The sequence below is a fragment of the Sardina pilchardus genome, chromosome 1 (assembly GCF_963854185.1).
Source record: "Sardina pilchardus chromosome 1, fSarPil1.1, whole genome shotgun sequence".
Taxonomy (NCBI): domain Eukaryota; kingdom Metazoa; phylum Chordata; class Actinopteri; order Clupeiformes; family Clupeidae; genus Sardina; species Sardina pilchardus.
In genome coordinates, this window is record NC_084994.1 from 7,222,091 (window position 1) to 7,366,269 (window position 144,179).

At 41.3% G+C, this 144,179-nt stretch overlaps 6 protein-coding genes across 6 annotated transcripts; 2 read left to right on the forward strand and 4 right to left on the reverse strand.

Moving 5' to 3' along the window:
* The first annotated feature begins 4,337 nt into the window (after positions 1–4,337).
* Positions 4,338–13,576, forward strand: LOC134076062 (zinc finger protein 883-like). Its single transcript, XM_062531070.1, has 3 exons — positions 4,338–4,548; positions 12,129–12,422; positions 12,606–13,576. Exons 1-3 carry the CDS (start codon positions 4,338–4,340, stop codon positions 13,574–13,576), a joined length of 1,476 nt encoding a protein of 491 aa, XP_062387054.1.
* Positions 13,577–24,249: 10,673 nt separating this feature from the next.
* Positions 24,250–25,888, forward strand: LOC134076073 (zinc finger protein 135-like; the record flags this gene model as incomplete). The annotated part of the gene is made up of 3 exons (XM_062531079.1): positions 24,250–24,394; positions 24,636–25,265; positions 25,434–25,888. Coding segments are annotated over exons 1-3 (1,230 nt in total), but the record flags the coding sequence as incomplete, so codon positions are not given.
* An 8,185-nt stretch (positions 25,889–34,073) lies between these two features.
* Positions 34,074–41,723, reverse strand: LOC134076085 (zinc finger protein ZFP2-like). The gene is made up of 7 exons (XM_062531088.1): positions 41,486–41,723; positions 41,190–41,318; positions 40,367–40,911; positions 39,271–39,946; positions 39,104–39,187; positions 36,916–36,938; positions 34,074–34,607 (listed from the first exon to the last, which is right to left on the reverse strand). Exons 1-7 carry the CDS (start codon positions 41,721–41,723, stop codon positions 34,074–34,076), a joined length of 2,229 nt encoding a protein of 742 aa, XP_062387072.1.
* Positions 41,724–48,770: 7,047 nt separating this feature from the next.
* On the reverse strand, positions 48,771–50,697 carry LOC134076095 (zinc finger protein OZF-like). Its single transcript, XM_062531101.1, has 3 exons — positions 50,460–50,697; positions 49,435–50,053; positions 48,771–49,350 (listed from the first exon to the last, which is right to left on the reverse strand). Exons 1-3 carry the CDS (start codon positions 50,695–50,697, stop codon positions 48,771–48,773), a joined length of 1,437 nt encoding a protein of 478 aa, XP_062387085.1.
* Positions 50,698–64,175: 13,478 nt separating this feature from the next.
* On the reverse strand, positions 64,176–99,529 carry LOC134082315 (zinc finger protein 208-like). Its single transcript, XM_062537966.1, is given in 10 exon segments — positions 64,176–64,614; positions 64,617–66,458; positions 70,104–71,163; positions 73,145–73,804; positions 75,252–75,256; positions 81,104–81,287; positions 81,450–82,573; positions 88,098–88,232; positions 92,910–93,045; positions 99,264–99,529. Coding segments are annotated over 9 exon segments (5,487 nt in total). The 5' UTR covers positions 93,016–93,045; positions 99,264–99,529; the 3' UTR covers positions 64,176–64,243.
* Positions 99,530–133,781: 34,252 nt separating this feature from the next.
* Positions 133,782–143,755, reverse strand: LOC134076103 (zinc finger protein OZF-like). Its single transcript, XM_062531112.1, has 3 exons — positions 143,304–143,755; positions 142,275–143,014; positions 133,782–134,158 (listed from the first exon to the last, which is right to left on the reverse strand). Exons 1-3 carry the CDS (start codon positions 143,753–143,755, stop codon positions 133,782–133,784), a joined length of 1,569 nt encoding a protein of 522 aa, XP_062387096.1.
* Between the last annotated feature and the right edge of the window lie 424 nt (positions 143,756–144,179).

The following is a 144,179-nucleotide window of genomic DNA, read 5'->3' on the forward strand; positions in this document are numbered from 1 at the left end:
GTGTGGAGAACCCCCACCACTCAGCCCCCAAAATCTGAGGTACTGCACCTATAGGTGGCACTATAATATTTAAGTGTGGAGAACCCTCACCACTCAGCCCCCCAAATCTGAGGTACTGCACCTATAGGTGGCACTATAATATTCAAGTGTGGAGAACCCTCACCACTCAGTCAACAAAATCTGAGGTATTGCACCTGTAGGTGGCACTATAATATTCAAGTGTGGAGAACCCTCACCACTCAGTCCCCCAAGTCTGAGGTACTGCACCTGTAGGTGGCACTATAATATTCAAGTGTGGAGAACCCTCACCACTCAGCCACCCAAATCTGAGGTACTGCGCCTGTAGGTGGCACTATAATATTCAAGTGTGGAGAACCCTCACCACTCAGCCCCCCAAATCTGAGGTACTGCACCTATAGGTGGCACTATAATATTCAAGTTTACCCATTGCATGTTTGAATACTTAGAGCCAGATTGATGCAAAGTGTGTAAAAAAAGACACCCATTCTTCTCTATTACTTTGCGCCACAATTATTAGTTGCAGCAAGATGAGACCTTTAATGCACAAAAGAGCAGAAATGGGGCTTTCCAACGAGACTAGTGACTTCTGTACGATCAAGTATGAAAATTAAAAATATATATAAAATTGAATTAAATTCTATCATGTTTACAGTCTATACTGCTCCCCCACACACCCATTACTCTCATTTGAATTACTCGTGAACCCCGTGATCACATAATTATGCCGCACATGTCAGATGAGAGAGGAGCCACAGAGCTATATATTGATACCAAATACATTGATCCTTCTGTGTTAGAAAAGCTAATGTTTCCCTACAAAGAAGAGCCATTCTCACCAGTGGAAATAAAAGAGGAAAACCATTCTGATTTTGGAGAATATGAAGACAATAAAGACGCATCACCTACAAGTAAGCTGTAGAATAAAAAATCATATTGGGACAGTCTGTGGCGGGAGTGGGATTATTCTGAGATGTGTAATCCTTAATTTCAGATTTGAACGCTATTTGCTGTTTTATATTAGTTGTGTCCTGCCCTTGAATACATATCTCTGTGTCAGCGTTGACCCTCACAGATGAGTGGAGAGATTGCATGCATTGTTGTAGGATAAATACTGTTGAGCCTATTTTTAATCATTTTCTTATTTTACAGTTGCTGGAAAGATCACAAAAGGGAAGAGTTTCAAGAGCAGGCCTGATCTCAATCCACATCAGAGAACACACACTGGACAAAAGCCATTTCAGCCAGGAATACTCAGAGACATAACTGAAGTTAACAAAGATTTTAATCAGAATAGAAATTAGCAACAATGAGAGTCTTTGGCGTAGGCCCCGTCCTAGGTCCAGGTCACTGAGTGTGCGGACCCTGGCAAATCCTGCCGGAACGAGAAGCAGGGGCGAAGCCTACCCCCTGGACAACTGGACGAGGACCAACCTGGTGGTGATTAGGGAGGGAGGGTGGGAACATCGAAAATCGGCACCTGAAAGCAACAAGGCAGGTGCCTGGGCAGAGTCATTAATAAAGCCAATGTAGCCTGGTGATTGGTCGAAGGTAATGAATGAATGACGTATTAAGTATACCCGGCAGAACTAACCTGCAGCTACGCAAGCGCTACATTTCATTGTTCAGATTGTGGAAAGAGTTTTTCTCAGGCATATATTCTCAAGACACATCTGATGATCCATACTGGAGAAAAGCCATATCAGTGTTCAGATTGTGGAAAGAGTTTTACTAAGGCAAGTAATCTCAAGATACATCAGATGATCCATACTGGAGAAAAAACATATCAGTGTTCAGATTTTGGCAAGAACTTTGTTGAGGCAGGTCATCTTAAGAAACATCTGATGATCCATACTCGGGAGAAGCCATATCATTATTCAGATTGTGGAAAGAGCTTTACTAAGGCAAGTAATCTCAAGATACATCAGATGATCCATACTAGAGAAAAGCCATATCAGTGTTCAGATTGTGGAAAGAGTTTTACTCAGGCAGGTGAGAGAGGAGCCACAGAGCTATATATTGATACCAAATACACTGATCCTTCTGTGTTAGAAAAGCAGACAAAGTGACAGAAAAGCAATAAGGTCAAATAATAGCTCAGGCTACCATTGCACACCCATTACTCTCATTTAATTTTTTCTTGAACCCGTGATCTGATAGGTAAGTCATGCATGCCAGGTAAAAGAGGATACACAGAGCTATCAATTGATACCAAGTGCAATCCTCTAGGTTATACAACAGGCAAAGTTACTTCAAAGTAATAACTTAATTTAGCTGGAATTAGCCCATGTTTTTGTGTGTTTTGCCGCATAGCTTGGATTATACACATATTATCATGTGTTTCTCTATGGCAAGGCACGTTCATAACCCAGTTTTGAGATCCTAGGACATTTCTGCATGGTATCCAATTCAAGACTCATATTGCATCCACATTTGTTTGACAAATAAACACTTTTTGCCATTACTTTGTTCATCACGATGTAGTAAAAAGTTGGTGATTGAAAAAATGGTGATTTATTTCTGTAAGGCACACACCACACACTTCTGTGAATTGCTCAGCCCCAAAGTGTCCCTCCACCATGTTCTTATATTGCCGTTCTTATATTGGCAGATGTAAGACAGTCAGGCCCACACAAACATAAAGGTCATGTAGAGCCGTCAGCTTGCTCTTGTGAGATGCAAGTCAAAATATAACTATTTCTATAGTATGCTTTTGGTATTTTGAAAAATCAAATGAATGCAAGTATCAGTATATGAAATTGTGGCAGTTCTGGGTAGCCTAGACTGTGCTGAAACATACAATATGTGGCATGTGTGAATGGCACTTACAATGACCTGGGTAAATGTTTGTAATTAAAGGCACTTTATATGTATGGCCACTATTGTCAATTTTGATGGTCCTCTTAGGCCACAGCTCAACATGCAGCAAGGTGGGGATGGGGGATGGAGTAAGTGAACTGAAAGGTAATGGATATCTGCACCAGACTCCATAAAGAATGTTTATAGTATTGTGATATCCTGTGTACTCCAGTCATTGCATTGGGTTCAGTCATGTAAGGAGGCCTGTTTTATTATTGGGATCACACTGTCCTATTGTGGAAGAACTTGTGTAGAATAGCTTTTGCATGAAATGGAGGCAGCTCTGTTGCTTAGATGTCATCATATTGCTGTAAGCTGCTTTGGATAAATTAGTCTGGATAGATGGACTGAAGGGAAAAGGAGAGTTGGACTTCTATGCATAGTATATCTGCAACTACACCCTCTTATACACTTACATGGCATGGCTTACATGTCTACCCTCATGTCTAACTATTATATTATTACTATGTTAAGTTTATTTTAATTGTCCATATATTTATACTAGTACTGTTATTATTATTACTATGCTTACATTTTGTACTGCACATATTTATTGCTGGGCACTAGAATTTAATCTTGCACTGTTGCACTGTTGGACTTATTTGCACTACCAACTTGACACACACCTCAGACTGGATCACAGTACCAATCCTCAATACATTCATGCATACCTAATCTATAGTATTTTACTGCTCCTTTAGTCATGTTGATTTGTTGATTTGCTTTTTATTTTTCATGTTTACATTGTTTACATTGTACAGTATGTTGTGTGTGGTGTCTTAAGCTGCTGGGACCTTGAATTTCCCCTTGGGGATCAATAAAGTATCGATCTATCTATCTATCTATCTATCTATCCATCTATCTATCTATCTATCTATTGATCCCCAAGGAGATATTAAAATTGATTAATGTAAACATATTAAATAATAGCTGTGTCATCAAAACATTGCTTTTCTTAAAAAATAATCCTGCATTTGTTTTTTTTCCTCATAATACAGTAAATCACAAATTATTATCTGAATGTTTGTGTACATTTTTATTGTTTTTTTTTCACTGTAGACCTCCCTACATACCCTATCACATCACCTTTCATTTCCCAACTCCTTCCCCCTAATTTACTCTGTTGTCCAATTACCTTCCAGTTCACACCTTACTTCCCACCCCCCTCTACTCTGTTGTCCAATTACCTTTCAGTTCACACCTCCTTTGTGGAGATTCTGCAGGTATGCAAAACACTCATGGAACTCCTTCCCAGAATCCTTTGCCAGTCTATTGTTTTGAATTACAAAAGCCTCTGATGCTGATTGGTCCATGTCTGAATACAGTTGTTTGATTGGTTGGAAAGAAATGGGTTTGAGAAACATAAAGGAGTCGGGTCAGATGACTTAACTCATTCTTTTCACAGACATACTGTGAGGTTGTCTGAGATGTCAAGACTTACAGAACCATCACAAGACTTAATGCCAGTGAAGAAGGAGATAGCAGAAGAAGAATTTGATGATTTCCTGCAAGAGTATTTGCTCAACACAGACATGGAGGAAAGCCCCGGACTGGGACATGGCTGTAAGATGGATACATATACATCACCAATCAAAGAGTCACCAATGGAAATGAAAGTGGAAGAAGAATCTCATCTCAGAGAATATGGTCACCACGGATCTTCTCCTACAAGTAAGTAGATGACTGGACTCTAAAAGGTCTCATAATACTGTCTCTAATTCTCTCAGGTATGAAATAACGGAATGTTATTTTCCTCCTCAAACATTTTAGGAGTTCTCAGGATACATGAGAGGATTCATACTGGAGAAAAGCCCAATCAGTGTTCAGATTGTGGAAAGACTTTTACTCGGGCAGAAAGTCTGAAGACACATCAGAGAACACATACGGGAGAAAAGCCATATCATTGTTCAGATTGTGGAAAGACTTTTACCCGGGCAGATCATTTGAAGACACATCAGAGAACACATACTGGAGTAAAGCCATATCATTGTTCACATTGTGGAAAGACTTTTACTCAGGCAGGTAATCTCAAGACCCATCTGATGATCCATACTGAAGTTAAGCCATATCAGTGTTCAGATTGTGGAAAGAATTTTACTCAGGCAGCTCATCTCAAGACACATCAGATGATCCATACTGGAGAAAAGCCATATCAGTGTTCAGATTGCGGAAAGACTTTTATTTCAGGAACTGATCTGAAGAGGCACCAGACAATCCATACTGGGGAAAAGTTTCATCACTGTTCAGATTAGGGATGCAACGGTACAGTTTTGCCACGGTTCGGTTTGTATCACGGTTTTTGGGCCACGGTAACGGTTCGGTTTCAATATATCAATATTATCTTGGCTCTAGCATACAGGAGGCTATATTTGCCTTTTCTATTTCAAATCAACAATGTGCTTCTACTTACACTTGCAGAGAAAATATTAAATGCATAGCCTGACACAGATGAAGCAGAATCACAAAAATGTATTAAAAGAAAAGAACACCATCATTGCCTTCTGTCATAAACAGGCAATGTTAGGCTATCCATAGTGCAGTGCAGCATAAAGTAATGTGTAGTTATTTATTTAATAAACTCACTGTTCTTCACACATTTAAAGAAAATACTTAACTGTTATACACCCTCAAAAAAGTAGTGAACAATTCTGAAAATCTTCTCAAAATAATTGGTGAGGTAGTATTATGTGTAGTTTCAAATGGATATTTGATTTGGGAGTGCCTGCCCTGTCCTCTTTTATGAACGTAAAAAATGTAAACATAGACAAAAGTGCAGTGCAGCATTAAAAATATTAGAACAATGAAATGAACATTATTGCAACCTGTTGTCAGGGGGGGGGGGGGGGGGGCAATATTCCGAGAAGAAAGTGGCAAATTTGCCACTTCACAAAGTGTCTGTTTCCCCTGTGTCTCCTGTCGTGTGTGTGTGTGTGTGTGTGTGTGTGCGTGTGTGTGCGAGAGAGTTGTGTGATTGACGAGTGGACGAGCGATTGACTGATTTAGCAGTGAGTTTATTGTTTTTCGAGTGGACACCTCCCGCTGCCCGTAGCCTAGCATGTACAACGTCAGGAAAATAAATGACCCGAGTTTGGAATGACATGTCAGCCTCCCCATCTCCTATAACCTCCCATCCCTACAATATTTTCCAGTAAACTATCAAAAAGAGAATACACTCAGCAGTGTCGGCGTCACGCTTTCTTAGGCTACTCTAGCGAGCAATCAACGCAGGGCAGAAACCACCGGTTACACTGTTACAGACAGACTTTATAATGTGGCAAATTTTCGACCTTCTAAAGTGGCAAATTTGCGTCTTTACAAAGTATTTATACGTGGCCCTAATACGCCGTCGTATTCGTTATGTCTTTGGGAATTATAGGAATATTGTTGTCGAAAGGCTGCAGCAATGGATGGTTGGGTTTTCGGTGGCAAACTAACTCTCCGTGCTGCTCCACTTAAGGTTACAGCCGGGTGATGAAGGCGCAAGTGGGCCGACATGTTGGATGTGTTATCTTTATTAGGTGATCGTTGTGAAGCAGTGCTTGCAATGCACACTGTGCTTTGTTTACTGACGGTCTTTTTGCCTTGTTCGTGGGCTACTTCAAATGTCGCCATGATCATGCAGCCGCCGGTAAAGTTTGTTTCTTCTCACATGACTCCTTCATTTGCATTTCAACGCGCTTATTGGCTCTTGGGAAATTCAGTAAAATTCTGATTGGTTGTTGCAAGGTTGACGAGAGGCAAGCTGAACAGTCAGAGAAAACGCATCCCCCGGGTCCTAAGCACTCCTCCCTATCGCTCCCAGGCTACGCGCGCGCAATAACCTTGTATTAAATAAAAAGTTTAATGTCGCGTATACCGAAATATTGCGGTTTAGGTGAGTCTATTGAACCGAACAGGCCAAACCGAACGGTTCAATAAATTATTGAAAACCGTTGCATCCCTAGTTCAGATTGTGGAAAGACTTTTGCTCATGCAGGTAATCTTAAAACACATCTGATGATCCATACTGGAGAAAAGCCATATCAGTGTGCTACATGTGGGAAGGGTTTCATAACCAAGAGAGGGCTTACTCTCCATCAGATGATCCATACTAGAGAAAAGCCATATCAGTGTTCAGATTGTGGAAAGATTTTTGCTCAGGCAGGTCATCTTAAGAAACATCTGATGATCCATACTGAAGTTAAGCCATATCATTGTGCTACATGTTTGAAAAGTTTCAGAACCAGCAAAGATCGCACTGTCCATCAGAGAACACAGACGGGAGAAAAGCCATATCATTGTTCAGATTGTGGAAAGACTTTTACCCGGGCAGATCATTTGAAGACACATCAGAGAACACATACTGGAGTAAAGCCATATCAGTGTTCAGATTGTGGAAAGACCTTTACTCAGGCAGGTCACCTCAAAACACATCTGATGATCCATACTGGAGAAAAGCCATATCAGTGTGCTACATGTGGGAAGGGTTTCAAAACCAGTAGAGAGCTTAATGTTCATAAAAGAATACATACTGGACTTAAACCATAGCAGTGTTCAGAGTGTGGAAAGACTTTTATTTGTGAATCTCAAGTGAAGAGACAGCAGAAAGTGCATACTGAGTATAAGTCTCATTACTGTTCAGATGGTGATGAGACTTTTACTGAAGTCAGTAATCTCAAGGCACATCAGAAGATCCATGCTTGGTAGTCCTTGGGTAGAAAGTATTTATGTATTGAATGCCAGTAAATGATGTAGTATGATACTGTTTTTATTTCTGTTGTGATCTTATTGTACACCAGTCCATTATCCAAACCACACAAATGTGAGATGATGCTCCATTAGTCTGAACAATTAAATTCACATTTAGCCAATCAGCTGCAGGGATGTAGTTACTGGGATGCCAGCAGATTGTGGTAATGATTCCCATGTGTATGGGCACAGTTGACACATCTGATGGTCCTCAGGTGAGCAGGGCCATAGCTTAACCTGCAGAAAAACCTGCAGAGGATGGTGGGTGGGGGTGGGGGTGGGGGTGGGGTGGATGAGTGAACTGAGAGGTCATGGAGGTTGGTTTTACTATCTTGTATAGGAATGTGTCAATTTCATATAGCTGTCTTGTGTAAGACAGTGTCTAAGATAGTTTGCTATCTTATATTATTCCACTGCTCGGTTGAGTTCCCCATTGTCCTGCGTTCTATAAGGGTGTGCATTAACTTTAGATATACGCACGGCTATGAAGTAGTTCCATTGTTTTAGACCGTATCACACTTGAATATTAATTCGCCAAACTCGTTGTGAAGTTTAAATGCTCGTTACAATGTCACGTTACATAGAAGCTGTAAAATACAGACGTTCAGATCATAGTAACGTTTAGCATATGACAGAGGTGTCATTTAGCTAGTTAGGTGGCAGTAGGCTAAGAAAAATAGCAATCTTTCAAAGTTAACGTTCATCAGAATCCTGGGATGTGCCAGCTTGACAACGGGAGATTAGAAATAACGACTGGCTTTTGGCCATAGCAACCATCCATTTAGAACTAGTAACCGCAGTTTGAGAAATTAGTTGAAATGTGTCTGGGAAAAGTAGTTCTACAAACAATACCGTTCTAGCGATTAAAACAATTAAATTAGCACCGGAAACGAACACAACGCAAGTGGCAACAGTGGAATAACCGCTTCGCGTCGGGCCGTATCACCGTCTAGAACGTGCATTAACTTTGAATAGCCGCACGGCGTGTCGTCCATTATCCTGTACTGAGAAGATGTCTATGCTATTTTGCCATCTTGTATGAGAGGGTTTCAACTAGAGTTTCTGAGTGAGCCAACATTTAGAGTTGATGGATCATAGGAAATTTCCCCAGACCCGGACATATACCTGAATCAAGCCCAGTTGACCAGGACACTCATAGCCATTGACTGACTAGTGAGTTAGCATGCTACATTCCCATGAGTGAATCCAATTGACTTCCTTTACGAGCCCAAAGCAGCACACAGACACTAAGGTTGTGTCCAGAAGTCAAGCGTGCACGCTACCTTCTTTCCAGTAGCGTCTTAGTTAGCTTGCTCCTCAGTATGCGTCCCTACCTACATTTGGACAGCACTAACTAGTTGGCGTCACCTGACTCGGGGAAGGGGGTGTGTTGATGATTTGCATGACGTGTGGAGCTTGACCTGTGCTGCGCAATGGATTATGGGATACCTGAGGGCAAAAAAGATGCATCGATGCACGCTTGGAAATCACGGCAATCGAAGTACCCAACTAGTGAGAGCGCTTGACTTTCGGACAGTCTATTCTGACGTAACTTCCGGAAAATGCACACTGCCCAGCGTGCGTACTGATGTTTCAGACACAGCCTAAGACAATAATACCCGTCAGAGGACAACACAACCTACTCTCTCAACCCACTCTCTCTCTCTCCTGCTGTGAAGCAAAAACTGTAAGGCCCAGGAATGTGAAACTGCACAATATGGTACCAGAGAACCATCACTACTCAGACACCATAATCTGAGGTACTGCACCTATAGTACAATGATACCCGTCAGAGGACAACACAACCCACTGTCTCACATGTGAAACAACACAGGAAATGTCTCCTGCTCCTGAGCCATTGTTAGGCTCCTATCAGAGCAGCAGCAGGAACTCTACAGTACTTACTGGTTTTGTGCTCATTTTATTCTCCATTAAAAGTGTCTGAGAAGCAAAAACTGTAAGGCCCAGGAATGTGAAACTGCACAATATGGTATCAGAGAACCATCACTACACAGACACCATAATCTGAGGTACTGCACCCATAGGTGGCACTATAATGTTCAATTTTACTTGTTGGATGTTTTAAGTAGAATAGCACAAGCTGTCCAAGCTGAAGGTCCTCTTGTAGGCCATAGCTCAACATGCAGCAAGGTGGGGATGGGGGATGGAGTAAGTGAACTGAAAGGTAATGGATATCTGCACCAGACTCCATAAAGGATGTTTATAGTATTGTGATATGCTGTGTACTCCAGTCATAGCATTGGGTTCAGTCATGTAAGGAGGCCTGTTTTACTATTGGGATCACACTGTCCTATTGTGGAAGAACTCTGCTTCACTTGTGTAAGGGGGGTTCTCAGTTGAATGGCTTATGACTCAGTAGAATAGCTTTTGCATGAAATGGAGGCAGCTCTGTTGCTTAGATGTCATCATATTGCTGTAAGCAGCTTTGGATACATTAGTCTGCCAAATTGATAGATAGATAGATAGATAAATAGATAGATGGACTGAAGGGAAAAGGAGAGTTGGACTTCTATGCATAGTATATCTGCAACTACACCCTCTTATACACTTACATGGCATGGCTTACATGTCTACCCTCATGTCTAACTCTTATATTATTACTATGTTAAGTTTATTTTAATTGTACATATATTTATACTAGTACTGTTATTTTTATTACTATGCTTCCATTTTGTACTGCACATATTTATTGCTGGTCACTAGAATTTAATCTTGCACTGTTGCACTGTTGGACTTATTTGCACTACCAACTTGACACACACCTCAGACTGGATCACAGTACCAATCCTCAGTACATTAATGCATACCTAATCTATAGTATTTTACTGCTCCTTTAGTCATGTTGATTTGTTGATTTGCTTTTTATTTTTCATGTTTACATTGTTTACATTGTACAGTATGTTGTGTGTGGTGTCTTAAGCTGCTGGGACCTTGAATTTCCCCTTGGGGATCAATAAAGTATCTATCTATCTATCTATCTATCTATCTATCTATCTATCTATTGATCCCCAAGGAGATATTAAAATTGATTAATGTAAACATATTAAATAATAGCTGTGTCATCAAAACATTGCTTTTCTTAAAAAATAATCCTGCATTTGTTTTTTCCTCATAATACAGTAAATCACAAATTATTATCTGAATGTTTGTGTACATTTTTATTTTTTTTTTCTCTGTAGACCTCCCTACATACCCTATCACATCACCTTTCATTTCCCAACTCCTTCCCACCCCATTTACTCTGTTGTCCAATCACCTTCCAGTTCACATGTTACTTCCCACCCACATTTTCTCTGTTGTCCAATCACCTTTCATTTCCCACCTCCTTCCCCCTAATTTACTCTGTTGTCCAATTACCTTCCAGTTCACACCTTACTTCCCACCCCCCTCTACTCTGTTGTCCAATTACCTTTCAGTTCACACCTCCTTTGTGGAGATTCTGCAGGTATGCAAAACACTCATGGAACTCCTTCCCAGAATCCTTTGCCAGTCTATTGTTTTGAATTACAAAAGCCTCTGCTGCTGATTGGTCCATGTCTGAATACAGTTGTTTGATTGGTTGGAAAGAAATGGGTTTGAGAAACATAAAGGAGTCGGGTCAGATGACTGAACTCATTCTTTTCACAGAGGTATTAGGTGCACTCGACATGTCAAGTCGGCTGCAAACGCATGCAGTCGAAACGTAATTTGAGTCATATGCAGTGCATGCTGGTTAGACGTGTTGTTCGACTTGATGAAAAGTTGTGATCATGTCACAAAAATGCGACCATGTCACGTCACTCAAAACTCGCGGGATGAAGACACCTGCAGTCGAATTCTGCATTTGCCTTTTCGTGCATGCAACCGGCTGTATCCCGCCCCATGACGTCAGTTCAAGGACTTGATAGGTCCGTTTGGAACAGGTTTGGAAGGAATCTCCCCATGACGATTATGACAGGGGTCTCGTTCTGCCTCCTTACCAAAGATTCTATAGCGGAGCTAGATATCAGCTAACATTTTAGGACAGCCCTGTAGTCAGCGTCTGGGACGACACTTGAGCTTGTCAAAAGTGATCCATCTTGCTCTGTTGTAGAATCTTTGCTCCTTACGTTAGAATGTACTAAAATGAACAGATATGGAAGGGATACCTCCTTATTTGTGATTTCTGGAACAGCGGTAGGCTAGCCTACTGAAAAGGTTTTGACATTCTGCTTTTTTATGCTGTTGGTTACATAAACACACGGAAAACACTTGATATTTAGTTAATGTGCTACAATGCAGGCCTGTTAACTGTATGACAACAGTGGTTTATTTAAACTACTTCATATCAATTTATTTCGTCAGTCATCATGCTCATTGTAATGAGTAAGAATGAAAGTTAAATACTGTATTTAATGCACACATCTCCCGCGAGGTCTCACGCGAATCACGTCTGTCAACTTTGCAAAATCGTGTTCGGGACCATCTGCATCTAAAACTTTCGCCCCTCCCGGTGACACTCAAGCTCTCGTTGACGTATGCAGCCAGCCGAAGTCAGCCGTTTCCGAACTCGAATGCACCTACTGTGAGGTTGTCTGAGATGTCAAGACTTACAGAACCATCACAAGACTTAATGCCAGTGAAGAAGGAGATAGCAGAAGAAGAATTTGATGATTTCCTGCAAGAGTATTTGCTCAACACAGACATGGAGGAAAGCCCCGGACTGGGACATGGCTGTAAGATGGATACATCACCAATCAAAGAGTCACCAATGGAAATGAAAGTGGAAGAAGAATCTGATCTCAGAGAATATGGTCACCACGGATCTTCTCCTACAAGTAAGTAGATGACTGGACTCTAAAAGGTCTCATAATACTGTCTCTAATTCTCTCAGGTATGAAATAACTGAATGTTATTTTCCTCCTCAAACATTTTAGGAGTTCTCAGGATACATGAGAGGATTCATACTGGAGAAAAGCCCAATCAGTGTTCAGATTGTGGAAAGACTTTTACTCGGGCAGAAAGTCTGAAGACACATCAGAGAACACATACGGGAGAAAAGCCATATCATTGTTCAGATTGTGGAAAGACTTTTACCCGGGCAGATCATTTGAAGACACATCAGAGAACACATACTGGAGTAAAGCCATATCATTGTTCACATTGTGGAAAGACTTTTACTCAGGCAGGTAATCTCAAGACCCATCTGATGATCCATACTGAAGTTAAGCCATATCAGTGTTCAGATTGTGGAAAGAATTTTACTCAGGCAGCTCATCTCAAGACACATCAGATGATCCATACTGGAGAAAAGCCATATCAGTGTTCAGATTGCGGAAAGACTTTTATTTCAGGAACTGATCTGAAGAGGCACCAGACAATCCATACTGGGGAAAAGTTTCATCACTGTTCAGATTGTGGAAAGACTTTTGCTCATGCAGGTAATCTTAAAACACATCTGATGATCCATACTGGAGAAAAGCCATATCAGTGTGCTACATGTGGGAAGGGTTTCATAACCAAGAGAGGGCTTACTCTCCATCAGATGATCCATACTAGAGAAAAGCCATATCAGTGTTCAGATTGTGGAAAGATTTTTGCTCAGGCAGGTCATCTTAAGAAACATCTGATGATCCATACTGAAGTTAAGCCATATCATTGTGCTACATGTTTGAAAAGTTTCAGAACCAGCAAAGATCGCACTGTCCATCAGAGAACACATACGGGAGAAAAGCCATATCATTGTTCAGATTGTGGAAAGACTTTTACCCGGGCAGATCATTTGAAGACACATCAGAGAACACATACTGGAGTAAAGCCATATCAGTGTTCAGATTGTGGAAAGACCTTTACTCAGGCAGGTCACCTCAAAACACATCTGATGATCCATACTGGAGAAAAGCCATATCAGTGTGCTACATGTGGGAAGGGGTTCAAAACCAGTAGAGAGCTTAATGTTCATAAAAGAATACATACTGGAGTTAAACCATAGCAGTGTTCAGAGTGTGGAAAGACTTTTATTTGTGAATCTCAAGTGAAGAGACAGCAGAAAGTGCATACTGAGTATAAGTCTCATTACTGTTCAGATGGCGATGAGACTTTTACTGAAGTCAGTAATCTCAAGGCACATCAGAAGATCCATGCTTGGTAGTCCTTGGGTAGAAAGTATTTATGTATTGAATGCCAGTAAATGATGTAGAATGATACTGTTTTTATTTCTGTTGTGATCTTATTGTACACCAGTCCATTATCCAAACCACACAAATGTGAGATGATGCTCCATTAGTCTGAACAATTAAAGTGCGTGCGTTAACTTAAAACTTTTATTATTATTTATTGGATAATGGTTAGATAACTCAATGAAGATATAATTACCATTAAAATTATTACTATAATTGCAATACAGTAACATTTATAGCCATTTCTGTCAAAATCACATTTTAAAACCATAGCTGAGTTATGACGTCAGAAGAGTGAGTCCTGCCACGAAAGTTCTATTGAAATATTATGCCAATATGGAGTTTTGAGTCTGAGGAGATCCAAAATCCCTCTCAAACCTACAATAGCCTAACTTGTTAATGACAACGAGGGGTGGGGGAACAGCGTTTTACACACGTCAAAATCTCACTCTCATCAACAAGCCTTTTCACTCAAAAGCTCACTTAAAAATGTCAAACGGCAAACAATTTGGAGTATTACTTACATGGTGGGCTATCCATCTCGCCTATGTCGTGAAATTTGCCATGAACACGGCAGATGAAAACATCGTTTTTTTAGCACCGGTCAATTGACATTTTGTGCTAGTTTGCTACCTTAGCATGTATTCTCCCACCCTACTACAACAACAAAGTCCGATTTGCACATTTAGGTGTTTATTTCATGACATTTTGTCTACTCGCGCCAATATTTCTCCACACTTCCTCAAAAAATCCCATTCTAAAGTGTCATTTACTACCGCGACTATGATCCAAATCATATGGTGTGTGACTTCGTTGAGCCCTGTTTCTACTAGCCTACATGATGCTAAGCAATCCAAATATGGACATTTACTTTGTACTAGCAACCAATCGCGAAAGTTCAAAGGCAAGTCTAAGCTGCATCAAGGCTGTTTTCTGAAACCGATTTTTTTGCGGTTTTGTCTGTCATTTTCCAATAAATAGTTCCCAACCTATGTAGCACCTATGTACACCAAACTTTCCAGTTATACACTTACCAGTAATCTGAAGATATTTACAGAGGGATTTGTTAATAAATCATTCCTGTCTTGATTTATGTGACATTTCAATCAAAAAAGCATGGCAAAAATCGTTGCTACATACCGTGGCGTGATGTGATAGATTGTGTGGGAGAGAGGAGTCACGTTATCATTTTGACTGTTTATGTGGGCATTGCCAACCCATGACCTCAGCTGTAGAGAGCAAGTGTTGCAGACAAGTGGATGCGTTCTGGGTCCTGGTTAAACAGTTTACCCCTCTGCCAGATAATAGAACATGCTTGACACATCACCCTGGTTTTGAGGCATGCTGTCTGAACCCCTTTGTTCTAAAGATTGCCTACTTAAACTTCAGGCAGGAACATGGTCCTCTACAGGCTTGCAGTCACAAGTATGTTACTTTGTTTTGGTAGTCTTCGATCTAATTTTTAATTCGAAAATTAATCTAGTGAACCAAGGTGATAAAGGTGGTTCTGCAACTATAATAAAATAATCCAGTTATCCATATCCCGTTTAACTCCTTATATCCCCATCCTTAGGCAATACCGCTATACAACATAAAGGCAGTTGATACGCTGGGCCTATGGCATTCTGGGGAGGCATATCTGGAGGCCTTTGCCGTCTTGCGTTGTTTCAGCCATCAGAAGCCAGTTTCAAGAAGGTGGAACATACCAAGGTTTTGATTGGCCTCATTTGGGTGATGACTAATGAAAAAAATATTCTGATCACAGGCCGTCATACTGTATAAAAGTAGCAAGGGGGCTTACAGTACTTACTACTCGTGCTAACTTTGACAAACAGAAAATAAACAATATTAGCAGTCAGGAAACCAAAAATGATCTAAAAAGTTTTAAAAACACAGCACAGAGGACATCAATTATATTTACAGAACATTTGTTTATTGAGCAAATGCAGAGCATTTATTGTACAATATTATTAAGCCAGGAGTTGGGCTGAAGCACCACAAGGGGAGCTTTCCTGGGGATGGAAGGTTACCTGATGCCAATGAACCCTCATACCACCTGACACAATTACACTTCCCCACACCACAGTGATCAGAAATCAGGTGAAATATGTGAAAGGAAGAACTGATACACACAACAATTACATGCAAACAAAAGTAGACCAAACCAAAACATGCAGCATGCAGACAGGATTAGCCATCACAGACACATTTGACCACACCACAGCGCATACACGTAGCCAGAACATGAAGCATGCAGACAGGATTAGCAATCACAGACTATAAGGCAATACCCACTGTTACCCACAATAAGCCACCAACAATTACATGCAAACAAAAGTAGACAAAGCATGCAGCATGCAAACAGACAAACTCAGTTGAGTTAAACAGAATCCAGGGTTATGAACAGGACACCAAAGAAGTTAGAAAGTGTAAAAAAGAATCCACAATACATACCCACTCTTGACGACGTCACGGCTCATGACTATAAACACATGTTATTCAAACGGCAAGAATTTTAAGAATGGTTAACTTTGCAAAATTAGTGATTTATACTAGAGCTGGTGGAAAAAGGGAGGATATCCAAAAGAATGCAATAAGCAAGATTAGGTAACAATAAATACAAACAGTTAGGTAATCAATACAATAATAAGGAAATTAATGATAAAATCTAATGGCTTTTGCTGAAGCGCGAGTGTTGAGCCAGATGAAGACTAACTGCCTCCTCCTTCGAAATGACATGGCTGGATCTGGAGAGGGGGGCAGGTGCACCCGAACACAAGGCAGCACTGCACTCTTGTAGCTCCTTTGGAGATCTTGAATACATCTCTTGAAGAGTTCTCATAAGTGCTGATGCATAGCCTGGGTTATAGAAAAACATGTACATTCAGTGACATTACCAATGACTCATGCACTATGATAAGTACATCTCAAAATATGACAGAACTGATTAAAACTGCAAACCATATGAAGGCTGCTCCTTGATGGGCCGCACAACCCAACCACCTTTGCGGAACCTTGGGTAGCGCACAGCGTAGCGCTCCTCACCAGCAGCCGTTCGCGCAACCTCTCGACTGCTATTGTAATTGTAGTGCAGAGCTGCCAAAAAAAGCCTGAAGAAAAAACAGAGTATGAGTCTGAGATATTTGGAATGATGAAGTGACACGTAGGTTATTACATTGCATAGTACTGACCTACTGTACATTCCCAGATAGGAAAACCCAGTGTGTTTGGGCGCAAAGTGGAGGATGAGGGAGTGAAATGCCTCCAATGAGTAGGTCTGGTGCTGTGGGGATAGCTGCCGAATGTCTTTTAGTAGCGCTGGCCTAGTTGCTATATTCTCCAATTTTATCGCTCCTGTTGAGCCTGCATGGACATGATTTACTGACATTACTACATGTTCTTTAACTGTACACACAGATGACGCATTGTAATATAATTTCTTCCTTCATATTTACTAAAACCATACAAATATGTTGCAGCTGGTGTACACCTGTAACAAAATAAATCAAGCATAAACCACAACCTTGAACATTTTGAGCATTATTGTATTCTGTAACATACTGATGTACCTGGTTCTAGCCACTGCTTATTTCGATGTTCCCCCTCCAGAGGTGGATGTCCACAGCATGGAAATGCAGGGGTGTCATGCTGGTGAATGTCCTGAACATGATTAATCATGCTTTGCCATTTGGCCTCCATAACATCTGGATCCCCATCCGGAGTTGAAGCAGCAGTCCAATATAAATGGTTCACAATGGCTGGCTTCCATAGCTTCAGGTCCTCGCAGTGCTTTTCTTTGGCGGCAGCGTCCAAAGCCTTCCCTAGAGCTTTTTCAGAACCAAAGCAAAGTATTAATGGAAATGTATTTATAAGATTCAACTTTACAAACAGCTACCAACATCAAGATACATACTTTTTCCGATATGCCAGACATCAAAAAAATGCTTCGTTCCTCCTGAACATAGCTCCTCTCGCACCCACTTGGCAATCTACATAGAAATACACAACCCCTCAAATACAATAATAACAACGTATGATTCACTCAAAACGTGCACTTTTACCAAGGCTTGAACAACTATTTGTGATTTTTCAGTCTGTAAGGAGTTTGTCCAAATGTGCAAATACTGCAGACATTGAATTACTATAAATATACATCTCTACCTGTCGATGTCTGTCCGTGGTGAGGGTGGAAACGTGTAGGTGCTGGTTCTTTAAAAAAACCATGCTGCGCTTCAAACCCTCCAGCTCACACCAGGTGCTGTTTGGGACTTCAGAGCTCTGTAACATGTCAGATTAACATTTTGTAGAGGGACTGACAAACAACATACATTGGTTTGTTTAATAGCATCATACTCACCTGGACAAGCTGAAGATCTAAGACCTTGTTCGTTCTCTCCTCTATCACGGAGTACGTGCCATACTTGGCACAATGCCCAGGGGAATCTGACCTAAGAATGTTTAATGTTTGACTAATTGAATTAGTGTGTTGCAATGTAAACATTTTTCCATTTTAGACAAGGTCAACAGTGCATTTACCTGCAATCACCCGCGATCGCCAGTCCGCCACCCATCTCCTTCAGCACTCTAATGACCCCTGCCTGTTCATCCTGCCAGGCCTGCATGACCACTGGGATAGTGTAGAGGCGTTGGTGGCGAAAGAAAGTCCTAGCACTGTTGCACTGCAGACCTAACAGTGTCAGCATTCTTAGTGTTTGTGTCGCCATACATCCAGAAAAATGTATGGCCCCACTGAGCAGCAGGTTACAGACTGGCATATTTCTGTGTAACATGGGCTGGTTCTGCCAGTAACGCTCATAACCACATGTTACGCAGACCTAGATGTGTAGAATGAAAAAGATAATCAAATAAAAAACACCAGCGCAACTGTTGGGAGTCAAAATTACACCTAAGAATATGCAACTCCATTTCACTAAAAATTGTAAAACACATTCTTACTTGCTTTATCTTAATAAAAGTTCCCTCCTTCTGCTCCATGCTACCCTTGCTTTCTCCACAACAGGCAGGGCAAATTGTGAATAAGGACATCAGCTGGCTTTCACATACGATGTACTTATCAGCCATTCTGGAAAAGACAAAATCCTGTTATTCTCTAACTGTCCTATCACAATAAAGGCAAAAATGGGCAACAAATACACGCACGCACGCACGCACGCACACAAATTTCTTGACAGTCAAAATCTAAAACCAAAGTAATTTAATTGTCTTACTTGAGTTCAGGGTTACATTTCTGTGGCAATGATGAGTCACTCATCATCTCTTCCTCTTCTGGCATCCAAGACATATCATTAGGGTGACCACCTCCAGTCAGACAAAATGTGGGACAAGTAGCATGGTAAAGAGGGACAATGTGGGACAGACGTAATAACTTTAAACTTAAGATATATTGCCAGATCTAATTTACTAAGCAACATTTTTTTTACTCTACCAACATAAGATTAAGACACTACATAGGCTAAAAGACAAAACATTAATTTTGCAACATCTTATCTTTATTGGGACTATCAAAATTGTCAGCTGTGCAAGCCTTAACATTTTGCACTGTATAGACTAGGCCTTATATTTTGTTGAACTATAGGCTAAATTCAACAAAATATAAGGCCTAGTCTATACAGTGCAAAATGTTAAGGCTTGCATAGAAAGTTGAACTATTTCAGTGCAAATAGGTAAACCAGAATCTTCTCTGATTTGCATGTTTCTCTGATGTGCTTTTTATTATCCGTCAAGGAGGTTATTTTCATCGGGGCTTGTTTGTCTGTTTGTTTGTCTGTCTGTTGGTTCGCAAGATAACTCAAAAAGTTATGGATGGAATTTTCAGGAAAGGTCTGAAATGACCCACGGAACAAACGATTAAATGGGAGTTATCCAGGAGGCGGTTGTGTTTTCGCTTGGCCTAGGTCTGCGCTCTCGGAGTGTTTTTCTAGTTTTGTAGGACTCACTTGCACCATGTCGCTTCACATCGTATTCTCCACCATGCCCCAGAGAAAAACGCAAATGCAAAATGCCCTCTCTGCTTCGCCGTCTACAGGTCTTTGCCAAGAGTAGCCTATATGTTGCGGTCCATTCGCTAAAGGTGTATCTTCTCTTTCTCGTGGCCACACTGGCCATGGCTAACCTGACCGAAGAGCGCGCTCTCCAATTTGAGCTCTTTGACAACGTTGTGGAGGCGTTCGTGCACCAGGCAACAGTTTGATTGACGTATACGACTCAGCCTATCGACTACCGATTTTATTGCTCTCCTTTAAACTATTGGACATAAGTTAACACTCCGCCTATGGGCGTATCTGTGTTTTTTATTTCCAATTGGCCAGGGTCGAATGAAAAAGCGGGACAGATGCTCAATTTGCGTGAGGCGGGACAAAGGGTAAAATTGCTGTACAGTACAACGTAAAGCGGGACAGGTGGTCACCCTACATATCATTGTCGTCGCTGTCCATGGACACAGAGCTGTCCTCATCATCACTTTGAACAGGACTGGGCAGAGGGGTTGAGGTGTGTTTTGGGATTTGTCTCACAGTCTGTGTACCCACACTGACCATCTTAGGCCTTACCTGAACAGCTGTGATTGAAAGGAGGCCTTGTGTTAGAAAAAGACAACTCTGATGTGGAAGCAAACCAATACAACAGTCCTGGTTACATCCTCTAGAGTGGGTTCTCCAACTAGCAAGTCCCCTCTGTGTTAAATGCACCACACATGACAACAATCAGCCTCAGATATAAGACCAAATACATCCTACCTGCTGAACGTCGCAAAGGTTTTATGTTGCACTGTGAGCCAGCGTGATGGTAGTTGGCCTCTGGTTCTTCTGGGTCTACATGCACAGTAGGTGCTCTCTGTGAAGGTCCCGCTGCATCTTCCAAAAGCTTCTCACATCCAAACAAATGCAGACAAGTCAGCAATACACCCTTGAACAAACAAATGCTATTTTGCTACATTTTAAGACAGCAAGAGAATAATGCGAAACTCTAAAACTAGAACACGATGACAAGGTTGCTGACTAACGTTAGGGTCACAACGCTAGCCTAGGTAATTCGAATCAAATGAGTATTTATAAGAGTAAGGCCATGAGCATTTCTAAGACATAAACTATGATTGTAAACACCAAGGATGTCGTAAACTGGACATGCCGAGTCAAAGCAAATATGTTACGTTGGTATTTATCGCATAGCTCTGTCAACTTTGGCAGTGCTATCCCTCTGCTAACAGCAATGACAACAAAACTGCCGTAGGCTACTAACTAATTGACATCAAGTTTTTTATGTTTATTTTTTCTTAATCTTATTAGACTTACAGTGAGCAGTTCCCGCTTCAGGATGGCATTTGATCGAACGGCTCGTTCATCGGCTCGCGGTTGAGCAGCTGCTTGTCCTCCTCCGTCGACGGATGATGGAGCCATATGCACTGAAGGCACTGCATCGGTTAACAATCTCACTCTGCTCCTGAAGCCCATTTCAAAACCCCTAAGATCACCCGGGACGTAATCTTTCTCGGTGAAATGGGCGCTGCAAATGACCGAGGTCTTGCTGACTGAGGCAGCACTGAAGTCAGCGCGTTTGGTCCGAACAAAATGAACCCAGGCACGGAACACAGACCTTTCTTTTGTAGGAAAAAAGTGGACCCTGTGTCCGGTTTTGACTGTATTTTTGCACCCAGCGCAAACACAGTAGTTCACCATTGTGAAAATACACCTGACCTAAACTATATGCTACCTGACTAACTAAGGCTAACTAGGCTAACTAACTAACTACGGGACTAACTAACTAACTGACTACAAGGCTAACTAACTATAACTACGCGACTAACTATCAACGAACTAGGCTAACTAAATAACTAACTAACTAACTAAATAAATAATCACTAATGATATCTCGCACAATTATCAACACAGCTCACAACAAACTTCTCTTCAACTCTGAACTTTACTAAAGGTGTTGGCATTCCCTTAATTGGGCCCACCCCTTATTAAATCTTGACCTATCTAAACCACTTATTATCACCTCCTGATACTTTCCCCCAATCAAAAAATGATTGACATATTCTTGAGGGAGGAGGGAGCAGGAAATACACAGACGCTCGCAAACTCACACACATCAGCACGCTCTTAGACCGAGAGGGAAGGACAGATAACCATAGCAGATAACAGCTGGTAGCGTACAGCTCAGCGAGTCACTCTTATGACGTCAACCGACTCGTAGGGGAGTTTTAAGTAAGTACTGAAAATAACGAACTTTATCATCTTATATTGTGCCTTTATGTGTCGAAAAACATACAAAACAATACATCGACTTGTCAAACATGTATTTCCCCTATATATTTTGTGTTAATCATAATTAAAAATGTAACTTGGCGCACGGGCTTTAAATGCACATTTAGCCAATCAGTTGCAGGAATGTTGTTACTGGAATGGCAGCAGATTGTGGTAATGATCCCCATGTGTATGGGCACAGTTGACACATCTGATGGTCCTCAGGTGAGCAGGGCCATAGCTTAACCTGCAGAAAAACCTGCAGAGGATGGTGGGTGGGGGTGGGGGTGGGGTGGATGAGTGAACTGAGAGGTCATGGAGGTTGGCTTTACTATCTTGTATAGGAATGTGTCAATTTTATATAGCTGTCTTGTGTAAGACAGTGTCTAAGGTAATTTGTTATCTTATATGAGAAGATGTCTATGCTATTTTGCCATCTTGTATGAGAGGGTTTCAACTAGAGTTTCTGAGTGAGCCAACATTTAGAGTTGACGGATCATAGGAAATTCCCCCATACCCCGACATATACCTGAATCAAGCTCAGTTGACCAGGACACTCATAGCCATTGACTGACTAGTGAGTTAGCATGCTACATTCCCATGAGTGAATCCAATTGACTTCCTTTACGAGCCCAAAGCAGCAGACAGACACTAAGACAATAATACCCGTCAGAGGACAACACAACCTACTCTCTCAACCCACTCTCTCTCTCTTGCTGTGAAGCAAACACTGTAAGGCCCAGGAATGTGAACCTGCACAATATGGTACCAGAGAACCATCACTACTCAGACACCATAATCTGAGGTACTGCACCTATAGTACAATGATACCCGTCAGAGGACAACACAACCCACTGTCTCACATGTGAAACAACACAGGAAATGTCTCCTGCTCCTGAGCCATTGTTAGGCTCCTATCAGAGCAGCAGCACTTACTGGTTTTGTGCTAATTTTATTCTCCATTAAAAGTGGCTGTGAAGGAAAAACTGTAAGGCCCAGGAATGTGAAACTGCACAATATGGTATCAGAGAACCATCACTACACAGACACCATAATCTGCGGTACTGCACCTATAGGTGGCACTATAATGTTCAACTTTACTTGTTGAATGTTTTAAGTAGAATAGCACAAGCTGACCAAGCTGATGGTCCTCTTGTAGGCCATAGCTCAACATGCAGCAAGGTGGGGATGGGGGATGGAGTAAGTGAACTGAAAGGTAATGGTTTTCTGCACCAGACTCCATAAAGGATGTCTATAGTATTGTGATATCCTGTGTACTCCAGTCATAGCATTGGGTTCAGTCATGTAAGGAGGCCTGTTTTACTAGTGAGATCACACTGTCCTATTGTGGAAGAACTCTGCTTCACTTGTGTAAGGGGATTTTTCAGTGCCTTAATTTCTAGACTATAAGGCGCACCTGAATATAAGACGCACCAGCGGAATTTAGGGAAAAAAAACAAATAGATTACAGTAGAATGGATTATGACCCAGTAGAATAGCTTTTGCATGAAATGGAGGCAGCTCTGTTGCTTAGATGTTATCATATTGCTGTAAGCAGCTTTGGATAAATTAGTCTGCGAAATTGATACATGTAAATATTTTAAATAATTCAAATGTTGCTTTTCTTAAAAACAATCCTGCATTTGTTTATACAAAATGTAAACAAATTATTTTTTCACTGTTAGCCCTCCCTACATACCCTATCACATCACCTTTCAGTTCACACCTCCTCCCCCCCCCATTTACTCTGTTGTCCAATCACCTTCCAGTTCACACCTTACTTCCCACCCCCATTTACTCTGTTGTCCAATTACGTTTCAGTTCACACCTCCTTTGTGGAGATTCTGCAGGTATGCAAAACACTCATGCACATGGAACTCCTTCCCAGAATCCTTTGCCAGTCTGTTGTTTTGAATTACAAAAGCCTCTTCTGCTGATTGGTCAATGTTTGAATACAGTTGCTTGATTGATTGGACAGAAATGGGTTTGAGAAACATAAAGGAGTTGGGTCAGATGACTGAACTCATTCTTTTCACAGAGTTACAAGAGTGAGCTGATGTTTGTTGGAGGGAAAGATTGACTGAATTTAGTTTACAAACAACTGCAGTCTGTCTGAGATGTCTAGACTTATTGAACCATCACAAGACTCAATGCCAGTGAAGAAGGAGATAAAAGAAGAAGAATTTGATGATTTCCTACAAGAGTATTTGCTCAACACAGACATGGAGGAAAGTCCTGGACTGGGCCATGGCTGTAAGACACAGGCATTATGTACCTACAAAGAAGAGCCATTCTCACCAGTGGAAATTAAAGAGGAAAACCATTCTGATTTTGGAGAATATGAAGACGCTGACTCATCACCTACAAGTAAGCTGTAGAATAAAAAATCATATTAGGACAGTCTGTGGCGGGATTGGGATTATTCTGAGATGTGTAATCCTTAATTTCAGACTTGAACGCTATTTGCTGTTTTATATTAATTGTGTCCTGCCCTTGAATACGTATCTCTGTGTCAGTGTTGACCCTCACAGATGAGTGGAGAGATTGCATGCATTGTTGTAGGATAAATACTGTTGAGCCTATTTTTAATCATCCTCTTATTTTACAGATGCTGGAAAGATCAGAAAAGGGAAGAGTTTCAAGAGCAGGTCTGATCTCAACCCACATCAGAGAACACCTACTGGAGTAAAGCCATATCATTGTTCAGATTGTGGAAAGAGTTTTACTCGGGCATATCATTTGAAGACACATCTGATAATCCATACTGGAGAAAAGCCATATCAGTGTTCAGATTGTGGAAAGAGTTTTACTAAGGCAAGTAATCTCAAGATACATCAGATGATCCATACTGGAGAAAAGCCATATCATTGTTCAGATTGTGGAAAGAGTTTTGCTCAGACAGGTTATCTCAAGATACATCAAAGAACACATTCTGGAGTGAAGCCATATCAGTGTTCAGATTGTGGAAAGAGTTTTAATCAGGCATGCGATCTGAAGACACACCAGAGGATCCATACTGGTGAGATGCCATATCATTGTTCAGATTGTGGAAAGACTTTTCCTCAGGCACGTACTCTGAAGATACATCAGATGATCCATACTGGAGAAAAGCCATATCAGTGTTCATATTGTGGAAAGAGTTTTACTCGGGCACATCATTTGAAGACACATCTGATGATCCATACTGGAGAAAAGCCATATCATTGTTCAGATTGTGGAAAGAGTTTTACTAAGGCAAGTAATCTCAAGATACATCAGATGATCCATACTGGAGTAAAGCCATATCAGTGTTCAGATTGTGGAAAGAGTTTTACTAAGGCAAGTAATCTCAAGATACATCAGATGGTCCATACTGGAGAAAAGCCATATCATTGTTCAGATTGTGGAAAGACTTTTGCTCGGACAGGTGATCTCAAGAAACATCAGATGATCCATACTGGAGTAAAGCCATATCAGTGTTCAGATTGTGGAAAGACTTTTACTCGGGCAGATGATCTCAAGAAACATCAGAGGATCCATACTGGTGAGATGCCATATCATTGTTCAGATTGTGGAAAGACTTTTGCTCAGGCAGGTACTCTGAAGATACATCAGATGATCCATACTGGGGAGAAGCCATATCATTGTTCAGATTGTGGAAAGAGTTTTGCTCAGACAGGTTATCTCAAGATACATCAAAGAACACATTCTGGAGTGAAGCCATATCAGTGTTCAGATTGTGGAAAGAGTTTTAATCAGGCATGCGATCTGAAGACACACCAGAGGATCCATACTGGTGAGATGCCATATCATTGTTCAGATTGTGGAAAGACTTTTCCTCAGGCACGTACTCTGAAGAGACATCAGATGATCCATACTGGAGAAAAGCCATATCAGTGTGCTACATGTGGAAAGGGTTTCAAAACCAGTGGAGAGCTTACTGTCCATCAGAGAACACATTCTAAAGTAAAGCCATATAAGTGCTCAGATTGTGGAAAGACTTTTTCTTATGTGAGTAATCTGAAGACACACCAGAGGATTCATACCGGACAAAAGCAATATCAGTGTTCAGATTGTGGAAAGACTTTAACCCTCTAACCGCCCAGGTTTTTTTGGATTTTTGCATTAAAAATTCAAAAGGCCATGGCTTGAAAGTGGTCAGAGATAAAGTCCTACTGTAAATGTGAAAATCATTGAGTATGAACTAAAGTTTATAAAGGGAGTAAATGTACTCATCTAATTTGCATATTGTGACGTCACAGGATGGCAATAGCGTCAAATTATGCACATTTCAGTAAATACTGATTGTTGAACACATTTGAGCAGTTTTACTTTGATTTTTGTAATTTCTCCAACATAACAAACAAACAGGACCACAGCCACATGTAAACCAACAATAGTAAACTATTAGTATTACCACAATCCCTATGTTACTATATAATACAGTAGCCTGGTCAAATCAGTTCCTATCGCGGATGACTTTGTAGTTCTTCAGAGCCCTATTTTTACTAGACCTGCTGTCTGCACCATGACAATTACAGACACTATCATCATGACTATCACTGGCACCAAGCACACCATGCTTGGTTGAACCCTTTGGTCAACATTGCTGCAGGTAAACATTGACGTACACACGCAAAGACCCACCTCCATTCACAGACGCATCTTGACTGTCACTGCCAATGAACGACCGATCATAATCTCCAAAAGGCAGATATTCTCCTTCAGAATCAGAGTAGGTGAATGGCAGACCCAATACTTCATAACACACGACTTTGTTTTTTAACATTTGCCGTTTTTCTGCTTCAATTTGTGCATAGCGATCGCGCATTTCACTTCCGCGTTATAAACAGGAAATGCGTCTTTTTTTTTTTGTTTCTCGCGAGTAATACAGGCACTTCCTGAAAACTTTTTTACTCGAATTTGGGCTTGAATCGAAGCTCTGGATGTCTGCCAACTAGTGGTGGAGAGTACAAAGGCGATTTGTCACCCTACTCGGATCTACCGTCTGTTTTAATCAGTGATGTTGCTTGTCGCCGTACGGCGCCTTGGGCGGTTAGAGGGTTAATTCAGGCAGGTAATCTCAAAACACATCAGATGAGCCATACTGGACAAAAGCCATATCAGTGTGCAACATGTGGAAAGGGTTTCAAAACCAGTACAGAACTTACTGTCCATCAGAGAACACATACTGGAGAAAAGCCATATATCTGTTCAGAGTGTGGAAAGACTTATACATGTTTATCTAACCCGAAGTCATACCAGAAAACCCATGCTCGGTAATCCTCGTGTAGGAAGCCTTTTGTTATTCAATGTCATTAAATGGTGTGTAATTTCCTGGTACATCAGAAGATCCATTCAGCGGAGAGACCATACATGTGTTCTCAGTTTGGAAAAAAACATTTACTCCGGAAAAGACAGAAGGGCTTAGGCCGCTCAGGAATCTATAAATTAGTACTCAGGTGCTCTTCTGCTACGGGTGAGGTGAGAATCCAAAAGCAAAAAAAGGGTTAGGGTTACGCGTAGGCCCATGTGCTTTTAAAACTACTAGCCATGTGCCATTAAAGGCTTTTTATATCTCAAAAAAAAATCTCGGAGTGCCTCAGCTAACCCTTTTTTTGCTTTTGAAGCAAAACATTTACTACCGTTTCATCTCTCAAGAGACACTAGAGGCTCAGTCTTTGTCTCTGTGTTGTCTTTATCTACATGATAATATCAAAATGTTTGATGGTCAATTGCCATGTACTTATCAATCTGTATCTGCACTGTATTGAGATTAGTGCTCACAATAAACACTTTTAAGATGATACTGTTTTTATTTCTGTTGTTTCCTTATTATACACCATCCCATTATCCAATTATGTTGTAACTGGGATGCCAACAGATTGTGTTAATGATTCCCTTGTGTATGGGCACAGTTGACACATCTGATGGTCCTCAGGTGAGGAGGGCCATATCTTAACCTGCAGAGGATGGGAGGTGAGGGTGGGGTGGATGAGGTCATGAAGGTTGGCTCCTGACTCCATAAGGGGGTGTTCACACTAGGAGGTATTTTCTTGGGTACGGGTGGATGTTTTGCATTATATTCCTATGATACAGAGAGGTTTTATAAAAAATGTCCTGGGCGCTTTTTAAACCACTGCCACCAGCGTTTCCCCTCCTGCCTTGGGTGGTTTCAAGTTGAGAAAGTGTCTACTCTCCAAGAAAAAACACCCCACGTCAAGTGTTCTTTCTAAAGCTGAACAATTAATAAGTCATTGTGAAACTTTATTGAAAGTTATTTTTTCAGAAAAAAAGATGCCGACCAAAACAAAGAAAAAAGGTGCCAGCTGAACAAGTAGTTGTTTTTGTGAGTGAACATGTAGAGCTATATGACATCTTATCTTATCTTTTAAAAAAACACACAGGTCTAGAGTTTTCTGTAAATAAAAACCTCCTAGATTGAACACCTACTATAAGGGTTTTCTTGCTATTGTACTGTCTTGTTTACAGTTTTTTCTGATTGCTTAAGCACATTTTTTGTAACTATTGGCTATTTTTGCAAAACTCTACATACAAATAATGTTGTGTTCTCTAATGCTTTACAGCTGTATTATTCCGCCACTAGGAGGCACTGTAACAGAATGTATGCGTGTGCAGTCACATACTATGTTAGTTGAAGAAGAATGTATGAGTGAGATACTACACACGTTATGTTGCTGCTTGATGTTTTCATTAAAGCTATTTGCTAAAGTACTGTACATTTGCCGTTATTTTGAAGCTCCACTACACCACAAATAACAAAACCTTTCACCAATTATCAAAACATTGTAGTTCTCTTGCAAAAGCGAACACAGCTTGATTAACTCTCCACACCTTTGTAAAAATGGTGTTTCTGAATTAAACAGTAAACTCAAGCCATCTTTTACTAAGCACACAATGTGCCAACTACACACTGATGGTATGAATAAAAGACACATCTGGCTTTGCTTTCTCTGTGCACAAGGTAGGCTACAGTATGTCAGTTTGAGGTCATACTTTTGTCATAGTTCTGTAAACATATAGGGATCCAAACTTCAAGTATTGGTGTTTACACTCATCAAAACAAATACAAAGTCAAAACACAAAATAGTAATTTCACTGAGACAAAAAAAAAAAATCTGTCTACATAATGACGTCTCTCTGGGTACGGCCACACAATTTCATCTACATCGCATGCAATGTCCTCCTGTCCAAGGCACCGGGCTCCTTGTCCTTGTCGTCCTCTCCCTCTCACTCCTTCACCCCCTTGTCCTCTTCCTCTTCCTCTTCCTCCTACTTCTTCACCTCCATGTCCTCCTGCTAGGCCTCCTCTAATTCTCACTCTTCCTGCTCCCTCCATTGTACTCCACACGGATATCTTACCTGTGCCTCATTTACACTGCTTAGGCTGATTGCAAAGTGAACTAATTATCTAAAACAGTTTTCATGATGTGTGTCGTACAGTTGGCAAAACAGTGTAAAGAACAATAAATGTGTGTATAATTTTGCTTGGAGTGTGTGTTACAAAATTGCAAACTGAGTTCAAAGCAGTGCTTGTGCTTTTAGTTTGCCAAACTCAGTGAGTGGTTTTGCTATATGTGTTCATAGGTTTAGAAATTGTGCTACAAGAATCAGGATTAGTGCTTAAGCATTCAGTAAGAGGGTGTCTATGCTGTTTTACTATCTTGTATGGCCACACAGGCCAGCCTACCTGGTGCATAACACAGTTCCTAAAAACAGGTCTATGCTTCTGGTATTTTTTATTGTTTAAATAGCAAAATCAAATGAATGTAAGTATTAGTATATGACATTGTGACAGTTCTTGGTAGCCTAGACTGTGCTGAAAAATACACAATATGTAGTATGTGTAAATGGCACATACAATGACCAGGGTAAATGTTTCTAATTAAAAGTAAATGTTTGTAATAGCCAAAGGTGCATAGGGTTAACTAGCATAACAATAGATTATGGGAACAGACCCATATGTAAGGGCACTGTTGACCAAGCTGATGGTCCTCTTGTAGGCCATAGCTCAACATGCAGCAAGGTGGGGATGGGGGATGGAGTAAGTGAACTGAAAGGTAATGGATACCTGCACCAGACTCCATAAAGGATGTCTATAGTATTGTGATATCCTGTGTACTCCAGTCATAGCATTGGGTTCAGTCATCTAACATACCTGCAAACTCGTCGCTTTTCGGCGAAATTCGCTGTTTTCACAACAAAATAGGTCACTTTCATGATTCATCTAAATCCAAAGAGTTTTTTTTTTCGGGGGGGGGGGGGGGGGGGGGGGGGGGGGGTTAGGGTCCGTCTTCAGATTTCCGTCTTCTCTGTTACCTCTCTCTATCGCCCTGTTAGAAAGTAGTAGGCTACATTTGGCCTGTCACGTTTAATTGATTTGGCCAATCACAATCAAGGCATATGACATCCGCCTCCAACACAGATGAACTCGTAACGGCAGTTTGAAATGTGTGGCGGAAAGAAGTAGCCTATTTCTACAAACAAGACTCACTCGCATTTGCGAGAAAATATTTCGGCATGCGAACGAGGATAACAAAACAAACGCACATGTGCAAGTGCTTCTTGCAGCCCACAATTCGGCCCGCACTTGTAGGTTATGATTGGCAGTGCTCGCTATTTTTTCCTAGCGAAAGACGACCTGTGGTTAACTTCACTGCACAGTAGGCTACTCTTCTTAGATAACGTTTACAATGTCAATATAAAAACAGCATGTCACATAGGCCTAGAGATGATACTCTGTAATCTCCATTGCAGCGGATCTAATTTAGCCTACGTTATTCTACTCCATTTAATTGGGAACGTGTTTCTGCGCGCACGAAAAGGAGAGAGCTAGATGCAGGATGGCTTGTCATTGTTGATAACTGATTACTCCTTTTCATGAGAAACTTCTAAAAGAAAATCGCGAAAACAATAGTACTTCCGCTGCTGAGCATTTATTATAGGCCTAAACTGAGGGGACATAGCAAACCACTCAGCGGAGTTGGCAAACGAGCCTTAAAGTGACAGTGCATCATTTTGAAGAGCTCTTTTCCAAAACGATATAAAATCCATTTTTGAAAACATTCAAAAATCATGTTATTTAATTGTGTATTTCAGGTAATATCAATAAAAAAAATCAGTTGTTTTGTTTAGTGAGTAAAGATAAATCAACTAAGCATAACAGTTTCACTGAGATTACTTTAAAAAAAAAAAAAAATTATGAACATTCATTAAAATGGTGGATATAGCGTTTTGGAAAAGAACTCTTCATTTGGTTAATTAAACAGCATTATAACCATATTTCTTAAGAAATTTATTTTATGCAACAAAATGACTTTGTCATCATTATCTAAATGACACAATACATTTTATATGGCCTATGCACACTGCATTGTGTGTGGCACTGGCCAATTTTCAAGTCCCAATGAGCCAAAATGTGTTGCCACCTCTGGTCACACTTAACTAGCGGTCATGCAGGAAAAGTAGGCCTACAATAAGTCATCATTCATTAGCTTTTTATATAAATTCAGTAAGTTGGTGATGATGTTGATGTTGATGTGTGCAAGTCGGCCTCGTGGCTACGGCCGAAACAACACCCGTGGGAATATACATTACCAACCCCACTCTCACTCGTGATTAGGGTTGTTAATGAATAATCGAATATCGAATAATGTTTGTTAAGAATTTATTCGAATAAAATAAATGCCTAATGAATAATCGTTTTAGTCTCACGCAATATGACAACAGCAACATTTTCCGGTATTTTGCTCGCATGACAAAAACAAGCAGAGATGAAGCGAGCGAGGAAAAGTGCTGGACCTCTGCTTTATTTAGGGGCTCATGGGAACGGGATACCTAGTAAAACGTAAGCAGGAAGTGTTGTGGTTAGAACAACGTGAAGTGTGAGAGTTAGAGAAGTGTGTGTTATGTTAATGAATGCGGGAGAACTGTTTTGTGAAGCATCTCCATGTTAAACGAAAAGAAGCCTATTAAACTGGTATTCCGAGACATCAAGCCTCTTAATTGTTTCATCACCAATATACCACTAGGATAACCCGTGTTTGAACGATTACCTCGCAAGCTGCCGGCAAGTGAAGTTAAAAGTGATAAGATAACGGGCCGACCGGCAAGGTAACAAAATGTTCATCCGACCATAAATAAAACCATCACCGGAGATGACCAGTGAGCGTTGCAATCGCTAGCCTACATGTTCAAATAGGACCTACGTCGGATGGCATAATGCCCTGTAAAATAAAGTTTACAACTTGTTGTAAACAACTTATTTCTTGATAAAGGTTTTTGGTAACACTTTATATTAGCACACACATATTCACCAGTAATTAGCTGCTTACTAACATGTATATTAGTAGCATACTAGCCATTTGTTAGTCATTATAAGTCACTAATTAATACCTTATTCAGCAAGACCTTATTCTACCCTTACTAGACCCTTAATTAAGAATTTCCCCTATGTAAGCTCCTAATTACCCCTTATTCATAGTTATGAAATAAGTTGTTGCATATGAATTATGACTTAAATATACATGGCTCAGTATGGGGCTTGTAAGGTGGTAGTACAACAAGAACAGTTATTCACCCCTAATAATACTTATCAAAGATGGTCTATTCAAACTGAACTAGACACTAAACCACATGTGCTAATAGTGTACAAACAACTAATAATTAAGTCTTTGTAATGCCAAATATGTTCCCTATTCTAAAGTTGGATCTTTGTTCACTATTAATTCACAAATAATTTGGCACTATTAACCCCCATGTATGTATACTGCCTCATACTAAAGGAGAAATCTGGTGTGATTCAATCCTTAGCTCTGCTGTTTGAGGTCAGTAGGGAAGAATAAGATGCTGTCCGTAAGGAAAAGAACAGAGAATTTGATACAACATACAGTAGACCAAATAGCAAACCCACAACTTATTCACACCGGAAGTCTTATGACCCTTCACACTTAAAAAAATAGTTTTGAGTTTGAGACTTTTGAGTACTCCGGAGCCAAGAAAGTTAGCATACAAATATATCCAGGTTCGCCTTTCTCGCTATCTCGTATTCATTATATATTTTGTATTTGTGCTAACTTAGCTGTCTGCTTCTTGTGTAGCCTACTATGTGCTGTACTACAGTTAATAAGTGTGAATAGGAGGCAACTTTAGTTTAGGGAACACATGGAGGTTAATAAGTGCCAAATGAATTGTGAATTAAATGTGAACAAAGACACAACTTTAGAATAGGGAACATATTTGGCATTACAAAGACTTCATTATTAGTTATTTGTACACTATTAGCACTGGTGGTTTAGTGTCTAGTTCCATTTGAATAGACCATCTTTGATAAGTACTATTCGGTGCGAATAACTGTTCTTGTGGTACTACCACCTTACAAGCCCCATACTGAGCCATGCATATTTAGGTCATAATTCATATGCAGCAACTTATTTAATAACTATGAATAAGGGGTAATTAGGAGCTTACATAGGGGAAATTCTTAATTAAGGGTCTAGTAAGGGTAGAATAAGGTCTTGCTGAATAAGGTATTAATTAGTGACTTATAATGACTAACAAATGGCTAGTATGCTACTAATATACATGTTAGTAAGCAGCTAATTACTGGTGAATATGTGTGTGCTAATATAAAGTGTTACCAGGTTTTTTTGTTATATATATATATCATCGTTAATATCAATTGTGTGCGTGTTGGACATGTGGGAGTGCTGGGTGGGGGCAAATGTTTACACGGCTCTGAATGCCATGTGACGTCATGATTTAGCAAATAATCGAATAATTGTTCAATAACGTTATGATTAGTCGAACATGAAAATTCATCTAAAGTCCCAACCCTACTCGTGATATTGCTTAAGTGTATAATTTTTTTAACCTGTGATAGCCTGTTTTTATAGAGTGTGTGGAGTGGGCCGATGTGCACCGGGGGTGGGGGGGGGGGGGTCCAAAAAGTGTCTTGCTGCAGTGATCTTCTGGGGGAGTTGAGATTAAGATTTGATATGTTTGGTCTTGGGCGAGGAGCCACATTCCTTTACGTGGCTACTCTCTATTATCCGTCAATTCGTTTTTGCAGAGCCGTGAGCTTCTCCGTGATGGTAACCAAACAGTGGGTCAGCTCCTTGTCCTTTATGTCCGTGATGTTGTCCCTCTCCTTCATCTTCTGCATGATATTGTCCATACAGATTTGAATAGTCCCATTCTGAGCGCCCACCGCTCTGCCCACAGATTCGATCATGACGGGCAGCGCTGTGGGGCTTTGGACAGCTGCCATCCTCTTCAGAATTCTTAGGTTTACCAGGGCAAGGCCTATTCCAATCAGCACAAGACCCGTAAACATGAAAGCGAATAGGTAAATATCTTCAGCATCCTCCACAGAAAGGGTCGCCAGGCACACGACTCTCCAACTCTCCCACGAGTCCATCGTGTAGCCTGCCGCAAACGTTCCGCTGGGACAGTCCGGTTCCCCCAAAACCGTTTTCCTCGTCAAGAAAATGGTGTCAATTGCGTTGAGAGACCAGCTGATCAATTCCATGGTTATAGTTTGAAGAACAATGCAGGGAGAGTCTCTCGAAGTGAGAACAGACTAGACAAGACAAGACAGGAGAAGCAGAGCAGGGAGAGTAAAGGGGAGGAGAGGAAGAAAATGCGACCGCCTTTGTTGAGAGCCAAGAGTAGAGCAATTATTATTAGTAGATTATTTTATATATATATATATATATATATATATATATATATATATATATATATATATATATATTCATCAATTATTTGGCAGACTAATTTATTCAAAGCTGCTTACAGCAATATGATAACATCTAAGCAACAGACCTTCCACCAATTCATGCAAAAGCTATTCTACTGGGTCATAATCCATTCTACTGTAATTTCCGGACTGTAAGCCGCAACTTTTTTCCCATGCTTCGAACCCTGCGGCTTATACAACAGTGCGGCTAATTTGTGTGTTTTTACAGCTAACGGCCACTAGGGGGACATCTCAACCTCTGGATATTACAGGTTACAGTCCAACACCTGAGGCTAATAGTCCAGTGCGGCTTGTATACACATTTGTTTTTTTTCCCAAATTTCGCTGGTGCGGCTTATATTCAGGTGCGCCTTCCAAAATTGGACAGTGTGATCCCACTAAAACAGGCCTCCTTACATGAATGAACCCAATGCTATGACTGGAGTACACAGCATATCACAATACTATAGACATCCTTTATGGAGTCTGGTGCAGATATCCATTACCTTTCAGTTCACTTACTCCATCCCCCATCCCCACCTTGCTGCATGTTGAGCTATGGCCTACAAGAGGACCATCAGCTTGGACAGCTTGTGCTATTCTACTTACAGTTTTTTCTGATTAGTTAAGCACTTTTTTTGTAACTATTGGCTATTTTTGCAAAACTCTACACAAATAGCAAAACCTTTCACCAAATTATCAACACATTGTAGTTCATTGTAGTGCAAAGAGAAATTACTATTTTGTGTTTTGACTTTGTATTTGTTTTAATGAGTGTGAACACCAATACTTGAAGTTTGGATTCCTATATGTTTACAGAACTATGACAAAAGTATGACCTCAAACTGACATACTGTAGCCTACCTTGTGCACAGAGAAAGCAAAGACAGATGTGTCTTGTATTCATACCATCAGTGTGTAGTTGGCACATTGTGTGCTTAGTAAAAGATGGCTTGAGTTTACTGTTTGATTCAGAAACACCATTTTTACAAAGGTGTGGAGAGTTAATCAAGCTGTGTTCGCTTTTGCAAGAGAACTACAATGTTTTGATAATTTGGTGAAAGGTTTTGTTATTTGTGGTGTAGTGGAGCTTCAAAATAACGGCAAATGTACAGTACTTAGATAGCAAATAGCTTTACTGAAAACATCAAGCAGCAACATAACGTGTGTAGTATCTCACTCATACATTCTTCTTCAAATAACATAGTACGTGACTGCACACGCATACATTCTGTTACAGTGCCTCTTAGTGGCGGAATAATAAAGCTGTAAAGCATTACAGAACACAACATTATTTGTTTGTAGAGTTCTGCAAAAATAGCCAATAGTTACAAAAAATGTGCTTAAGCAATCAGAAAAAAACTGTAAACAGGACAGTACAATAGCAAGAAAACCCTCATAGTAGGTGTTCACTCTAGGAGGTTTTTCTTGACAGAAGACTCTAGACCTGTGTGTTTTTTTAAAAGATAAAAAGCAGACAGGGGTTTTTTATTCCCCTAAAACAGCACCGAACGTTAATTTGAATTCCCATGACAACTGCCGTTCTAGAGCACAAGTACCGGTAGCCTACGTTACAGTTACCTTGCGTTCATTGCTACTGGTTAGCTGAGCTAGCCAGGTGAGCAGATGAAAACTGAAAATGAATATAATTATGCCTCAAAATCCCACCAATCGACCTCCAGCTGGTCTCCTTATTGTAAATGTTGTGGTATAACTTGTTGGTCATGTCATATAGCTCTACTTGTTCACTCACAACTTGTTCGGCTGGCACCTTTTTTCTTTGTTTTGGTCTTTTTTTTCTGAAAAAATAACTTTCAATAAAGTTTCACTATGACTTGTTAATTGTTCAGCTGTAGAAAGAACACTTGACGTGGGTTTTTTTTTCTTGGAGAGTAAAAATTTTTTTCAACTTGAAAACCACCCAAGGCAGGGGGGGAAACGCTGGTGGCAGTGGTTTAAAAAGCGCCCAGGACATTTTTTAGAAAACCTCTCTGTATCATAGGAATATAATGCAAAACATCCACCCGCACCCAAGAAAATACCTCCTAGTGTGAACACCCCCTTATGGAGTCAGGAGCCAACCTTCATGACCTCAGCCACCCCACCCCCACCTCCCATCCTCTGCAGGTTAAGATATGGCCCTCCTCACCTGAGGACCATCAGATGTGTCAACTGTGCCCATACACAAGGGAATCATTAACACAATCTGTTGGCATCCCAGTTACAACATAATTGGATAATGGGATGGTGTATAATAAGGAAACAACAGAAATAAAAACAGTATCATCTTAAAAGTGTTTATTGTGAGCACTAATCTCAATACAGTGCAGAAACAGATTGATACATTAGCCTGGCTAACGCCTACCACTTCTCAAATGAGACGTGGTCTGGCAACCAAACGTTCATTTTCTCGTATTTGAAAAAATGCCCAGATCCGTTCATTGGGCGCCACGGATGTCTATCAAATGCGCATAGCTCACCCAACTCGTTCGTATGCAAAGCTAAGGGCTGCCATTGACATCAGTGTAAATCCTTTGGCGTCCAATATAGACGCAAGAAGGCAACGGAAACATCTTGGATGTTCTGTGATTGGTTCGCCAACATCAGGCGAACATTTGGCCGTTAATTTCCAGACTGGCTTAGCAGCGGGATTGAAATCACCGCGCAAGGCAGTATGGGAAAACCCAGGCTATTGATACATGGCAATTGACCATCAAACATTTTGATATGATCATGTAGATAAAGACAACACAGAGACAAAGACTGAGCCTCTGGTGTCTCTTGAGAGATGAAACCGGAGTAAATGTTTTCAAAAGCAAAAAAAGGGTTAGCTGAGGCACTCCGAGATTTTTTTTTTTGAGATATAAAAAGCCTTTAACCCTCTAACCGCCCGGGTTTTTTTGGATTTTTGCATAAAAAATTCAAAAGGCCATGGCTTGAAAGTGGTCAGAGATAAAGTCCTACTGTAAATGTGAAAATCATTGAGTATGAACTAAAGTTTATAAAGGGAGTAAATTTACTCATCTAATTTGCATATTATGACGTCACAGGATGGCAATAGCGTCAAATTATGCACATTTCAGTAAATACTGATTGTTGAACACATTTGAGCAGTTTTACTTTGATTTTTGTAATTTCTCCGACATAACAAACAAACAGGACCACAGCCACATGTAAACCAACAATAGTAAACTATTAGCATTATCACAATCCCTATGTTACTATATAATAAAGTAGCCTGGTCAAATCAGTTCCTATCACGGATGACTTTGTAGCTCTTCAGTCCTATCTTTACTAGACCTGCTGTCTGTACCATGTCAATTACAGACACTATCATCATGATTATCACTGGCACCAAGCACACCATGCTTATTTGAACCCTTTGGTCAACATTGCTGCAGGTAAACATTGACGTACACACGCAAAGACCCACCTCCATTCACAGACGCATCTTGACTGTCACTGCCAATGAACGACCGATCATAATCTCCAAAAGGCAGATATTCTCCTTCAGAATCAGAGTAGGTGAATGGCAGACCCAAGACTTCATAACACACGACTTTGTTTTTTAACATTTGCCGTTTTTCTGCTTCAATTTGTGCATAGCGATCGCGCATTTCACTTCCGCGTTATAAACAGGAAATGCGTCTTTTTTTTTTGTTTCTCGCGAGTAATACAGGCACTTCCTGAAAACTTTTTTACTCGAATTTGGGCTTGAATCGAAGCTCTGGATGTCTGCCAACGAGTGGTGGAGAGTACAAAGGCGATTTGTCACCCTACTCGGATCTACCGTCTGTTTTAATCAGTGATGTTGCTTGTCGCCGTACGGCGCCTTGGGCGGTTAGAGGGTTAATGGTACATGGCTAGTAGTTTTAAAAGCACATGGGCCTTCGCGTAACCCTAACCCTTTTTTTGCTTTTGGATTCTCACCTCACCCGTAGCAGAAGAGCACCTGAGTGCTAATTTATCGATTCCTAAGCACCCTGAGCCCCTTTGTCTTTTCCGGAGTAAATGTTTTTTTCCAAACTGAGAACACAGGTATGGTCTCTCCGCTGAATGGATCTTCTGATGTACCAGGAAATTACACACCATTTAATGACATTGAATAACAAAAGGCTTCCTACACGAGGATTACCGAGCATGGGTTTTCTGGTGTGACTTCAGGTTAGATGAACATCTATAAGTCTTTCCACACTCTGAACAGACACATGGCTTTTCTCCAGTATGCGTTCTCTGATGGACAGTACGTTCTGTACTGGTTTTGAAACCCTTTCCACATGTAGCACACTGATATGGCTTTTCTCCAGTATGGATCATCTGATGTATCTTCAGAGTACCTGCCTGAGCAAAAGTCTTTCCACAATCTGAACACTGATATTGCTTTTGTCCAGTATGGGTCCTCTGGTGTGTCTTGAGATTACCTGCCTGAATAAACTCTTTCCACAATCTGAACACTGATATGACTTTACTTCAGAATGTGTTCTCTGATGGACAGCAAGCTCACTACTGGTTTTGAAACCCTTTCCACATGTAACACACTGATATGGCTTTTCTCCAGTATGGATCATCTGATGCATCTTCAGAGAACCTGCCTGATTAAACATCTTTCCACAATCTGCACACGGATAAGGCCTTTCTCCAGTATGTATTCTCTGATGGACAGTAAGATCTTGGCTGGTTTTGAAACCCTTCCCACATGTAGCACACTGATATGGCTTCTCCCCAGTATGGATCATCTGATGTGTCTTCAGACTATCTGCCCGAGTAAAAGTATTTCCACAATCTGAACAATGATATGGCTTTACTCCAGTATGGATCATCTGATGTTTCTTGAGATCATCTGCCCGAGTAAAAGTCTTTCCACAATCTGAACACTGATATGGCTTTACTCCAGAATGTGTTATTTGATGTGTCTTCAAATGATGTGCCTGAGTAAAAGTCTTTCCACAATCTGAACACTGATATGGCTTTTCTCCAGTATGGATCATCAGATGTGTTTTGAGATTATGTGCCTGACTAAAAGTCTTTCCACAATCTGAACACTGATATGGCTTTACTCCAGAATGTGTTCTTTGATGTGTCTTCAAATGATGTGCCTGAGTAAAACTCTTTCCACAATCTGAACACTGATATGGCTTTACTCCAGTATGGATCATCAGATGTGTTTTGAGATTATGTGCCTGACTAAAAGTCTTTCCACAATCTGAACACTGATATGGCTTTACTCCAGTATGTGTTCTCTTATGGTTAGTGAGATTTCTACTGTCTCTGAATCTCTTCCCACATGCAGTGCACTGATATGGCTTTTCTCCAGTATGTGTTCTCTTATGGCGAGGGAGCTCTCCTGCCGTTCTGAAGCCTTTCCCACATGTAGTGCACTGATATGGCTTTTCTCCAGTATGTGTTCTCGTATGCATAGTGAGCTCTCTACTGGTTTTGAATCTCTTACCACATGTAGTGCAGTGATATGGCTTTTCCCCAGTATGGATCATCTGGTGTATCTTGAGATCTTTCACCTGAGTAAAAGTCTTCCCACAATCTGAGCACTGATATGGCTTTACTCCAGTATGGATCATCTGGTGTGACTTGAGACTACTCACCTTAGTAAAAGTCTTCCCACAATCTGAGCACTGATATGGCTTTACTCCAGTATGGATCATCTGGTGTGACTTGAGACTACTCATCTGAGTAAAAGTCTTCCCACAATCTGAGCACTGATATGGCTTTTCTCCTGTATGGATCCTCTTATGGATCATGAACTCTCCTTTCGTTCTGAAGCTTTTCCCACATGTAGCACACTGATATGGCTTTTCCCCAGTATGGATCACCTGGTGTGTCTTGAGACTACTCACCTGAGTAAAAGTCTTCCCACAATCTGAACACTGATATGGCTTTTCCCCAGTATGTGTTCTCTGATGGAGAGTGAGCTGGTCTTTCCTTCTGAAGCTTTTCCCACATGTAGAACACTGATGTGGCTTTTCTCCAGTATGGATCCTCTCGTGTCTCTTCAGAAGAGACATTTTACCAAATGCCTCTCCACAATGAGAACACTGATGTGGCTTTCGTCCAGTAGGTGTTGTCTGATGTGGGTTGAAATCGGAGACAACACTTAAACTCTTCCCACATGTGATCCTTTGAACAACTCCTGTAATATGAAAACATAATTACAACATGGTCTCAATTTCTGCGCATACAGCAATGGACATATTTGTTTTGTCACCTATTGTGGACTCTGAGTAAAAGTGTTTACAGAGAAATGATGTGAGTGGCAACACAGACACATAATGTCAAGAGCAGATATTAAAGTGTTAAAGGCGGCACAAAGCATCCTTGTATTTAATCATTCCAATACAATCATAAAGAATATACAATCATCACACCCCTTCATCATTATGTCCCGACATAAACATGTAAGCATCTTACTTTTGGCTGAGGAGTCATCATGGTCATCACATTCTTCACTATCAGAATCATGTTCCTGTTTAAAGTTTGGTCTACAGCAGTCCACCAGCACCACTGATACCCTCTTCATCTGGGCCAGACACACAGGCTCTGTAGAGGAAGGATCACATTTTAAATTGGACTACAGGACAAATGTTGGAGAGTAAATTGTATGTAGGAGTATGTTGGAGGATAAACAATACCAAAAAACTGCTTTTGAAACCCAATTGTTATTAACCTTATCTTGATACCAACATTTGTCTTGTTTTACAACTTACTTGTAGCTGAGGAGTCATCATGGCCATATTCTCCAGAATCAGAATAGTTTTCCTCTGTAATTTCCACTGATGTGAAGGCTTCTCCTCTGCAGGTAGAGGATGTTTGTGTCTCAGTCCTAAAATCTTTGTCCAGTGCACTCTTATCTTCCACTTTCCTGGCCAAAATATACTCCCAGAGGAAATCATCAAAGTCTTCTTCTTTTATATCCATCTTCACAGGGATTAGTGATTCTGCCATTTCAGACTTCACTTATGCTGTGCCAAAAATCCTTTCAAACTCTCCTTCAGTTTAAAGACAACAAAATGAATACGTGACCAAATAACAGTAGAGTCGTCCTTATGATAACATACACCTACACACTGTACATCCACAGCACCCCTGTGACAACCACTCTCTGCTACAAGACCTTTATCTGATCTGCTGACCTCCTTGAGTCAATCTTAGCCAATCAGCTGCAAGAATACACTATTTGCATTGCAAATGATGACAAATGATTGTTGGATGGATAACTATGATGGCACTCAAGTGAGCATGTCTACTGATTAACCTCCCAAAAGACCACAAAGGAGGACACATGGGAGTGGGGTGGAGGTGTGAAGTGATTAGTGATGTGGGTAGGAGAATGCAGGTGGGGGTGGAGGTGTGAACTGGTTGGTGATGGGGGTAGGAGATTGCAGGTGGAAGTACGTCTGCAGACTAGTGCTAGTTGACTAGTTTAGTCCACTCATGGAGCAGATGATAAGGAGGGAAAGGCCTTCTCCCTTCTGAATGGTGAAGTGACACACCTACATTTTACAGGAATAAAACAACTTTTTTCTGGTTCATGCTCTGAACCAAAGTGCCACATTCTGACCTATTTTTGTTTGATTGATCGAAATGCTCCAACCGGTTCAAATGCTGGTTTGTGAACGGAAACAGAGTTGGTTCTCTGTCTGTGGAAAAAAAAGACTAAGTGACCATTGGACCTTTGGTTACTTGCCTGACCAAAGCCCTCTATCCCAGATTACTTGGCTACTGTTGGAAGAATGTTGGCTGTTCCTTTCTCTTGGAGAACGACTGAGGTGACCGTGTTTCTTGTGTCCTTTCCCAGCTCAGTGTCTTCACACAACCCTGTCTCACGGGGCGACGGAGAATTCTTTCTCTCTACCTTGTGGCTTGGTTTTCACTTGGTTGCCACACATCATCAACTGTGAGACCTGACATACACAGGTGTGTACCTCATGAACACATTGAATTCACAATGGATGATTTCCCTTTCCAAATCAATGACTTCACTTGAAGGAAACAAGTCAGTGATTTGTGGGAAAGAGTTCACTAGTAATAATAATAGTGGTTAATAATAATGAATACAACTAGTATTATTACTGTATATTATGTGTAGCAGATTTGCAGGAAACTTTTGGGTAATGTGTTGTTAGTTAGTAACAATATCATTCAATACAATTATTGCCAGATTTGCAAGAAACTTGGTGACTTGTGGGAAACAAATGAGTTCATTAGTAATAACATTATATTACACAAATATTGTCAGAAGTTTGCCATAGTTTGGCATAGTGAGACCCATGTTTCCAACATGTAGTACAATGGTGTACAGATGTGTGTTGAGATTAAACACTTGAATTTTGAAAGATAAATAAGGATGTCCTTGCTAGACAGAGACCCCATCGCCTTATTCCACACCTCCACCCACCCCATGAACTTCAGTTTACACCATCCACCCCACCCCCACCCTCCCTCCTTTGTGTAGTTTTGCAGGTTGAACTATGGCCACCTCAGGATCATTAACAGTGAACAACTCAAATGAACCTTGCAGTAAAACATATAATAATGTGATAAGAAAAGACAAAATATATGCCTTTGTGGAATAAAGTGGCTGAGTGGTATGAATAATGAGGCATAGTGTTTTTTTTACATTCACATCAAATCTCCCAAGTCTCAAGGTCACCTTAAAACTGCTCACTATAACACTGCTCAACAGTGAGACCCACCACTATCCCCTTTGAGCAATCATTTAAAATACGTTATTTTCATGTTCTTCACAGAAAATGAGCCAAATGCTATGAATTTGAGTAAATAATAAATATCAAAAGTTAGAAAAAAGTCAAATATAGCATTTTTTCCCCCTTTTTAGCAATCATTGAAACAGTCCCGCAGACCAAGACACCCTAAGGGTTAAGGGTAGACATGGGCAAACTACGGCCCGTTGAACGTTTCAATCCGGCCCACGGAACTTGTCCATTTTTTTTTTATTAATCAATATTAAAGGGATACGCCGCCAAAAAATTAAATTAAGCCAATCTCGGTCACCCCCAGAGTTAGAACAGTAAAAAATAAACGGTTAAAATCGGGAGTAGCGTTTTTAGCTTTAGCTTAGCACAGTTGCTTTAAATGAAGGGACTCAGTTAGCACATCCTCCAAAAAAGTGACCGAGACAATACATTTCTTTTTAAATATGTCTTGGGAGCATGTGTTCCAAATGAGTTCAAATCATAATGCAAAATCGAACAAGGCTATTACCTGGGCAGATATTTGCTTGGAACTATTCGGCCTCATCACAGGCGAAGCACCACTAGATAGGCGCCTATTTAGCAGTGCTTCGCCTGTGATGAGGCCGAATATAGATCCAAGTAAATGTTTGCCCAGGTAATAGCCTCGTTCGAATTTGCATTATGATTTGTACTCGTTCTGAACACACGTCTTCCAAGATGTATTTGGAAAAAAAATAGATGTCTCGGTCACTTATTTTGGAGGACGTGCTAACTGACTCCCTTCATTTACAGCAACTGTGCTAAGCTAAAGCTAGCTAAAACGCTGCTCCCAAAGCAGGACAAAGCCCGGACGGATTTGAATCAGATTTTTTTCACTGTTCTAACTCTGGGGGTGACCGAGACTGCCTTAATTTCATTTTTGGGTGGCGTACTTTTGGGTACTGTGAATTTCTCTACTGTGTTTATTCTTAATCAAATGAAATTAATGCATTTGAAAAAAAAAAAAAACTGTACAATGAGCCTGCTGCCTACTCATGATATGTTACATGTTTGTTGGCCAAATTCTCTCACGTAATGGCTTTTTAAATGTAATTTATATTATTTCACACAAACACTCCATCCATCTGTTCCTGGCCCGGCCCCCCTGTCAAATCTTAGAACCCAGTGTGGCCCTCCTGGCAAAAAGTTTGCCCACCCCTGGTTAAGGGTGTCTAAGTATTTAAGAGAAACTGAGAGCTTAGAGTAAAAACAGACCTTCAGACTGTAATAACAGACTGCAATAAGAGACCACTGGGAGCCCTATACAAAAACAAACATAATAAAAAGCCCAACAAATTGTGTCTGACTCGGTACATCCAGCTATTAAATACGTTATAGAACACATTTCTACATCTGTGGACAAGAAAGATTATTATTACCATTGTTTGACTGTCATATGCTAAATTCACATAACTCCCCCTTTTGTGACCTTTGTGATGGCTGATCAATGACCACGCCCACCTGAAGTATCCCCACGTCTTTATGTGGTCGGATAGAGAGTCCAGAATGAATTTAATCGAGTCAGTACCTTTCCAGAAATGTCGCTGCTGCAGCTGGCAACGCTTTAACAACACTTTATTAACATTTCCGGAAAGGTACGGACTCGATTAAATTCATTCTGGACTCTCTATCCGACCACATCAAGACGTGGGGATACTTCGGTTTGGCTTTAGGGACCCTCTACTCAATACCACGTAAGTGTAGTGTTGTTTGGAACAGTAGAAGAGGTATAAAAATAGCGTTTTGTAGCGGCGAAAGGACATGCCCGGTTCACTTCCAGGCTAGCGAGTTTTGGCTAAAAACGGTGAACTCGAACTTTCTCAAAATACATCCGAATGACATGATTTTGGTGTCAACTCAACGTATGTACTCCCAATAGTCCGAAAAATTGATCTAAAGTGCATTTCACTCCGGATTATCCCTTTAATGACTGGGTGAATTGAAGTGGTAAAGTTATCTAAGAACAAAATTATATCATCTGCATACAGAGATATAATATGATTATGATGACCAATTTTCATAGGGGAAGCTGTAGATTGCCTAATGGCTTGTGCTAGGGGTTCCAGAGAAAGACAAAATAAAAGTGGCGAGAGTGGACACCCCTGTCTTGTTTCACGCTGCAAAGTAAAAGGGGGGGAGATTATGTCACCTGTCAGCTAAAGGTGAGTGGTATAGGGCCTTGATCATTGCTATAAAGTTATGTCTGAAACCAAAACGTTGCAACTGCCCAGCAGTGTTGAAACATCTATATGGTTGAATGAGACGGGTGGCAAATCGTCCAGAAAGTGTGACACAAATCTTGTGATATCATCCCCACACTCATTCAGCACTCTCATTAAGGAGCGCCTGCAGGAATTAATGCTATGGTACGCACACCAATCAACCCCCCTTAAGTTAATTTTGTCTGCGTATTAACGTGATGACTAACTTCATATAGAAAATTGTAAATATCCTTATTGCATGTGATGCAGCTAATGGGATACTGTGCATAGTTGGGAAGTTATGGTAGGCCAATTTGATGTGAATACACGCACAAGGGTAATTTTCACCGTGATGGTATAGTCGAGTTGAGGGGGGATGAGGGGGGATGGCATCCCCCTTTGGAATTGATATGGTCAAAATCATCCCCCCTCTGAAACGGCCATCCCCTGTAATTTTTCAATGAATGTGGAAATATCACCACTATTTCATTTTCAACATTTAGCTTTTGCGCACATCGAGGCTAAAATACTGTGGACGAGAGGCATGCTCCTCCTATTGTCACAGCAATCAGCGACATATAGAAGCATGCAGCCTTCTTTTACTGTCTATGCGCACGGCAGGTGATTTCATTCAGCAGCATCATGGCCAAGCGACAAACAAAGTTTGATCTAAGGGACGTCAGCTTTATTAAGAGGACAAAAAGTTGATGAATTAGAAAGAGTACATTTATACTCAAACCTGAAACGCCCAGTCTCCCTTGTTTGCTAAAGTGAAGGTACCTAGCCCGCTAGTGAGAGCTAGGTCTTCACTCCAGCTGTTTCTGAACAAACTTGCCATAATGTAATTGGAAAGGATAGGCTACCGTAGCGGCTCATGGTGAGCTAACGCAATGTTGTCCAACTTTTTAGGTCTTATTGAGAGTGATGTATGAATGCATCCTCACTCACACGAAAGAATAGTTTTGTAGTGTGCGGTTCAGCAAATAGACAATGTCATGAGGTGGCTGAAGAGACAAACGTATGAACATCTGTTCATCTTTAGAATTATTATTCCGCTGTGCAGGTAGCCTAGGCGCAAAGAATACGCTTTTGTTTTGCATTTTTAATGGTAGAACGTAAGACTGAGACTGAGCTATAAAGTATCCCACCAACATTGTTGTGTGGCAATTAAAGTTTCTGTTCTAGGCTACTGTATGGTGGTATAATTCCAGAGTGAAAGCAAAAAGTCTCAACTTTTTGTGTTGGTTCCATTTAACTTGGCTAGATTGGTAATTATAACAAGTCATCGTTGAATGCATTAAAATTGATGTCTGGTTCACTAATTCAGATCTGATAGATATTTAGTATATCTAAGTGATAATGTTACTCTGAACTGGGATCAATTTTAGCAACTCGACATAGACATGATCACTGCTCTCATGCATAGCTTAACATACTGTTGACCTTTGTAGATGATACAGCGCTGAGATGTGTCAGGGCAGACCTCAAACAGAGCCTTCTTGGCGGCCTCAATCCATTCCGAACTGAAGCTACTTGTCACTGGCACAACAATCTCGTTGTGGCTTAAAGTTCTCATTTTAACCACAAGGAAGTTAAACATTTCGTCTTCCACAATTATTTTACCGGCATTAGTTTTGTAAATCTCCGGTTTTAATCGAGAAAATGCTGAAGCAGCAGCACGCTGTGATTGTCCATCCTCCACTCTCACCATGATGATGCATGTCAGTGTATATCGAGTGTAAATTGACTCTGGAGTCAAACCTAATGCAACAGCTGCAATTCAGAATGCATATAGGGAGAAAACTAGATGTATGAGCACTGTTCACACATCTGACGGTCCTCAGGTGGCCATAGTTCAATGTAGAGGAACAATAGACCTCTGAAGTTCGCCGACAAAAAGGATTCAAAGCTGCCATCTTTGCCCATATAAGGAGATCCGGGAGTTAATTGAAGCTAACTGCCTATGGCAAGTTGCATTGTAAGTTAGCTCTGGGGTAGCAAAGATCAAAGTGAGCCGTCTTCACCTACCGAAGATCACAATATCCACTAGACAGCAGTGGACAAAACGGTGTAGTGAAAAACGTCTGCATTTCCAATGACATCATCCCGGCATGAGTTTAACAGGTGCGACAATTGAAAATCCCCATGTTATTTTCCCATAGAAAAAATCTCAAGATACCGGTTCTCCTTATGTGGGCAAAGATGGTGGCTTTTTTGTAGGCGAACTTCAGAGGTCTATTGAGGGTGATATGATAATGTGCTTGTTTGGGATGGGGTGTAGGTGTAAACTGAAACGTGATGGGGTAGAAGATGACGGGTTGATGTAAACTAAGAGGTGATGGAGTAGAAGATGATTGGTTGGGGTGGTGGGTGCAAACTGGAATGTTATAAGGTAGGAAAAGGCAAGGGAAGTGTTTGTTTATGTATGTCATGTATTGCATAATCTGTGAGCTAGCTCTCTGTTTGGTAAGTATAACCATTCATAGACAACCTTTTATGTCTACATAGTAAGAAAAATATTAGCAGAAATTAAAGCAACTAATTTACAAAGCTTTATTGTTTTCCAAAAATAATTTCCTAATTTCAGCACTATCTCATTGGATAAAGGGTGCAGATATACCACCTAGCAATTAACATTCTACATGACATTATAAACATGAGAAAGTTGCATTAATCCTCTGATGACTCTTGAAATAAATGCTCAATAAAAGCCTCCACGTATGACTACTGAAACTTGAACACTTTATGATTAAACAATATATTAAAAACCCATTTCCATTGAGAACATCAACACAGCCTTTCCCTAATAAAATGTTGAGGTATAAGAGTTTTGGCTCGAGGCCAAATGATGTTCTGAGGTGTAAGAGTTTTGGCTAGAGGCCTTTCAGGTCTTTCCCCACTATGAGTACTCCACTGTGTCCTGAGGTTACACATATGAGTTAATGTGTTTCCACACTCAGAACACCAGTGCCTTTCTTATTTTTTTTTCATTATTGTTTTGTTCTGGAATGAATCTGATGAGTGATAAGATGTGAGCTTTGCCTGAAACTCATCCCTCACGTGGCACAGTGATATGGCTTTTCCCCATAATGGATCACCTGGTGTCTCTTGAGATGAGAAGCCCGAGAAAAAGTCTTCCCACACTGAGAACACTGATATGGCTTTTCCCCAGTATGGATCATCTGGTGTTCCTTGAGATGAGAAGACCGAGAAAAAGTCTTTCCACAGTCTGAGCATTGATGTGGCTTTTCTCCAGTATGTGATCTATTATGGATAGTGAGCTCTCTACTGGTTTTGAAACTATTCCCACATGTAGTGCAGTGATATGGCTTTTCTCCGGTATGGATCATCTGGTGTATCTTGAGAGTATTTCTCTGAGTAAAAGTCTTCCCACAATCTGAACACTGATATGGCTTTACTCCAGTATGGATCATCTGGTGTGTCTTGAGAGTATTTCTCTGAGTAAAAGCCTTTCCACAATCTGAACACTGATATGGTTTTACTCCAGTATGTGTTATCTTGTGGAGAGTGAGGTCTCCTTTTGTTCTGAATCTCATCCCACATGTAGTGCACTGATATGGCTTTTCTCCAGTATGGATCCTCTGATGTACCTTGAGATTACTCACATTAGTAAAAGTATTTCCACAACCTGAGCACTGATATGGCTTTTCTCCCGTATGAATTATCCCATGGATAGTGAGCTCTCTACTGGTTTTGAATCTCTTCCCACATGTAGTGCACTGATATGGCTTTTCTCCAGTGTGGATCATCCGATGTGTTTTGAGATAACTCACGTTGGTAAAAGTCTTTCCACAGTCTGAGCACTGATATGGCTTTTCTCCAGTATGTGTTCTATTATGCATAGTGAGCTCTCTACTGGTTTTGAATCTCTTCCCACATACAGTGCACTGATATGGCTTTTCCCCAGTATGGATCATCTGGTGTGTCTTGAGAGTATTTATCTGAGTAAAAGTCTTTCCACAATCTGAACACTGATATGGCTTTTCTCCAGAATGTGTTCTCTTGTGTCTTGTGAGCTGTCCTGTCGTTCTGAAGCTTTTCCCACATGTAGTGCAGTAATGTGGCTTTTCCCCAGTATGAATCATCTGGTGTATTTTAAGACCACTCACCTGAGTAAAAGTATTTCCACAATCTGAACACTGATATGGCTTTTCTCCAGTATGGATGCTCTCGTGTCTCCTCAGAAGAGATGTTTTACCAAATGCCTCTCCACAATGAGAACACTGATGTGGCTTTCGTCCAGTAGGTGTTGTCTGATGTGGGTTGAAATCGGAGACAACACTTAAAATCTTCCCACATGTGATCCTTTGAACAACTCCTGTAATATGAAAACATAATTACAACATGGTCTCAATTTTTGCACATACAGCAATGAACATGTTTGTTTTGTCACTTATTGTTGACTCTTGTTGACTATTGTTGGTAAAAGTGTTTGGAGAAAAATGATATGTGAGTGGCAACACAGGCACAGTCACATAATGTCAAGAGCAAATAATAGTGTTAAAGATGGTACAGAGCATCCTTTGATTTAATTATTTCCATGCAATACAAGCTACTATAACGAATATACGCTCATCACACCCCTTCGTCAATATTTCCTGACACAAACGTGTAAGCATCTTACTTGTAGCTAAGGAGTCATCATGGTAAATTGAACTTCTTGTGAAACTCAATTGTTATTAACCTTATATTGATACAAACATATGTTTTGTTCTACAACTTACTTGTAGCTGAGGAATCATCATGGCCATATTCTCCAGAATCAGAATAGTTTTCCTCTGTAATTTCCACTGATGTGAAGTCTTCTCCTTTGCAGGTAGAGGATGTTTCTGTCTTAGTCCTACAGTCTTTTTCCAGCTCAGTCGTATCTTCCACTCTCCTGGCCAAAATATACTCACAGAGGAAATCATCAAAGTCTTCTTCTTTAATCTCCTTCTTCACAGGGATAAGTGGGTCTGCCATTTCAGACTTTACTCATGCTGTGCCAAAAAAATCCTCTCAAACCCTCCTTCAGTTTCGAGACAACAAAATGACCAAATAACAGTAGAGTTGTCCTTATGATAACATACACCTACACACTGTACATCCACAGCACCTCTGTGACAACCACTCTCTGCTAAAAGACCTTTATCTGATCTGCTGACCTCCTGGAGTCAATCTTACCCAATCAGCTGTAAGAATACAGTATTTGCATTGCAAATGATGATGACAAATGATTATTGGATGGACAATTATGATGTCACTCAAGTGAGCATGTCTACTGATTAACCTGCCAAAAGACCACAAAGGAGGATAGATGGGAGTGGGTGGAGGTGTGAAGTGATTAGTGATGGGGGTAGGAGAATGCAGGTGGGGGTGGAGGTGTGAACTGATTAGTGATGGGGGTAGGAGACTGCAGGTGGGGTGGAGGTGTGAAGTGGTTGGTGATGGGGGTAGGAGAATGCAGGTGGGGTGGAGGTGTGAAGTAATTAGTGATGTGGGTAGGAGAATGCAGGTGGGGGTGGAGGTGTGAACTGGTTGGTGATGGGGGTAGGAGAATGCAGGTGGAAGTACGTCTGCAGACTAGTGCTAGTTGACTAGTTTAGTCCACTCATGGAGCAGATGATAAGGAGGGAAAGGCCTTCTGCCTTCTGAATGGTGAAGTGACACACCACATTTTACAGGAATAAAACAACTTTTTTCTGGTTCAAGCTCTGAACCAAAGTGCCACATTCTGACCTATTTTAGTTTGATTGATCGAAATGCTCCAACCGGTTCAAATGCTGGTTTGTGAACGGGAACAGAGTTGGTTCTCTCTCTGTGGAAAAAAAAGGCTAAGTGACCATTGGACCTTTGGTTACTTGCCTGACCAAAGCCCTCTATCCCAGATTACTTGGCTACTGTTGGAAGAATGCTGGTTGTTCCTTTCCCTTGGAGAACGACTGAGGTGACCGTGTTTCTTGTGTCCTTTCCCAGCTCAGTGTCTTCACACAACCCTGTCTCACGGGGCGACGGAGAATTCTTCCTCTCTACCTTGTGGCTTGGTTTTCACTCTGCCACACAGCATCAACTGTGAGACCTGACATACACAGGTGTGTACCTCACATACACAATGAATTCACAAGGGATGATTTCCCTTTCCAAATCAATTATTTATAGGAGACTTGAGGTAAACGAGTGGGGGATTTTTGGGAAACAAATGAGTTCACTAGTAATAATAGTAATAGTGGTTAATAATAATGAATACAACTAGTATTATCATATTATGAGTAACAGATTTGCAGGAAATTTTTGGGCAATTTGTTGTTAGTTAGTAACAATATCATTCAATACAATTATTGCCAGATTTGCAAGAAACTTGGTGACTTGTGGGAAACAAATGAGTTCATTAGTAATAACATTATATTACACAAATATTGTCAGAAGTTTGCCATAGTTTGGCATAGTGAGACCCATGTTTCCAACATGTAGTACAATGGTGTACAGATGTGTGTTGAGATTAAACACTTGAATTTGGAGGATAAATAAGGATGTCCTTGCTAGACAGAGACCCCATTGCCTCATTCCACACCTCCACCCACCCCATGAACTTCAGTTTACACCATCCACCCCACCCCCACCCTCCCTCCTTTGTGTAGTTTTGCAGGTTGAACTATGGCCACCTCAGGATCATTAACAGTGAACAACTCAAATGAACCTTGCAGTAAAAAATATAATAATGTGATAAGAAAAGACAAGATATATGCCTTTGAGGAATAACGTGGCTGAGTGGTATGACTAGTGAGGCAAAGTGTTTTTTATACATTCACATCAAATCTCCCAAGTCTCAAGGTCACCTTAAAACTGCTCACTATAACACTGCTCAACAGTGAGACCCACCACTATCCCCTTTGAGCAATCATTTAAAATAAGTTATTTTCATGTTCTTCACAGAAAATGAGCCAAATGCTATGAATTTGAGTTAATAGTTAGAGCAAAAGTTTGAAAAAAATCATAAATTGAGAGAAACTGAGAGCTTAGAGCAAAAACAGACCTTCAGACTGTAATAACAGACTGCAATAATAGACCACTGGGAGACCTATACAAAAACAAACATAATAAAAAGCCCAAATTGTGTCTGACTCTGTACATCCAGCTATTAAATAAGTTATAAAACACATTTCTGCTGTGGACAAGAAAGTTTATTATTATCATTGTTTGACTGTCATATGCTAAATTCACACAACTCCAGTGAACTCCCATATGCCCCTCCCCCTTGTGTGGCCTTTGTGATGGCTGATCAATGACCACGCCCACCTGAGGACCATCAGGGCATTCACATGATAATCCTTACCCATAATCCTTTGTTATGATCATTTGCATTTAAAATGTGCCATTCATGCAGCTGATTGGTTAAGCTTGGATCTAGGACACCAGAGGGTTGGATATATAAGGAGCCTTAAAGTTAAGAGGTAGTCACAGGGATACTGTTGAAGTACAGAGTGTAGATACAAGATACCAACCGGCATACTATTTTTTTGTTGTAGTAACTGAAGGAAAGTTTGGCAGGATTTATTTCATACAGCACACCGTTTGAAACCACAGTTTGAAATCTGAAATGCAAGAGGTGATAGGTTCACTTATGTCAGTGAAGAAAGAGGTGAAAGATGATGACTTTGATGATTTCCTCAGAGAACATATTTTGACAGATAAGAAACTGGAGGATAAGACTGGTCCACTTATGTCAGTGAGGAAGGAGATAAAAGAAGAAGACTTTGATGATTTCCTCAGAGAATATATTTTGTCAGATAAGAAACTGGAGGATAAGAGTGGACTGGAGCAAGACTGGAATACAGATACACAAACATTAACTCTGACGTGCAAAAAGGAAACATTCTCACCAGCGGAAATGAAAGAGGGACCCAATGATCATTTTGTAGAATATGACTATGATAACTCCTCTTCAAGTAAGTATCGTTTGAAATACTAGATTTCACTGGAATACTTAAATCACTGATTCATTGCAGTGTATTGAACTTGTCCTTTGTATTTCTGTGCATGTACATGTTTAGCCTAAATGACTAAGTGGGGAAATATTTTTCTTAAATTACAGGAGCTGTTCAAACGATCATATGTGGGATAAGTTTCAGGAATGGTTCATGTGTCAACTTACATCAGACAGCACCTGGTCAAAATACTGGTCAAAAGCCATACCAGTGCTCTCATTGTGGAAAGGCCTTTGGTGAAATGTCTCTTCTCAGGAGACATGAGAAGATCCATACTGAGGAAAAGCCATGCCATGGTACTATGTGTTGGAAGAGTGGGAAAACCCTCACTATCAACAATAGAACAAATCCTGGAGATAAGTCATGTCAGTGTTCAGACTCTGGAAGGACCTTTACTGAGGCGTGCGATCTCAAGTCGCACCAGAAACTCCATGCTGGGGAAAAGCCATATCAGTGTACTACATGTGGGAAGAGCTTTAGAACATGTGCAGAGCTCTCTATCCACGAGAGAACACATTCTGGAGTAAAGCCATATCAGTGCTCAGAGTGCGGGAAGACTTTCAGTCAGGCAGGGCATCTCACACCACACCAGAGGATCCATACTGGGGAAAAGCAGTTTCAGTGTTCAGAGTGTGGAAAGAGTTTTACTCAGGCGGGTCATCTCAAGAGACACCAGAAGATCCACACTGGGGAAAAGCCATATCAATGCACTTCATGTGGTAAGAGTTTCGGGAGGAAAACAGAGCTCACTGTCCATATGAGAACACATTCTGGAGAAAAGCCATATCAGTGCTCAGAGTGTGGAAAGACTTTTGCTCACTTGGGCAACCTCAAGACACACCAGAATGTCCATACTGAGGAGCGTTACATGTGTTCAGAGTGTGGAAAGACTTTTACTCAGAAGGGCTATCTCAAGAAACACCAGAGGATCCATACCGGAGAAACACCATATCTATGCACTAAATGTGGAAAGTGCTTCAGACAAGAGTCTTCTCTCAAGCGTCATCAAATCATCCATAGGAGGTAAAAAAATAACACCAGCGTTCTCAGGGCCAGATGTACAGATGTTATTGCGCTCACAGGTGTACTAGTTTCGCAATGTGTGCCCAAAAAAATGGCAAATTATGTATAAACAGGCCGCACTGATGTAAAAGCACCAACTGCCTGTATTGGGAGCTGAGAATGTGAAATTGTGCTTTTCTGTCTCATGCATATGCATTCATAGGAGCGTCGGAGGAAAGTGAGAGTTTTAAAAGAAACAACAAAAAAAACCATACAGTGCATACCAGAGACAAACACACAAGGAGTGTGGAAAAGCCAAAGCAGTTTACAGTTTACTTTCATGTTTCTGTTCTGTCTTGACCTGCATACTAATAGTAGAATGTCTGATGGTGAGTTCCTATTTGTTTACAACTTTATTCCTGTGTGTGAGATAACTACCGGAAATAAAAGCTGGTTTCACGAACAAAAATAAATATTCTCAAATGATGTGAGTTGTATTTACTTCATGCGTGCTCATAATATGAGGTGGAGGGGAACTTTTCCCCCAGTTGATAATGCACACAGTCCCATTCACGTTGGTTTCACTATGGTTTCATGGCATGGATTGGTTGGTATGTAATGGTTTCATTATCATACAGTATACACAGTTTATGAGATATGTCTAAATCCTTGACAGATGTATTGGAGCAATATACCCCCCCCCCCCCCCACACACACACACACCCACACAAACACATAAATCATGAACATCTTTGAGAGAAAATAGAAACTTTAATATCAAAAAAAGTTAAATTTCCAACAGCTTCAGCTCAAAATGCTGCATAAAAACACTCTCACACCCAAACATATAAATCATGAACATCTTTGAGAGAAAATAGAAACTTCTGTCAGGGCACCATCCCACCTCCACCCTCCCTCTCATTCCCCATCAGTTCACACCTCCACCCTCATCCGTGGAGGTTCTAACGGTTGACCTGTGTTCACCTGAATAGCATCAGGTGTGTGAATGGTGCTCAAACACATAACACTCCTCCCATTAACCTTAATCATTCTAGTTTGGAGCTGATTTGACCTGTGGCCACCTGAAGACTATCAGGTGTGTGAACGTCCCTCAGACTCATAAAGGACATTCTATTCAAATGGATCAACTTTCAGAAAGCTGAACTCGATAAAGGGTTTGCTATGGCATCATATAGATTAAGCTAAATTGTTTTACAAACAATGCTGAAGATCCAATATTACCATTCGAAAATTTTGTATAGAAGCATGACGTAATTCTGAGTCAGGGACGTAGTTTGACATGTCTGCCAACTAGTGGCAGGGAGTTTGAACGAAGTTTGACACCCTATTTGACTAAATCGCCCGTTTTATTCAGTACCGCATCTTGTCGACTATAGTCGCCTGTGGTGCCTAGAGGGTTAAGCTAAAGCTTTTTTCAGGTCCGAGCAACTGCCCCTCAAAATTCCTGTGCACGTCCCTGCTTATTAGCGCTATTGAAATATGCTCCTGCAATTTACCTGCACCTATCCAGGCCATGGGTGGACCTGGGGTTGGTTTAAAATGTTTTATGAACAAGTTTGATTTAAATGTATCCTTTTAATACCATCCCATGATTGTTGTGCAGGACTGATCCGTGGTCATTCTCTATCATATTAAGTTGTATACAACTAGAATAATATATTTAAACATAAAGGTATGAATACTGGATAAAAACACTCACACACACTAACACATTCATGGCTGGAATAAATGTTTATGGAAATGAATCATGCTTGATAACCCAATTTGACCGAGTAGTTTCAGTGAAATTGATTAAATGAAGTTTATATCACGTAATTCAAACCTCATTGTGTTATAGAGGCAGCAGATGTACTTAGTATTGCAACATCAATATTAATGGACAACTTTGAATATGGCGGGCCAGATTATGATTATGTCATTTATTGGAATTGGAAATGAAACCACTGATACTGTGTGCATGTTCAATACCTAACACATTCATGGCGGGAATAAAGCAGTTTATCTCTTAGCATAACATCAGATACAAAACAGCTCCATATTATAGTGGTCTCTAAGGCTCCGTTTAGATTGCCAGTTTGAAGTGACCCAAATCCGATTTTTTGCGGACGTGTGGCACGTATCCGATCTCTGCCACGACAGTGTAAACAGTAAAAAAAACACATGAATTCCGATCTCCTCAGATCAGAGACAGGCCCCTTTCCTATGTGGTTTTAAATCAGATATGGATCGGATATTTGTTCATGTGTCTACAGTCTAAACAGACAAATCAGACATGCCCTGATGAAGGCCAATATGGCCGTAACGCGTAGGCCCGTGTGCTTTTAAATACCCAGTGCTTGCCATGAACCATTAAAGGCTTTTTATATTTCTAAAAATCTCGGAGTGCCTCTGCTCACCTCACCCGTAGCAGAAGAGCACCTGAGTAGGCTTACTAATTTATAGACTCCTGAGCGCCCTAAGCCCTTTTGTGTCTTCTCAGACGAATCGGATATTCCAGTGCAATGCGTCCCTCACGTCATTAATCAGGTGCCTGTTGCGCCTGTTGGTCATGGATTTAGCGGCGGCAACTCACTCTCACCAGTCCTGCGTCCTTTCACAGACCCAAATCTCCCTTTCAATTGAGTTGTTAGTAGTGTTGTTTTTGGCGGCCTGTTTTGGTTTTAGTTTTAGTCTAGTCTTTGTGTCAAGCTGTCATTTTAGTTTTTATCAGTTTTAGTCACGTTCATACTCTTTTAGTCTAGTCAAGTTTTAGTCGACTAAAAGTATGAGCATTTTAGTCTTATTTTCGTCTAGTTTTAGTTGACGAAAACTAATGACTTTTAGTCTTGTTTTAGTCAATGAAAATTGGATTTTAGCATCTTTTTATTAATGCAATTCTATTTTAAGGGGTTGTTCCTCCATATACTGGGTAAGACTGTTTTTAGTGGCAGGCACTATAGCACCAGCGAACTCTGAAACTATAGGACTGGATGAAATGTGCAGATAATGGTCTCCACTGATAAATATCACACTGGCTAACCTGGAAATGAGGTCCTATGTCCAAAATTCTGAACTATCCCTTTAATAGGAAATGATACATTTTGGTTAATTTTCATGGATTAAAAAATTACAAATATTACAGGTTACATAGTCACTGAACATTGACAGTGGAATCAGGTATGTTACACATACTCCCCCTGTCACCATGAAAGGACTATTTGGAATATTCTGTAGACCTGCTGTTCCTTTTCAGAGAACAATTTAACTTAAGATCAAGTTGTCCTTAGGTTATTGAATGCTGTAAATGTGGATGCTATTTCACCATTAACTAGGTAGCCTAAGCGTGGTTACACACAGTTGTCATCTTAATGCAGTGTTTTGTAGCCTATAAAACGCATTTCACGTTCATCACTCAGTTTTGGTAGGCTACAGGCCTATGCCTTGAGTGGTCGCTGCCCCTTTAAATGCGTGGGACTTTAAATTACGTTTTAACTCCATGCTGATTTTGTTGATGAACAGCACCGTCTTTGAGTCAGTTCTTCTACCGTTTAAATAAACGACACACGCGCACTTGTGTGGTTGGTAAGGAATTGTTTTCAATAGTTTTCGCACACAACATTAGATAGCCTACTAAGCCAAGGTTCCATTAAAAATGTGTCTATGATTAGAACTTCGTTGCTGATCGGTGGAATAATGTTATTATTGTAGGCTATATGACAGCGCCAGCATCAGCTGGACAGAAGCTTAGGCTACACACTAATCAAATCTGCAGTTGCCTGTTAACATTTTCATCTGAATTAGATCTACATGCGGAGGTGAGATAAGTAGCCTAGTGCAAAGTTGAACTGAGAGAGTTGCCAATCTAACGGACTGAACGTAGCCTATATTTCTTAGCTTCTATTAGCGATAACGATAGGCTATACATCTACCGCTCCTTTGCTACATGATCAAATATGATCAGATGAGTGACAGAAGCACCGGATATGACCAACAGGCCCACGCGAGAAACGCTGGTCCTCTGATATGATAATCAGACCATGCAACCTGATGCGCCCCTGAAGTGAGACGCAGGAAACAGAAATACTGCAAAATAATAACACGACTAAACGACACAAAATAATGTTATAACATTCCTGTCCTTCTGGTCTTCGAAAATGAAGAGAGATGTTAGCATGTTTTTATTTTGTAAACCACATTTAGTCTCGTTTTTATTCGTCAACGATATTGCCTTATAAATTTAATTATAGTCATCGTCACATGGCCAGCATTTGCGTTGCGTCTCGTCTCGTTATAGTCACGTGAAAAAAGTTCGTTGACGACGATATTTAGTCATAATTTTCGTTGACGAAAGCAACACTAGTTGTTAGCAATAGTTGCAGCGTAATACACCCTGCTTATATGACTCATTGAGCTCAATGCAATTCAAACCAGCTAATTAGTTTCGAAATCCATCCTTAACTTTTAGAGTTAGCCTATCTTGTAAACAAACAGACCAACAAACAAACAAACTAGAAAAGCATTCAGAGAGCGCAGACCTCTGCTTTCTATCAAACCTGAAGCGTTCGAATCTTTTTATCCATGCGGGAAACAAACTTACACACCAAAAAACAAACCCCGATGAAAACATAACCTCCTTGGCGGACGTAGATCATTTAATTTCTAGCCTACTTTTTATCATTGTGTGCTAATAAGTTCATCCACGTTGAAGTTGCGTGAATGTTATGGGGGCCATAGGCTATTATAAGCAATGTTTTTTGGTGCAAAGAACGCTTTCATAAGACTGTCATGCCCCCGCGTGTAATGAAAAAACGATTTCCGAGCAATCGATGTCACCTAATTCAGCACCTTCATGGTGGACAGTGCCTTGTACGTCAGACGTAAGGAGCTTTTCGTAAGAAGACTCTTAAGTGATAGTTCGGGAACCACGACTATAAAGGTAAACAACTTTGGTAAGTTATACCTTTGGAGTCTTCGTAGCTCGCTAAGAGTGAACGTTATTGGGAAAACGGCCCCAGATCAATATCCCACAAGTGTGACTGACTTGATGCTCCTATGAACCAGTGTTCCCTTTATTTTTTTGAGCAGTGCATTAATAAAACAATTACATACTAAAGAGTGAATTTTTCAGGAAATGCAAAATGAGGCAAAATATGTGTTTCCAAGCAGCTGAAAATAAATGTATCTATCATCTTACCTGATGTTATTATTGCTTTTCTCTGACTAATGCATGGTTTATGACAGTTTAAATTGACTCTGTCTGGAATCAAACCTAATAAAACAGCTGCAATTCAGAATGCTTATAGGGAGACAACTAGATGTATGAGCAATGTCTACATAGTAAGAAAAATATTAAAATATTAGCAGAAATAAAAGCAACTCATTTAATTAAAAACCTTTATTGGTGTTAAAAAAAAAAAAAAACATTTCTTAATTTCAGCACTACTCTCATTGGAGAAAAGGAACAGACTAAACACCTAGACTTTCGCTTGAATTCCTCGCGGACCCCGCATCGTACAGACATGACACACATATCAAATGAAAGCGGAGAGACAGAGCTTTCCACTGATACCAAAGACATCGATCCTCTTGTGTTGAGCACTGTTCACACTGAGCACTGTTCACACTGAGCACTGTTCACACTGAGCACTGTTCACACATCTGATGGTCCTCAGGTGGCCACAGTTCAATGTAGAGGAACCTAACAAAGCAGGGTGGCATGATAATGGCTGTGTCTGAAACATCAGTACGCACGTTGGGCAGTGTGCATTTTCGGGAAGTTATGTCAGAATAGACTGTCCGAAAGTCAAGCGTTCTCACTAGTTGGGTACTTAGTTTGGCGTGATTTCCAAGCGTGCATCGATGCATCTTTTTTGCCCTCAGGTATCCCATAATCCATTGCGCAGCGCATGTCAAGCTCCACACGTCATGCAAATCGTCAACACACCCCCCTCCCCGAGTCAGGTGACGCCAACTAGTTAGTGCTGTCCAAATGTAGGTAGGGACGCATACTGAGGAGCAAGCTAACTAAGACGCTACTGGAAAGAGGAACCTATCAAAGGAGGGTGGTATGATAATATGCTTGTTTGGGGTGGGGTGTATGTGTGAACTGAAACCTGATGGGGTACAAGATGACGGGTTGGTGTGACGTGAGAGGTGATGGAGGAGGAGATGATTGGTTGGGGTGGTGGATGCAAACTGAAATGTTATGAGGTAGGAAAAGGCAAGGGAAGTGTTTGTTTATGTATGTCTTCTTTATGCTATTTATTCATGTTTGCATGTATGTCTACCAGTGTTGGGGTTGCTACTCAAAAAGTAATGAATGACACATTACTCGTTACTGTACAAAATGTAACCTGTGACATTACAGTAACTTCTTTACATTTGCATTACTGCGTTGAAATGTGCCTATGGGTTATAGACACTGTCCCTTGCATTTATTATTTGATTAATGATGTTGTATGAAGCTTCAGATTGCATAATCTGTCAGTGAGCTAGCTCTCTGTTTAGTAAGTATAACAATTCTTAGACAACCTTTAATGTCTACATAGTAAGAAAACTATTAGCAGAAATAAAAGCAACTCATTTAATTAAAAACCTTTATTGGTGTTAAAAAAAAAACATTTCTGAATTTCAGCACTAATCTCATTGGAGAAAAGGAACAGACTAAACACCTAGACATTCACATTCAGCATTACATTACACACATGAGCAAATTGAAAGATGTTTTCACAAAACACAGTTTGTCTTTTCTCTGAATGTGTGCTTGCACTGCCTGTGAGTTCCAAGCAAGCCTTGCAACTCATGTTGATTGGTTGATTTGCTTTGTATTTTCCTGTTTACATTGTATTGTATGCTGTGTGTTGTGTCTTAAAGGGATAGTTCGGGTTTTAAGACACAAAGTTATATGGGTTCCCTGTCAGCAACGTTGTGTATCAGCACTGACTTACCCCGCAACAGCGTCCTGTGAGCCGAGATCCAGCCGGTTTTTGATGCTGAAGAAAGTAGTCCGGCAAGTTTCTGGGGTCACGAAAGTAAAGTGTTTTTCTTCTCAAAACCATATGCGTTCAAAAGAGTGATATATTTGCACCACAAAAACGTTGTCCAGGAAAAATTCAAACCTCGTTATCACTTACTTATTTTTCGCGATTCCTATCACTGCGCGCTAATGACAGCTGGACAACGTTTTTGTGGTGCAAATATATCACTCTGTTGAACGCATATGGTTTTGAGAAGAAAAACACTTTACTTTCGTGACCCCAGAAACTTGCCGGACTACTTTCTTCAGCATCAAAAACGATCAAAAACCGGCTGGATCTCGGCTCACAGGACGCTGTCGGGGGGTAAGTCGGTGCTGATGCACAACGTTGCTGACAGGGAACCCATATAACTTCGTGTCTTAAAACCCGAACTATCCCTTTAAGCTGCTGGGACCTTGAATTTCCCCTTGGGGATCAATAAAGTATCTATCTATCTATCTATCTATCTATCTATCATCTAACTCTCCTGATGTGGCTATTGCCCAGAATGTAAATTGTAAATATCACGATAAACTCACACCTTGACCGCATTTCGTTCTATAGTAATGCGCTACCACAAAACTAGCACAAAAGTTAGAGTGGCTGCGTCTTGTTGTTGCATGGCAACCATTCATATGGAGGGAATATATTTATTGGCGGAAGAAAGATTATCTATAAATACATTGTTACATTGTCGTTGCTGTGTCTTTGTTGAATGAAATCTTGCTAGATCGACGAAGTAAACGTTTTAGAAAAGCAATAAGCCACTCGAGTCCGTGGTTATACTGTATAATCTAACAGCTAAGGGGGTTTTAGGCACTCCACTTCGTGCCTAACAACACCCCTTAGCTGTTCGATTATACAGTATAACCACGGACTCGAGTGGCTTGTTGCTTTTCTAAAACGTTTACTTCGTGCCTAACAACACCCCTTAGCTGTTCGATTATACAGTATAACCCACGGCCTCTCGGGGCTTATTGCTTAAATCTATTAAAAGCCTCCCTGTAGTATGACTACTTAAACGTGAGCAACTTGTGATAAAATAATCTTCTAAAGTCATCATTTCATTTCATTTCAACACCAATACAGCCTTTCTCTAATGATATTCTGAGGTGTAAGAGTTTTGGCTTTTTCAGGTCTTTCCTCACTATGAGTCCTCTGTTGTGTCCTGCGTTTGCACCTTTGAGTTCATGTGTTTCCACACTCAGAACACCAGTGCCTTTATCTTTCTTTTCTTTTTTTATTAAATTATCAAGTTGTTCTGGAATGAATCCTCTGATGAGTGATAAGATGTGTGCTTCGCCTGAAACTCTGCTGTCAGATGGAACACTGATCTGGCTTTTCCCCAGTATCACCTTGTGTCTCTTGAGATGAGAAGCCTGAGTAAAATACTTCCCACACTGAGAACACACACACACACACACACACACACAATAAGGTATGTACCCTGGGTTTTAAAACAGCAAAGGAAACTGGATGCTAACCGTTGAAGCAAAGCGAAGCGACACATCCATATGAAATGGCCGCACATACACTTGGACAGAATGCATGTCCAGGAGACTGTGATGGATTGCTCATACCTTTGAGTGTGTCCCAGACCTCCAGGCTATGCCATTTGGACAGAATGCATGTCCAGGAGACTGTGAGGGATTGCTCATACCTTTGAGTGTCTCCCAGACCTCCAGGCTATGCCATTTGAAGGAGTGCTTAAAGCAGTGCTAGTGCCTCGGCCAAAAGCATAATCACCAGGATGGCAGAGGACTTGAATAACTACACACACTCACACACAAGCCAGATTGATTCTTTTGCATGCCAGAAAGGATGAGTTTTCTTTTGTGAACTTTTTCCCCTAAATCATTTGAAAAATGAACACATAAACGCTAGCCTGACGAGCCAGACCCACATCAAGATGTAGGGTCTGGACACTCACCGTAGACAGGGCTCAATCGGAGGGGTGGGATAAACAGTTGTCTTTCAAATTCCCTCCACGCAATAGGATAACGCTAAACAAATCATCTTCTCGTTTTCAAATAACAGGGTGCGTTACCGTCGCAACTTCTGGTCGCATGTCAGTCACCATTATGTTAAGCCCACACACTGACTCTATACACGCTGTTATTGGGCCGCTTTTATTTTCCATTTATCAGCTCCTTAGCTCTACGGAGCGTTGCTAGACTGCCCCGCCAGCCAAATTACATTTGCTGTCGCTAGGGGCGTCTAGATTTCTAGGCTACATAAACGCACATGCAATCAAAAAAAATAAACTGCCCTTTAATCAAAAAAAAAAAAAAAAAAGAGAACACTGATTTGATGTTTCTCCATTATGGATCACCTGGTGTGTTTTCAGACTAGTCACCACACTAAAAGTCTTTCCACAGTCTGAGCACTGCTATGGCTTTTCCCCTGTATGGATCCTCTGGTGTCTCTTGAGATTACTCGCATCTGTAAAAGTCTTTTCACAATCTGAACACTGGTATGGCTTTTCCCCAGTATGTGTTCTCATATGGATAGTGAGCTCCATATTACTTATGTATGTTTTCCCACACGTAGTGCAGTGATATGGCTTTCCCCAGTATGGATCATCTGGTGTATCTTGAGATTACTCACATTAGTAAAAGTCTTTCCACAATCTGAGCACCGATATGGCTTTTCTCCAGTATGTGTTCTCTTGTGGAGAGTGAGATGTCCTTCTCTTCTGAATCTCTTCCCACATGTAGTGCACTGATATGGCTTTTCCCCAGTGTGGATCATCTGGTGTCTCTTAAGAGAACTCACACTAGTAAAAGACTTCCCACACTGAGAACACTGATTTGGCCTTTCTCCAGAATGGATCATCTGGTGTCTCTTGAGAATACTCACCTGATTAAAAGTCTTTCCATAATCTGAACACTGGTAGGCTTTTCCCCAGTATGTGTTATCTTATGGATAGTGAGCTCTCTATTGGTTTTGAATCTCTTACCACATGTAGTGCAGTGATATGGCTTTTCCCCTGTATGGGTCATCTGGTGTATTTTGAGATTTCTCACAGTAGTAAAAGTCTTTCCACATTCTGAGCACTGATATGGCCTTACTCCAGTATGGATCCTCTGATGTACCTCAAGATTACTCACATTAGTAAAAGTCTTTCCACAATCTGAGCACCGATATGGCTTTTCTCCGGTATGTGTTCTCTTGTGGACAGTGAGCTCTGTATTGGTTTTGAATCTCTTCCCACATGTAGTGCACTGATATGGCTTTTCCCCAGTATGGATCATCTGGTGTGTCTTAAGATAACTCACACTAGTAAAAGACTTCCCACACTGAGAACACTGATATGGCCTTTCTCCAGTATGGATCCTTTGGTGTCTCTTGAGATTACCCACCTGATTAAAAGTCTTTCCACAATCTGAACACTGATATGGCTTTTCTCCAGTATGTATTATCTTATGGAGAGTGAGGTGTCTTTTGCCTCTGAATCTCTTCCCACATGTAGTGCACTGATATGGCTTTTCTCCAGTATGTGTTCTCGTATGCATAGTGAGATTTGCACTGTCTATGAATCTCTTCCCACATGTAGAGCAGTGATATGGCTTTTCCCCTGTATGGATCATCTGGTGTACCTTGAGATTACTTGTATTAGTAAAAGTCTTTCCACAATCTGAGCACTGATATGGCTTTTCTCCAGTATGTGTTCTCTGATGAACAGTGAGATCTCCTGCCGTTCTGAAGCTTTTCCCACATGTAGTGCACTGATACGGCTTTTCTCCAGTATGTGTTCTTGTATGCAAAGTGAGCTCTCTACTGGTTTTGAATCTCTTCCCACATGTAGTGCAGTGATATGGCTTTTCTCCAGTATGGACCATCTGGTGTGTCTTAAGATTACTCACCTGAGCATAAGTCTTTCCACATTCTGAGCACTGATATGGCTTTTCTCCAGTATGTGTTCTTTGATGGAGAGTGAGCTCTCTATTGGTTTTGAAACTCTTCCCACATGTAGTGCACTGATATGGCTTTTCTCCAGTATGTGTTCTCTGATGGAGAGTGAGCTGTCTTGTCGTTCTGAAGCTTTTCCCACATGTAGTGCACTGATACGGCTTTTCTCCAGTATGTGTTCTTGTATGCAAAGTGAGCTCTCTACTGGTTTTGAATCTCTTCCCACATGTAGTGCAGTGATATGGCTTTTCTCCAGTATGGACCATCTGGTGTGTCTTGACATCATTCACCCGACGAAAAGTCTTTCCACATTCTGAGCACTGATATGGCTTTTCTCCAGTATGTGTTCTCTGATGGAGAGTGAGCTCTCTATTGGTTTTGAAACTCTTCCCACATGTAGTGCACTGATATGGCTTTTCTCCAGTATGTGTTCTCTGATGGAGAGTGAGCTGTCTTGTCGTTCTGAAGCTTTTCCCACATGTAGTGCAGTGATACGGCTTTTCCCCAGTATGGATCATCTGGTGTGTCTTGACATCATTCACCCGACGAAAAGTCTTTCCACAATCTGAGCACTGATATGGCTTTTCTCCAGTATGGATCACCTGGTGTGTCTTGAGACTACTCACCTGAGTAAAAGTCTTCCCACAATCTGAACACTGATATGGCTTTTCCCCAGTATGTGTTTTCTTATGAAGAGTGTGTTCTCCTTTCCTTCTGAAGCTTTTTCCACATGTAGCACACTGATATGGCTTTTCTCCAGTATGGATCCTCTCGTGTCTCCTAAGAAGAGATGTTTTACCAAATGCCTCTCCACACTGAGAACACTGATGTGGCTTTCGTCCAGTAGGTGTTGTCCGATGTGGGTCGAGATCTGAGACAACACTTAAACTCTTCCCACGTGTGATCCTTTGAACAATTCCTGTAATATGAAAACATAATTACAACACGGTCTCAATTCCTGCGCGTACAACAATGAACAAGTTTGTTTTGTCACTTATTGTGGACTCTGGGTAAAAGTGTTTAGAAATTATATAAAACATTAGACTTATTACATGCACATGTGAAAGATGCCTATAGTTCCGCTAAAGATCCTTCATTACTGACAAGATAGAGCAACATAATGCATCTCTATGGAAGCACAATTCGAACAGTTCCTGTCTGCTTTAAGAGGCGTGTCGCAAAGACGTCAATAGTGGGATATCGATCTCTGTCAGATTGGCAAGCAGTTCAGTTCGAATGTAACATTACTTTCTAGGTCTGCTTAAAGGAGGATTTCGGCCCCCCTTCCCTTTGCGAACACAGAACGCGGAAATGGTCGAACGTTTGCGCCTCTCGCTCCGCTTTAACCCTCTCTGGTTCCGCTCCCCTTCCCCGACCCCCCGGGCAGATCTGACCACAACCTCCCACCTTTACACCACTTGTGCAGAGGCAGCCAGTGACCACAGGGACTGTGAGGCGTTGGGTCAGCGGAGGCCGTAAAACAGCTGCAGGCGTGCTTTGAATAATAGAATAGAATAGAATAGAATAGAATAGAATATATACTTTTTTGATCCCGTGAGGGAAATTCAGTTCTCTGCATTTAACCCAATTTCACCGAATTAGTGAACACACAGCACACAGTGAACACACAGTGAGGTGAATCACACAACCCAGAGCAGTGAGCTGCCTGCCCAACCAGCGGCGCTCGGGGAGCAGTGAGGGGTTAGGTGCCTTGCTCAAGGGCACTTCAGCCGTGGTGGACTGGTTGGGGATCGAACCGGCAACCCTCCGGTTACAAGCCCGATGCGCTAACCAGTACACCACGGCTGGTCACAGACTGGGATGTGCTCTGTGAACCCCATTGAAATGACATCAACTCCATGACTGACTGTATCACAGAGTACAGCAACAGTTTTGGATCTTTTAAGAGGGGTCTTAAAGGAATAGTTCGGAATTTTGGACATAGGACCTCGTTTCCAACTTAGTCGGGATGATATAGGTCGGTGAAGACCATTTTCAGCGAATTTCTGCCCTTCCTTGAGTTGCAGCGTTCATCTCGTGCTAACCTGGTGTCGAGATAGCGCAAGTCAACGGTAACATCCAGCCTACCACTGAAAACACTCCACAGAACACCCGAAACAAATAAATTATAACGTCAGACTATCGATGCACATGCCTGTGTTGATAGAATAATGTTAGAAATAAAACTAACCTTGCATCGCATTGCAATAGCCTACTTTGTTCCCTGTATGGCAGTGGCGGATTGATATTGAGAAACTAGTCCCTCAGAATGTAATAAATCATTGAGTTGCAAGGTTAGTTTTATTTCTAAAATTATTCTATCGACACGGACATGTATATCGATAGTCTAACGTTTTAATTGACTTGTCTCGGGTGTGATGTGGAGTGAGTAAGACTGTCGTTGATGTCAGACTGATGTTACCGTTGAAATGCGTTAGCTCAGAACCAGCGTTAGCAAAGGGGAACGCTGCAACTGAAGGAAGGGGTTAAACACAATAAAAACGGTCTCCACCGACCTATATCACCTCGGTAAAGTTGGAAATGAGGTCCTATGTCCAAAATTCCGAACTATTCCTTTAAAGGCATATTTGTTTAATATGCACTTAGTCTTTTGAGCGTTTGTTATGTGTTATGGTTTGTATAATAGTATTGTTTTGTTATAATTTGTCCATTGATAGAATTTGACATTTATTTTGCTATTGTCCTTAAATTTAGCCATACCATGCTATAGTTATTGTTATTATATAATTAATTGAGTGACTTATTTGACTGCTATTCTCATTCATTGTTTTATTTCTCATGAGGTTAGTGCTTAAAATTATTGTTTTGTTGATAATATTGCTATTCTCCCTATTTTGTAATTGTTCACTGTTAATTTAGTTTGTATTGTTATTTATTTGTATGTCGCTTTGGACAAAGGCATCTGCAAAGGCTTTTCTGCAGGTTAAGCTATGGCCCTGCTCACCTGAGGACCATCAGATGTGTCAACTGGACCCACACATACACACACACCCTTGTTTGTCCTGTTCTCCCCTTGTCTTGTCTTGTCTTGTTTGTCTTATATGTTGTGCGTCAATGTGTCGCTATGCCTGCATGGAGAAATTGCCCCTCGGGGATAAATAAAGTTTTTTGAATTGAATTGAATTGAATGAATACACATGGGAATCATTACCACAATCTGTTGCCATTCCAGTTACAACATTCCTGCCAACATTGGCTAAATGTGCATTTAATTGTTCAGACTAATGGCACTCACATTTGTGTGGTTTTGATGATGGGATTGAAGAACACAACAGAAATAAAAACAGTATCATCTTAAACGTTTTTATTGTCCGCACTAATATCACTACAGCAAACAGGAACTGATTCATAACTACATTGGAATTCACCATCAGCCATCATAATGTACATGCAGATAAAAACCCCACAGAGACTGAGCCACTGGTGTCTTGAGAGATGAAACCAGAGAAAATGTTTTTTTCCAAACTGAGAACACAGATATGGACTCTCCGCTGAATGGATCTTCTGATGTACCAGGAAATTACACACCATTTAATGACATTGAATAACAAAAGGCTTCCTACACGAGGATTACCGAGCATGGGTTTTCTGGTGTGACTTCAGGTTAAATGAACATCTATAAGTCTTTCCACACTCTGGCTTTTGCTAACGTCATATCGTAGTGTTAACCAAAGATTCTAGAGTGCTACGCTCATTTTTAAACGACGCATTTAACCTGAAGTCATGTCTAGTGAGAGAGCTCTCTACTTAGGGAGGGAGGCAGTAGGCAGCTGCCTTCCGTTTCAACAGAGCCATGGTCTCTTCGCTGAAAGGATCCTCTGATGTACCAGGAAATTACACACCATTTCATGACATTTAATAAATAAAGACATTCTACCCAAGGACTACCAAGCATGGATCTTCTGATGTGCCTTGAGATTACTCACTTCAGTAAAAGTCTCATCATAATCTGAACAGTAACTGTGCGTTCACACCGCGGGCGACTTGAGCTTCCAAAGATTCCGGAAGTCATTCATTTTCAATGGAAGCCGGCTTCTCTCAGCTGCCAGCAGGGACCAATCCGTCGGCGTTGCGTTTTAGGCGTCTTGAGCGACTAGAGAAAGTTGAAAGTGGTTTAACTTTATGGTAATGAGCTATGACGCGGTTCAGCGACCAAACGACCAGCAACAAACATAGAATGCTACTACGTCAGAGCGGCCAAAGCATCCAAGCTTCCCACGGCGTCCTTGACAGGGCGTCCAGAGCGATTTTGGAAGCTCAAGTCGCTCTTGGTCTGAACGCACAGTAATGAGATGTATACTCAGTATGCACTTTCTGCTGTCTCTTCATTTGAGATTCACAAATAAAAGTCTTTCCACACTCTGAACACTGCTATGGTTTAACTCCAGTATGTAATCTTTGATGAACATTAAGCTCTCTACTGGTTTTGAAACCCTTCATGTAGCACAATGATATGGCTTTTGTTCAGTATGGATCATCTGATGTGTTTTGAGGTGACCTGCCTGAGTAAAAGTCTTTCCACAATATGAACAGTGATATGGCTTTTCTCCAGTATGTGTTCTCTGATGGACAGTAAGTTCTGTACTGGTTTTGAAACCCTTTCCACATGTAGCACACTGATATGGCTTTTGTCCAGTATGGATCCTCTTGTGTGTCTTCAGATTACTCACATAAGCAAAAGTCTTTCCACAATATGAGCACTCATATGGCTTTACTCCAGAATGTATGCTCTGATGATCAGTAAGCACTCTACTGGTTTTGAAACCCTTTCCACATGTAGGACACTGATATGGCTTTTCCCCAGTATGGCTCATCTGATGTATCTTCAGATGACTTGCCTGAGCAAAAGTCTTTCCACAATCTGAACATTGATATGGCTTTTCCCCAGTATGGATCCTCTGGTGTCCCTTCAGACTATCTGCCCGAGTAAAAGTCTTTCCACAATCTGAACACTGATATGGTTTAACTCCAGTATGTATTCTTTTATGAACATTAAGCACTCTACTGGTTTTGAAATCCTTCCCACATGTAGCACAGTGATATGGCTTTGCTCCAGTATGGATCGTCTGATGTTTTTTGAGAGAACCTGCCTCAGTAAATGTCTTTCCACAATGTGAACAGTGATATGGCTTTTCTCCAGTATGTATTCTGTCATGGACAATAAGCGCTCCACTGGTTTTGAAACTCTTCCCACATGTAGCACACTGATATGGCCTTTCTCCAGTATGGATCATCAGATGTGTTTTGAAATGATACGACCGAGAAAAAGTCTTTCCACAATCTGAACACTGATATGGCTTTTGTCCAGTATGGATCCTTTGGTGTCTCTTCAGATCACCCGCACCAGAAAAAGTCTTTCCACAATCTGAACACGGATATGGTTTTTCTCCAGTATGGATCATCAGATGTGTCTTGAGATTACCTGCCTGAGTAAAAGTCTTTCCACAAACTGAACACTGATGGGGCTTTTTTCCAGTATGGATCCTCTCATGTATCCTGAGGCAATACTTTCTCTTGAAAGCCTTTCCACAGTGTGAACACGAATGGGGCTTTTCTTCAGTATGGACCATATCATGTAACCTGAGCTCAACCTTTGTAATGAAAGCCTTCCCACAGTGTGAACACGAATGTGGCTTTTCTCCTGTGTGACGTTTTTGATGAATGCGGAGAGCCTGAGGAGTAGCAAAGGTCTTGAAGCACTGAGAACATTCATGTTGCTTTCCAATGGGACCACATGGCTGCAGTGATTTCTGTTGCTGTAATAATGTCTTCCTGCACTGGGAGCCATTGGGACATCCCTCTGTCTTTTGATTTTCCTCAGCGTCCCCTCTTTCATTCGACTGGATCTTCTGAAGAACTCCTAAAATGTTTGAGGAGGAAAATAACAATCAGTTGTGTCAGCCCTCTTCACTTAACCCTCTCTGCCACAAAGACAGTGAGGTGCTTTGCAAATAACAAGCCTTGGGTCACTAGTGAACTAAAAGGACTGCTCAACGAGAAAAAAAAGAGCTTTTAAGGAGGGGGACCGAGAGACACTCAGGACTGTGCAGAGGGAGTTCTCTAAAACCAAATATTTGTGTCAATGAACATGTCACTGCATCAGAATGTCAAGTCCTTGTGTCATCGTATACAGATAAGACAGTCAAATGGCTTAGTCATGTTGTCAGTATAACAGTGTACTCTGGCGGGATGTTCTGATATGGCTAATATTTGTATGACATTTTTTGTAAATTGTAGGTTACTCCTTAGTGTATGTGGGAGTTTGATCGACAAAATTCACATTTACGCTTTTTACTGTGTTTTACAGTAATTTGTTGACAGACCCTGTCATTGTGCCACAGAAAGGAAAAGACAGCACTGCGTAGTATAAAGGAAAACAATGAAATAAAGTAGAAATTTGACCATAAAACAATCTCATTAGGGATAACTGTAAATGCAGTGTTGTATGAATTACAGTGCAGATATCCTACACCTCCTGATGTTCCTGTCTTTTGGGCCACACATTTTCATATGACAACATGTTCAACCATTTTGCAAGTAATTACTTATACTATGAACTACTGCCTAAATGTCGTGGGGGGTGAGACTATTTAGCTGAAAATTGCACATGATGATTTGCTTGGATGTACCAACACATTTGCAACTTGATCAAAGGAATGAGAAACTGCTTTTTTGATGTGCACAAGTGACACAATAATCTGAAGATTGAACAGATAGTTTTGAGAATTTCAATTCAAGCTCTATTGGCATCGTTCAAATTATGATTCCGTACGCTTGGATAATCCTTCAACCAATCAGACCAATGATCGGGTGCATCTTTTGGATAAGCTAACTTGTGATTGGAGCCAAAGTGCAGGTAAGACTTATGGGCTTTTGAAATTGTCGCTGCTTTTAATATTCTCACTTTTTGATGGGCAAAGCATGATTCTCATATTTCCATGACAATAAAAGGGGTAAAAGTAATTTCTTAAGATTTATAAATTGAGAAGTTGTGCATGTGGTCTCAATCTTAAATAAGGAACATAATCATGTTTCTTTGATAATCAAGTTATTTTGCTGAGATGATTTGCAAAGTATGTCCACACCTTGTTACTAGTTAAATTGAGCTTGATCTAAGCTGGTAAGTCTTTATCAAGAAAGGTTATATACTTTTTTCTCAAAATAAGACTATTTGTCTTAAATGCAAAAAAAAAAGAAATGCGTTACACAATTATTTATTATTTTTTCAACAAAAAATAAGACTAACATGCTATGCTGTACACTGTACAGTGAGAAAGATGCTCTATAGCGTCAAACCTCCCAAAGGATTACTCCACACACCTCCTGCTTATCCTGCTGAAGCATACTTAAGCAATAAGCCCTGCGAGGCCGCGCTTCATACTGTAAAATCGAACAGCTACGACAAGAAGCAGAGTGCCTTAAACCCCTTAGCTGTTCGATTATACAGTATAAAGCACGGACTCGAGTGGCTTATTGCTTTTCTAAAGCGGTTACTACGTTGATCTTTCCACACTCTGAACACTGATATGGCTTTTCTCCTGTGTGTGTTCTCTGATGGATAGTGAGCTCTCCACTGGTTCTGAATCTCTTCTCACATGAAGTGCACTGATGTGGCTTTTCCCCAGTATGGATCATCTGGTGTATCTTGAGAGTAATCGCCAGAGTAAAAGTCTTTCCACAGTCTGAACACTGGTGTGGCTTTTCCCCAGTATGGATCATCTGGTGTTTCTTGAGTTGACTCGGATCTGTAAAAGTCTTTTCACAATCTGAACACTGGTATGGCCTTTCTCCAGTATGGATCCTCTGGTGTTTCTTGAGACTACCCGCCTCTATGAAAGTCTTTCCGCACTCTGAACACTGATATGGCTTTTCCCCTGTATGTGTTCTCTGATGGACAGTAAGCTCTCCTTTGAATCTGAAACATTTCCAACATGTAGAACAGTGGTGTGGCTTTTCTCCAGTATGGACCATCAGATGTTTCTTGAGATGACATGCCAGAGAAAAAGTCTTTCCACAATCTGAGCATTGATATGGCCTTTGTCCAGTATGGATCATCAGATGTTTCTTGAGATCACATGCCTGAGAAAAAGTATTTCCACACTCTGAACACTGATGTGGCCTTTCTCCAGTATGTGTTCTCTGATGGAGCGCAAGCTCTCCACTGGTTCTGAATCTCTTCTCGCATGAAGTGCACTGATATGGCTTTTCTCCAGTATGTATTGTCTGATGGATAGTAAGGGATCTTATGGTTTTGAATCCCTTCCCACATGTAGAACACTGACAGGTAGCACACGTTTGTCCATTATGGACCATCAGATGTGTTTTGAGATGACCAGAACAACTAAAAGTCTTCCCACAATCTGGACACCGATATGGCTTTTCTCCAGTACGCATTCTCTGGTGGACAATAAGCTCTTCGTTGGTTCTTAAACTCGTCCCACCTGTAGTGAACCGATATGGCTTTTGTCCAGTGTGTCCTGTCTGATGTGGGTTGAGATCTGAAGCGCTCTTGAAACTCTTCTCATTTGTGCTCCTTTCAACTACTACAATATAAGAAGATGAAACACATGAAAGCAGTGTCTAGCTAGAGATAGTTTGTGAATGCCAACACAGGCACAGATGAATTAGAGGTATACTATGCAGGATGGGCGATTTCATAACCGGTTTCGCTTTCACTTTTCGCTCATTTTATGCTTGCATATTTCTCTGCAGAGCTTCCCCTACAGCTCTAGCGAGTATATTTTACAAAATATAGCTCAATCGGTCAGTCTGCCGTGCCTTTTCATGAGACTTTACATGACACTTCCTGGAGTAGAGCATGGGTGCGTGCCCGAGGTCTCCTGAAGTTGCAAGCGTGGTTCTACCGCTACAGACCACTAGGGCGGCCGAAAAAAACACCATTCGACCGGTAGTGACTCATTTAATCATATATAACAGTATGGAACAAATGGATTAACTGAAAAACGTTGCATAGTTTACCTTTAAGTCAAGAGCAGAGGAAACATAAAACATGATGTAAAGAATATAGAATAGAATAGAATAGAATATATACTTTTTTGATCCCGCGAGGGAAATTCAGTTCTCTGCATTTAACCCAATTTAACCGAATTAGTGAACACACAGCACACAGTGAACAAACAGTGAGGTGAATCACACAACCCAGAGCAGTGAGCTGCCTGCCCAACCAGCGGCGCTCGGGGAGCAGTGAGGGGTTAGGTGCCTTGCTCAAGGGCACTTCAGCTGTGGTGGACTGGTCGGGGATCGAACCGGCAACCCTCCGGTTACAAGCCCGATGCGCTAACCAGTACACCACAGCTGCCCACATAACACCACAACGTCATAAACTCATCAAATCAATCAATGTTTTTCTAATGCAACCTTACAAATACAAACTTGTAAGCATCTAACTTCTAGTTGAGGAGTCATCACGGCCATATTCTCCAGAATCAGAATCGTTTTACTGTTTAATTTCTATTGGTGTGAAGTCTTCTTCTCCTCCGGAAGAAGATCTTTGTGTCTCAATCCTACAGTCCTTTTCCAGTACTGTCTTATTGGTACGGTCACCCAATAAAACAGTACTGGAAGCGAAAGTTGAATGAACAATTACTTATGGCCCTTTGTTTTTTCACAGGTTGTTGCCCATAACACACTAGCACCCTGCTAATGAATGACGTCATTGACACGTTTGAAAGGCTTTTTAGAGCAATTAAGGGACTTAAAAAATCTAACACTCCACCGTGTGTATTTTCCTTGACCCCCCTTTCACATGCAATATTCCGATTTCTACGCAAGAAATTGTATCCAGAGAAAAGTGGATTTTAGGAGAAACTCCATTCACCTCCATTCATTCTCCACTTGCTCGCGATCGCCCTCTAGTTGCAGTACCATGCGGAAGTTTTCAGCGAGTGGTCCTTCTCCCCTTATTAGACGTTCTCTGCCTCAATGTTCAAAATCTAGCCAGTGGTTAAAATACTAAGCACATGGATGTAATGCCAAATATAACCCACTCGTGGCGCTAGAGCACTTGAGAGGCAGACATGAAGCTTGGTGAAATGAACCTTGTGACTTTCCCCAATCAGTGTGCCAAATTTCATAACTGTTCACGCTACGTTGTAGTAGAAATCATAATTTGTTTTAATCATGACCCAAGCCTTTGGTCACACCAACCTTGTCAACCAACTGCTATTGTGACCTTTTAAATGACAACAATAGACCCCCCAAATAAACAACTGTCTACTTAGCTCCACACAAGGATCTGGGATCGAGGTGAGGGCAATGCAAACTCCTTCAAGGATAGCAAAAATTCATGAACCAATCGGATCGGCGAGGCAGGATTTCATAGATGTGACGTAGCACCGAAGCGACTGTTTGATTCAAACAACAATAGACCTCTGAAGTTCGCCTACAAAGAAAGCTACCATCTTTGCCCAAATAAAGAGATCCGGTACCTTGAGATGTTTTCTATGGGGAAAATAACATGGGGATTTTCAATTATGGCACCTGTTAAACTCTCGCGGGGATGATGACATTGAAAATGCAGACGTTTTTCGCTACACAGTTTTGTCCACTGCCGTCTAGTGGATGCTGTGATCTTCGGTAGGTGAAGACGGCACACTTTGATCTTTGCTACCCAAGAGCTAACTTGCCACAGGGTCATTCCACATCAGTTCAACCAGAGCGCGCACACTTGCGTCTCATAAAAAATCTGGAAAAAATACCACATGTTCCTGTTACCCAGGAGACACCCTGTAAAATGTTTTTGTGCTAAGATCGGTACTTTCCAAGTTACAGCCAGTTTTACGGGGGTAGGGGGGTGTCAATTTTGTTCTGCCTCTTTTTTTTGTCAAAGTTCACAACTTTACTGTTCCTACTCTTGAGGCCACAGCTCCCATCCAGTTTGGCCTACCATCAAATGATTGACCTCTCTGGAAAGCTAAGACACAGAGGCTTCAGTAGAGACAATCAGAATAACTATGTAATGTACTGACACAGGGCCACAGAGGCTAGAATACAGTTTTGTTCTTCCTGGCGGATTGCAAGCATCTCTGATCTGACCACATATCAGCCCTCTAGGTCCCTCTGAGCTTCTAGGAAACACAACCCGGCCCTAGAACCAGGTATTGTGAAGCTGTGTGCAAAAGTAGATCAATATAACATGAAATAAGAGTGCTGTAGACCATTATTTGCCAAGGTATGCTCATGCGTTTTTCAGAAAGCCTATGGAAACTCCCCATGGGACTTTTAGCTATCCAAAATGCATACTGACAATCAAATGCTTACGGCACATGAACCCCTTTGTGTAGAAGCATAATCTTGGTCTCAGATGACACTCTAAAGGTGACACTCTGAGGTTTCCTGTAGACTTTTTGGATTGTATGTCAGGTGTTCTGATACAGAGTGACTACACAAAATATGGAATAGTTACACAAAAGCATCTATTTTTGCATTTACTTTGTTGGATCAATGGTTGTATATAAGCTAGACTATACATCTGAATAACTCATTTTGGATAAAACATGAAGATAACATTTCTATGGATTATTGTGAATATTTCTGTACCTAATATGTTGCATCTACTTGTTGTAGTGCAGCTACACTGCAGCCAGATGTCAGGGTGGCACCAAAAGCAGAAGAGGGGGAGGAGGGCTTTTTTGATTATTGATATTTAATTAAGACATAGTATGAAGGTATGATTAATCTTACAATGTAGAGCACTACAGATTGTACATTTAAAAAAAAAAAAAAAGCCACTTTTGGATTCCCAAGAGTCCAATCTTTCATATTAACATAACTATGCTTCATAGTAATATGGTGCCTACAATTGATTTTGAATGTTGTGGGGTGGTGGGGGGAGGAGGGGGGTGTTCCTACATAGCAACAGTGTTTCATTTTAAAGGCTACTCAGAATAGCTGAAAAAATGATTTTACTGTCTATGGAGAAAAATATGCGAGTCTGAAAGCTGTTGGAGCCGGATAAAATATGTATTATCCCACCATTACTTAAAAACTGAAAAGGATAGCACTACTAAATCATCAAATTACACTTGCTGCCGCTAGGGTGGAACTCAGATAAGTAAAGCAACAGTTCAGCATTTACCATTTTTTCATTTTTATTAGTACAGATTGAGGAGTTAAAAAATACAGAAAGTAAGAGACAAAGCATTCAAAATGTATCCCACTCTTCCACAAAGAGGCATATTAAACGAATGCTTGCATGTTTTTTAGCATGGCTAGGCCATCATATTGTTGTTTGTTGCTTTAGTCCTTTACTACACCCGAACAAGTACACAAGGCATATAGGTTATATTGGTGGACCAACATCATATCAAACCCTATGGATTAAGAAGAGGATGTGACTGAAGTTCATATGGGGGTCAAGACAGGTGACCCAATACTTTTGGCAATATAGTGTATATGTTTTTTAAAAAAGAATGTATCAATGGCACTTTGTAAAAACAATAAAAGAAAATCCTAGGATTTCAGGCCTCTCCCCTGCAGAAGGCTCATTCAAAAAGCCCATTCAACTTAATTTGCATTTGAAAGAGACACTCACTAAGTGACACATTTAGTCTCAATTTGTAGTAAAACTACATAACATTTTTAAATGTTCTTTTTACCTATATAGAGCCAACACTGTTGTTTTCAAGATTCAAACTTTAAAAGTTGTAGCTCGATATATTTATAGTCTTTGTGTTTTAAATAGTTGTGTTTACACTGAATTATAATAAAAAAAAGTAATTTAATTGTCCACTTCACTCTCATATAATTATTGTGGAGGACCTCTAGAATATAACCATTGATGCCCCTATCTGAAAAAGAATGGGAGCAGAGTTTTAAAGATATAAGGACTTACACAAGATCTTCATATTGGCGGGAATGCTTGGAAGATAAATATCAGATATTTTAGAACACACAAACAAACTCTAAAATACACTCAGACAAGCACTAAATGTTGGAGAGAATGTGGGACAAATAATGCAGATCATGTTCATGTATTCTATGCATGTGAGAAAATACAAGCTTACTGGAAAAATGTCCTACTTATAACAAAACAAATACTGAAAAAAGTGGGTGCTATAAAGGAAAACAACATACTGCTAGGCATACAACCCCAAACATTGGAAAAAGAACATTTATACATATTCTGGGTCCTGAGAATAACAGCTCTTAAGCAAATAACCAAAAACTGGAAAAAACTTGAACCACCTAGGATAAGTAAATGGATGGAAAATATAGAAGAAATGTATGAAATGGAGAAGGTAACCCATAATATAGTTAAAAAGGATAATGTTTTTAAAAAAAGATGGGATCTTTATCAGATTAGTAGAGTAGAACTTAGTGAGATATATTGAATGAAGGAAAGGGAATGGGGAGGGAAGGAGGGGGGGGGGGTAAATGGTCTGATATAGTTGTTGATATAGAAGTAACAAAGCCAGTATTTTGTTTATTGTTTAAGTGTGTGTGAGAGAGAGTGTGCGAGAGAGTGTGAGAGCAACTACGAGAGTGAGTGAGTGAGTGAGTGAGTGAGTGAGTTTTTTTTCCTCCATTTATTCACACTTGTACACGTACACGGAGGTTGTATTTCACATTTTTTTTGTATTTATTATTATAATTTTTTTAAAATTAAAATTATTATTATTAGTAGTATGATTTTGTTTTTATTATTATTATTATTATTATTATTATTATTATTATTATTATTATTTAAACATGTATGTTTCCTTTGACAAAATAAAAAACTATATACAAAAAATAGAATATAATCATATGTGCCACTTTTGCATAGATGTTTTTAGATGAAAAACTTAAAAATATCAAGGTATAGCTGACTGCCTCAAAGTGCCTGAAAAGGCCCCAGACCTCCTTTATCATTCTTCCGCCAAGAAATGTATTTCCTCCATATGATTGGTTGCCATGCAACATTGAGGCGCAGCTACTCTAACTTTTGTGCAAGTTGTGGTGGCACAGTACTATAGAGCAAAGGAATGTACCACTACCACCCCAGGCACAGTACTATAGAACGAAGGAATGTACCACTACCACCCACCCCAGTACTATAGAACGAAGGAATGTACCACCCACCCCAGTACTATAGAACGAAGGAATGTACCACCCCAGGCACAGTACTATAGAACGAAGGAATGTACCATCCCAGGCACAACACTATAGAACGAAGGAATGTACCACTACCACCCCAGGCACAGTACTATAGAACGAAGGAATGTACCACCCCAGGCACAGTTCTATAGAACGAAGGAATGTACCACCCCCACCCCAGGCACAGTACTATAGAACGAAGGAATGTACCACCCAAGGCACAGTACTATAGAACGAAGGAATGTACCACCCCCACCCCAGGCACAGTACTATAGAACGAATGAATGTACCACCCAAGGCACAATACTATAGAATGAAGGAATATACCACCCCAGGGCTGATTTGTCTCCAGGGTTCTCACTAAGTCAAATGTGAAACTTTTCCCTGAATGAACAAAATCTACAATGAATAATACAACATAGCAACCAATGATTTAAGAGCAGTCACATAGCATTCAATAATACACTGCTCAAAAAAATTAAAGGAACACTTTGAAAACACATCAGATACATCATGCTGGATATCTACGCTGATATGGACTGTTTAATGTGTTTCGGAATGAAAGGAGGGTGTTGGATGGATCAAAAAATAATGTCCGAGAGGTGTTCTATCGCATTTATGTCAGGGAAGTGTGGGGGACAGTCCATGGGTGCATTTCATGCAGCGTTTATACGTCCTCCCTCGCTCCTCGATGCCTCGATCCTCACTGATCTACATAAAGAATGATGGGGAGGAAACAATGGGATAGTCTATCCAGTGTTAGTTATAGATCAGTGGGAACGCCCCTCGAGGATCGAGCATCGAGGATCGAGGAGGCATGTTGAGAGGCACCCCATGGTATCAATTCCTTCATCCTCCAGGAACTGCCTGCATAATCTCACCACATGTGGCTATCGTTGTGCACCAGGAGAAACCCAAGGCCCACTGCATCAGTACAGAGTCAGAACAGTTCATCCTGATACCTAAGAGCAGTGAGGGTGCCGTTGTCTTGCCCACAGAGGTCTGTGGATCCCTCCAAGCGTGTGCCTCCCCAGACCATCACTTAGCCACCACCAAACTGGTCATGCTGAATGATGTTGCAGGCAGTAAAGAGAATAACCTGATGTACACCAATTCAGCGTGGGAATATATTTGCATGAATGTATTTGGGCAAGTAAATTCTAAACTCTAAATTCTAAATCCCCTGATATTCCATGACTTTGCCCTAAACATGATACAATTCCTTGGAATAGATATTCCAGAAATTCCATAACTTGTGGGAGCCCTATTCCTCTGTATCCTGACAAAAGTCTTTCCCACACTCTGAACACTATTGTTGCTCCTCACTGTGCATTCTCTGGTGTCTCTTGAGATTACTCCCCTGAGTAAAAGTCTTATCACATTCTGAGCACTGATATGGCCTTTCTCCAGTATGGATTCTCTTATGGATAGTAAGCTTCCCACTGGTTCTAAAACTCTTCCCGCATGTAGAACACTGATATGGCTTTTCTCCAGTATGGATTCTCTGGTGTTTCTTAAGACAATCCCGTTCACTGAAGGACTTGCCACATGGACATTGATACAGCTTTTCACCAGTATGGATCTTCTGATGTCTTTTCAGATGACCCTCTGTTGTAAAAGTCGTTCCACAATCTGTACACTTATACAGCTTCCCAGTATGAATATGCTGGTGTGTCTTGAGAGCATCCAAGCGGGAAAAAACCATTCCACACGTTTTACATGGATATGGCTTTTCTCCAGAATGTGTTCTCATATGGTAAACGAGCTCTGTGTTCCTCCTAAAACTCTTCTCACATGTAGTGCACTGATGTGGCTTTCTCCCAGTATGGATTGCCTGGTGTCTTTTGAGATTAGATGCATAATAAAAAGCTTCTCCACAATCTGAACACTGATATGGCTTTTTACCAGAATGTCTTCCCTTATGGTCAATCAGCTGTTTTTTACTCTTAAAACTCTTCTCACATGTAGTACACTGATGTGGCTTGTCCCCAGTATGGATCTTCTGGTGCAATTTAAGAGAAGGGATCCGACTAAAAGTCTTTCCACAATCTGAGCAGTGATATGGCTTTTCTCCTGAATGTATTACCTTATGATGATCGAGCTCTTGCCTGGTTTTGAAACTCTTCTCACAGGCAGTACACAGATATGGCTTTTCCCCAGTATGGACCATTTGGTGACTCTTGAGATGGCCCGCCTGAGTAAACGTCTTTTCACATTTAGAACAATGAAACAAATTTCCCTCGTTACGAATGCACCTGTGTGAATTTAGATTAACCTTCTGTCTAAAGGACTTTCCACACTGACGACAGTGATAACTTTTCCCCCCGGAATGAGTTTGCAGGTGTATCCTGAGAGAAGCCTTCCTATTAAAGGACTTCCCACACGTAGTACACGCATGTGGCTTTTCTCCAGTATGGATCATCCGGTGAGCTCTAAGAATAGACGCCTGCCTAAAAGTCTTCCCACACTCTGAGCAGTGATATGGCTTTTCTCCAGTATGTGTTCTCTTATGGCTAGCCAGGGATTCACTGGTTCTGAACCTCTTCCCACATGTAGGACACGGATATGGCTTTTCCCCAGTATGGATCGTCTGGTGTGTCTTCAGACCAAACAGCCGAGCATACGTCTTTCCACACTCTGAACAATGAAATGGCTTTTCTCCAGTATGGCTCCTCTGGTGTCTGACCAGATGTGATAAACTACCAAAGGTCTTTCCACACTCAGAACATTGATGTGGCTCTTTCCCCACTTTTGTTATCTGACGTGCTTCGAGATCTGGCCTCCTCTTGGAGCTCTTCGAAGCTCTTCGAACTCTTTGACCACCTCCTGTAATATGAAAACAGGATTTAAAGAATGCCTGATTTACTGACATAATATTTTCAAGGTTGATATTTTAGTGGCTGATAAGTGTAAAGTGTTATTATACCAATATTGTAATTTCGGCCGATAATTTAAGCAGATATTGCCAAGGTCCAATTTCCCTCTAATTATCATTTCTGGAGTAGCGTGTTATGCATAGGCCTGTAGCCTGGCTACATTAATCTTTTTGCACATGGTCCAGTTGTTGAAATAATCATGTCAGTAGTAGGTCTGCCACTTTTTGTTGCATTCGGATATGTAAGGGATAACGGCCAACGAGGTGACCGGTTAGATGGAAATAATGGCTAGGTGGTCTAGAACTCCGGCGACGTGCGGCGACGAGCGAAGCACTGTCTTGACTGTGGGACTACTTTCCGCCACATATCAACTTTCTACTTGCAGGACAAAACTGCAGTTACTAGTTCTAAATGGATGGTTGCTATGGCCAAAAGCCAGTCGTTAGTTCTAAATGGCTGGTTGCTACGGCCAAAAGCCAGTCGTTAGTTCTATCTCTCCTGTTGTCAAGCGGGCATATCCCAGGAGTCTGATTAACTTTAACTTTGAAATATCGCTACTTTTATAGCCTACATGGCATCCAACTAGCTACAATCCACCTCCGTCATATGTTACAATGTTACTATGGTTCAGCACGTCTGTATTCAGCTTGGATGCAACGTGACAGTTCATTTAAACTTCGCAACGAGTTTGGTGAATTAATATTCAAGTGTGATACGGGAACTACTTCAAAGGTAGCAGGTTATACAAAGTTAATGGCCACCCCATCAGCCAATCAGAGAAGAGAATTCCATTGTTGAGGGAGATAATTTGTGATAATAGCCCAATTCAAACTAGGGCTGGGCGATATACCGAATATACTCGATATATCGCAGCTTACAGTACGTGAGATACATTTTTTGTCATATCGCAAATATCAAGTATTTCACAATTTTCGTAATTTTTGCAAGCGGCAACCTTTTACAGTGGCGGTAACACTGCCGTTCTGTGCAGACCTGTGTCCCTATCCATCGTAACCTCTCCCTCTCAGTAACAACGTGAACACTCACCAACCAATCCTGAACCATCTTTTCAGATGAGGGTGTGACGTCTAGGTGTAGCAGACGAGAAGAAGTGAACTTTCAGTTCAAAACAAGCAGCGGTAGCATGTCTAAACTTGTTAAAAACAAGCAGCGGTAGCATGTCTAAACTTGTTAAACTTCTTATTTAACAACGAACAACCGAACGACTAATTAAGAAAGCACGCACCACCGTTGTATCAGATGTAGTAGACATCATCATTCATATGGAGCCATATCAGAGACATTAAAAGCAGCTTAATTTATTATTATTATTAACTAAATAATAACTAAATAACTAAAGCCATGAAGCCATGCAAAAAGAGAAGCCAGTTAACATTTTATCCTTAAGAGTGTATAGGCAGAGGGGCCTTTCAAAGAAGGCAGGGAAATAAGAAGAGAGAATGATAAAGCCAAATAACAGGTCATGCTCTGCAAATAGGCTAAAATAAAACAATTGATGTACCATGGGTGTGTTGACATTTTTGCATGCACACGTTTCCCTGTGAGAAACATTCATAGAAGGCTACTGGCAAGATTCAAAAGTACCTTCACCCCTGCTTTTAAATACAAATTTAAAATAGAAACCACTAAGAATGTTTTAATGTGGATACAATTTCCAGGGTTTGGATTGTGTGATTTATCCTAGCCTGCTGCATCATACTGACATGATTTAAAACATCACTGGGTAAAAGTGAGAATTCGTTAAGTTCTTTTGAGAAAATGTAAAAATATCGAGATATATATTGTATATCGTGAAATGGACTAAAAATAGAGATATTACTTTTTAGCCATATCGCCCAGCCCTAATTCAAACTATAAATAAAATAATCAGTTGTTAAAGTGCCATGTGTAGTGTGTTTTTTTACAGTCTACGGTATGATTAGACAGCTTGTTTTTTTATTTTATTGTTTGCCATCTCTTCCAGTAGCGGGCACTCTAAACATTTTGTAGCATAGGCCCATGACCAGACCAAGCAAGTAATTGCCATCCTGTTTTTCTTCTTTTATCTCCTTCACTGGCACAAGGAAATCTGTCAGGCATTTTAGAGTTCAGTATCACTGTGTGAAATAAATCATTAGAGATGCACCGATAGATCGGCTGGTGACCGGAATCGGCCGATTTTCACGTGATCAGCCATGACCGGCGACCGGCCGGTCAGTCTGAGACATGCCAATTTTATGCCGGTCAAATGCTCTCGCAAGTACTTGTAACAACATCACTTAGCTGAGTTAGCAACGTTTGATGAAGCTAACAAAGGCCAACAGTCAGGGCTGGATAAAGCACTAATAGGCCTACTAAGTTTTTCTATGCAGCAAACGCTGTGCTTTGCCATATTGCGTGGAATTTACTAAACTGTCACTTCAGGTTACGTAAACAGCGCATCACCGCCTGTCCTTGCCGCTAATTGCGTGCCCACAGCTGAACCACAAGCGCCGTCAACAAGCAGCGACATAGCCAGTTACTGAAGGCGAGACAAGGCAGGAATAAACGTTTTGCTTCGGTTTGCCACCTTAGCATATATTCTTTCGCACTACTACAACAACAAAGTCTGATTTACACATTTAGAGGTTTATTTAATTACCTTTTGTCTACCGCGACCGACCGTGATACAAAACATAGGCTATCATGTGTGGTGTCGTTGGAAAGTGTTTCTCCTGCATGACGTTATGGCATCCAAATATGGACACTTCCTTTGTATTCGCAAGCAATCGCGAAAGTTTAAAGAAGAGTGTAGACTGAGAATTGCATGTCATTGGCTGTGTTTCAAGGCTGCTTTCTCAAAATTAGTTTTTTTGTAATTTTCCAACATCTCAGCTTATGTAGCACATGTAGCCTATACCAAACTATCCAGTTAAAGACTTACCAGTAGCCTATTCTGAATAGTTACAGTTGGATATTGGATGTGAGAAGAAAACATAGGTGTTTCCACAGTGCATTTCTATTAGGCCTAGTAGCCTAGTGTGTGATATTAATGTCCCACACTGGGAATACTGTAGCTGAAGAGGACTTGAAGAAGAATCTGTCTATTCACATTTTTTTTTTACCAACCATTGATAAGTTGATTACATTTCTATACTAACATGTTGTATTGAAGAAAAGGTAGAAAATAACTCTTTGTGTGCTGTAAAGTGGTTAGAAGAAATTAAATCGGAATCGGCTAAAATCAGTATCGGCCAGTCAAATTCTATTAAAAATCGGAAATCGGAATCGGCCAAAAAATTGCAATCGGTGCATCTCTAATCACAGTGTTTCCCACACATAGACAAATTTGTGGCGGTGCGCCACAGATTCAGCACCGGTTGCCACATATTGCGTTTCTCTATTCTCTTTTCTATTTTAGGAGCACCAGTGCTCCTAGTGAAAAAGCTAAGCGTACAGCCCTGATTTAGATGTATGTTCATACTGTTTAATTTACTTTAATTTCAAGAAGATTTTCAAAATTCCACAGCTGAAAGTTTCCAGAAATGATTCGCCACTTGACATCCCTAATTTTCATGCACTGCAATAAGTCCCTAGCCTGGCCCCCGCCTGACTACATACTTCCACTCATTTACATTGCTCTTTATACTCTGTCTGGTAAAGCTTCACCCAGCTTCGTTTCCTCCGGCAATCAGCGAACAGAGGGCGTTACCAAGAGCGATTACATTTAAGTTTCAAGCCTATCGTTATCGTTGTGTCCCCTGTGGTTATCATACGTCATTACCAAACGTGATTGAACTCCAATGAATTCAAACTTCAGACAAGTCCACAAACCAGGAAATAAACGTTTGCCAATGGATCTAGGCCAGACTCTCTGCGAAGAAAAGAGTCGGGTCTCCAGGCTAATAAGTCCCCACCACACCTACCAACACTGAGCTTAGATAATAAGAGATTTACCAATAGGACACGTGAAGATGTGAAACCGTTGATATGGCCAGCCAGTTTATCATGACATTAAAGTAACCTATTTTCTTAATCAATAAGCAACTGTATGCACAGGCCAAAACAAATGTTTGAGCTCTAATATTGGCTCAGGGGCGGCGCCAGAGATTTGTTTCTGCCGGTGCTATGCGGGAGCTATGCTTTTCACAGAGGGTGCTATGAATTGCCCAGCCCCCCCCTCCCCCAGTTTTCAAGGGGACAAACATACCTGTCTTCTGTCTGACTCAAGTGACGTGAGCTACTAGGCCTAACTGCAATAGCCTAAACTATCAATTCACTGCTTGACACTAATACACATGGAGAAATATAGCACGTTAATACTGGAGAGAACCTTTCAGAAATTATGTTTTGGGTGAACGGATAGCAAAACCATACTTCAGTCAGGACTACTTTGTCAATAAAATATTTTTATTTACTATTGCATGAAATACATTCTTGGCGGTATCTTCTGTTCTGGGGGCCCCCTGCCCTTCCATGTTCAAACATGGAAAGCCCAAGGCAGGGAGAGCAGCAATAAACCCCCCCATGGGGTACAGAACAGAACAAACATCAATGACACAACGTTGATAAGTCAGAAGTATGAGGGGGTTAAGGGGAGGAGGTGGGTGGCAAAGTTGCAGAAAAAGCAGATGGCAGCAGATTGGCAAAGGCAGTTTAAATAAGCGCTCTGAATGATCTCCACCAATGAAAGCAAGGCTTGGCCAGCTGGCACTCAGCTGGCAATCAGCTGAGCGATTAGATTGACAGTCAGCTGGGCCATTCAGGGAAGCTAGCGAGACTCCGTGACCTGCCCGAACTAACGCTGTGCTCCATTTTTGGTGAACGGAGATGCAGATCATTGCCCTCATTCATTTGTTTGAGCAACAGCCCATGTTCTGCGTTCACACAAACGAGAGCGAAATAAATGTTTTAAAAGTGGTGTCATTATTTGCTATGACGTTCACTTGGCCAAGCCCGTTTCTATGTTTGACAGCAATAATCCGCTCTGATAGATGTTTTAAATAACGTTGTTTGTTGCTTCTATCCACGTTATCTCCAGTGGTTCAGTTTTCTTGCGCAGACGCACACACACACATTGAATAAGCGCTCATATCACTGTCCCTAATGTGTTGTCTCTTGATAACACCTAATTAAGAAATAATTCATAGTCTGGATTCTGGAAAATGTTTACTTTCTTTTTGTTTCGGTTTGCTGTTCCATATCAACTGTGCCGCAAATCCACTGACCAGCAATCTCCTCGTCGAGGTGCCTAACACTGCAGAACATCAGACTAGGGTTCGAGACAGTCACGAAATACAAGGAGTTGTCCCGAATCTCGAATCCTGCCCTAATTGTCCCGAAAATTATAGCCTACTATAGCATAGTCTGGTAGCCAGTTATTGTCTGATACATTAAAACCATTGAAGGTGTCGAATTGATAGTAGCCTAAGCTAATTTTCATTTTGACTGGTCTCTCTGGGTGTGTGTGTGCGTGCGTGTGTCTGGTTTCTTACTGGTCTCGGGTTGTTCTGCATCTCCGTTGGTCTGCGTCTGCATCTCATCCTCCTCCTTCACTTGTCGTCCTTGTGGTCTGCAGCAGTCCACCAGCACCACTGATACCCTCTTCATCTGGGCCAGAGACACGGACTCTGAAGGGAACAGGTCAGTTGTGAATTGGACTACAGTGCAAATGCTGGAGCACATTTTGTGTTGGAGCATAGACAAACGCTATTGGCCTGTGACGTGACGATAACGAAACTTAAGCGACGCGAAGTGTCATAGAAACAAAGCGCAGCCTCCCCAGCCTAATGTTCCACTTTCAATGAAATCCACTAGAGAACGGACAAGGCTTGCGGAGTGCTATGAATGAAAAAAGCACCAAACCCTTAGTTATTGTCAGCGGCCTACTATACAGCAATGGTCTGTTAAGGGCCGTTCACATCAAGAACAATAACGATAAACAAATATCGCTCTCGTTAATATGAATGACAACGTTCACACCTAAACTATAACGATAACGACATGAAGAACGATATCGTTGTTGATCACTTTCAGAGCGATTTTGAGAATGATAAAAAGCTAACAGGCAATCAGAACCCATAATATTCTAGCCAGCACATTCATTAACATGAGAAGAGACTTTTCTTATCGTTGGCCAGTGTGGACGCTTTTATCGTTATGGTTATAGCTATTGTTATCGTGTTCGTTCTTGGTGTGGCTACAGGAATAAAACTCTGACCCCCCGACCCCCGGTGTAAGGCTGCGTCACGATTCTGCCTTTTCACACAGGTTTGTGGATATGAATGTCGCGATTTTAAATTTTGAATCGCATATCATTACAGCCCTAGTTGATGAGCATCTTCATTCAACACAGCAAAACAACACAACCTTTGGGGCTAACCAAGTGCTAATTGTTGAGCTCTGATGTTATAGGTCAAACAACTTATCAACAACTATCCCACAGAACAAGAGATTAATCAAGGGTAGGGCAGGGTAATCACTAGTTGCATTCTGTGTGTGTGTGTGTTAGGGCTGGGCGATATGGCAAAAAAATTGATCACGATTATTTTTCCCATATTGAACGATCTCGATTTTTAATCACGATTTTTTTTATCTGACACACTTTGCATCCGTCAGGCTCATAGGGTCAGGGCTCCAGACTAACTTTTTGCGTTGGTTGCACCGGTGCGCCTAGCTTTTTTTTTTAGGTGCACCAGCGCAAAATTTAGGTGCACCCACATTTTTCATTGCATCGCCTTTAACGCCAAAAGGACACCTTTTATCGCACTCCTTTCATAATGTGAATGATTTTTTAACAATAAAGCATAGAAAAAGCTTGTCTTTATTTGAAACACAATATGGAATATGCATATTCTTTATAAATAATGATATATATATATATACGTATATATACACACATACACTGTATAATGCTTTCTACATAGGCCTACTGAAATTTTGGATATTCATGACATTCATGACTATTCATATTACAACTCCGCCTCTTTAATTCAGCTGTCGGCTTGAAGCCTCAAAATATTGTAAACAAAGTAGCATAGCATTAGTTGGCTAGCTTATTATACTGGTTGGACTGTTCAGTTTCCCCACGTGTGTTTAAGTTACAAGGTAGGCCAATACTTTTTCTCCTTGGGACAGGCCCTTTTGAGTCTTGGAGCTGGAAAACATTGAGATGATCAGTCAACTTGAATGCAAGAGTTTTAATAAAATTTGTGCAGTATGCTATGATGCTAACCGGATTTTAATTAGGCTATGATTTCGCTAGTCGTCTTCTATAGGCCTACGTCATTGATTTCACGATTGTGAATGTACATGTCGAGGGGGGGTGTTCATTAAGCGCGCTGCGCACGAGAGAGAGAGAGAGAGGCGGAGAGGGAGAGCGAGAGAAAGCGGTCCTAGGAGAGAGGGTTTACAGTTTGGTAAAGTTGCACGCATAGTCTAGCAGCCACATTTACATGGCAACTTGTGAAAGAAATGATATGCTTTCACCCGAGCCGCCTCAAGCTCACCAGTGCGACCTAGAATGTTTTTCAGGCGCAGTGTTGAAAATGTTGGGTGCATGCAGACAGTGCGGTGCCAGGAAAGCGGTTTGTGATGGTTGTCGTGCACTTTGCTGCAGCATGTTATGCACGTGATCGAGAAAGCATACCCACAGCTGATCACCGTGATCGAACTTAATTTGATCGCGATCACAAATCGACATCGTATAATCGCCCAGCCCTAGTGTGTGTGTGTGTGTGTGTGTGCGCAGGGCTCGACATTAAAGGGATAGTTCGGATTTTAAGACACGAAGTTGTATGGGTTCCCTGTCAGCAACGTAGTGCATCAGCACTGACTTACCCCCGACAGCGTCCTGTGAGCCGAGATCCAGCCGGTTTTTGATCGTTTTTGATGCCGGACTATTTTCTTCAGCAAGTTTCTGGGGTCACGAAAGTAAAGTGTTTTTCTTCTCAAAACCATATGCGTTCAACAGAGTGATATATTTGCACCACAAAAACGTTGTCCAGCTGTCAGTAGCGCGCAGTGATAGGAATCGCGAAAAATAAGTAAGTGATAACGAGGTTTGAATTTTTCCTGGACAACGTTTTTGTGGTGCAAATATATCACTCTGTTGAACGCATGTGGTTTTGAGAAGAAAAACACTTTACTTTCGTGACCCCAGAAACTTGCCGGACTACTTTCTTCAGCATCAAAAACGATCTAAAACCGGCTGGATCTCGGCTCACAGGACGCTGTCGGGGGTAAGTCAGTGCTGATGCACTACGTTGCTGACAGGGAACCCATACAACTTCGTGTCTTAAAATCCGAACTATCCCTTTAACTCATTCACTGCCATTGACGTCTTTAAACGTCATTTTAGACACATACCTTGACTGCCATTGACGTCTATAGACGTCAATTGCGTTTTTCAATGGGGAGGGCTCCTGGGTGGGCTTGGGAACGATCTGGCATGGTTTCAGGCTTGTAAACAGACTGTACTAGCGATCCGAGCCGCTAGATGGCAGCAGTGCCATTTGGATGATTAGTATCTGCCAACATGCAGAGATGCAACATGCAAGATGCAAGCTAACAAACTGAAGATCGACCACAGTGGATCTAGTTTGCACGTGATCCAGCGAATAAATATGCTTACTTCTTACATCAAGGATGGAAAACATGTGAACGGTATGATGCATTTACATTGAATATTGCTATATAGACTAACAACAACTTTGCTAGTGCTAGCTTGCTAAGTCTACCGTCCTGTTCAGAGTCTTTAGCGACCATCAGAGTCCCTAGCAACCTTGACGAGACTGACGAGATAACAGTGCAATCGTGGTTGACATACTACTGAAACGCTAACGTTAAAAAGTAGATTTTCACAAAAAGATCGTTTTCTCCATTTTTTGGTCAAAAACAGGTGTTTTTAGCATAACCAACCCATGTTCTACTGACGATTACTAAAGAACGGAAAACGATAGAAACAAACCGATTTTTCCTGGTAAAAGAAGAGAGTCTACTCTTTCATTTGGTACCTTTGGTGTTTACATAGTCATAAATCTCACCGTTCGGTGGATCTTGGAAAAACGGTCAAAATGTTGTAAAACGTCTGGCAGTATGGAGCGCTCTGCACTGAAAATGGCTGGCAGCCAATGAGTTAACGGTAGCCCAGTAGCCCCGGGCAACCAAATTATGACAAGTGGCAACCAATTCCTCACTCCTGGTTGCCCCTGTGGCAACCACAACATTTCCCCATTTTTCCTGTAGTTTGATTATTATTTTAATGTTTTGGTATAATTGTCAGTACAAACACATACATTTCAGCATTTCACACATGTGGTGGGCAACATAAACTTAATTTTTTGACTTGGGATGGCCCGTCAAATGAACGCAGCTAATAGTAAACAAATTAAACTTTTTTCAAGTAGGCGATTGGTGTTGTACGGTTCACTGATACTACAAACTAAAAATGTCACAAAGCCTAATCTTAGCCTACTTTACGATACTTTTAAGAATGACCGTGTTCTTCTTGCGTGTGCGCAAGGCAGGCTTCCCCTCCCCTAGAAGCCTGTGGCTGTGCGTCTTATTCCCCTCACACAAATATGCGCAGCAGTGCCATAAACAGCGAATCATGGCTGCTAGTTTTGCTCTCTTGCATCTCTCAAATTTGTGTTGCTAACCTGTCTAGGCTAAGGGATTTCGGCAATGTAGGCCTACTTTTGGGTTTCAACATCATTTAGAAGGCTACGCAACCTTGGTAAACTTTTACATGAGGATAGAGCTGCCATGCCGCTAGCTCAGGTCACGTATGTCATTCGTGTAGTAGTGGTCACTAAATCATTAATGAACATTAGAAGACGCTTATCTCTTCTATGATCCCAAAAAGATTGTCTTCGACTTGTTATATTTTCGGACATTTATTTAATCTAATGATATAGAAAACAATTAATAGCACCCCTGATTGTATCCGTATGCGTTATGCACAACTATTATTATTCACTAGTGTAGACTGTGTAGGCTAATTACTCTCACCACGTATTTCTTAAAGTGACAGGCACTCAATTATACCTACTGTACACACAACCAATGTGCACTCACTTAGCCCTACATACCACATTAAACATACTGACAGTATGTATCCAAGACATTAAAGATATGCCTTATTTTAGTGCACAGAGAAAACTGAAATAACAGCCCTTTAATAACGGGGCAACCATTTTTTTTGTATTTGGCAACCAAAACCTCATGCGTGGTTGCCCAATTGGCGACTGTTGGCGACACACACACACTGTGTGCGAGTGTGTGTGTGTGTGTTTCTGGTTTCTTACTGGTCTCGGGTTGTTCTGCGTCTCTGTTGGTCTGCGTCTGCCCGTCCTTCCATTTTGGTCCATTGTGTCCTTGCAGTTTCACCAGCACCACTGATAGGCTCTTCATCTTGGCACGAGACGCAAGAGACGGGGCTACCTACATTGGACGCAAATGTTGGAGAGTTCCACAGATTAGAAGGCATGTCCGACGGGGGGAGGGGGTGGTGTGCACCCATATTTTTCATTGCATCGCCTTTTTATCGCTCTCCTTTCATATAATGTAAATGAAGTTTTTAACAAGATGTAAAGCTTGTCTTTGTTTGAAACACACACACACATTATGTAATTATTTACATTATATATACTGACATTTCTGATATTCATAACAGCAAACTTTATGCAGATTAAAGCCTACTATTCATATTACAACTCCACTTCTTAAATTCAGCTGTCTGGTTGCAGACTCAAAATATTGTAAACAAAGTAGTAGGCTAAGATTATCATACTCTACTGGTTGGACTGTTCAGTTTCCCCCACATGTGTTTAAGTTTCAAGGTAAGCTAATACTTTTTCTCCTTGTGACAGACCCTTTTAAGTCTTGGAGTTGAAAACATTGGTATTGAGATGGTCAGTCAACTTGAATGCAAGAGTTTTAATCAAATGTCTGCAGCATAGCCTACTAATGATGCTAACCGAATTCAACAGTAATTTAGCTAGTTCTGTGCGTCAATGCGTTCACGATTGTGAATATTTTATTTGGATTAATTGTGCATGTCGAGGGCGGGTGTCCATTGAGCGCGCAAGAGAGCGGACCAAGGAGAATGAGTTTACTTCTACTGTTAGGTAATTAAGTTGCACGCAGAGTCTACAATAGTTGCGGGAGAACTTTATGCTTCTACCCGAGCAGCGTCAGGTTCATCAGTGCGACCACCGACCACGCTTCCAGGGATGATCTTGTTGGTTTTCATGGAGATAGACGCAGTGTGCACGGAGAGGATGGGCTGTGTGTGTGTATGAGAGACAGACGCGTGAGTGACAGAGAGGGAGCGCAAGGAAAGGAAATTCAGCTTAACGAATGCTCCGCCACAAATTTGTCTATGTGTGGGAAACACTGCTGCGTGCTATGTGTGTTCACTAATTCACAAATTGGGATAAATGCAGAGACCGAATTTACCCTCACAGGATCAAAAAAGTATATATAAGTCCTTTAGTTTGTTTGCTGGTACAGTAATTTCCCGCATATAAGCCGCATTGTGTATAAGCCGCAGGACAGTGTTTTATGGAAGTTAAAATAAACAAAACCATGTTCACCCCATATTAACTGCCCCCCTGTATTAACCTCATAGCGGAAGAAATTTAGCAAAATCAATGTATAAGATGTGGCTAATAGTCGGGAAATGGCGGTGCAGAAACACTTCTCTCCAATTTGAGTGCATTGTCCTTTTAATGGGATTGGCCAAAGAGCTGTGTTTTGTAACAAAATAAGCCTGTTTTTTTCTTCTTTTCATTTCAGAGGACACCTTTTTCTTTTTCTGCAGTAGCTCTGATCTAGGAATGGAATAGCCAGCCACCTAGTGGATTGTTTTGCCATGTTTCATGTGGTAATATCACTGAAGGGTCATTCCACATCAGTTCAACCAGTTCAAAAAATCTGAAAAAAACATCATGTGTACCTGTGTTACCCAGGAGACACTCTAAATTGTTTTTGTGCTAAGATCAACACATTCCAAGTTACATACAGTTTTACAGGGGGAGGAGGGTGTCAAATGTGTTCACAAGCCCATTGCTCAAGAACTAAAATATGTAGGCGGCTCAAATTAGCCTGGCTATCTATTTCATGGTAGAAGCAACACACACGCAGCGGCACAAGCAGCCTTGGGTGTGCTTCACAGACAAACTATGTCCCCTTTTGTAGGCTGATTTGAAACACTTCAGGGTAATTCAACGTCAGTTCAACAAGAGCGCATGCACTTGCGCATAAAAAAAATTGTGCATAAAATGTTTTTGTGCCAAGATCAACACTTTTCAAGTAACAGCCAGTTTAGGGGGGGGGGGGGGGGGGGTCAAAGTTCACAAGCTCATTGCTCAAGAAACACTCTCAGAAAAAGCAATGAAGAGAAAAGAAAACCCATCAGAGACTGAACAGCAGACCTCACAAGTTTGAAAAAGTTTGGGTTTTCTTTTCTCTTTGTTGCTTTTCTGAGAGTGTTTCTACTTATCTCAATAAGAAAAAAAAACAAGAGCCTATATTGAGAAAAAATCTTCTGAAGGCCTAAACAGAGCCCAGCCAAGAACTCCAATAACATTTTGATCAACTTTGAGGGACTGCTATGACCATGCAAGATCATCCAGACTACTTGTGGTGAATTTACTGCATACTATTTCTATTTATGCACCAGTCTGCAAAATTTGAGCCTCCTACAAATTCTAGTTCTTGAGCAATGAGCTTGTGATCTTTGACTCCCCCTGAACTGTGACCTTCTAAGTCCCCTGGACTTTTTTCGTCCTTTCAAGACTGCAGAAAACTGGTGGTCTAACCAAAGTGTTCCTGATGAGTGACAATCCTTGCTGTAAACATTAAGTTGGCATTGTCACTGTCAATTGTAGCTAATGTAACTGTGGGGTAAATGGAGCACGACATCACATAGATATTTTTTTACGAACCAGGGAGCGTTAAAATAGCAACCTTAAAAATAAACTACAAGGTAACACGTGGTTACCAATTGGCCGCTACCAGAGAATGTCTAATAAGGGGAAAACGACCACTCGCTGAATACTTCTGCATGGTACTGCAACTAGAGGGCGATCGAAAGCAAGTGGAGAATGAATGGAGGTGAATGGCGTTTCTCCTAAAATCCACTTTTCGATGGATATAATTTTTTGTGTAGAAATCGGAATATTGCATGTGAAAGGGGGGGTCAAGGAAAATACACACGGCTCAGTATTAGATTTTATAAGTCCCTTAATTGCTCTAAAAAGCCTTTCAAACGTGTCAATGACGTCATTCATTAGCAGGGTGCTAGTGTGTTATGGGCAACAACGACCAAGCCTGTGAGAAACAAAGGGCCATAAGTAATTGTTCATTCAACTTTCGACCTATAACCCATATTGAGCTTGCAGAAACTAAAATCCAATCTTCGATGTTTTAATGACAATCAGGTGAAACATACCAATTTAGCCGTCTAGCCCCATAGGCCCCCATTGTTTGATCACTTGCTCGTGATCGCCCCTAGTGGAACTTCAACAGGAACTGCAGGTACAATGCAGATACAATAGAGTCAATAGCGAGTGGACCGGCTCTCCATAAATGGGCTCTGCCGCTACTGAGAACTGAAATCCCTGTGTTGTATAAGCTGTGTCTCATTCCAGGGGCTGCGTGGTTCTAAGGCCGGATTCGTAGACCGGTTGCGTCATAGTGGCGCGCCTAGTACTGTCCCATTCCGTGGGCTCCTTCGAATCCGGCCGACAAACCCACCCTTCTTTTCCCCGAAACGGAGTGTGCATCGGATGTATGCTTCGCGGCCTACCTGGCCACCAAGATTCGATACGTTTATGACGTTTCATTGAGTTTCATTGAGTTGGCGAGACAGACGGCAGAGGAGTAGCCTACACGTTTAAACATTTAATAAACGTTATAATAATATTTAAATTAAGTTATTATATATTTTCAGTTAAGTCAAAATAACTTTTTGAAATGTGAACTATGCTTAAACGATGTCGCCGATTTCCGTAGGCTATCAAATAATCACTTCCTAAATAAAGCTCAAACAGTGGCCTTTCACTTTCAAATGGTTTATCAAGTCATATGCCAATTAACATTATGCTCAGATAATCACTGAGTAGGCTAGTCTATTATAAAGGTTCCCACGTCTTAGAAGATCGTTATTAAACATCACATGGAAAGAATCGTGATGTTAGTTGATGGCCGTTTGCATAAAGTCCAAGGGCGAATGACATCCACCAAAGGTTTCTTAAAGCATTTGTTGGTGACATCTAGCCTAATGGAAACTAGATTACATTTGATAGATTACAAATGTGTCCCTTAGCAAATTAAGTAGCAAATACAATTCCATCAGTTCAACAACAACAAAAAATGTGTAGCCTGAATTAACCACAGCCTGCACACACGATGCCGCTGGAGATAGTTTTCGTGTTGGCCTATAGGCTATATCAGTAGCCTAAGCCTAATGAAAGCAAGTCTGATCACTAATTGTAAACCTGCAATAGTAGAATGCCTAACGTAGAAAGAGAGAAAGAGAGAGAGAGAGAGAGAGAGAGAGAGAGAGAGAAGGAGTGCCGCGTTGGGTCGCTTAATTAAAGAAAAAAGCAGGTGCTTTTCGGGAACGGACAAAAATATAAGTTAAACAAACGATCTCTCCTCTATGTAAAGTTTCTTGGTGATAAAGTTTGTAGAAGGCAGTAGGCTAGTCAGAGGTCCGAGGCACACCGATTGAGTGAAAACATTTTTAAAAATCCTTTATTTCATTGGATAAAGTTAGCGCGTTTCGACTAGGCTATACTGAGTCTTCCTCAGGGCAATCCAATAGAGTAGCCTAACTTCTAATCTATTTTATGTGGCAAATGCATGTGATGCTTTGTGCATGATCGATATATGAAAAGAGATAGCCTATAAACATGATATAAACCTACAAATAGCAATTGCGCAAGAGATCAACTTCTGCTAAATGGATAACATGGATATGATCATCAGCTGAGCCTCAATGACGTTCGTCAACGTTGCAATGGAGCTACAAGCTAGGTCAGTTAACCTCGAAGTCCATTACTTATGCATTTAAGCCTGCAAACGACCAGCAAAAGTTAGCTGATCATAGCTCGTTATCCTGCAATTCCATAGCCAGTTATCTTAACTCCTGTTATATTCCCTCCGGTGTTTTTGCAATTATATCAAGCAGCTAAAGCAATTACGCTAGCCATACCCATCTGTAACCTGTAAAGTTTGGTTTTATCCAGGCTAGAAAGAAAAAGGGCAAGGCTACTCACATGAACACTATCCAACTCCCTTTGAAATCGCCATCTCTTGAAAAGTAGCCTAATGCGACAGTTGTGTGACCGCTTGTTATGGTGGCTTACAAATTATTTTAAATTGGAGATGGACAAGGCAAGCATAGAATATGGCCATATAGGCTATCCTCCTATCACTTTTGACTAGTCTTATAATGAAATAAGATTGGCATTGCCTATGCCACATTAATTCCTTGATAACGTTTCCTCTGCACTGAATGTTATTCTAAGCGTCTGCTAAATAAAAAAATAAAAAATCGAATAGATGATTGTTCTCAGTCAGTAGTAGCATGTTGTACCAATGTAGCCTATGAGTTAAATGTAACATGTTTTGATGACATGGGCGTGTTGAAAGGATGATTTTCACGTAGCCTACATGAGTTTGACAGATCGGCCAAGCTCGGACTCATGACGTAACAGAGCCGTTCTTTTGGGCTAGACCGTCCCGTTTAAAAAAAACGTTGGTCCAGCTAGGTCGGGTCTATGCGGTCACAGAAGACCAGTGCTAGGTAGCACGAATGCTCCGAAGCATCCAGCCCCTGAAATGAGACACAGCTATAGCCAGTAGTCGAGTTGAGGGAGGATGAGGGGGGATGGCATCCCCCTTTGGAATTGATATGGTCAAAATCATCCCCCCTCTGAAACGGCCATCCCCCTCCCGCTGTGCAGGTAGCCTAGGCGCAAAGAATACGCTTTTGTTCTGCATTTTTAAAGGTAGAACGTAAGACTGAGACTGAGCTACAAAGTATCCCACCAACATTGTTGTGTGTGTAACATGTGGCAATTGAAGTTTCTGTTCTAGGCTACTGTATGGTGGTAGAATTCCAGAGTGAAAGCAAAAAGTCTGAACTTTTTTTGTTGGTTCCATTTAACTTGGCTAGATTGGTAGGCTAATTGTAACAAGTCATCGTTGAATGCATTAAAATTGATGTCTGGTTCACTAATTCAGATCTGATAGATATTTAGTATATTTAAGTGATAATGTTACTCTGAACTGGGATAAATTTTAGCAACTCGACGTAGACATGATCTAAAATGTTAGTGACTCATAACATGTAGGCTACATGAATTGGAAGAAATGTAGGATTTGCCAATGTCCAGCAAGTCACGCTATAAATGGACTAGAATACAGGAAATTGCATCTTAAAAATTACAATTTTTCTGGGGGAGGACCCCCATACTCCCCGCAAGACTAATACCCAGATGTGCATTTTAAAATCCACCATGCCATTTTTTTAACAACTCGACTACTGTGTATAACCTACAAGTAAGTTTTCGCGAGAATACATTTGCGCCAATTAACACTATACATAAAGTTACCACTTAAATGCGAGGTATCGTTGCATAACTTACCCAATCGAGATTCACGGAAACTTTAGTTAAGCCAAGCCTGGTGAGTATGTAGAATTCCGCGTTCTTGGACCGCGAAAGCAACCTTCTTTTGGTTCCTTCAAACGGGAGAAAGATAGCCTGGTGTTTGACGTTATGGCTTAAGAATTGTAAATTGTGGTCGCTGCGAATATAGCATACTGCAACACAATGACAAGAAACATGTCATCGAAGTTTTAACAAACTTCCATAGAGCGTCGACAACTCAGCATAAAACGTGTTGCTGCTGCTTCTTCTTTTTCTACTTCTTCTTGTTTCCTTTGTTAGTGGGGGTTGGCAAACCAACTTAACGGTGAATTACCGCCACCGACTGGGCTGGAGTGGGAATCAGGAGATTTTGGAACTAACTAACTTAGATAGATAGACAGATACTTTACTGATCCCCAAGGGGAAATTCAAGATAAATAAATAATAATTAAATAGAAAATAATAGTAGTAATAATAATAATTAAATTATTTTGGCTAATCCTGTGTCTTTCAGAAAACTAATAAAGTGATGAATGTTGGATGTGTTCGCCATATAAACCCTGCAATGTGAAATGATTCTCTTTGGCCATTTTGAGTGACTGAAAAAGCTGATTTCGTTTCTAGGCTACATTTTGTGCAATGAAGTGAAAAGTGCTCTACAGTTTCCAAGTGACTACAATGATGACATTTCCCTGTTGGATGTTTTCCTATTGTATTTAATGAAGAATTAAGCCCTGTGTGTCTTCTTAAGACCTGTGTGTATTCTTAATCTTGTGATCATTCATTCATTCAACCTTTATTTATTCTCGGAGAGTCATTGAGGGTAGCCCTCATTTTCAATTATCTATCTTCTTATCCCACCGACTCGTCCACTCAGTCCTCCCAATCTCTACTTCTGTCTGTATGCTATACTGTAAATGTCTCCCTTTGTCATGATCCTCCCAATATTCTTGCCAAGCTGATTTTGCATAAGATTTAATTGGTATAATCTTTCCTTCAGTCTTACTGTAGGGAACTTGTAATATTTCACTGTGTTTTAGTGTTTGTCTCGCCAGCTTGTCAGCCTCCTCATTCCCCTTCACTCCAACACATGCAGGTACCCAAAGAAACCGGATTTTTAGGTTCCTGGCATGCAATTTAAACAAAACCATATACATCTAATGCACTATAGGCCATATCATTTCTTATAGATTTTCCTGATACACTGTTTTCTAAAGCTGAGTAGCCTAACTGTCAGATATTATTATTGCTTTGTTTAACCCATTTTCCTCTATCCATTTCAAGGCCAGCACAATTACTTGTTACTGAATCTTAAAACAAGCTTTTTATTGATGAGAATTTGGGGAATTTTGATTTGATTTGATTTATTTGACCAACTCATATTTAAAATAAAAGAACATGATACAGATCATAGACCGCATCTCTTTCAACAAGAAAGTCAGGATTACACAAAAAAGCCCTGAGGCTTATTTCCATTGTGGTCCCACCAAGAAAGCAAGAGAGACAGATGGCAACAGATCTTATTCAGTCAAGAATGGTGGTGTGACATTACACCCCCCAGCAAAAGAATTAATAACAATAAATAGATTAAATACATTCCATGAATAAACATTACAGACACTTGCAAATAGCAGACAACTACTGTCAATAGCAGGACCAAAGACCTATTCTGATTTATCCCTCAGACATTTCCTTATTGTACATTTAAAACTCTCCAGATTTCTTATCGACTTAATATGACTTGGCAATCCATTCCACAGACTAGAAGCTACACACAAAAAATAAGCTTTCCCTATGTTACTTTTTCCTCTAGGAAGTACAAAGTCTGTGGACCTGCCCCTAGTGGAGTAGTGATGCATATATCTCACTCTGTTAAAATAGTTCATTAAATAACTAGGGACATCTCCAAAGACAAGCCTATGGACCACACTCAGCTCAATCTGAGATACTCTATCATCTACCCTTAACCATCCAACATGATGGATGAGATGTAAAAGATCTCATTTTAAAAGTTATTTACCTTACGTCAAGATTTCATGCCTATTTGAGACAAAAAAGAGATATGGTTGTGCTTGATTTAAGATTATAGTATAGTGTAAAGTTGAACACTTAAAATAAGACATTCACTCTTAAAACAATATAAATGATCTAACACTTCTAAGTCTAAGTGTTTTTATCTTGATAAGAATCAAATAATTAGCAGTGCGATACCTAACCCTAATAAAGAGTTCATGTGTGTTTGGTACGGTAGCTGCACATCTTGAGAGAAGAGGAAGACGTTTCACAGGGTCGTTAGTTTCAGCAGAGAAGAGGAAGGCACCACAGCACAGGGTCGTTAGGGCAGCAGAGAGGGCAATAGGCTGCCCCTCCTCCCCACACTGGAAGAGATTTACACCTCCAGATGCCGCAAGAAGGCAACAGACTTCTCTAAGGACTTTTCACACGCTGGTCGTTGTCACTTTCAGCGGTTCAACAACTCGTAACAGGGTGAATGGCACTTCTGCATTCACTTCGCAGCCCTCTATCGGCTATAACCGCACTATGTAACTTTACATATCGTGTAACGTATCTGTAGTTCGATGAGATGAGACATAAGAAACTACAAATTTGACTTGCATCAATGTTGCAATACTTTCATAAAATCATGCAACATAACTGTCGTGGATATCATTATTTGCTGAATAAACAAATAGCATGCGTGCGACAGAGGAGAAGTACTTTATTGTTGCTTTAACTCTTCAAATGTGAAATAGTCTGTTCTTTGCCCCTAACACATTGTGCAATTTCTTGTGGAGTACATTTTTACCAGTGCAATTGTTATGTATGTGTATTGTTTTTGATATTTATTGTTCATATATTTGTATACCTCATGAGTTTGCAGAAAAGTGGCAATGATAAAGACTATTTATCTATCTGGCTGTACTAACTTGGTCAAACATGTACAGTACGGTAAAAAAGTTTTGCCCCCTTGCTAAAGTTGATTAAAATCAGTGTAATCCCCCTATCTTAAATTCCCATAGAGGCAGGCAGATTTTTTATTTAGCCAGCTACAGTATTTCATGGACCTACCTAGAGATTGGCGTGGTGTTTTTTTCAGTCAGCCTATTAGACTGTTTGACGTTCATTGAGCTCAATGCAAATCAAACCAGCTATAATACTGCGCAGCCATCTTGAACTCGCCTATTGAATGAGTGTGTCATGTGACTTCCAGCGCCGCACCAGGACACCAAACCTGTAGTAGACAAAAGGCGAGTTCAAGATGGCTGCGCAGCACAAAAACTGCGCAGCACAAGATGCACGTGGTTAAAAATCTGTCCACGATGGTCTAGAAGGGTGTGTTTTCGACTCGGCAGTCGGTATCACATGGCCTCAACTTATCGCGGGAGCAAGGCGTGACCAGGCAGCTGCGGAGCAGCAGAGCAGCCGCTCTGGAGGTACTGCGGAGCGCAGCGGAACCTAGACCCTGCCTTCATGACGTCAGGTCTTTGCCCTAATTGGCTTTTACATCCCTGACCTATGTGCAGGTGTTTAGATGCCGCCTCATATCCACAAGGGTCCGTACGGGTCCGTGCCTCGTGATTTGTCACATGGTCAAGTCTAGCCAAGTCTACACTACGGGAAGTAGAGAGTGTACAACTTCATAGCAGCGTTTGTATCCCCTCCCCTGCTGCCACCGGCAGCTCTCGTTGCTGCAAAAGGTCATTTGGAGTTGAACTTGAACACGGCTTATGAATGAGCATGTGTGTCATGTGACCTCCAGCAGGACACCAAACCTGTAGTAGACAATAGCCGTGTTCAAGTTCAACTCCAAATGACCTTTTGCAGCAACGAGAGCTGCCGGTGGCAGCAGGGGCGGGGATACAAACGCTGCTATGAAGTTGTACACTCTCTACTTCCCGTAGTGTAGACTTGGCTAGACTTGACCATGTGACGAATCACGAGGCACGGACCCGCACGGACTCTTGTGGATATGGGGAGGCATCTAAACACCTGCACACACGTCAGGGATGTAGGGCCAATTAGGGCAAGGACCTGACGTCATGAAGGCAGGGTCTAGGCTCCGCTGCTCTCCCCAGTACCTCCAGAGCGGCTGCTCTTTTGCGGAGCAGCCGCCTGGCCACGCCTTGCTCCCGCGATAAGTTGAGGCCATGTGATACCGACTGCCGAGTCGAAAACACGCCCATCTAGACCATCGTGGACAGATTTTTAACCACGTGCATCTTGTGCTGCGCAGTTTTTGTGCTGCGCAGCCAACTTGAACGCGCCTAACGAATGAGCATGTGTGTCATGTGACCTCCAGAAGCAGGATACCAAACCTGTAGTAGACTATGAATGAGCATGTGTGTCATGTGACCTCCAGCACCAGCACACCAAACCTGTAGTAGACTATGGGTGCTTCTCAAAGTCAAGGATTGCTCCTTCCAAGCCACTTTTTCAAGGACGTAACGTCATCAAATCTCGTCAAGCACTGTTCCAAAGTCAAGGATGCTTTCAAATTCTAGCAAGTAATGAGTCCTTCGTTCTGAGAATTTTGGAGAATTTTGGAGGATGCATCGATGGATCCTCGGAGTGAAGAAATAACCCACAATCCTTTGTGTATGAACAATTAGAAATGTTCTGACGGTGCGGTTTTAAAAAAGAGAGAGAGAGGGAGATGGAAAGTAGATGCAAAGAAGCAGTGCGTGTTAATGTAGGCTAACTATGATTTATCAAGTGTTTTGTTAATGCCATCGTATATTTGCTCAGGCATTTATATCAAGTTATTGTGCATATTCATCATAAATGCATATGTCAATGTGCATGAACAAGTTGTGATAGACTTGTTATTAATTTATCTCAGAACTTCGCCCAATACGAACTTTGTAGAAGTTTAACATTAGGCTACCGTTGCTGTTGCCAATTACCGGTATAACCATTGACACTAACATAATTATAAACGACGGATTGTGATATGTGAAGACCAAGTCGAATCTGGAAATACTGTAGGCTACTCCAAAAAGTTTATTTAGAGGAAAGTGCAGTCGCAATTGTCGGAACTCCTGTAAAAGCAGCACAATTTCCACGGTTCTAATTAAGCGCGCAGCCGGAACCGTGCACAATTGACCTGCACTCCACACTCGCTAGGCTGTTCCATTGCATTTGATCTTGACGGCTGGAGAGGGTACTGGGAAGGTGTGTAGCCTTGTCTCTCTAGCACTCGACTTGAAAGAAAGCATTCTAACAAGGACGAGCTCTTGACTTTGAGAAATACCCTATGAATGAGCATGTGTGTCATGTGACCTCCAGCACCAGCACACCAAACCTGTAGTAGACAATAGGCGCGTTCAAGTTGGCTGCGCAGCACAAAAACTGCGCAGCACAAGATGCACGTGGTTAAAAATCTGTCCACGATGGTCTAGATGGGTGTGTTTTCGACTCGGCAGTCGGTATCACATGGCCTCAACTTATCGCGGGAGCAAGGCGTGGCCAGGCGGCTGCTCCGCAAAAGAGCAGCCGGTCTGGAGATACTGCGGAGAGCAGCGGAGCCTAGACCCTGCCTTCATGACGTCAGGTCTTTGCCCTAATTGGCTTTTACATCCCAGACGTATGTGCAGGTGTTTAGATGCCTCCTCATATCCACAAGGGTCCGTGCGGGTCCGTGCCTCGTGATTCATCACATGGTCAAGTCTAGCCAAGTCTACACTACGGGAAGTATAGAGTGTACAACTTCATAGCAGCGTTTGCATCCCCGCCCCTGCTGCCACCGGCAGCTCTCGTTGCTGCAAAAGGTCATTTGGAGTTGAACTTGAACACGGCTAATGAATGAGCATGTGTGTCATGTGACCTCCAGGACACCAAACCTGTAGTAGACTATGGGTGCCTCTCATGTAGCGTTTATACGTCCTCCCTCGCTCGTTGGGCCTCGATCCTCACTGATCTACATGAAGAATGATGGGGCAGCAACAATGGAATAGTCTATCCCTTCTTCTATCTTTCTTTATGTAGATCAGTGAAGATGGAGGCCCGAGGAGCGAGGGAGGACGTATAAACACTGCATGAGCATGAGTGTTGTGTGACTTCTTCTGACTGCAGTGGGGGGTGGTAGGTAGCTGGATTGCTTGCACGTTCATGACTAAGTAGTCAGTAAGTCAGTCACTGCATTTTAAAACACTTTATTGTTGTTCCAAAAGTCAGCTGTTATTTTCAGCACTAATTTCATTAGAGAAAATGAACACTCAAAAACTGCCTGGCAGTTCACAATCAAAAAACAAAAAACAAAAAATACAACTATGAGATACCTAGTCAGTGTCTAATTCATGCACATCTGCATTTACAGACATGTTCTTGAAATGGAATCACAGACCCATACACCATTAAAATTCCAGAAGCTATTCAGTAGAGATTGTACTCCCCACTGAAACTTAGATGACACACGTAAATAAAAGTATTTCTAGTCATCAAGTCTTTTCAACACTAATTTCATTTGAGAAAAGGAACACAGCAAAAGTCCTAAGCTAAGCAATAAGCCCCAAGAGGCTGTCGTTTACACTGATTACAGAACAGCTCAGAGGTGTTGTTAGGCATGGCACACAAGCAGAGTGATCATAAAGAATACCTGGATAGACTATCTCATTGTTGCTGACCCATCAACAATGAAGCCAATGGAACTGTCCCGAGTGGTCCCATAATGGCGGCGATGTGTTCCAATTCCATTGTTGCAGAACGGCAACATTCTTTTACTGTCTTTTACTGTCTATGCATTCCTATGGCAAGTGGTCCCATAATGGCCGCCGCCATGTAGGCTTCAGAATTTTGACGTAGATGCTCTATCCAGGTATTCTTTATAGATCAGTGGTCTAACACCAGTGTAAACAACGGCATTGAACACAATGCAGGAAATCATTTAAACCACGGTTTGATATTATCCATGTTAATCTTATGGGTTTTCCGGTGCCACTTGGCATGAGCTACCATAGCAAAAGTCATGCCACACTCTGAGCACTGATGAGACTTTAGAGTATGGAGCTTCTGGTGAGACTTAAGAGTTCTCAACCCACGGAAGGACTTCCCGCATGCATCACACTGATATGGCTTTTGTCCAGTATGGATCATCTGGTGTTGCCTGAGAGAACCAACCTGACTAAAAGTCTTTCCACAATCTGAACAGTGCAATGACTTTTCCCCGGTATGGACTCTCTTGTGTGTATTGAAATAAGCCCAACTAGTAAAAATCTTTCCACACTCTAAACACTGATATGGATTTTCTCCTGTATGGTTCCTCTGGTGTGTCTTGAGACTACCCCAGTGAGAAAAAGACTCTCCACATTCTGAACACTGATATGGCTTTTCTCCTGTATGTGTTCTCTTATGGATAGTAACTTCTCTGCTGCTTCTGAAACTCTTACCACATGTAGGACACTGATACGGCTTTTCCCCAGTATGGATCCTCTGATGCCTCCTAAAATTAGTCACCTGAGTAAAAGTCTTTCCGCACTCTGAACAATAATATTGCTTTCCTCTGGAATATGTTCTCTTCTTTGGGTTGAGAGCTGAACCATCATTGGTTCTCTTCTTTGGGTTGAGAGCTGAACCATCATTGGTTCTCTTCTTTAGGTTCAGATCTGAACCATCATTGGTTCTCTTCTCAGTTGTGATCATTTGGCCAACTTCTGTAAAATAAGAAAATTGTTAACACATATAACCTCTCATTTTCCTCCTCCAGCAATGAAAATGTTTTATTTCTCCACATCCATGTTTTACGAACACAATCATTTAAGCATCTTACTTGAAGCAGAGGAGTCCTCATCGACATCATGTTCTTCAGAATCAGAATCATGTTCTTCAGAATCAGAATTGTGTTCTTTAGAATCAGAATCATGTTCCTCTATCATCGAGTCCTCATCGTCATCATGTTCTTCAGAATCAGAATCATGTTCCCCAATTGTTGGCCTGCAGCGGTCCGCCAGCACCATCTGGGCCAGAGACACAGATTCTGTAGGGAACAGGCCAGTTTTGAACTTGACAACAGTACATGTTGGAGCATAAATTGTATTTAGGAGTTAGTTGGATAATAAACAATACAAAAAAAAATGCTTTTGAAACTGAACTGTTAACAACTGCTACAATTTCCTAAACACACTGACAGACAAATTAGCTTGTTTTCTTGACAATTGTGTCATAGACAGGGTATAACAAGTGTAACGGGCAGGAAATAACAGGATTCTAATTATAATATAAGCAACTTACTTGTAGCTGAGGTGTCATCATGGCCATTTTCTCCAGAATCAGCATCCTGTTCCTCTATAATTTCCCCTGGTGTGGATTCCTCTTCTCTGCAGGTTGATGATGTTTCTGTCTCAGTCTTAAAGTCAAGGTCCAGTTCAGTCTTCACTTCCACTTTATTGGCCAAAATATACTCACAGAGGAAATCATCAAAGTCTTCTTCTTTAATCTCCTTCTTCACCGGTATTAGTGGTTCTGTCATTTTAGACTTAAGTTTTGTTGTGCCAAAAAAAAATCTAGATAACAAAATTAAAATGACTACGTGGCCAAATAGCAGTATTGTCCTTATGATAACATACACCTACACACTGTACATCCACAGCACCCCTGTGACAACCACTCTCTGCTAAAAGACCTTTATCTGATCTGCTGACCTCCTGGAATCAATATTACCCAATCAGCTGCAAGAGTACAGCATTTGCATTGCAATTCAGAAGGACAAAGGATTGTGGGTAAAAGATCTCCATGTGAATACAGCATGTAAAATGGCTCGTAGGTGGGCGTGGTCATGGATCAATCTGCATATAGTCGACGAAAGAAAGGATGTGAGGGTGGGATGGAGGTGTGAACTGGTTGGTGATGGGGGTAGGAGAATGCAGGTGGGGGTGCTGGTGTGAACCAGAGCCATAGATAGAGAGAGTTGCGACACTCTTTGATGTTGCCGCCACGATCAACAGTTCCAAAAAAACTGTGCTGAATGGCTGAATCGCAGGAGGGTGGGATGTACTTCTGATGCTGGAAGGTGTAATCAATTAACTCATTGACTACTGACCAAGAGATTGGCTGTAAACAGTTCCAAAAGCCCCATAAAGAGGAAATAGCCTGGAAAAAGCGCTGCCATTTTTTCCTATGGAGGTCTATGGGAGTGTCGCCACTCTGTTTTATCTACCGCTCTGGTGTGAACTGGTTGGTGATGGGGGTAGGAGAGTTCAGCTGTGAACTGGTTGGCGATGGGGCTAGGTGGGGGTGGGTTGCAGTCATGTGAATTGAGCGGATCACAATCAAATATTTAAAACTTTTCCTACTCTGTTGCTCTAAGATTTGCATTGCGCTATAGTGTGCATGCCGCTCCTCTATAGAAGCTGTAAAAGAACATTACTATGGCCCAACCTCAATCTTAAGGCGTTTGGTTGGGGTGCGCACAGCCACAGAAATAGTCCAGGTGCCGGACAAAAGTATAGATATAATGGAATGGATTGGTCCGCACACTGGGTAGGCTCCAAAAATACACTTTATTTACTTCATAAAAGGCAACGTTTCAATCCGCAGTGGGCCTGAAGAAGATCCCACTGCGGATTGAAACGTTGCCTTTTATGAAGTAAATAAAGTGTATTTTTGGAGCCTACCCAGTGTGCGGACCAATCCATTCCACCAACCTCAATCTTAAAACACCTATGGGCTCTTTGCACAGAAATCTCTCATTGCGGTGGAGTTAGGTGTGTTTGAATCTGGCACTGTTGTTCATGTAATCAGTGTCTACAGAGACCCGGTTGGATGTTGCAACTACTATAACAGAATGTTGCTATATGGAGGGATTACAATGAGTTACAATTGTTATTATTGGACAAACAAGATATTTAGTGTTGGAGTGAAGATGTTAGGTGCAGCATATAACAGAAGATGTCCTTACAATCTCAACAGCCACATGAAAATGGAAATGATATATCAGCTTTTTACCGCCTCACAAAAATTGCCAAACTGAGAGGGCTAATGGCAAAACATGATTTAGACGAACTCATTCATGCATTTATCTGTAGCAGGGTTGATTACTGCAATGGACTCTTCACAGGCCTTCCAAGAGTATCAAACAGCTTCAGGTGATTCAAAATGCAGCAGCTAGGGTTCTCACTAAAACAAAAATAACTGAGCACATTAACCCTCATGTTGTCCTTGGGGTCAATTTGACCCCAAGCCATGTTTAACATCATAAAATATATGGTTCACTTTTTTTGTTTTGCTTCAAGTTTCATGACTTTTCCTCATTTGAAGGGTACAACAGAGTAAACATGAAATTTGCACAAAAATATGTTTCCAATGTCCTGTAAAAAAAATAGTTACGTTGGTGGTATTGGGGTCAATTTGACCCCATTTTTATGAAACATGAGGTAAATGAATATTTGACACAATATGAATATTATTATTGTAATAGTATGAGAACATGTACTTATTATCATTATTACATAAACAAGTACATATTACATATAAGTTATTTTGGCAGGTCTGAAAAAGTCCAAAAACTCAGCCTTTGGGCTGTTGACACTGGATTGGCCATATTGCCAGCCAGGGTTCCAGGGTTCATAAAGGGGTGTGGGGGGGTGGGATTGTTTTGTAGGGCTTTTGATGGTGGTTATTTCACTCTAGTTAAGTACCTACCACAAAAAAAACTGGGTAAAAAAAAATATTTTCCATCATTTTTTGAGAGTTTTGTTAGCTGGGGTCAAATTGACCCCAAGGATAACGAACGTCGGTAAGATTTGAGGACAACATGAGGGTTAACTCAATTCTTAAATCTCCGCACTGGCTTCCAGTAAGTCACAGAATAGACTTTAAAGCATTACTGCTTGTTTGTAAATCAGTAAATTGAGCAGGACCTAAATACCTATCAGACATGTTTCAGCAGTGCACACCTTCTCGTCCTCTCAGGTCTCAGGAGAAAAACATGATGAAAACCTGCGGCTCAGCTCTGGAGCCAACTTTCAGATGCCATTAAAAAGGCTCCACCTGCAGCCAGTTTTACATCTAGACTGAAGACAATATTGTTCTCAGATTATTTATTTAATTATGTCAAATAATTAAAGAAATCTATCTTTAATTATCCGACATTGAGTCTTTTATGTTTTCTTGTTAACTATTCTTTATTTTTAAGTGATTTTACCTTGATTTATGATATCATTGTATTTTTTATTATGAACTGAATTCTGAATTAAGGATTCTTCTGTTTTGAAAATTGAAACCTGATGTGTGTGATCCCTCAACACACAGGAGAACTGCAGTCATGGTGAGTAGTACTGGTTTGTTCCTTTTAAGTGCTACGTTCTGCCCTTGGTTGGGCAAAGGGAGATTCGGATGGTATCCGCCGTTCATTCCGACATACCAGCACTCCGACATGGACGTCCAATTGTCGTAGTGGAGGCATGTCTCTTTATGGGAAAAAGTCCCACCACTCCGACATTTTTTTTTTTCATGGTCGCAGTGGCGGTATTTAACTTTTTTTTCAAACAACGTGCCATTCCGACATGAGGTCATTAATAGGCGATTAATGTCATAACTATATCCAATTGTGTAAAATAATAAAGATTCACATTTAAAATGTCATTGTGAAGACCTCTTGATATGGTTATGTGTCTGTTGCGTGCGCGACTCGGGGAGGTGAAAGCAGTTCTGTACATGGCAAGTTCTCATTATTCGCGGACTAAGTGGAGCTAAATTAAGTCATTATTTTGCTGTCACTTCGTCTGTTTTATGGCCTAGAAGGTTGTATTTGGTATCTGTGGATAGCTCTAGCTCTCCTCTTTTATCTGACATGCAAGCCATATATTTTTGACCACAGTTTCACGAGTAAAGCAAACGAAAGTAGCGGTATCCGAAGCTATGACATTCTTATTTGTTTGTCACTTCGTCTGTTTTTATAACACAAAAGAATCGATGTGTTTGGTATCAATGGAAAGCTCTGTTTCTCCTCTTTCATTTGATATGCGTGTCATGTCTGTGCGATGCCTGGTCCCAGAGTAATTCAAGCGAGAGCCGTGGCTGCGTGGGTGAACGCAGAGCAATATAGACTGTAAATATGATATACTTTGATTTAAATTCATGATTTTATTTTATTTTCATACTTGATCGTACAGACACGTGTCTAGTCTCGTTGGAAAGCCCCGGTTATGCTCTTTCATGCAATATAGGTCTCATCTCGTTGTGACTAATAATCACGGAGCAATGTAACAGAGAAGAAGGGGTGTGTTTTTTGACGCACTTTGCGTCCGTCGGGCTCATAGGGTCCGTTAAATTGACTTGGAAAAAATAGGATTTGTAAACTGTCGGAATGGGGGTACTAAAATGTGTCGGATTGGCAGCATGTCTAAATAGCAGCATGTCGAAATAGAGGCATGTCTAAATGGAAGCATGTCGTAGTGGTGGCATGTCTGAGTGGCAGCATGTAACCGATTCGGATAAGAAGGGCCCCTGTCTTTCTTAACCCAATAGACAGTATTTGTTTGGGGATAGTTTTTGTTAGGTGGTAGTCAGCGTCAGTGATGGCTGAGTTATCGGCCCTGGGCTTTAAAGAGTCACTTCACCCCATAACTCCACCCACTTCACATTTCTGAAAAAGGCTTTCGAAATGGGCGAGACGTTCTGAAATTTGGAGAGGGAGTGCAGCACTGCTGCAACCAATCAACCATGGTGATTTCGTGTCAATCTGGGAATGAGTGCTGCAGACATGGCTTATCACAGGTAGGCTAATCAGGGTAGCAGGTGTTGGGGCGTTTCATTTCTAATTTGTAACGACCCGGTGACGTAGTGTTGGACGAGAAGTACAGGACTTTGTCAGCATTCCAATAGCATTTTGGACCAACATGCCATGGCATGTCTCAACCTGTAGTATGCGCGGAGAGCAATATCTCCAATACAAAATCAGACGAAATGTTACTTTTGTCGAGAAACACGGACACACACAGATGGGCCTACATCAACGAATCTCCAAAGAGCACCAACAGCTCTGGGTGTTTGAGAAGGATCACTATCACTGGTTTGCTAAATTAGACTCTGGCAAAGTCTATCTGTTAGGAACAGACCTGTATCTGTCTTTCAATTATTCCACCTTAAGTCTTTTATGTTTTTTATGTTTTCTTTATTGTTTTTTTATTATCATTATTATTTCCCACCCTTGAACACCTTCCAACTTGCACCTTATCTGTTTTTTTTTTTGCTTTTTGTACTTCTGGTTAGACACTAAAGGCTGGCTTACATTGCACGATTTTGGTCTGTTTTAACAGTCGGCGACTAAGTTTCCAAAATCGGGCGGAAATCTTGCCAGTTGTACTAGAATCTCGGCGTGCTCCCGTCATCTAAATCGTTCAGTGTAAGGTGCCAATCTTAGCGGTTTTAAGTCCGTCGGAGTCAGTCTTTTTCTAGTTTTGCCGTTACGACAATATCAAACATGTTTGATATTATCGTAAGTCTTTTCAGTCGTGGCTCATGCAAATAGTGACGTGAACATTAAAAACCAATAGTGACCTAGGTCGACGAACACGAAAACGGAAGGGGCAAAATAGGCGACAGCTGTAGCCTGTGTGATTACTTGTTATTTCATTTCTTATAATTTATTAGTCGGCTATTCTACGTGACAGAACAACTCTATATCTGTTAGTGATGTCACACTATCAAACAATGCTGCAGAAACGCGAAAAAAATACTTTGATATGAGTAGCCTATCATGTGAGTTCCTGTTGATGATGACGTATAGCCTAGTGCACGATGGAAATAATTTGAAGGAATCTAGCAGCAGTCTTGTAAATAGTGACCACAGTCTTTGCAAAATCCTAATCTGAGACTGGCCTGTGACTAGTCTGTGACTAAAAACTCAATGAATTGTCTTTAGATGTGAGAGGGTCTGAGACTGTAGTCTTTCAAAAATCTTTTCCAAATCTTTGCAAAGTCTGGCAATGTAAGGTAGGCTTTATACAGACAAGATTTGGGAAAGATTCTTGAAAGATTGTAGACTTTTAAGTAATGCCCCTCATTCAAGCTTTACTCAAAAGACTACAATCAACAGGATTAAAGGAATACGCCACCCAAAAATGAAATTAAGCTAGTCTCGGTCACCCCCAGAGTTAGAACAGTGAAAAAAACCCGGTTAAAATCCGTCCGGGCATTCTCCTGCTTTGGGAGCAGCGATTTTAGCTTTAGCTTAGCACAGTTGCTGTAGATGAAGGGTGTCAGTGAGCACGTCCTCCAAAAAAGTGACCGAGACGTCTACATTTTTTTCTAAATATATCTTGGGAGCCTGGGTTCAAAACGAGTACAAATCATAATGCAAAATCGAACGAGACTATTACCTGGGCAGATCTTTACTTGGAACTATATTCAGCCTCATCGCCGACGAAGCACCGCTAGCTAGGCGCAAAGTTCTCACGTAGCACCACTTGAATACCATCCCGTGAAGTTCCAGTCGAATCTAAGTTGAGAGTTTACAAGACTGCTACGTGAGAACTTTGGATTTTAACCGGGTTTTTTTCACTGTTCTAACTCTGGGGGTGACCGAGACTAGCTTAATTTCATTTTTGGGTGGCGTATTCCTTTAAACAACAGGAAACAAAAGAAGCGTCATAGTTGTTGTTAAAGGAGAATTACGGTGTGATATTGACTTAAAGTCTGTTGAAACATGATACCGAGAGTGAGCGTTTGTCTCAGAGCTGATCTCGACCTGCCCCCTGCACTCAGAAATCTGCAGCTAGTTAGCCGATGCTACCAACAGGTTTTCAATGGGAGTGCCTCAGGCATCTAGCCTGGATGCCAGACCTAAGTTTAGCCCCGCCTACATTCTTTTTCTGAAGGGAACTTCGGTCTGGCACTGCTCTGTTCAGCTGCTACTATTCGAGATACAGAGCTGTTCGGACCAAAGTTCTCACGTAGCACCACTTGAATCCAATCCCGTGAAGTTCCAGTCGAATCTAGAAGTTGGGAGTTTACAAGACTGCTACGTGAGAACTTTGCGCCTAGCTAGCGGTGCTTCGCCGGCGATGAGGCTGAATATAGTTCCAAGTAAAGATCTGCCCAGGTAATAACCTCGTTCGATTTTGCATTATGATTTGTACTCGTTTTGAACACACGGCTCCCAAGATATATTTAGAAAAAAATGTAGATGTGTCGGTCACTTTTTTGGAGGACGTGCTCACTGACACCCTTCATTTACAGCAACTGTGCTAAGCTAAAGCTAAGAACGCTGCTCCCAAAGCAGGAGAATGCACGGACGGATTTTAACCGGGGTTTTTTCACTGCTCTAACTCTGGGGGTGACCGAGACTGGCTTAATTTCATTTTTGGGTGGCGTATTCCTTTAATACTTATAAGAGCTAGCCCATTGAGACGTTCTTGGCTCATTGTTGACCTGAGGTATGTTTTGATTAGCTTTAACTTCGAAAAGCTTCGCTCTGCAGAAGCTACTGTTACTGTGAGAGTAGCTGCAATTCTGGAAAGTTAAAAGTTAAAGAAGAAAGTTAAAAGTTCCATAACGGTCATGCTATCTTTTGGTAAATCAGGGTAATTCTGCATCTCCACTGCCAGTTCCCTCCCATCCAGGTCTGACTGCCCACCACAGCTCAGGGTTTGACTAAGTGCTTCACACGTCTCTGTGAGCTCTTCCTCTGGGAGATTTCGGAAGGTACTGGTGTGATGTTTTGCAGCAACCTTCTTGGGCGAGGAGGAGGACGGGGCCAAGGATCCAGGCCTTTCTCCTCCCTCATCTTCAAGATGTCCTCCATCAGGTCTTTTATAAAGTCCTGAGAGGTGGGCTCATACACCGGCTTAAGCCACCTAAAGGCTGGCTTACATTGCACGATTTTGGTCTGTTTTAACAGTCGCCGACTACTTTTCCAAAATTTTACCAGTTGTACTAGAATCTCGGCGCGCTCCCGTCATCTAAATCGTTTAGTGTAAGGTGCCAATCTTAGCGGTTTTAAGTCCGTCGGAGTCAGTCTTTTTCTAGTTTTGCCGTTACGACAATATCAAACATGTTTGATATTATCGTAAGTCTTTTCAGTCGTGGCTCATGCAAATAGTGACGTGAACATTAAAAACCAATAGTGACCTCGGTCGACGAACACGAAAACGGAAGGGGCAAAATAGGCGACAGCTGTAGCCTGTATGATTATTTGTTATTTAATTTCTTATAATTTATTAGTCGGCTATTCTACGTGACAGAACAACTCTATATCTGTTAATGATGTCACACTATCAAACAATGCTGCAGAAACGCGAAAAAGTTACTTTGATATGAGTAGCCTATCATGTGAGTTCCTGTTGATGATGACGTATAGCCTAGTGCACGATGGAAATAATTTGAAGGAATCTAGCAGCAGTCTTGTAAATAGTGACCACAGTCTTTGCAAAATCCTAATCTGAGACTGGCCTGTGACTAGTCTGTGACTAAAAACTCAATGAATTGTCTTTAGATGTGAGAGGGTCTGAGACTGTAGTCTTTCAAAAATCTTTTCCAAATCTTTGCAAAGTCTGGCAATGTAAGGTAGGCTTTACACTGACAAGATTTTGGAAAGATTCTTGAAAGATTGATGGGCATTAGTTCAAAGACTACAATCTTTCAAGAATCTTTCCCAAATCTTGTAAGGTAGGCTTTATTGTCCCCATAGAGAAATTTGTCTTGGACTTCTCAAAGTATATGACCCGGTACAAAGACACACCAAACGACAAGACAAAACAAAAATTTGACACACAATGCACAATAACAGTAAAGCCTAATGGCAATAAATAAGAATACAAAAATACCTCCTGTAACACCTGACTGTTTAGGGTGTTTGTTTAAGGTAGTTATTAAGGGCTTTGATTGAGATGGGGACAAAATAGTTTTTAAATCGATTTAACCTACAGTGGGGTACTCTGTAATGCCTGCTTGATGGTAGAGGCTCATGTTGTGAATATAGAACGTGAGACGGGGGCAGAGAGGATTCTATCCACTTGTTTTAAAACACACTGATCAAAGATGGTCTGGAGGTTGTTGTACTGTTTCAGACCAACTACTTTCATTGCTGTGTGAACCAGCACCCATGCCTCGCTGTCGTATACGTCCACTACCCAGCTGTGCACGCTAGACTGGAAGCCCTCGGAGCCCAGCACACCAATGTACTTATCGAGTCAGAATTGGAATGGAAGGTTCCAGAATGTTCCAGAAGGTTCCAGAAGGTTCCCTCCCGCCCCCCACCACCCCTCACCGGAAGTCCCGCCCTTACCGGAAGTCCCGCCCACCTGTCACTTTGGAATTTTTTAGTTTGAGATAAAGTCACTCTTCATCTCTCTGAGGGTTATCAGGGAGACACGGGTCCTCTGGCTCCCATATGCCATATCGGACGACAGTCAGGTCAGCAGAGAGGATCAGGCGCCGAAACGCTGTGTTGGGCTCCAGAATCACAGGAGCTGCAGAATCACAGGGCATGCGCGATCTGTTGATTTCCACCATCTCATGGTGCATTTAGTAAGCATGCTGAAGTGTGTGTGTGCATACACCGGCTTAGCTACCCACTGCTGTGTAGTCTTGGTGTACACGTACTTGTGCTACTGTGCTTAGCTACCCACTGCTGTGTAGTCTTGGTGTACACATACTGCACTTGTGCTACTGTGCTTAGCTACCCACTGCTGTGTAGTCTTGGTGTACATGTACTGTACGTGTGCTACTGTGCTTAGCTACCCACTGCTGTGTAGTCTTGGTGTACACATACTTGTGCTACTGTGCTTAGCTACCCACTGCTGTGTAGTCTTGGTGTACACATACTGTACTTGTGCTACTGTGCTCAGCTACCCACTGCTGTGTAGTCTTGGTGTACACGTACTGTACTGTGCTACTGTGCTTAGCTACCCACTGCTGTGTAGTCTTGGTGTACACGTACTTGTGCTACTGATTTCCTATCCCACAGACAAAAGGAAAAATAAGTCGTTGATTATTTAGGCAACTATATGTTTAGCTATGAGTGTCATGGTAAAACAAGTCCAACATCAAGCTTGTTATTCTACTAATTGCTGAATTTGAAGGCAAAGCCTTTCCTTACCTTCAAGCGTTGTTTTTTGTTCCCTTCCAATATTGACGTTGTGATCTATTACGGCCAGCTCTGTGCGGGCTCTCATCGAGTCGTATGTAAAGTGAAGTCGCTTTGGCCCGTTCTTCAGGGTGACTTTATGAAAGACTTCAAGAGATCCTGCAAAATATGTCCAATTGAAATATATCAATCAATATCAGTCATGTACAGTAAATAGTGATAATAGCTGGTGTTGAAAAGTTTAGATATATCAGGAATGCTGATAGTCTTACGCTGTCTGAGGTTACAAATGACAAAAGTGTGACTAGACAATAAACAGCTGTTTGTTTCTTCTTTTTAATAACGAAGACAATGCAATAGGGCTCGGGCACACGACTTGCATTCTAGGAATATTGCCGCCATATTGGTAGCGCACTGAACATAGACAAGAAGCAGAAATATAGTATTAGCTATTCTTTTCCTCTTGCGATCGTGGGTTGTGCTGTTACACCCCACTACACAGCAACATACGAGCAAGAAGGCAAAAACTAAGTAACAGGAACACTCTTATAGGCGGGAGAGTAAATCCATAGTAATCCATAGTAAACTAAGGAGTGAGGCTGCCAATATGGCTGTGCCCACGAAGTTTTCACGTCATGATCCCGAGCCCTATTCTAAGAAACTCATGTCAATGACTGAAGCCATACCAGTGTGCTTGAACAGAGCCATCTGTCTCAGGTCAAGCAGGAGAGATTTTTCCTCAACCAACTCTGTGAGAGCACGGAAAGATGAAGAGTCATGTTCCAGCCACCTTTTTCTCTCCTGATCGTCCTCTGAGAGAGGTGGATGAGCACATCGGTACTGCCGCCCGTTCTCTTCCCATCTGTGGATGCCACTAATATGGTGAAGGATAGATGTCCACCGTCACACACACTGCTGAAAAACAACATAAAATTACAACCCTTAGAAATTATGGAAAATATACTTTTGTGAAAGTCCATGTGTCAATGTGTCTTGGGACATACATGTTTAAACTAAAATATTCTTCCTAATGTATAGATAAAATAATGATTCATAACTTCATGATGTAGGTAGGTCATGAAATAATGATTCATAACTTCATGGTCACCTGTTCATCACCATGGCTGGATCTGCATGCCCATTATAAGTGATTGACCTCAGCCATGGATGAAGCTCTCTGTATTTTTTTTTTCTGTATCAGTTTCTTCTTGAGGCCTATGGAGAGTCCAAAAACAACATGAGCTTCCATTTCACTAGCAACAACCAGTCACAAACCACACGTGTGGATATGTGGATATGTAATAGTAATAATAGTGTGGATAGTAAATATGATGCATACTCTTGTAACGGTAGTGGGGTAACGGTCGTTGGGCGTCAGGTGGTTATCTACCACCACTTAGACAAAGTAAACTAATAAGCAGACTAAAATTCAGAAATTATAATTAAATAAACTTTTATAAACAACACTAAACTGGTAAAGAAATGAGTTCCAAACAGGAGTTCAAAAGATGTACTGTATTGTATATTATATGTTCTGTTGTGTTGTTCAGTACATCACCAAAGGATAAACACATAAAAAAACAAAACCACCCAGAAGCAGTCAGCAGCTCAATAATACATAGCAGGCCCCTCACTAGAGGGCGGCAGTGGTGTCCTTGGTAAAACACAAAAAGGCGAGATGCGGGAAAAGTCCCAAAAACCGCAAAAGGTCCCAAAAAACGCAAAAAAAGGTTCTTCAGTCCAAAAAAGACCTCTTCAGCCTACAAGGCCACAATAACATCTGCACAGTAGAATCAAACTGAGCTAGGCGTATGCAGCAACAGGACAAATACACAGGCTGCTAATAACAAGCTAACTGCTCTCCAGTGTGGTTAAATAAACAAAGTAAACAACAAATAATAGCCAAGTCACGGACAAAAGAAAAGCCCTCCTTAAAACCGGGGCGCAACAAACGTGACTTGCTCTCAGGTATTTAACAATTACAGTTTAACAATTGAAAGGCAACCCGGGGCGCTCTCCCAAGACAAACACAATACCTGTATCACGTTCAGCACTCGCAGGGAAACGCCAGCGAACCAAACACACAGCCGACACCGGTAGAGGAAACGTGAGATGAGAGAGGGCGGGACACCTTTACCTGGACTGCCATAAATAGACGTCGGCCGTTTCCCGTATGTAGCCACCATGTTTTTTTGACGGTAAACACTTTTAATATAGGGGGGTCAGATTTGATCGCCACACTCTTGTTCACATGCCATGGATCGTATTTGTGACAAATGTTGCCATAGCTTTGCCTCATTAGTTTTCTTATTGATGGCGATCTGTCGGTCACCATCACCCCAACGTCCAGCCCGAGACCGAGGATGTGATTTAGGCCTCTTTGAAAGCCCATCGCCTCCATTGCAACGGAACTGGATGCTTCTGTAACCTAGTAACATAGTAAGAATAACAGTTTGTTATGTCATAGGGCATGTGCATGTACTGTACATAGTCCCAGCTCGTTGCCTTGACAGCAACTGTACGCTTATTTCACATAACAACAGCAACAGGTATCTATGCTTATTTACCTGTTCAAAATGAAGAATCTCTTTTGTTGCATCATCTTGAAATGAATAGGTGCTGTACTTGCAGCTGTAGCCTTTTGGAAAAAACAAACAGGTCTGTGATTTAAAAAAAAAAAAAAAGGAATTGTGTATATGTGAAAGTCAACCAAAATCTGATGAATAACAATGCTTACCGGGGCTATCACACCTCGCATCACCACACATTTCCAGTTTTTGCCCCGAAGCAGAAAGTTGAGAAATCCTCTCCATCATTTTTAGGGCCCGAGCACCGAGGTGCGGCCGCTGAAGCAGCGGCTGCACCGTAGGTGCAAGGCCCTATTGCTTCTGCTCAGATTATTAGGGCCCGAGCACCGAGGTGCGGCCACTGAAAGTGGCTGCACCGTAGGTGCAAGGCCCTATTGTTTTTGCTCAGATTATTAGGGCCCGAGCACCGAGGTGCGGCCACTGAAAGTGGCTGCACCGTAGGTGCAAGGCCCTATTGTTTTTGATCAGATTATTATTATTATTAGGGCCCGAGCACCGAGGTGCGGCCACTGAAAGTGGCTGCACCGTAGGTGCAAGGCCCTATTGTTTCTGCTCAGATTATTATTATTATTCTTTTTCCGTCTTACCTGTTTTTTTTTTTTCACCAACTTGGCATGCTCTAAAACTCTTGTAATTTGGCAGCCATTTGTAGAATTGCAATCGAAACTCAGAGACAGAGCTTTGGCCTAGGGCGTGGCTCAGGGACTCTATAGCGCCACCTATCACGCTGTCTGTTGTGGTTGACACATGCATTCACGAAAATGGCCCAGATTTGGTGGGCATGTGTGTTGTATTAATCTAAACAATTTGTACATTTACACTCTACAGCAAATATTCGAAGAATTTGAGTTATGGTTATGATTATGAATTTTGCACATCATGTATTTTGAAACACTTCTCCTAGACGGTTTATCGAAATCATGTCTTATAAGCACTAAAATGATCTTGAGGGGTTGCCCGAGAGGAATTGCGACCAGATTTTTGAATTTCAAAAGTATATCGAAATGGCGAAGGTTTGAATTATGGTGTTTTATTGAGAAACAGGAAGTTGGTGTTATAGGCAGAAAAAAGATTATGAATTGGATGTAATTTGGCAGCTACATGTGGAATTGCTTCAGCTAGTCATAGACAGAGCTCTGGCCTAAGGTGTGGCTTTGGGACTCTATAGCGCCACCTAGCAGCACATTATATTTTGTGGTTGACACGTACATTCACCAAAATGAACCAAATTTGGTGGACTTGTGTGTTATTGCTATGGCTAGTCAGAGACAGAGCTTTGGCAGAGGGTGTGGCATAGGGACTCTATAGCACCACCTAGTGCGTTGTCTGTTGTGGTTGATACAAACATTCACCAAAATTAACCAAATTTGGTGGGCTTGTGTGTTATTGCTATCGGTAGTCAGAGACAGAGCTCTGGCCTAGAGTGTGGCTTAGGGACTCTAGAGCGCCACCTAATGCATTGTCTGTTGTGGTTGACACGTACATTCACCAAAATGAACCAAATTTTATGGGCATGTGTGTTATTGCTATAGTTATTCAGAGACAGAGCTCTGGCCTCGGGTGTGGCTTAAGGACTCTATAGCGCCACCTAGTGCATTGTCTGTTGTGGTTGACACATACATTCACAAAAATGAACCAAATTTGGTTGGCATATGTGTTATTGCTATAGCTATTCAGAGACAGCACTCTGGCCAAGGGTGTCTTCGGGACTGTATAACGCCACCTAGCGCATTGTCTGTTGTGGTTGACACACACATTCACGAAAATGAACCAAATTTGGTGGGCTTGTGCGTTATTGCTATCGATAGTCAGAAATAGAGCTCTGCCCTAGGGTGTGGCTTAGGGACTCTATAGCGCCACCTAACGCATTGTCTGTGTACGTTCACCCAAATTAACCAAATTTGGTGGGCATGTGTGTTATTGCTATAGTTATTCAGAGACAGAGCTCTGGCCTCGGGTGTGGCTTAGGGAATCTATAGCGCCACCTAGTGCATTGTCTGTTGTGGTTGACACATACATTCACAAAAATGAACCAAATTTGGTTGGCATGTGTTATTGCTATAGCTATTCAGAGACAGCACTCTGGCCAAGGGTGTCTTCGGGACTGTATAACACCACCTAACGCATTGTCTGTTGTGGTTGACACACACATTCACGAAAATGAACCAAATTTGGTGGGCTTGTGCGTTATTGCTATCGATAGTCAGAGATAGAGCTCTGGCCTAGGGTGTGGCTTAGGAACTCTATAGCGCCACCTAGCGTGTTGTCTTTTGTGGTTGACACATACATTCAGGAAAATTGACCAAATTTGGTGCGCATGTGTGTCGCTCATGCACATGCCCACCAACACGCACATGTTGCTTTGTTAGATTCCGAAATGTCACATGTCTCCGCACCGCAGGTGCTCGGGCCCGCCATCGCCGCTTGCGGCTATATTTATTATTATTATTCTCTCTTCCTCTTAGCCCGTTTGGCCGTTTCACCAACTTGGCATGCTCCAAAACTCTTGTAATTTGGCAGGAATATGTAGAATTGCATTTGATACTCAGAGACAGAGCCCTGGCCTAGGGTGTGGCTCAGGGACTCTATAGCGCCACCTACCGTGCTGTCTGTTGTGGTTGACACATACATTCACGAAAATGAACCAAATTTGGTGGACATGTGTGTTGTATTATTCTGAACAACTTTTACATTTACACTACATAGTGAATCTTAAACAAATTTGAGTTATGATTATCATTATGAATTTTGCACATCATGTATTTTGAAACACTTCTCCTAGACGGTTTATCGAAATCATGTCATATCAGCACTAAAATGATCTTGAGGGGTTGCCCGAGAGGAATTGCGAACAGATTTTTGAATTTCAAAAGTATATTGAAATGGCGAAGGTTTGAATCTAGGTGTCTTATAAAAGAAACAAAAAGTTGGTGTTATAGGCAGAAAACAGTGACTAATTTGGATGAAATTTGATGGAGTATTAGTTAGTGTGTTTGTAGTGACAGTCATATACAAAGTTTTGAATTTGGTGTTGTTTGTGATTTTTAAAAGCGCATTAATGATTGTGGTGGATACAGTTTTAGCTAAAATATTTTGAAGCGAGTTGATGATTGATTATAATCATATCAAGCTATGCTGCAATTTTGATTTTAACCATGTGAACAGAAAGTGAGTTATTTTTAATTTCATATTTGCCCAATCACACAGCCCCTCCTCTCTGTTCTTCTCTGCCTCTCTCTCTGTTGCAACTAACAGACACACGCACGCACTCTGTCACCCCCCTTCTCGGGTCCTCCCTAACTAACACACACACATTGACACACGCGCGGCTTTCTAGAGACAGAGAGAGACACACACACACACACACACACACACACACACACACACACACACACACACACACACACACACACACACACACACACACACACACACACACACACACACACACACACACACACACACACACACACACACACACACACACACACACCCTTTGGGCAACCGTGGCCTACTGGTTAGGGCTTGGGGCTTGTAGCTGAAGGATTGCTGGTTCGATCCCTGACCAGTCCACAGCTGAAGTGCCCTTGAGCAAGGCACCTAACCCCTGACTGCTCCCTGAGCGCCGCTGGTTGGGCAGGCAGCTCACTGCTCTGAGTATAGTATATTAAAAAGTATACAAAAGTATTTTGAAATGGCGAAGGTTTGAATCTAGGTGTCTTGTAAAAGAAACAGAAAGTTGGTGTTATAGGTAGAAAACAGTGACTAATTTGGATGAAATTTGATTCAGTATTAGTTAGTGTGTTTGTAGTGACAGTCATATGCAAAGTTTTGAATTTGGTGTTGTTTGTGTTTTTTAAAAGTGCATTAATAATTGTGGTGGACACAGTTTTAGCTAAAATATTTTGAAGCGAGTTGACGAATAATTATAATCATATCAACCTATGCTGCAATTTTGACATTTTGACTTTAGCCATGTTCACAGTAAGTGAGTATTTAGGTTTATTTGTGTTTGCATGTGTCTTATACTCCATCCATTTAGCTGAGCAGGAGTAGGTGCTCTCTCTCTCAGCTGCATGTCTCTCTCGTCCCCTGCTAATTCTCTACACAGACTCACAGACACTCTCTCACCCCTCCCCCGTCATTCTCTCTCTCTCTCACACACACAGACACACACACACACACACACACACACACACACACACACACACACACACACACACACACACACACACACACACACACACACACACACACACACACACACACACACACACACACACACACACACACACCCTCCTTCCCTCCCTCCCTCCCTCCCTCCTTCCCTCTGGGCAGCCGTGGCCTACTGGTTAGGGCTTGGGACTTGTAACTGGAAGGTTGCCTGTTCAATCCCCAACCAGTTCACCACTGAAGTGCCCTTGAGCAAGGCACCTAACCCCTCCCTGCTCCCCCAGCACCGCTGGTTGGGCAGGCAGCTCACTGCTCTGGGTCAGTGTGTGATTCACCTCACTGTGTGTTCACTGTGTGCTGTGTGTGTTCACTAATTTGGTTAAATTGGGTTACATGCAGAGAAATAAATTTCCCTCACGGGATCAAAAAAGTGTATATTCTATTCTATTGATCCATTTGTCTCTACCCCCTCTGTCTGTGTCTGTCTATCGTTATTGCTATCGATAGTCAGAGATAGAGCTCTGGCCTAGGGTGTGGCTTAGGGACTCTATAGCGCTACCTAGCATATTGTCTGTTGTGGCTGACACATATATTCAGGAAAATTGACCAAATTTGGTGGGCATGTGTGTTGCTCATGCACATGCCCACCAACACGCACATGTTGCTTTGTTAGATTCCGAAATGTCACAGGTCTCCGCACCGCAGGTGCTCGGGCCCGCCATCGCCGCTTGCGGCTATATTTATTATTATTATTATTCTCTCTTCCTCTTAGCCCGTTTGGGCGTTTCACCAACTTGGCATGCACCAAAACTCTTGTAATTTGGCAGGCATATGTAGAATTGCATTTGATACTCAGAGACAGAGCCCTGGCCTAGGGTGTGGCTCAGGGACTCTATAGCGCCACCTACCGCGCTGTCTGTTGTGGTTGACACATACATTCACGGAAATGAACCAAATTTGGTGGACATGTGTGTTGTATTATTCTGAACAAGTTTTACATTTACACTACATAGTGAATCTTAAACAAATTTGAGTTATGATTATGATTATGATTTTTGCACATCATGTATTTTGAAACACTTCTCCTAGACGGTTTATCGAAATCATGTCATATGAGCAGTAAAATGATCTTGAGGGGTTGCCCGAGAGGAATTGCGAACAGATTTTTGAATTTTCGAAGCATATTGAAATGGCGAAGGTTTGAATTATGGCGTCTTATTATGAAACAGGAAGTTGGTGTTATAGGCAGAAAAAAGGTTAGGAATTGTATGTAATTTGGCAGCTACACATGGAATTGCATCTGCTAGTCAGGGACAGAGCTCTGGCCTAAGGTGTGGCTTCGGGACTCTATAGCGCCACCTAGTAGCACATTATCTGTTGTGGTTGACACAAACATTCACGAAAATGAACCAAATTTGGTGGACTTATGTCTTATTGCTATCACTAGTCAGAGACAGAGCTCTGGCCTAAGGTGTGGCTTAGGGACTCTATAGCGCCACCTAGTAGCACGTTATCTGTTGTGGTTGACACAAACATTCACGAAAATGAACCAAATTTGGTGGACTTATGTGTTATTGCTATCGCTAGTCAGAGACAGAGCTTTGGCCTAGGGTGTGGTTTAGGGACTCTATAGCGCCACCTAGTGCGTTGTCTGTTGTGGTTGAAACATACATTCACGAAAATGAACCAAATTTGGTGGGCACATGTGTTATTGCCATCGCTATTCAGAGACAGAGCTCTGGCTGAGGGTGTGGCTTAGGGACTCTATAGCGCCACCTAGTGCATTGTCTGTTGTGATTGACACATACATTCACGAAAATGAACCAAATTTGGTTAGCATATGTGTTATTGCTATAGCTATTCAGAGACACGATCTGGCCAAGGGTGTCTTATGGACTGTATAGCGCCACCTAGCGCATTGTGTGTTGTGGTTGACACACACATTCACGAAAATGAACCAAATTTGGTGGGCTTGTGCGTTATTGCTATCGATAGTCAGAGATAGAGCTCTGGCCTAGGGTGTGGCTTAGGGACTCTATAGCGCCACCTACCGCGCTGTCTGTTGTGGTTGACACATACATTCACGGAAATGAACCAAATTTGGTGGACATGTGTGTTGTATTATTCTGAACAAGTTTTACATTTACACTACATAGTGAATCTTAAACAAATTTGAGTTATGATTATGATTATGATTTTTGCACATCATGTATTTTGAAACACTTCTCCTAGACGGTTTATCGAAATCATGTCATATGAGCAGTAAAATGATCTTGAGGGGTTGCCCGAGAGGAATTGCGAACAGATTTTTGAATTTTCGAAGCATATTGAAATGGCGAAGGTTTGAATTATGGCGTCTTATTATGAAACAGGAAGTTGGTGTTATAGGCAGAAAAAAGGTTAGGAATTGTATGTAATTTGGCAGCTACACATGGAATTGCATCTGCTAGTCAGGGACAGAGCTCTGGCCTAAGGTGTGGCTTCGGGACTCTATAGCGCCACCTAGTAGCACATTATCTGTTGTGGTTGACACAAACATTCACGAAAATGAACCAAATTTGGTGGACTTATGTCTTATTGCTATCACTAGTCAGAGACAGAGCTCTGGCCTAAGGTGTGGCTTAGGGACTCTATAGCGCCACCTAGTAGCACGTTATCTGTTGTGGTTGACACAAACATTCACGAAAATGAACCAAATTTGGTGGACTTATGTGTTATTGCTATCGCTAGTCAGAGACAGAGCTTTGGCCTAGGGTGTGGTTTAGGGACTCTATAGCGCCACCTAGTGCGTTGTCTGTTGTGGTTGAAACATACATTCACGAAAATGAACCAAATTTGGTGGGCACATGTGTTATTGCCATCGCTATTCAGAGACAGAGCTCTGGCTGAGGGTGTGGCTTAGGGACTCTATAGCGCCACCTAGTGCATTGTCTGTTGTGATTGACACATACATTCACGAAAATGAACCAAATTTGGTTAGCATATGTGTTATTGCTATAGCTATTCAGAGACACGATCTGGCCAAGGGTGTCTTATGGACTGTATAGCGCCACCTAGCGCATTGTGTGTTGTGGTTGACACACACATTCACGAAAATGAACCAAATTTGGTGGGCTTGTGCGTTATTGCTATCGATAGTCAGAGATAGAGCTCTGGCCTAGGGTGTGGCTTAGGGACTCTATAGCGCCACCTAGCGTGTTGTCTGTTGTGGTTGACACATACATTCAGGAAAATTGACCAAATTTGGTGGGCATGTGTGTTGCTCATGCACATGCCCACCAACACGCACATGTTGCTTTGTTAGATTCCGAAATGTCACAGGTCTCCGCACCGCAGGTGCTCGGGCCCGCCATCGCCGCTTGCGGCTATATTTAGGGCCCGAGCACCGAGGTGCGGCCACTGAAAGTGGCTGCACCGTAGGTGCAAGGCCCTATTGTTTTTGCTCAGATTATTATTATTAGGGCCCGAGCACCGAGGTGCGGCCGCTGTAGCAGCGGCTGCACCGTAGGTGCAAGGCCCTATTGTTTTTGCTCAGATTATTATTATTATTATTATTATTATTATTATTATTATTATTATTATAGTTTTTTCCTCCTTACCTGTCCCACGGCCTTTTGGCCCTTTTTCACCAACTTGGCATGCTCTAAAACTCTTGAAATTTGGCAGATACGTGTGGAATTGGTAAAACTACTCAGAGACAGAGCTCTGGCCTAGGTTGTGGCTCAGGGACTCTATAGCGCCACCTATCGCGCTGTCTGTTGTGGTTGACACATGCATTCACGAAAATGGCCCAGATTTGGTGGGCATGTGTGTTGTATTAATCTGAACAACTTTTACATTTATACTCTATAGTAAATATTAGGAGAATTTGAGTTATGATTATGATTATGATTTTTGCACATCATGTATTTTGAAACACTCCTCCTAGACGGTTTATCGAAATCATGTCATTTCAGCAGTAAAATGATCTTGAGGGGTTGCTCAAGAGAAATTGCGACCAGATTTTTGAATTTCAAAAGTATATTGAAATGGCGAAGGTTTGAATTATGGCGTCTCATTAAAGAAACAGGAAGTTGGTGTTATAGGCAGAAAACAGTGACTAATTTGGATGTAATTTGGCATCTACATGTGGAATTGCTACTGCTACTCAGAGACAGAGCGCTGGCCCAAGGTGTGGCTTAGGGACTCTATAGCGCCACCTAGCAGCGTGTTGTCTGTTGTGGTTGACACATACGTTCACGAAAATGAACCAAATTTGGTGGACTTGTGTGTTATTGCTACTGCCCGTCAGACAGAGCTTTGGCCCAGGTTGTGGCTTAGGGACTCTACAGCGCCACCTAGCACATTGTCTGTTGTGGTTGACACATACAGTACATTGAAGAAAATGAACCAAATTTGGTGGGCTTGTGTGTAACTGCTATCGCTAGTCAGAGACAGAGCTCTGGCCTACGGTGTGGCTCAGGGACTCTATAGCGCCACCTAGTGTATAGTTTGTTGAGGTTGACACATACATTCACGAAAATGAACCAAATTTAGTGGACTTCTTTCGTATTGCTATCGCTAGTCAGAGACGGAGCTCAGGCCTAGGGTGTGGCTTAGGGACTCTATAGCGCCGCGCCACCTAGCGTGTTGTCTGTTGTGGTTGACACATACATTCACGAAAATTAACCAAATTTAGTGGGCATGTGTGTTGCTCTTGCACATGCACACCAACCCACACATGTTGCTTTGTTAGATTCCGAAATGTCACGGGTCCGCACCGCAGGTGCTCGGGCCCGCCATCGCCGCTTGCGGCTATATTTATTATTATTCCCGTGACTTCCTCTTACAGGTCATGTTTGGCCTTTTTTCACCAACTTGGCATGCTCTAAAACTCTTGAAATTCGGCAGTTAGATGTGGAATTGGTAACGCTACTCAGAGACAAAGCTCTGGCAAAGGGTGTGGCTCAGGGACTCTATAGCGCCACCTAGCGCGGTTTCTGTTGTGGTTGACACATACATGCACGAAAATGAACCAAATTTGGTAAGCATATGTGTTGTATTAATCTGAACAACTTTTACATTTTAACGATATAGTAAATCTTAGAAGAATTTGTGTTATGATTATGATTATGATTTTTGCACATCACATATTTTGAAACACTTCTCCTAGACGGTTTATCGAAATCATGTCATATAAGCACTAAAATGATCTTGAGGGGTTGCCCGAGAGGAATTGCGACCAGATTTTTGAATTTCAAAAGTATATCGAAATGGCGAAGGTTTGAATTATGGTGTTTTATTAAGAAACAGGAAGTTGGTGTTATAGGCAGAAAAAAGGTTGTAAATTGGATGTAATTTGGCAGCTACATGTGGAATTGCTTCTGCTAGTCAGAGACAGAGCTCTGGCGTAAGGTGTGGCTTTGGGACTCTATAGCGCCACCTAGCAGCACGTTATCTGTTGTGGTTGACACAAACATTTACGAAAATTAACCAAATTTGGTGGACTTGTGTGTTATTGCTATGGCTAGTCAGAGACAGAGCTTTGGCCTAGGGTGTGGCATAGGGACTATATAGCGCCACCTAGTGCGTTGTCTATTGTGGTTGACACATACATTCACGAAAATGAACCAAATTTGGTGGACTTGTGTGTTATTGCTATCGGTAGTCAGAGACAGAGCTTTGGCCTAGGGTGTGGCTTAAGGACTCTATAGCGCCACCTAGCGCATTGTCTGTTGTGGTTGACACAAACATTCACGAAAATTAACCAAATTTGGTGGGCTCGTGTGTTATTGTTTTTGCTAGTTAGAGACAGAGCTCTGGACTAGGGTGTGGCTTAAGGACTCTATAGCGCCACCTAGCACATTGTCTGTTGTGGTTGACACAAACAATCACAAAAATGAACCAAATTTGGTGGGCATGTGTTTTGTTATAGCTATTCAGAGACAGAGCTCTGGCCGAGGGTGTGGCTTAGGGACTCTATAGCGCCACCTAGTGTGTTACCTGTTGTGGTTGACATACATTCACGAAAATGAATCAAATTTGGTGAGCTTGTTTGTTATTACTGTCGCTAGTCAGAAACAGAGCTCTGGCCTAGAGTGTGGCTTAGGGACTATAGCGCCACCTAGCAGATTGTGTGTTGTTGTTGACGCATACATTCAGGAAAATGAACCAAATTTGGTGGGCATGTGTGTTATTGCTATAGCTATTCAGAGACAGCGCTTTGGCCAAGGGTGTCTTAGAGACTGTATAGCGCCACCTAGCGCATTGTCTGTTGTGGTTGACACACTCATTCACGAAAATGAACCAAATTTGGTGGGCTTGTGCGTTATTGCTATCGATAATAGTCACAGATAGAGCTCTGGCCTAGGGTGTGGCTCAGGGACTCTATAGCGCCACCTAGCGTGTTGTCTGTTGTGGTTGACACATACATTCAGGAAAATTGACCAAATTTGGTGGGCATGTGTGTTGCTCATGCACATGCCCACCACCACGCACATGTTGCTTTGTTAGATTCCGAAATTTCACAGGTCTCCGCACCGCAGGTGCTCGGGCCCGCCATCGCCGCTTGTGGCTATATTTTGATGTTGTCCCTTGTGTGCATGATTTATCACAGGGACGAGGTATTTTGATTGAATGGCGTAAAACATGAGTCTTGCTTGGTAGGTGCAGGTTGATAAATTCTGCCCATTCCTTGATGTCCGAGTAGGTGGCTCCGGTGAAAAATGTTGCAGCACATGTCAAGAGGTTATTGCGGCCCATATTCCTTTGGTCAGTGCATGAGGCCCATTCCCTGGTGTGTCCCTTCAAACACGTCCAGTGTATTCTGATCTGGCTGGCACGAGTGGCTACTAGTTTCTCCTCGATGGCCACACCACACTGAACGCATGTTCTAAAAAGTTCCATCAGCTTGGCCTCATCGACTAGCCACTTTCTTCCTGCCCATCCAGCTGTGCTGCCAGAGCTGGAGACAGAGCCAGAGCTCGGGCTGGATGAGGTGGTGTCACTTGGGAGCACAAAACTGATGTCTTTAGCAGAGCATTCCTATTTTATAGTCCATGTGAACACCGGCTGACTGTCAACACAATACACGGCTTACCTGTGGGTATTGCCATGATGCGGGTCGTGGAGTGTATTGTCCAGATGATGATTGCCTAGTTTGTGGCCTTACTGGTGGGTGTTTGGGGCTTAAAATATTAAAACTGAGCTCAGTGGACCAGTCAGACCTCCTTTGTTGCACTTGTTTGTGAAGTTCTTTTGGCGTGGACTGGGGGGCAGCAATTTCAGATGGATACATTGCCGGGTCCTCAGGGGCACTGGCCTTAAATACATTTACACAAAATAAGTCTATTTATTCACTGGTTTATAGGACATAGATCAATAAAAATAAGTCTATTTATTCATTGGTTTATAGGACATAGATCAATAAAAATAAGTATATTTATTCACTGGTTTATAGGACATAGATCAATAAAAATAAGTCTATTTATTCATTGGTTTATAGGACATAGATCAATAAAAATAAGTCTATTTATTCATTGGTTTATAGGACATAGATCAATAAAAATAAGTCTATTTATTCATTGGTTTATAGGACAAAGATCAATAAAAAACTCAGATGCACAAGGCAGCACATCTGTTTTGCAATCAACCCAAAGTGGCCCCACTCTGTTCATTGACCTTCTGAGCTACCTACCTACTCTAACTACCTGGAACGATCTAACACTTAAAACTGTGAGGAATGTTACCCCCCCCCCCCCCCCCCCACACACACACACACACACACACACCCACGGACATTTTAGACCATTAGGCCTACCAATGCAAATGAATGCAGCATAGCAAACCCATCACTCAAACACCTTAGTGGACCCCCAATCACAGTCAGCCAGGTTAGCCTACATAGCGAGTTCTACATTGTATTTATCAAAAATATCTGAACAAACCCCACCCCTCCGTCCCTCTCCACCACCATATCCCCATGATACGGCTGTGCTTGCAGCTGCTTGCTCCTATGGGGCAGCCGTGGTGTACTGGTTAGGGCTTCAGGCTTGTAACCGGAGGGTTGCCGGTTCGATCCCCGACTAGTCCACCACGGCTGAAGTGCCCTTGAACAAGACACCTAACCCCTCACTGCTCCCCGAGCGCCGCTGGTTGGGCAGGCAGCTCACTGCTCTGGGTTAGTGTGTGATTCACCTCACTGTGTGTGTGCTGTGTTCACTAATTCGGTTAAATTGGGTTAAATGCAGAGAAACTAATTTCCCTCACGGGATCAAAAAAGTATTTTATACTATAAAAATATTTTATTCTATTCCATTCTAATCTCGCTCCTTTCTCGGCGCTCACACAGCCCTTCCTCCGTATATTCAGGCTCAAATAAATAAAGACGCCCATCAAACTCAAATGTTTCCTCCTCGTCTTCAAAGTCTTCATAAAACTCCTTAGCGTCATCATCCGACATCCTTGCAATAGTTGCCAACTGTTTGCACTCCAGTCCAAAACTACCGCAAGTATTCATGTGACTGATTCACGTCACAGCTATAGTTCCGCTCCGGCTTGGCACGTGACTAAATTCAAGACGGCGGCGAACAGTAAACTTTCGGAAGTGACTGCCTGAATAAACCGTCATGTAAGTAAACCACCAGTGCTTTTTCAAAGTTCTCGATGTCTCGTTTTAAATGTCAGGGCCCTCAGAAGTCTACCAATAAAGTCTGGAGCTACTTTGAACCTCTTAAATGGTGTAAAACAGTGATTTATTTGCATTATTTATTTTACTTATTTATTTTATTTGATCAGCTCTGAGACAAATGCTCACACTCGGTATCATGTTTCAAAACACTTTAAGCCAGTATCACACCCGAATTCTCCTTTGAGGTGCAGATATGGTAATATGATGGTATCGGGTGCCAAACTTGTGGCAGACTAGTTATGGGCATGTGCGTCATGTGACTTCCTTTGACTGCAGTGTGGGTGGTAGGCAGCCACATTATTTACACGTTCATGAATAAGAGGCAAGTCAGTTACTGCTTATCAAAAGCTTTATTGTCAGCTGGTATTTTCAACACTATAATTACATTAGAGAAAGGGATCACTCAAAACTACCTGGCAGTTCACAATCAAAATATGTAAAAGAAAAATGCAGATTAAACGTTTTCTTTTCAAACACAACTATGAGGTACCTAGTCAGTGTCTAATCAATACATGTCTGCCTTTATGGACTTTTCTTGAACTGGAATCTGGAATCACAGTCCCTCACATCATTGTAATTCCAGAAGCTATTTGGTAGAGATTTTACTCTTCACTGAAAGTTAAGCCTACCTTACACTGACAAGATTTTGGAAAGATTCTTGAAAGATTGTAGTCTTTTGAGTAAAGCTTGAATGATGGACATTAGTTCAAAGACTACAATCTTTCTAGAATCTTTCCCAAATCTTGTCAGTGTAAGGTAGGCTTTAGATGACCCACGTGAATTAAAGTCTACCGAGTCATAACGTTCATCAATAATCCCCAAGAGGCCGTAGTTTACAGCGTTTCAGCTAAGGAGCGTTGTCAAGCACGACACACAAGCAGAGTTCTACACTGTTCTAGAACCAGTGTAACAGCATCAAAGACAATTCAGTAAATCATTTCAACCACAGATTACAGAACAGCTAAGGGGTGTTGTTAGGCACGGCACACAAGCAGAGTGCCTAAACCCCCCTTTAGCTGGTCTAACACCAGTGTAAACAACGGCATTGAACACAATTCAGGAAATCATTTAAACCGCGGCTTGATATTATCCATGTTAAAATTATGGGTTTTCTGGTGCCACTTGGCATGAGCTACCAGAGCAAAAGTCATGCCACACTCGGAGCACTGATGAGACTTTAGAGTATGGACTCTCTGGTGAGACTTGAGAGAAGGCAGTTGACGGAAGAACTTCCCGCATGCATCACACCGATATGGCTTTTCTCCAGTATGGATCATCTGGTGTTGCCTGAGAGAACCTACCTGACCGAAAGTCTTTCCACAATCTGGACATTGCCATGGCTTTTCTCCTGTATGGACTCTCATGTGTGTATTGAAATTACCCCTCTGAGCAAAGGTCTTTCCACACTCTAAACACTGATATGGCTTTTTTTCTCCTGTATGTGTTCTCTTGTGGATAGTAACTTCTCTGCTGCTTCTGAAACTCTTACCACATGTAGGACACTGATATGGCTTTTCCCCAGTATGGATCCTCAGGTGTCTCTTAAAATGAGTCACCTGAGTAAAAGTCTTTCCGCACTCTGAACAATAATATTGCTTTCCTCTGGAATATGTTCTCTTCTTTGGGTTGAGAGCTGAACCATCATTGGTTCTCCTCTTTGGGTTGAGAGCTGAACCATCATTGGTTCTCTTCTTTGGGTTGAGACCTGAACCATCATTTGTACTCTTCCGAGGTGTGATCATTTGGACAACTTCTGTAAAATAAGAAAATTATTAAAAGCATATAATCTCTCATTTTCCTCCTATACAGCAATGACAAATATTTTATTTCTCCACGGTCTTGATATAATGAAACAAAATTATGTTAATGATGTAAATATTCCTGTGAATTCTAACATACAGAATGCTAATGACTCATTAAAGGGGCACTTCACCGATTAGCATTAAGCTTTGTATCTTTAGAAAACCTGTCATGTTTTTCAATGGTCATGCATCATTCCCTCAGTTTGCCTTGAGATGGGAAAAATATGGATTTCAATGAAGTCCATGAATAGGACTTCCTGCTTTCAATTATGTAAAATTATGATTTTTACATCATTGAAAGCAGGAAGTCCAAAATTGAAATCCGTATATCTCCCATCTCAAGGCAAACTGAGGGAATGATGCACGACCATTCAAAAACATGACAGGTTTTCTAAAGATACAAAGCTTAATGCTGATCGGTGAAGTGTCCCTTTAACCGTCTAAACAAACATGTTGGCATCTTACTTGCAGCAGAGGAGTCCTCATCGTCATCATCAATCGTCGATCCAGAATCAGAATCCTGTTCCTCTATCATCGAGTCCTCATTGTCATCATGTTCTTCAGAATCAGAATCCTGTTCCTCTGTCATCGAGTCCTCATTGTCATCATGTTCTTCAGAATCAGAATCCTGTTCCTCTATCATCGAGTCCTCATTGTCATCATGTTCTTCAGAATCAGAATCATGTTCCCCAATTGTTGGCCTACAGCGGTCCGCCAGCACCAATGATACCCTCTTCATCTGGGCCAGAGACACGGGGTCTGTAGGGAACAGGTCAGTTTTGAACTTGACAACAGTACGTTGGAGCATATATTGTATTTAAGAGTTAGTTGGAGAATAAACAATACAAAAAAAATGCTTTTGAAACTGAATTGTTAACAACTGCTACAATTTGCTGACAGACAAATTAGCTTGTTTTCTTGATAATTGTGTCATGGACAGGATATAACAAGTGTAGCGGACAGGAACTAACAGGATCCTAATGACTAATAACCCCATCCAGGTATTCTGAATGCAAATTTATGCATCTTACTTGTAGCTGAGGAGTCATCATGGCAATTTTCTCCAGAATCAGCATCCTGTTCCTCTATAATTTCCCCTGTGGATTCCTCTTCTCTGCAGTTTGATGATGTTTCTGTCTCAGTCTTAAAGTCAAGGTCCAGTTCAGTCTTCACTTCCACTTTATTGGCCAAAATATACTCACAGAGGAAATCATCAAAGTCTTCTTCTTTAATCTCCTTCTTCACCGATATTAGTGGTTCTGTCATTTTAGACTTTTGCTGTGAAAAACAATGTAGATAACAAAATGAATATGTGACCAACTAACAGCAGAGTTGTCCTTATGATAACATACACCTACACACTGTGCATCCACAGCACCCCTGTGACAACCACTCTCTGCTAAAAGACCTTTATCTGATCTGATGACCTCCTGGAGTCAATCTTAGCCAATCAGCTGCAAGAATATAGCATTTGCATTTCAATTCAGAAGGACAAAGGATTGTGGGTAAAACATTCCATGTGAATACAATATGTAAAAGTATAATGGCTCATACCTGGGTGTGGTCATGGAGCAATCTGCATGCAGTTTACTCCTTCCCTCTCTCCCTGTCCTGTCTTTCAACTCCCTCTCCCTCTCTGTCTTTCCCCTCTATAGTACAATCATTTATATCCCCATTGATATATATATATACTCATGGATCATGGATCAATCTGCATGCAGTTTACTAAGGAAAGGATGTGAGGGTGGTGCTGAAGGTGTGAACACTGGGTAGGAGACTGCAGGTGGGGGTGAAGGTGTGAACACTGGGTAGGAGACTGCAGGTGTGAGCACTGGGTAGGAGACTGCAGGTGGGGGTGAAGGTGTGAACACTGGGTAGGAGACTGCAGGTGGGGGTGTGAACCAATTGGTGATGGGGGTAGGCGGGGGTGCACTGTAACAAAGGGTTGTTCATCATCAAACCATGGTGTCTAACAGTTACTTAAAATGATCTAGTTTTCAATTAAACTCAACCTTATCGTGTTCAAATACTCATTCCTATTGAGTAATCAATTTTCGAATTTAATCAAGTGAGGTAGAGTTAGCAAATATACTGCGTCCCTACCTACATTTGGACAGCACTAACTAGTTGGCGTCACCTGACCCACCTGACTTGGGGAGGGGGGTGTGTTGACGATTTGCATGACGTGTGGAGCTTGACCTGCGCTGCGCAATGGATTATGGGATATCTGAGGGCAAAAAAGCTGCATAGATGCACGCTTGGAAATCACGCCAAACGAAGTACCCAACTAGTGAGAGCGCTTGACTTTCGGACAGTCTATTCTGACGTAACTTCCGGAAAATGCACACTGCCCAGCGTGCGTACTGATGTTTCAGACACAGCCTTTGTGTCACCATTTCATTGTGTTCCCATGAGCCTTTGCAAGAAGGCTTTTATTGTGCTTTAATGAGGTTGGAATTACGTAATATAAACTTCATTAAATCAATTTCACTGAAATACTTGATCAAATTGGGTTATCAAGCATGATTCATTTCCATACACATTTATTCCCACGATGAATGTGTTTGTGCGTGTGAGTGTTTTTATCCAGTATTCATACCTTTATGTGTAAATATATTATCCTAGTTGTATACAACTTAATATGATAGAGAATGACCACGGATCAGTCCTGCACAACAATCATGGGATGTTATTTAAAAGGATACATTTAAATCAAATTTGTTTATAAAACATTTCGGTAACACTTTATATTAGCACACACATATTCACCAGTAATTAGCTGCTTACTAACATGTATATTAGTAGCATACTAGCCATTTGTTAGTCATTATAAGTCACTAATTAATACCTTATTCAGCAAGACCTTATTCTACCCTTACTAGACCCTTAATTAAGAATTTCCCCTATGTAAGCTCCTAATTACCCCTTATTCATAGTTATTAAATAAGTTGCTGCATATGAATTATGACCTAAATATGCATGGCTCAGTATGGGGCTTGTAAGGTGGTAGTACCACAAGAACAGTTATTCGCACCGAATAGTACTTATCAAAGATGGTCTATTCAAATGGAACTAGACACTAAACCACCAGTGCTAATAGTGTACAAATAACTAATTAAGTCTTTGTAATGCCAAATATGTTCCCTATTCTAAAGTTGTGTCTTTGTTCACATTTAATTCACAATTCATTTGGCACTTATTAACCCCCATGTGTTCCCTAAACTAAAGTTGCCTCCTATTAACACTTATTAACTGTATTACAGCACATAGTAGGCTACACAAGAAGCAGACAGCTAAGTTAGCACAAATACAAAATATATAATGAATACGAGATAGCGAGAAAGGCGAACCTGGATATATTTGTATGCTAACTTTCTTGGCTCCTGAGTACTCAAAAGTCTCAAACTCAAAACTATTTTTTTAAGTGTGAAGGGTCACATAAATAAGACTTCCGGTGTGAATAAGTTGTGGGTTTGCTATTTGGTCTACTGTATGTTGTATCAAATTCTCTGTTCTTTTCCTTACGGACAGCATCTTATTCTTCCCTACTGACCTCAAACAGCAGAGCTAAGGATTGAATCACACCAGATTTCTCCTTTAGTATGAGGCAGTATACATACATGGGGGTTAATAGTGCCAAATTATTTGTGAATTAATCGTGAACAAAGATCCAACTTTAGAATAGGGAACATATTTGGCATTACAAAGACTTAATTATTAGTTGTTTGTACACTATTAGCACATGTGGTTTAGTGTCTAGTTCAGTTTGAATAGACCATCTTTGATAAGTATTATTAGGGGTGAATAACTGTTATTGTTGTACTACCACCTTACAAGCCCCATACTGAGCCATGTATATTTAAGTCATAATTCATATGCAACAACTTATTTCATAACTATGAATAAGGGGTAATTAGGAGCTTACATAGGGGAGATTCTTAATTAAGGGTCTAGTAAGGGTAGAATAAGGTCTTGCTGAATAAGGTATTAATTAGTGACTTATAATGACTAACAAATGGCTAGTATGCTACTAATATACATGTTAGTAAGCAGCTAATTACTGGTGAATATGTGTGTGCTAATATAAAGTGTTACCGCGCTAATAAGATAACTCTACCACACACTGTTGACTTTACTTGATTTTATTCAGAGTGAACAACAGGTTTTGCATACAGTGTCCTCAGGTTTGCTCAAGTCTGAGCTCCCAGGTGTCTCTTAATTAACTTCTAGTCACACGACCACTTGTTCTTATGGGCAGCCGTGGTGTACTGGTTAGGGCTTCGGGCTTGTGACCGCAGGGTTGCCGGTTCGATCCCCGACCAGTACACTACGGCTGAAGTGCCCTTGAGCAAGGCACCTAACCCCTTACTGCTCCCCGAGTGCCACTGGTTGGGCGTGCAGCTCACTGCTCTGGGTTAGTGTGTGATTCACCTCACTGTGTGTGTGCTGTGTTCGTGCTGTGTTCACTGCTTCGGTTAAATTGGGTTAAATTGGGTTAAATGCAGAGAATCGAATGTCCCTCACAGGATCAAAAAAGTATCTATTCTATTCTATTCTAGTCAAGTTTTGAATGGTAATATTGGATCATCAGCAATGGGTCCAAAAGGTATCAGCACAATCTTTAAACGCAGGCCCCTTGCCAGACAAACGGGCCCATAGCCTAGACCACAATATAGCCTACTAACATGGTTGTTACACAGGTGACTATAATATACCAGTATGGGTTTCTCAATGTCATTTAGTGGTGTTGCAGACCGATACAACTCACATCCAATACAATATAGCTATTTACAGAATCATAGATGTTCTGTAGGCTATCTATCCACCTATCCATCCATATATTTAGGTCTATCTATCTCATGCATCAGTTAGGAGCCATAGCCAGTGAAAAATACATTATAAGAATTTTAATGTGTCACAATTGTTTTGATATTGACAATCAGTCAAGAATTTTCATTTTCTTGATTTGATTTGGGATGCTAATGCTTGTTTTCTAGTAAAAAAAAAAAAAAAAAAGTTATTTTTTAGTTTAGTTAATTATTTTGGGGCGCTACATAGCCTGCAGTGGTTCTCAAACTTTTTCTTTCATTCCCCACTTTGATCAAGGGGGCTTTCTCGAGCCCCACCTGTCCATCATCACTCTAAGAAAGTAGTAGCCTAGGTCAAGCTCAAAATTGTCAAATTTATTGACATAATGTCACTTGCGAAATATACCTCAGTAACAACAGTTACAGATAGGCCTAAATATCAGTTCAGAAATAGAGAAAAACAAATCTAAATCAATGACCAATATCGTCAGTTTTTGTCATCCTTGCTTCAAAAAAAGGTGATTTCCAAAAATACAGAAAAAGGGCCAACTATAGGCTACCATTGTGTTATAGGCTAAATGAGGCACAACCTCGTTCAAAATCTTAGTCAGGTCAGGCCCTGACGCGAGCGCTTCCCTATGAATGAAACAGTCCGTCCGTCGGGCGCTATCCTCCTCTATCACGGTCTGCAGCCCCATTTCTTTTACCTGCTATCGTCTGTGCGCCATCTGAGTCCCTCACAGTTTTCCCATTTGATGTCATATTCTGCCAGGTAGACTAGGACAATTGTTGAGAATGTTGAATAGCTCATCAACAGTGACAGAATAGAATATGAATTCGCTCGCTGCAAGTTAACAAAGCGGACATAACTAAACCACTTTTGTTTATGTCAGTGGCCTACTGCCTGAAGTTGGAGAACAAGTAGAAATGTAGGTCTATTGCAATTTTAAAAACTGGAATAGGCTACTCGGGAATGGCTTGTTATACAAATTAATTGCATTAATGTAGCCTAATAATAATAGACTGTCATCAGAAAGATCGTGCTCTGTCAAGTGTCATTCATATCAGTGTGAACTTCGTGAGCAATCCGACAGAAACGAATGGTGCGCATTTTGCACTTCGCCCGCCTCAAATAATTTCTCTGCGCTGAGACAGATATTAGACCTACCTGCTATTGATCTAAAGAGCCTATACATGCCTTAAGTTTGTCTTCTGTCTACAATATGCTCTGCTGTGGTCTAGTCACCAACTGATTATGGCTATGGCTATGGCTATGGCTATGGCTATGGCTATGGCTATGGCTATGGTTATTTAGCAGACGCCTTTGTCCAAAGCGACATACAAATAAATAACAATACAAATTAAATTAACAGTGAACAATTACAAACTAGGGAGAATAGTAATATTATCAGTAAAACAATAATTTTAAGCACTAACCTAATGAGAAATAAAACAGTGAAATGAGAATAGCAATCAAATAAGTCACTCAGTTAATTATATATAATAATAATAACTAAAGCATGGTATGGCTAAATTTAAGGACAATAGCAAAATAAATTTCAAATTCTATCAATAGACAAATTATAACAAAACAATACTATTATACAAACCATAACACATCACAAACTCAAAGGAACGGGTTGAAGAAAAAGAAGAATGGATTTTGGCGTGACATTTCTTATGTCTGCGTGAGAGCGCGAGATTGATGCTGAAATCGTGAGTGTCACGGCGGGAGCGTGAGAGTTGGCAACCCTGCATAGCAAACCCTTTACTGAGTTTAGCTTTCTGAAAGTTGATCCATTTGAATAGAATGGCCTTTATCAGGTGTGTAGGGATGTTCACACATAGTAGTCACACCTGATAGTCCACAGGTCAAATCAGCTCCAAACGAGAATGATTAAGGTTAATGGGAGGAGTTATATGTGTTTGAGAACCATTTACACACCTGATGCTATTCAGGTGAACACAGGTCAACCGTTAGAACCTCCACAGATGAGGGTGGAGGTGTGAACTGATGGGGAATGAGAGGGAGGGTGGAGGTGGGATGGTGCCCTGACAGAAGTTTCTTTTTCCTCTCAAAGATGTTCATGATTTATATGTTTGGGTGTGAGAGTGTTTTTATGCAGCATTTTGAGCTGAAGCTGTTGGAAATTGAACTTTTTTTATATTAAAGTTTCTATTTTCTCTCAAAGATGTTGATTTATGATTTATGTGTTTGTGTGGGTGGGTGTGTGGGTATATTGCTCCAATACATCTGTCAATGATTTAGACATATCTCATAAACTGTGTGTATGATAATGAAACCATTACATACCAACCAATCCATGCCATGAAACCATAGTGAAACCAATGTGAATGGGACTGTGTGCATTATCAACTGGGGGAAATGTTCCCCTCCACCTCATATTATGAGCACGCATGAAGAAAACAAAACTCACATCATTTGAGCATATTTATTTTTTGTTCCTGAAACCAGCTTTTACTTCCAGTAGTTCTCTCACACACAGGAATAAAGTTGTAAACAAGTAGGAACTCACCATCAGACATTCTACTATTAGTATGCAGGTCAAGACAGAACAGAAACATGAAAGTAAACTGTAAACTCCTTTGGCTTTTCTCCTCTATAGATCCTTGTGTGATTGTCTCTGGTATGTACAGGATGGTATATTTTTGTTTCTTTTAAAACTCTCATCACAGGTAGCACAATAAACAAAACTCCCACTTTCCTCCGACGCTCCTATGAATGCATATGCATGAGACAGAAAAGCACAATGACATTCTCAGCTCCCATGACAGGCAGTTGGTGCTTTTACATCAGTGCGGCCTGTTTATACATAATTTGCCATTTTTTTGTGCACACATTGTTAAAGTAGTACACCTGAAATGAGCGCAATAACATCTGTACATCTGGCCCTGAGAATGCTGGTGTTATTTTTTTACCTCCTATGGATGATTTGATGACGCTTGAGAGAAGACTCTTGTCTGAAGCACTTTCCACATTTAGTGCATAGATATGGTGTTTCTCCGGTATGGATCCTCTGGTGTTTCTTGAGATAGCCCTTCTGAGTAAAAGTCTTTCCACACTCTGAACACATGTAACGCTCCTCAGTATGGACATTCTGGTGTGTCTTGAGGTTGCCCAAGTGAGCAAAAGTCTTTCCACACTCTGAGCACTGATATGGCTTTTCTCCAGAATGTGTTCTCATATGGACAGTGAGCTCTGTTTTCCTCCCGAAACTCTTACCACATGAAGTGCATTGATATGGCTTTTCCCCAGTGTGGATCTTCTGGTGTCTCTTGAGATGACCCGCCTGAGTAAAACTCTTTCCACACTCTGAACACTGATACTGCTTTTCCCCAGTATGGATCCTCTGGTGTGTCTTGAGATGCCCTGCCTGACTGAAAGTCTTCCCGCACTCTGAGCACTGATATGGCTTCACTCCAGAATGTGATCTCTCATGGATAGAGAGCTCTGCACATGTAGTACACTGATATGGCTTTTCCCCAGCATGGAGTTTCTGGTGCGACTTGAAATCGCACGCCCCAGTAAAGGTCCTTCCAGAGTCTGAACACTGACATGACTTATCTCCAGGATTTGTTCTATTGTTGATAGTGAGGGTTTTCCCACTCTTCCAACACATCGTACCATGGCATGGCTTTTCCTCAGTATGGATCTTCTCATGTCTCCTGAGAAGAGACATTTCACCAAAGGCCTTTCCACAATGAGAGCACTGGTATGGCTTTTGACCAGTATTTTGACCAGGTGCTGTCTGATGTAAGTTGACACATGAACCATTCCTGAAACTTATCCCACATATGATCATTTGAACAGCTCCTGTAATTTAAGAAAAATATTTCCCCACTTAGTCGTTTAGGCTAAACATGTACATGCACAGAAATACAAAGGACAGTTCAATACACTGCAATGAATCAGTGATTTAAGTATTCCAGTGAAATCTAGTATTTCAAACCATACTTACTTGAGGAGGAGTCATCATAGTCATATTCTCCAAAATTATCATTGGGTCCCTCTTTCATTTCCGCTGGTGAGAATGTTTCCTTTTTGCACGTCAGAGTTAATGTTTGTGTATCCGTATTCCAGTCTTGCTCCAGTCCACTCTTATCTTCGAGTTTCTTATCTGACAAAATATATTCTCTGAGGAAATCATCAAAGTCTTCTTCTTTGATCTCCTTCTTCACTGACATAAGTGGACCAGTCTTATCTTCCAGTTTCTTATCTGTCCAAATATATTCTCTGAGGAAATCATCAAAGTCTTCTTCTTTGATCTCCTTCCTCACTGACATAAGTGGACCAGTCTTATCTTCCAGTTTCTTATCTGCCAAAATATGTTCTCTGAGGAAATCATCAAAGTCCTCATCTTTCACCTCCTTCTTCACTGACATAAGTGAACCTATCACCTTTTGCATTTCAGATTTCAAACTGTGGTTTCAAACTGTGGTTTTCTGCCAAAATCCTGTCAAACTGTCCTTCAGTGACAACTAAAGAAAAATATAAAGAATTGTATGCCTGTTGGTATCTTGTATCTATATACTGTACTTCAACAGTATCCCTGTGACTACCTTTTAACTTTACGGCTTCTTATATATCCAACCCTCTGGTGTCCTAGATCCAAGCTTAACCAATCCGCTGCATGAATACCACATTTTAAATGCAAATGATCAAAGCAAAGGATTATGGGTAAGGATTATCATGTGAATGCCCTGATGGTCCTCAGGTGGGCGTGGTCATTGATCAGCCATCACAAAGGCCACAAAAGGGGGAGGGGCATATGGGAGTTCACTGGAGTGTGAATTTAGCATATGACAGTCAAACAATGATAATAATAATCTT

Bases quoted from the DNA above. Each gene is read 5' to 3' on its own strand.
- LOC134076062 (XM_062531070.1), top strand. From the start codon at position 4,338: ATGCCAGTGAAGAAGGAGATAGCAGAAGAAGAATTTGATGATTTCCTG. The intron at 4,549-12,128 runs GTAAGTAGATGA...TGACGTATGCAG, and splicing joins CCACGGATCTTCTCCTACAA to CCAGCCGAAGTCAGCCGTTT. The intron at 12,423-12,605 runs GTAAGTAGATGA...TTACTCGGGCAG, and splicing joins CCACGGATCTTCTCCTACAA to AAAGTCTGAAGACACATCAG.
- LOC134076085 (XM_062531088.1), bottom strand. From the start codon at position 41,723: ATGGCAGAATCACTAATCCCTGTGAAGATGGATATAAAAGAAGAAGAC. The intron at 41,319-41,485 runs GTAAGTTGTAAA...CTTCCTCTACAG, and splicing joins TGATGACTCCTCAGCTACAA to AGCCTGTGTGTCTGGCCCAG. The intron at 39,188-39,270 runs GTGAGCTTGCTG...TTATTCAGGCAG, and splicing joins AAAGGGTTTCAAAACCAGTA to GTAATCTCAAGACACACCAG.
- LOC134076095 (XM_062531101.1), bottom strand. From the start codon at position 50,697: ATGGCAGACCCACTTATCCCTGTGAAGAAGGAGATTAAAGAAGAAGAC. The intron at 50,054-50,459 runs GTAAGTTGTAGA...TTCATATTACAG, and splicing joins TGATGATTCCTCAGCTACAA to GAGTTGTTCAAAGGATCACA. The intron at 49,351-49,434 runs ATTCAAAACCAG...TTGTGGAAATAC, and splicing joins TGCACTACATGTGGGAAGAG to TTTTACTAATGTGAGTAATC.
- LOC134076103 (XM_062531112.1), bottom strand. From the start codon at position 143,755: ATGCAAAAGGTGATAGGTTCACTTATGTCAGTGAAGAAGGAGGTGAAA. The intron at 143,015-143,303 runs GTATGGTTTGAA...GTCTCTTCTCAG, and splicing joins GATGACTCCTCCTCAAGTAA to GAGACATGAGAAGATCCATA. The intron at 134,159-142,274 runs ATAGGAGGTAAA...ACAAGAGAACAC, and splicing joins CAAGCGTCATCAAATCATCC to ATACAGGAGAAAAAAAGCCA.